This window comes from Amblyraja radiata, chromosome 1 (assembly GCF_010909765.2).
Source record: "Amblyraja radiata isolate CabotCenter1 chromosome 1, sAmbRad1.1.pri, whole genome shotgun sequence".
Classification (NCBI taxonomy): Eukaryota; Metazoa; Chordata; class Chondrichthyes; order Rajiformes; family Rajidae; genus Amblyraja; species Amblyraja radiata.
In genome coordinates this window covers 37,637,465-37,781,643 of record NC_045956.1, presented here as the reverse complement: position 1 = coordinate 37,781,643, position 144,179 = coordinate 37,637,465, and positions in this window count along the sequence as shown.

Below are 144,179 nucleotides of genomic sequence, written 5' to 3'. Positions count from 1 at the left end.
GTCAACTCAGGCCCAGGTAACATTCTGGTTAATCTCTCCTGCATCCTTTCATTCCTTAAAGTGAATCAAATGATACAGTATTTCACAACAATCCAATAGCATTTTGACAACTTTAGAACAGTGATACCTCTGTCCGGCTGTTCCAATCTTTTATTAGATTCTGGCAGGTCTATATCTTAAGGGCCTGTCCCACTTAGGCAATTTTTTAGGTGACTGCCGGTGACTAGGCTGTCGCCACACGGTCGCCACACGGTCGCCGGGGTGTCGCCTGTATGGTCGTGAGTAGTCTCCTCAATTGCCCAAAGAGTCGTAGCATAGCTTCGAGCCAGCACCGCCATTCAATGTGATCATGGCTGATCATTCACAATTAGTACCCCGTATCTGCCTTCTCCCCATATCCCCTGACTCTGCTATCGTTAAGAGCTCTATCTAACTCTCTCTTGAAAGCATCCAGAGAACCGGCCTCCACCACCTTCTGAGGCAGAGAATTCCACAGACTCACAACTCTCTGTGTGAAAAAGTTTTCCTCATCTCCGTTCTAAATGGCTTACCCCTTTTTCTAAAACTGTGGCCCCTGGTTCTGGACTCTCCCAACATCGGGAACATGTTTCCTGCCTCTAGCGTGTCCAAACCCTTAATAATCTTATGTTTCAATAAGGTCCCTCTAAATTTCAGAGTATACAAGCTCAGCCGCTGCATTCTCTCAGCTGTAGTAGGTTGTCGCCAAGATGACGTAGGTTGTCGCCAAGATGACGTAGGTTGTCGCCAGGTGACGTAGGTTGTCGCCTGTGCTGACTTCGGTGAATTCCATTGTCGCAATCGCCGGCAGTCGCCTAAACAATCACCTAAGTGGGACAGGCCCATTAGTCCAGTCGCTGGATTTTCGGCGACCTGCTACGACCAGGGGCGGAAATCGTTATCAAACATGGGAGGTACATAATTTGGGGGACACAATTTCTTGGTGGCTACGCGCATGCGCACACACACACACACACACACACACATGCGAGGCTTCGAAGGCTTCAGCCGTGGGCCCTGTGGACAGTAACACGGGAGCTGACCTGGTTGGTGACCGACTACGAACTCCAGCAAAAGCAGCTTTGTCCGCCCCGAATCATGGGGCTTGAATCGGCCCGTTCGCGGGGCCTTACATCGCCCGGCGCGGCTTAAAATCGGCCGGTGATGGTTCTTCAATATCGGGAGCCTCGATCGCCTCGATGCAGCAGTTTGGTTTTAAGCCGCATCGGGCAATGAAAGGTCCCGCGAACGGGCCGATTCAGCCCTTAGAAAGCGTCTGATACCTGCTTGAATCTTTCAAAAGCTACAATATGATAAATAACTCTTATACAAATAAAACTGAAGCAAATAAAGGCAAACACAAGAACCAACCTTGGAGGGGGGAGAGAGAGAGAGATGGGGGAAAAAACTAAATAACTGCTGTAGCTTTGGGAGCAACAACAGCAGCAGGAGAAGAATAGCAAGAGATACGACTGATTGGCTCTAGCCCAAGTGGGAGGAGAGAAGTTTGTAAATTGGTAAATCAGGCAATTTATCAGTCAATTTAAGTAAGACTGCTCTTAGGGAGCGGCAGTGAGTGAGCGGCCTTGTGAGCGAAGTGCCCTGTGAGAAAAGTGTGAGTCTTTGGCTCGAGAGTCTTCGGAGAGGAGGCTGAGGAGAGGAGACTACGCAAAACACTGCAGAGGAAGAGACGAAAGAAGGAGATGTCAGGCAAGCTGATTCAGTGTGATGCTTGCAGTATGTGGGAGGTCAAGGACACCGCTGGTGCCTCTGGCTGCTACAAATGCGAAAAGTGCATCCAGGTAGAGCTCCTGAAGGGCCGTGTTGGGGAACTGGAGAAGCAAGTGGATGACCTCCGGTTCGTCCGAGAAACGGAGTCGTTCCTTGACAAGTCCTACAGTACGATTGTTACACCTAAGGTACTGGAAGAGAGAAGGTGAGAGACAGTGAGAACGGGAGGGAAGCATGGAATGCCAACGTCCCCGGGGGTTGTACCTCTTGTGAACAGGTTCACCCACTTAGAAGCTGTCGGGACAGAAGAGGTGTGTACACTGGGCGGCGGACTGGCTTGTGATGCGAATAGGGCTGTTGAGCCAAAACCAAAAAGGCCTAAGGCAGGCAACGCCATTGTAGTAGGAGACTCCATTGTGAGAGGTACGGACAGGGGTTTCTGCGGCAACAGACGGGATGCGAGGATGGTGTGCTGCCTTCCTGGTGCCAGGATCCAGGATGTCACGGACAGAGTGCAGAAAATCCTCAAGGGCGAAGGTGAACATCCGGAAGTGGTAGTGCATGTCGGCACAAACGATGTCGGAAAGAAGGGGATGAATATTCTGCAGCGTGACTTTGGAGAGCTCGGAAAAATGCTGAAAAGCAGGACCTCCAGGGTTGTTATCTCCGGTTTGCTTCCAGTTCCTCGTGCTGGCGAGAGCAGGAACAGGGAGATACGGGACCTGAACGTGTGGCTGAGGAACTGGTGCACGGGGCAGGGATTTAGATTCTTAGATCACTGGGATCTGTTTTAGGGTAAGGGGGAACTGTACAAAAGGGACGGATTGCATCTTAACAGGTGTGGGACCAGCATTCTGGCAGGCAGGTTTGCCACTGCTACACGGGTGGTTTTAAACTGAATAAGGGGGGTGGGGTGTCGAATGGGCTAGTGGAGGATAGAAACATAGAAACATAGAAAGTAGGTGCGAGAGTAGACCACCAGGTCCGTCGAGCCCGCACCGCCATTCGCTCATGGCTGAACACTAAACAGACACACTTACCCACAAACAGTAGACACAAGACACAGAACACAAGACACTACCCTCCCCTTTATACCGCTATCACCCCTCTCCACCCCAAGAACCTCGCGATCTCCTGGGGGAGGCAAAAAACCGGATAAAAACCCAGGTCCAATTCGGGAAAAAAATCCGGGAAATTCCTCTCCGACCCCAATCCAGGCGATCGACACTTGTCCAGGAGATCACTCAGGTCTTACTATACTAACCATACCTAGGTCCATATCCCTGCCCTCTCCCCGTAGCCCCTTATCCCCTTGGCAGCTAAAAAACCATCTATTTTAGTCTTAAATATATTTAAAGTTTCTGCTTCCACTGCTCCCTGGGGCAGTGAATTCCATAAATTAACCACCCTCTGGGTGAAGAAGTTCTTCCTCATCTCAGTTTTAAAAGAGCCCCCCCTTATTCTGCAACTATGTCCCCTAGTTCTAGTTTCCCCGATCATTGGGAACATCCTCGGTGCATCCACCCGATCAAGGCCCCTCACGATCTTATATGTTTCAATGAGATCGCCTCTCATTCTTCTAAACTCCAAAGAGTAGAGTTCCAGCCTACTTAACCTTTCCTCATATGTCAATCCCCTCATTGCAGGAATTAATCTTGTAAACCTTCGCTGCACTGCCTCCAGGGCTAGTACATCCTTTCTTAAGTATGGACCCCAGAACTGTACACAGTATTCCAAATGTGGTCTCACTAATACTGTGTACAGCTGCAGCAAGACCTCCGTGTTTTTATACTCAATCCCCCTAGCAATAAAGGCCAAAACTCCATTGGCCTTCCTGATTGCTTGCTGCACCTGCATACTAACTTTTAGTGATTCATGTACTAATACCCCTAGATCCCTTTGCGTTGCATTACAACGCAGCTCCTCCTCATTTAGAAAATAACTTGCCCTATCATTTTTTTTCCCAAAGTGAATGACTTCACATTTATTAGTATTAAATTTCATCTGCCAAGTTGTTGCCCACTCACCTAGCTTATCTATATCCTTTTGCAGACTCTTCCTATCCTCCTCATCCCCTACTTTTCCTCCCATTTTTGTATCGTCCGCAAATTTTGATATATTACACTTGGTTCCCTCCTCCAAATCATTTATATAAATTGTGAACAACTGGGGTCCCAGCACCGACCCTTGCGGAACCCCGCTAGTTACCGGTTGCCATCCCGAGTATGAACCATTTATCCCCACTCTCTGCTTCCTATTTGTTAGCCAATCCTCTACCCATGCTAATATATTACCCCCAATCCCATAATTTTTTATTTTTAGCAATAGTCTCTTATGTGGCACCTTGTCAAAAGCCTTTTGGAAGTCCAAGTATACCACATCCACCGGTTCCCCTTTATCCACCCGGGTTGTTACTTCCTCAAAGAATTCGAGCAGATTCGTTAAACAGGACTTCCCCTTCACAAAACCATGCTGGTTCTGTCCGATGAAGTCATGTTTATCCAAGTGCCCCGTTAGTGTTTCTTTAATAATTGTCTCTAACATTTTACCCACCACCGATGTTAGACTAACCGGTCTATAGTTACCCGCCTTCTGTTTACTTCCTTTTTTAAATATAGGTGTTACATTGGCCATTTTCCAATCCACTGGGACCGTTCCTGCCTCCAGGGAGTTTTGGAAAATTATCACCAATGCATCCACAATCCCCACCGCTATCTCCCTCAAGACCCTTGGATGTAATCCATCAGGCCCAGGGGATTTATCCTCCTTCAGTCTCATTAATTTCCCTAATACCACCTCCTTGGTGATCTTAATAGTATTTAGCTCCTCCATTCCTACCGCCCCCTGTTTATCCAGCGTTGGAATATTTTTTGTGTCTTCTATGGTGAAGACTGATACAAAATACTCGTTTAATGCCTTTGCCATTTCCATGTTCCCCACCAACAACTCTCCAGTCTCACCCTCCAATGGACCAACGTTCACCTTAGCCACCCTTTTTCTTTTTATATAGCTATAAAAACTCTTACTATTAGTTTTTATGTTGTTCGCTAAATTCCTTTCATAGTCTATTTTCCCCGTCTTAATTAATCTCTTAGTTATTTTTTGCTGACCTTTAAATGCTTCCCAATCCTCTACCCTCCCACTATCTCTGGCTACCTTATATGCCCTTGCCTTCAGCCGAATACTATCCTTTATAGTTTTACTGAGCCATGGCTGACTGTTCTTACCCTTACCCCTTTTTTTCTTCATAGGAATAAATTTTTCTTGAAGGTTATACAGTATACCCTTAAACGTACACCACTGCTCATGTACCGTCTTATTCTTGAGTCTGCTATCCCAGTCAACTTTGATCAGCTCAGTCCTCATACCTTCATAATCCCCCTTATTTAGACTAAGCACCCTAGCCTGAGTTTCAACCTGCTCCCCTTCTATTTGAATATGGAATTCGACCATATTGTGGTCACTTGTTCCCAACGAGTCCCTAACTATGACATTTTTAATTAATCCTGCTTCATTACACAGGACCAGATCCAAGATTGCCTCCCCCCTTGTCGGTTCGGTGACATACTGTTCTAGGAACCCGTCTCTAATACATTCTATAAACTCTTCCTCTAGTCTACCCTGCCCAGTTTGGTTTGCCCAATTAATATGAAAATTGAAGTCCCCCATGATTACAGCAGTTCCCTTTTTACATGCGTCAACTATTTGCAGATTTATGTTCTGACTAACAGCGTCACAGCTATTTGGAGGTCTATAAATTACACCCACTAGTGTTTTTTTCCCCTTATTATTCTCTATCTGTACCCAAGCTGTTTCACTATCCTGATCCTTCAACGCAATATCCTTCCTCTCTATTGCCGTTATTCCCTCCCTTATTAAAAGGGCCACCCCTCCTCCCTTTCTTTCCTGTCTATCTTTCCTAATTGTCGAGTACCCCTCTATATTTAACTCCCAGTCCTGATCTCCTTGCAGCCATGTCTCCGTAATGGCCACGATATCATAACTATATATACTTAATTGCACCGTTAATTCATTTATCTTATTACGAATACTCCGTGCATTTAGATAAAGCACTTTCAGATGATTTTTACTACCCTTCCTTTCCGTTTTTGCCCCTTTTACATCTAGATCTTTATCTTCACAAATTCTGTCTCCTGTCACGTTTTGAATTTCCGCTTCCCCACTGATACCCTGCTCTATTTCCTCTACCCCTGCCGTTATTACCCCCCTTGATACCTCCCCCCCGCTACTTAGTTTAAAGACCTCTCTACTGCCCTAGTTATATGATTTGCCAGGACCCCAGTCCCAGCACCGTTCAGGTGAAGTCCGTCCTTACAGAACAGATCCCCCCTGTCCCAGTACTGGTGCCAGTGGCCCAAGAAACCAAACCCATTATTCCCACACCAGTCTTTGAGCCACGCATTTAGCTTTTTAATTTTACGTACCCTCGCCGATTTGGCCCGTGGCTCAGGTAGCAATCCGGAGATCAGTACCCTCAGGATGGAGTTAAAGGGAAAGGGTTTCTTAAATGTGTGAGCGTAGAGACAGAGGGGTGTAAAATGAGGGTAGAAGCAATAGGTAGCAAGGTGAAAAGTAAAAGTGGCAGGCCGGAAAATCAAAAAGGGCCACTTTTCAACAAAATTGTATAAAGGGTAAGAGTGTTGTAAAAACAAGCCTGAAGGCTTTGTGTCTCAATGCAAGGAGCATTCGTAATAAGGTGGATGAGTTGAATGTGCAGATAGCTATTAATGACTATGATATAGTTGGGATCACGGAGACATGGCTCCAGGGTGACCAAGGCTGGGAGCTGAACATCCAGGGATATTCAATATTCAGGAGGGATAGAGAGAAAGGAAAAGGAGGTGGGGTAGCGTTGCTGATTAGAGAGGAGATTAATGCAATGGAAAGGAAGGACATTAGTTTGCAGGATGTGGAATCGGTATGGGTAGAGCTGCGAAACACTAAGGGGCAGAAAATGCTGGTGGGTGTTGTGTACAGGCCACCTAACAGTAGTAGTGAAGTTGGAGATGGTATCAAACAGGAAATTAGAAATGCGTGCGACAAAGGCAAAACCGTTATAATGGGTGACTTCAATCTACATATAGATTGGGTGAATCAAATTGGCAGGGGTGCTGAGGAAGAGGATTTTTTGGAATGTATGCGGGATAGTTATCTAAATCAACATGTAGAGGAACCAACGAGAGAGCAGGCTATTTTAGACTGGGTATTGAGTAATGAGGAAGGGTTAGTTAGCAGTCTTGTTGTACGTGCCCCCTTGGGCAAGAGTGACCATAATATGGTTGAGTTCTTCATTAGGATGGAGAGTGACATTGTTAATTCAGAAACAATGGTTCTGAACTTAAAGAAAGGTAACTTTGAGGGTATGAGACGTGAATTGGCCAAGATTGACTGGCAATTAATTCTAAAAGGGTTGACGGTGGCTATGCAATGGAAGACATTTAAAGACTGCATGGATGAACTACAAAAATTGTTCATCCCAGTTTGGCAAAAGAATAAATCAGGGAAGGTAGTGCATCCGTGGATAACAAGGGAAATCAGGGATAGTATCAAAGCGAAGGATGATGCGTACAAATTAGCCAGAAAAAGCAGCATACCGGAGGACTGGGAGAAATTCAGAGACCAGCAGAGGAGGACAAAGGGCTTAATTAGGAAAGGAAAAATAGATTATGAAAGAAAACTGGCAGGGAACATAAAAACTGACTGCAAAAGTTTTTATAGATATGTGAAAAGAAAGAGATTAGTTAAAACAAATGTAGGTCCCTTGCAGTCAGAAACGGGTGAGTTGATCATGGGGAACAAGGATATGGCGGACCAATTGAATAACTACTTTGGTTCCGTCTTCACTAAGGAAGACATAAATAATCTGCTGGAAATAGCAGTTGGAGGAATTGGAGGAATTGAGTGAAATCCAGGTTAGCCGGGAAGTGGTGTTGGGTAAATTAAATGGATTAAAGGCCGATAAATCCCCAGGGCCAGATAGGCTGCATCCCAGAGTACTTAAGGAAGTAGCTCCAGAAATAGTGGATGCATTAGTAATAATCTTTCAAAACTCTTTAGATTCTGGAGTAGTTCCTGAGGATTGGCGGGTAGCAAACGTAACCCCACTTTTTAAGAAGGGAGGGAGAGAGAAAACGGGGAATTACAGACCAGTTAGTCTAACATCGGTAGTGGGGAAACTGCTAGAGTCAGTTATTAAAGATGGGATAGCAGCACATTTGGAAAGTGGTGAAATCATTGGACAAAGTCAGCATGGATTTACAAAAGGTAAATCATGTCTGACGAATCTTATAGAATTCTTCGAGGATGTAACTAGTAGCGTGGATAGGGGAGAACCAGTGGATGTGGTGTATCTGGACTTCCAGAAGGCTTTCGACAAGGTCCCACATAAGTGATTAGTATACAAACTTAAAGCACATGGCATTGGGGGTTCAGTATTGATGTGGATAGAGAACTGGCTGGCAAACAGGAAGCAAAGAGTAGGAGTAAACGGGTCCTTTTCACAATGGCAGGCAGTGACTAGTGGGGTACCGCAAGGCTCAGTGCTGGGACCCCAGCTATTTACAATATATATTAATGATCTGGATGAGGGAATTGAAGGCAATATCTCCAAGTTTGCGGATGACACGAAGTTGGGGGGCAGTGTTAGCTGTGAGGAGGATGCTAGGAGACTGCAAGGTGACTTGGATAGGCTGGGTGAGTGGGCAAATGTTTGGCTGATGAAGTATAATGTGGATAAATGTGAGGTTATCCATTTTGGTGGCAAAAACAGGAAAGCAGACTATTATCTAAATGGTGGCCGACTAAGAAAAGGGGAGATGCAGCGAGACCTGGGTGTCATGGTACACCAGTCATTGAAAGTGGGCATGCAGGTGCAGCAGGCAGTGAAGAAAGCGAATGGTATGTTAGCTTTCATAGCAAAAGGATTTGAGTATAGGAGCAGGGAGGTTCTACTGCAGTTGTACAGGGTCTTGGTGAGACCACACCTGGAGTATTGCGTACAGTTTTGGTCTCCAAATCTGAGGAAGGACATTATTGCCATAGAGGGAGTGCAGAGAAGGTTCACCAGACTGAATCCTGGGATGTCAGGACTGTCTTATGAAGAAAGACTGGATAGACTTGGTTTATACTCTCTAGAATTTAGGAGATTGAGAGGGGATCTTATAGAAACTTATAAAATTCTTAAGGGTTTGGACAGGCTAGATGCAGGAAGATTGCTCCCGATGTTGGGGAAGTCCAGGACAAGGGGTCACAGCTTAAGGATAAGGGGGAAATCCTTTAAAACCGAGATGAGAAGAACTTTTTTCACACAGAGTGGTGAATCTCTGGAACTCCCTGCCACAGAGGGTAGTCGAGGCCAGTTCATTGGCTATATTTAAGAGGGAGTTAGATGTGGCCCTTGTGGCTAAGGGGATCAGAGGGTATGGAGAGAAGGCAGGTACGGGATACTGAGTTGGATGATCAGCCATGATCATATTGAATGGCGGTGCAGGCTCGAAGGGCCGAATGGCCTACTCCTGCACCTAATTTCTATGTTTCTATGTTTCTATAACGTGATTGACCGTGGATGTAGGACTTACCTGCAAGCCAGCCAGGAAACCCGTTCGACCGGAGCACTTAGTGACCTGACCCATTTAAATCCAATACCTGTTTAAATCTTTCCCATCCACCAATACATCCAATTAGTTCAAATGGTAATTGTACCCGCAACAGACAGCTTTAAGAAATTCTCCGGGAATACCTTCAGTAATACTTGAAGGTCAAAACACAATTGGTGACATCGTGTTAATACGATGTAAATAGAGACATTTAACAAGCGCTTAACAGTGACACCCCCACTGTCCCGTGGAAAACGGAGATTTTAATTGATTTTTTTTCACCAAATTTCAAAATCCGGATTACAAAACATGGGAGGGCTGCTCCCCCACCTCTCAAAACATGGGATGGACGTATCGTTCCCCCCCCCCTCAGGATTTCTGCCCATGGCTACGACTATGACAGTCGCTGGCAGTTGCCTAAAACATCGCCTAGTGGGTCTTTGGAGTATGGGATGAAACCAGAGCACCCGCAGAAAACTCACACAGGCGCACAGAGAAGGTACAAACTCTGTACAGACAGCTCTCATAATCAGGATCAAACTTAGGTCTGTGGCGCTGTAAGTCAGCTACACTACCAATGCTCCACTGTGCTGCCCCTTAACTATAGTCACCTTTGTTCTGTAACCTTTAACAGCAATCTACTGGTTATCAAATTTCCAACTGACTTATCCTCAACAGATGTTTGAATCCAGCAACACTTTGTGTGATGAAATACAAACCAATGTCAACCTGGGTCGAATGGCAAGGCCTTTCTAGATTCCTTAGCCAGGTTGTGTTTCCCTTCATTTACTCCATCAATTATTTTAAGCAAGCTAGACAATTAACATCCCATCACTCTTGTTAATCTTTTACATTACTTCCAAATGGCTTTTTCTTAATTGAATTTAAATTCTCAAAATACCAGGGTTTTTGAAGAAGTGTGAAGAGGGTAAGAGGGTTTTCGTCTGAAGAAGGGTTTCCCAAAACGTTGCCTATTTCCTTCGCTCCATAGATGCTGCCTCACCCGCTGAGTTTCTCCAGCATTTCTGTCTATCTAGGGTTTTTGAACTTGATTTTCTAGATTATCAGTCTGGGCCACGAGTTGTAGATTAGGGATGTAGCTGTGATGCCAATATCAATGTTTTTTTTTTTTAATGACGCTGACGCACAATTGAATGAGGAACCCAAAATGTACTTAATAAGATTATCTTTAGAAACGCTACAAATTTTTAAGATGGTAAAGCCAGAAACAGAGGAGCACGAGCTTTCATACCATGCTGTTCCTGAGAAACTCAGAATCCAATACACTATTAATATATTTCACAAGTTTATAACTTATGTTAATTTATGAAGTTTCCCACTGGTATTAATTACATGTAATTTGAAAATGGTCCTTTGACATTTTAAGTGAAGTACAGTATTTCCATTACATCAGCACAATACATTTTGTATTTTTGTTTTCCCACCATGCTTGTAAGTATTATAATTAGTAACAAAGCTTAGCCTTAAATTCTTCAATGGTTTAACCTTTTGTAAGTACAAAGCAGAAAGGAAAAGGAGGCTTGCTTAGAAACAGCTGGATTGTCTTTTTTAGCCAAACGATTACTGGATAAAACTAAATATTAAACTCTGCCAAACTTCAAACAAAACTGCAAATTAATTGTGATGTGTGACAAGAGTCTTTGAGTATAAACAACTTCCAATCCTCAGCCAAGCGAACGACCCCTCAAGGTGCAGCTCAATGGTTTCTAGTTCTTGGTGGAATCTTTGGAATATGCAGCATATGTACTTCTTAACCCAGACTTAATTTTCGTGTTTCTTTTCTACATTGTTGGAAATTCCCAAAGGATCACTTTCCGGTTCATCATTTTTCCAAGCATAACATCCCGACAGTACTGAATGTATGATACTTGGCAGTTAATTGCATTCTTTATTGAACAGAATTTATTCCATGTTTCAAATTTCTTCTGTATCTCTCTATATCACCATCTATATTTCCCGTTCCCCGTTCCCCTGACTCTCAGTCTGAAGGAGGGTCTCAACCCAAAACATCACCTATTCCTTTTCTCCAGAGATGCGGTCTGACCCGCTGAGTTACTCTAGCTTTTTGTGTCTACCTTTGGTTTAAACGAGCATCTGCAGTTCCTTCCTATACTATACATATTCCTACACTGACAAGTAAAATAAAAGTTATTTCTCTTTAATCAATCCACTGATTCTTTAAATGTCAAATACATGTCACCAAGTTGGCACGAACAGCTGCAAAACAGATTTCAGACCTTTTCCCCTATTCTACCCCAAAATCTACAGAAATAATTAGGGCAACTTCACCTCATTCGGTAATAAGGATCATTAGCCTCATTAATAGTTGCCAAATGGAGGCCACATGACATGGAGGCGGAGTGCATGTCTCCTGGGAAAGAACTTGGTACAAGGTTCGAGATATTTCCCACCAGAGATGGTAATGCAAAAGATTTTTGATTAGTTCTGGGAAATTGAGTTGTTAATTTTCTTTCACTGCTGCAGGCGGATAAATAAGAGTGTTTGCTCTTATGTTGCATTTACATCAATAAAGGCAGTTGGTATTACTGCCCATCTGTTAAGAGATGGGTCAAATAAAGATTAAAGCAATCTTCATTTTCTCCTTTATCAAATATCCCTGTAATAGTCCCTGATGATGAAAAAAATTGAGCTAAGCATTTAAATTCATTTTTATTTAGATGCCCTCTAGAAAAAAATAATTAATGATATAGTCATCTAGTTACTGTTTCTACTGAGAATTCAGTGAAATAATTTCAGGCACATTAGATTAAAAAAGTGCAGGTGTTGTAGCTATTAACAATACATTAAGGGAATTTTGCATAGATTATAATGGTTTGGCTACAGAATTCACTGTTATTATGAAGTAAATCAGGCTGCAACTTCTGCCATCCCACATATGGAGTCAAACATGGAATTCCAGATGGCCTTGCTGAGAAACGTAATGCCAAAGTCAATGCTACAGCACAACTTTTTGCCCACTAGTTCCTCATCAAAGACAGTGTTAGAACTTGTGCTAGGGTTGCCAACTTTCTCACTCCCAAATAAGGGACAAAAGGTCAAAATAAGGGACAAATTCCTGACGGCAATTCGTTTACCGACTCAGCCATGGCTGGGTGAATGATGAAGAAGGATTTCGGCCCGAAACGTTACCTATCTCCTTCGCTCCATAGATGTTGCTGCACCCGCTGAGTTTCTCCAGCATTTTTGTGTACCTTGGGTGAATGATGAGTTGGCCCGGGTGCTGGACTGCACACAAAGCCCAGCCGGCGGGCCAGCTGAGGAGTTTTGGCCCGTGCGCCGGCATTTGCGAGCGATGTCGCATACAAAGTCCGGCATTCCATCCAACTCAAGAACCAATGATCAGAAATGGGAAGGAGGGGTGGTGGTGTCGGCGGTAAGCGAAGGTCCGAAGGTCGGACAGCTGGCCGGGCTGCCAATCGACAGGGCCACGGGAGTGGTGAGGCCTGACACAAGCTTGAGGAACAACACTTAATTTTCTGTCTGGGCACTTTGCAGGCTTTTGGACTCAATATTGAATTCTCCAGTTTTAGGTAACTCACTCATTTTTCATGTCTGTATCAGAATTGGCCATATTTGCTAGTCATTCATCTGTGAATTTGAGAAAGTCTTTCCTTCTCCATTCACGTACCCTAGCCTGCTGGGCAAATCCCATGATCCCTGTTATTAGCAACAATTGACAGACTATAAAGCATAATCTACATCAAAATGCCACATTGACTAGTGGTGTCACTTCATGGGTTAATGGAATAAATGGGTTATTCAGTTTGCTGAGCTCATAAGTTCATGTTCATAAGTAATAGGAGCATAATTAGGCCATTTGGCTCATCAAGTCTACTCCACCATTCAATCATGGCTGATGTATCTCTCCCTCTGAACCCCATTATCCTGCCTTCTCCACATAAACCCTGATACCCATACTAATCAAGAATCCATCTATCTCTGCCTTGAAAATATCCATAGACTTGGCCTCCACAGCCTTCTGTTGCAATGAATTTCACAATGCTAGAATTAACTATGCTACAAATAGTTTACAGTATTTATAAATTAACTATGCTACAAATAATTTACAGTAATCATTTAACCAACCAACCTGCATTTCTTTGAGACATGTGAGGAAATGGGAGAACAAGGGAAGGGATTCCACGCAGTCATGGGGAGGATATGCAAGTTACGGAGATTTTCATTAACCCTGGGTCTAAACTCTGCACGACCATGCCTCAGAACCCCTAGACTTCAGCTCAGTTCAGGACCAACATCTGGAAAGATGAATGGAACCAGCTCAACACACGAGCCCACGTCTGGATGGAGAGAGGAATCACTCCGACTGAATGCCTCGCCAGCGGGCACGACCTCCCATGGCCAACCTGGAAGACCCTCAACAGATTACGAATGGAGCAGGGGAGGTGCAAAGCACTTATGAAAGCATGGAACTACCAGGCAGAAGACACATGCAGCTGTGGAGCAGTACAGACAATGTCCCACCTACTGGAGTGTGACGACGCCCCCCAGTGCAGCCCCCAGGACCTAGCTGACCCGACCCGATCAGCTGTGACCTGCGCCAGATACTGGCAGAACGACATCTGAGATTGCAACGGACTCGAAGAAGAAGAAGTTCAGGGTTACCTGTTCCTTTTTAGATTTCGCTGCCACCTTTTTCAAAGCCTAACAATCCCAACGTGTGCCAGACTGGAGTTAGGTACTCAATCTTCAACAGTACCAGAGAAGATGGGGGGTTTGCAGCAGAAGAATGGTCAATTTTTTGGGGGAAGCTTTTTGTCTTAAATTTGGTCAAAGCTGGAGCAAATGGACTCGTGTTCAATAACATTGCAATAGAGGTAGTAACTTTTTTATGTGAGTATGTTTAATTGAAGAAATCAAATTTCCCTCCCTTGATTTCCATTCCCACTGCAACCAGATAATGAAGCAAGCTTGCTTTTGCGTCATTTTGTAGACGGTATTGATTTGTTCAATTTTTTAAAAATAGGTCACTCATTCCAATATATGATGCCCTACATGAGCCAATTCCCACCAAACGCCATTGGTTCATCCAACCTAAATGATAGCATATTTCATGCATTCAGCAGCCTCCCCCCCCCCCCCCCCCACCCTCCATTTACACATCTTTTTTCCAAGGAATAAAATTCCCCCTTTTCTGCTGGTAAAGAACGTCACCTTATACTGAGCAATATTTATTGAAATTAATTTCCATTTACCCACGCTCTAGCAGTCCCCAAACATTTCTTGTCAAAGTCATCTACAGTATTAGCAATACTTGCCCAAATTGAACTATTTATACATGTTGATACTCAGCAGGTTACATTTTGACAATGAACAAAGAAATTCAAAACATTTCTCTGAACAATGAACTAAATTGAACCAAGCACCAAATCTGATGAAATACTATTTCCTATCTTCCATTAAAAGTTATAATACCCACTTTCCTCTATCTTCTACTTAAAAGACTATTTGTATTACATAAGTATATGTTCATAAGTGATAGGAGCAGAATTAGACCATTCGGCCCATCAAGTCTACTCCGCCATTCAATCATGCCTGATCTACCTTTCCCTCTCAACTTCATTCCCCTGCCTTCTCCCCATAACCCATGTCATTTTGTGACATGCATGTGATTTGTTTATGCTGGAGAGCAGGAGGTATCACGGAATAATTTTTAAAGTTCTACATCATGGTGGACCCAGAACTCGTTGAGGTGAGGGCGGATGGAGGCGGCGGGATTCGTTTACCTTGGCATCGTTCACACGGACATTGTGGGCCTGTGCTGTTCCTGTGCTGTTCTCTCCTGTGTTCCTAAGATTTCTGCTAATAGTCTCCTGATTACACATGCCCAAACCTTGGTCATGGAGCTGCTATGTTGCATTTTATCAAAGTCCTTTTGATCATTCAAGATGAAACACAGCCCAGCTGCAATACTTATCTATATTTTCAGCTATTACTGAGAAATTTGACAGGAATGGTCAAACAGCATATCTGTGGGATGTGGGGGGGGGGGGGGGGTGGTAACTGGTGCATTCCTGTCGAGATCTGTGTTATCTACATTTCCGTGCATGGTCAGTTGCAAGATGTTTTTCAGTTGTCTTTGGGGAGAGGTCGCAATATATTTCCTACCACCAAGGTTGAGTTAAGTAAAGTTTCCTGGATTTGTTATCTATTGCTTTTTGAATAAAGGAATAATATTAGTTAAATGCTAGCCCTCGAGCACTTTTGTTTCCATTGAGTTGCTAGATATCTAATAATTCTTCTATCATTCCTGCCAGCAGACTTTTTCAGCCCACAGTTTTATCCTCTTTTCAGTTGTCTTGTTTATCAATTATTCCCCTCATCCTATCTCTAATATCATCATTTTTTTTTCTTCTACCAGAATTGCTTTTTCAAAAAAAAGTGAAGCACTGTTTGTTTAATTAAAATCTCTCTCTCATTCACTGCTCTGAGTAAAATAAATCATTCAGGGGCGTTTTTCATGTGTATCTTTCAAACTGAAGCATTAAAAATGTACACGGAGGAAAATAAATAATCTGCCTGCCACCATTATTCTCTTTTTTCTCTTATTTCTCACCGCTGTGATCTCAGTCTATTAGACCATCAAGAGGGTGAATAAGATGTTTAGGGCTGAGACGAGGAAAATAATTTTCACCCAGACAGTTGTGAATCTGTTGCCCCTGTCCCACTTAGAAAACCTGAACGGAAACCTCTGGAGACTTTGCGCTCCTCCCAAGGTTTCTGTGCGGTTCCCGGAGGTTGCAGGTGGTTGCCGGAGGTTGCAGGTAGTGGAAGCAGGTAGGGAGACTGACAAAAACCTCCGGGAACCTCCAGGAACCGCACTGAAAACTTGGGTGGGGCACAAAGTCTCCAGAGGTTTCCGTTCAGGTTTCCTAAGTGGAATTCTCTGCCACAGAAGGCAGTGGAGACCAATTCACTGGATTTTTTCAAGATTGAGTTAGATTTAGCTCTTAGGGCTAAAGGAATCAAGGGATAAGGAGAAAAAAAGGGAGAAGCCCGAGGGCTGAGGGAGAGCTGAGAAGGGGAGGAGACAGCAAGGGCTACGGGAAATTGGAGAATTCAATGTTTATGCCGTTAGGGTGCAGACTGCCCAATATGAGGTGCTGCTCCTCCAATTTGTAGGAGCTGCTCCTCATGTTCCTGTTCATTGACTACAGCTCAGTGTTAAACCCCATCATCCCCTTCAGACTCATCACCAAGTTCCAAGACCTGTGCCTCCGTACCTCTACTACTGGATTTTCAACCTCCTCGTCAGCAGATCTCAATCATTCCTAATTGGAAAAAGCATCCCCTTTTCACTGACCAACAACACGGGTGCATCTCAAGGTTGCACGCTTATCCCCTGCTCTACTCTACACCGATGGCTGTGTGGTTAAACATATCTCCAATATCATCTATAAATTCACCAACGACATCACTGCAGCTGGTGCAGGACAAATTGCTGGTGATATAAGGTGGCGCCGACAATGGCTGCCACGATGTACGGCTCCTTTCTGTTTTGTCTGTATTCATTCGTTTGTGTCGTCTGTGAAAATCCCACAAAGATCACTTTCATGAGAGAGGTACTCATAAACATCAGATATTCGGTACCAAACATCATTCCGGATGTCTCTCACTCGCTGGATTATTTGGACATACTCGTCGGCGGGGCTGTGGCTGTGTTCAAGGTCTTGAGATGAAGGAGAACCAGGAGGTAGCGCTCTGGAGCACTCGCCCGGCGACGAGGATTACGCACACCACTCCCAAGTATATTCCTTGCAAATCTATGTTCTCTCAACAACAAAGTGGACGAACTGAAACTCCTGTGCCAAAAAAACAAGGACTTCTCTTGAACCGCTGCCCTGTGCTTCACCGAGACCTGGCTGTGTGAGTCGACACCGGACAATGCGCTGCAACTGGCTGGCTTTCAACTACACAGAGCGAAGCGGAGACAGCAGGGAAATCAAGAGGTGGTGGAATATGCTTCTATACTAACCAGGGCTGGTGCAGCGACATCACGGTAATGTCTAACATCTGTTCTCCTAATCTGGAATATTTTTTAATAAATTGCAAACCCTTTAATTCTCCAAAGGAATTTACCTCTTTTATCCTCGCTGGATTTTACATCCTCCCCCAAACCTGCGTACGTGAGGCGCAAACGCAACTCGCTGACCAGGTAATGAGAGTAGAGAGTGACCTCCCGGACTCCATGGTAATTGTTTTGGGGAATTTTAACGGCTAACCTCAGCCGAGAGCTTCCAAAATTTAAACATCATGTTCGCTGCCCCACCAGAGGGGAGAGAACACTCGATCATTGTTATACTACAATCAAGAACGCATATCGCTCTGTTCCCCGTGCAGCTCTGGGACTCTCTGATCATTGTTCACCTTATTCCAACCTACAGGCAGAAACTAAAATCTGGTAAGCCTGTTGGTCATAACAATGAACAAGTGGACTAGCAAGGACATTGAAAACCTACAGTCCTGCTTTGACTGCACTGATTGGAATGTGTCCAGAGAAGCAACCAAAAGCCTCGATGAATATACAGACACTGTGACATCATATGTCAGCTTTTGTGAGGACAGTTGCATTCCCACTAGGACCCGGATCAGGTTCATCAATGACAAGCCTTGGTTTACAGCAGAACTTAGACAGTCTAAAGATGAGGCCTGCAGGAGCGGGGATGCAGACCTCTACAGGCAGGACAAGTTCAAGCTGAGAAGAGGACTCAGAGCTGGCAAGGAAAGGTACTCTGAGAAGTTGAGGAGCAAGTTCTCAGCTATTGACTCTTCTTCAGTGTGGAAGGGGTTACAAAAAATCACCAGCTACAAGAGGAACCCCCCCCCCCACCCCAGCTGACCAACGACCTGAACGAGTTCTACTGCAGGTTCAATAGATGGAAACATATTGTACCCCGTCCCCCACCCACTCCTCCCCAATCACCACTTCACACCTACTTACAGCCTGACTCCAGTGTGCAAAGACTGGACACTTCCGCACCCACCCCTCCCCAATCACCACTTCACACCCACTTACAGCCTATCATTTTATCCCTTGCAGGTAGAAATGTGACCAGCTGGCTGTGCTCATTCAGATTCAGATTCAGATTCAATTTTAATTGTCATTGTCAGTGTACAGTACAGAGACAACGAAATGCATTATTCTTCCTGCATATGGGCAGCCCTTGTCAGTGACGACTGCACAGAGCTGGTCAGGGGAGACAGAAGAACAACTCCATGATTGCTTGAAATCGGTAGACTGGCCGATGTTCAACGGCTCGGCAATGGACCTTAACGAATATGCATCGGTTGTTACTGACTTCTTGAGGAAATGTGTGGAGGAGTGTGTTCCCACCAAAACCATCTGACTATTTCCCAATCAGAAGCCTTGGATGGACCACGTGGTCCGCAATCTTCGGAGGTCCATATCTCGGGCATCCAAGACTGGTGTTGCAGATTCATAGAAGTCCAAGTACAACCTCAATAAGGCTAAGAAAAGGGCTAAAAGGGAGTTTGCTCTACGATGGAGGATGATGAGTCGGACATTCAACAGCTGTGGCAGGACTTACCTACCATCAAAGGGAACTACAGGAGGTACTGCCTCAAAAAGGCAGCCAGCATCATCAACGATCCACCGATCCAAACCACCTTGGCCATGCTCTCATTTCACTCCTGCCATTAGGATGAAGGTATATGAGTCTGAAAACCATGACATCCATGTTCTGGAATAGCTTTTTCACAACAGCCATCAAGTTATTGAACACTACAGGTACCAACTAAACTTCGAACTACGAATGGTCATGGTTGTACTTTGGACTTCTGTTTTATTTTGCACTATATTGGGGATTTTCATTTATTGAACTTTGTATGTTGTTAATTATGTTATCTATTGAGTACAGTGTTTACAGACATTGTGCTACTGCATGTAAGAATTCCATTGTTCTGATTTCAGTACGTGACAATTAAACAGTCTTGACTCTTGACTAAAAAGGAAAAGAAATTGTAAAAGATTGAAATTTTGAAAAAGATTGATATCTGTGCAATTTTTCATTATTACCCAAACAAGCCATTGAAAATAGTTGTATGATGCTTTCACTACTAGAATGTATGGACCCCCTTTGATGCATCCTAATCAATCATAGATTCCAGAAAGCAAATTTGCTGGGAATCTACTTTCTTTGTGCTCTCCCTATTGTCAACTGCCATAGATTATAAGAAATAGTGCATTCCACAAATTTTCCATCAAAATTCTAGCTGCTAAGGGGGAGAATGCCTGAGGAAATTTAGACCGAAGTAATGATGTTAAACATCCTGTTGTTCGTTAAGAGAGTGGATTGTTACTCCCATTCACTGGAATGCATGTGCACGAATAATAATTACCACATTATTATGATGGCACAGCTGGTAGAGCTGCTACCTCACAGATTCAGAGACATGTGTTCAATACGGACCTCGAGCACTATCGGTATGGAGCTTATACATTCTCCATGTGACTGTGCATTTCCTCCAGGTGCTCCAGTTTCCTCCCACATCACAAAGACATGTGGGGTTGTAGGTTAATTTGGCCACTGTAAATTGTCCCCAGTGTGTATTGAATAGATATTAAAAAACGGGATAACATAGAACTGGTGTGAACAAGTGATTGATGGTCAGAGTGGACTGAGTGGGTCAGTGTCCGTGCTGTATCTTGCAATTATTTACTCATTTACTGAAGTCCTTTATGGTAAATTTTCAAGTTCAAGACCAAAAACATAGTTGCTCCCCCAGGGCGGCTCAGAGATGAGATTGCTATCACTGTGTCAGAAGGTTCAGGTCCACTCCAAGATGTGAGTAAATCATATGGTGTCTGATGGAATAGTGCTGCACTGTTGGAGGTACCTTCCTTCAGGTAAGATGATAAATCAAAGCTCCTGCTATACTGTCATGTGAGCGTGAAACATGCCACGATCGATTGCAAAAAAAGAGCTGAAGAATTGTTCCAGTTTCTTGGCAGACCTACAGTCCTCAAGCAACACCAATAAAAACATTGTTTCCGGTCATTATCTCGCTGCTACTTATGGAACTTTGCCGTGCACAAATAGGCTTACCGTTCCTCGCAAAAGTAGCGGCTTGGAATGCATAAGCCAGGAGTGGTGGTGAAGGCATATACGATTGTGGTGTTTAAGAGGCTTTTAGATAGGCACATGCTAGTGGAAGGAATAGAGGGATATGGATCATGTACAGGCAGATGTGATCAGTTTCACGTGGCAGTTTGTTTGGCACAAACATTGTGGGCCGAATGGCCCGTTCCTGGTCTTGGTCTATGTTCTATGACCACCATAAAGGACTTTGAGGTGCACAAAACCCATGAACAGCACGTGTTCAAGTTTTTTTCTTTTGTTCATTTATGCTTATAGCCAAGTCTTCAATCTGCTTTTTTTTTTTCTCCTTTCCGTCATCGCCACCTCCTCTCAGTCTTCTGTCTCTTTCACACCCTTAAGTACTTCATTATTCATCTTGTTTCACACAGCATACATTTTGCTTCCTAGCTCATTTTTCCACCCTTTCTTGCATAAACACCCTCTGTTCCACAGCACAGCTTATTTATCTTTAGTTTCTTGGTTGCGTTGGAAAAACATAATTTTATTTTAGACTTGCACGTTTCAACCTGGTATATTAGCTCCGTGCTTGATACTATTTTACAAAAGCTTTGTGGTTGTAGACCAGAAGTCAGTAGTTTCAACTGAGGCAATATAATGACCTTCACAATCATTCAAAGCAAAGTAAATGAAAACAAATAACATTAGGTAGCCAGTAAATCAAATGATTGAGTGCTTAATGCCCAGCGAGGAGGTTACAAGTGTGTAAGAAGGAACTGCAGATGTTGGTTTAAACCGAAGACAGGCAGCATCTCTGGAGAGAAGGAACGGTTGATGTTTCGGGTCAAGACCCTTCATCTTCATGTTCAGTCCCAAACCATGCTAAAACTAAACTATGCTCAAGTTTAGCTGCCTCAGATGTGTGATCTTTGTTCATTCATGGTTCGGTTGGCAGATGGAGCACCAATAAGCATGGCATTCTGACTTTGGCAAGAATAAAATCCTTGAATTTTCCAGGACCTATATAAATAATTGACTTTTGACTCTTGCTAAATAATGATAGTTGTACAACAAATTCATTGGAGGTTGGAATCTTGGTCTTACCTTTCTGCAAATGAAAAGTCATCATAGATTCAATGAGAAGGGAAAGTTTATTTTTAAAATTAGTTTCTTAAGAAGTAACAGAAATGCTTGCTATTTCCAATCTCAAATTGGAATAATAGCGCATCAGAGTCAATAGTAAACTGCCTTAGAGCTACCAGAAAATTCCCTCTGACAAACGTCCTTTAATGGTGTGCTAAATGGTTTAAACAAAATTTAGTCAGCCTAAGTATAAGAAGTTAAGTAGATGAGCTTGAGGCTCAGTTAGAGTTGGTAGATATGACATTGTGGGGATTACTGAGACGTGGCTGCAGGAGGATCAGGCCTGGGAACTTAATATTCAGGGTTATACATCCTATAGAAATGACAGGCAGGTGGGCAGAGGGATGGAATTCAGTCCCATGCGAGGGAAGACATAAGGATTGACGAGGTAGAGTCACTGTGGATTGAGTTGAGGAATTGTAAAGGCAAGAAGACACTAATTGGTGTTATGTACAGACCCCCAAATAGTAGCCCGGATGTAGGGTGTAAGTGGCAGCAGGAGTTAAAACTGGCATGTAACAAAGGTAATGCCACTGTGGTGATGGGGGATTCCAATATGCAGGTAGACTGGGAAAATCAGGTTGGTTCAGGACCCCAAGAAAGAGAGTTTGTAGAATGCCTCCGAGATAGATTCTTAGAGCAACTTGTAATGGAGCCAACCAGAGAAAAGGCAATTCTGGATTTAGTGTTGTCCAATGAACCAGATATGATAAGAGAACTCGAGGTAAAGGAACCGCTTGGAGGTAGTGATCATAATATGATTAGTTTTAATCTGCAATTTGAGAAGGAGAACGTTAAATCGGAAGTGGCAGTGATGCAGTTGAACAAAGGGTACTATGAGGGCATGAGAGGGGAGCTGGCCAAAGTAGACTGGAAAGGGATCCTAGCAGGAATGACGGTGGAACAACAATGGCAGGAATTTCTGGGCATAATCCGGAAGACGCAGGATCATTTCATTCCAAAAAGGAAGAAAGATTCTAAGGGGAGTAGGAGGCAACCGTGGCTGACAAAAGAAGTTAGGGATAGAATAAAACTAAAAGAAAAGATGTATAACACAGCAAAGAGTAGCCGGAAGCCAGCGGATTGGGAAACTTTCATAGGACAACAGAAGGAAACAAAACGGGCAATACGGGCTGAAAAGATGAAGTACGAAGGGAAGCTGGCCAGGAATATAAAGAAGGACAGTAAAAGCTTATTTCGATATGTTAAGGGAAAAAGAGTAGCAAAGTAAAATGTGGGTCCCTCGAAGGCAGACACGGGTGAAATTATTATGAGCAACAAGGAAATAGGTACTTCGGATCTGTCTTCACTAAGGAAGATACAAACAATCTCCCAGATGTACTGGAGGACAGAGGATCTAAGGGGGTAGAGGAACTGAAATAAATTTTCATTAGGTGAGAAATAGTATTGGGTAGGCTAATGGGACTGAAGGATGATAAATCCCCTGGACCTGATGGTCTGCATCCCAGGGTCCTCAGGGAGGTGGCTCCAGAAAAAGTGGACGCATTGGTGATCATTTTCCAATGTTCAATGGATTCAGGATCAGTTCCTGTGGATTGGAGGATAGCTAATGTTATCCCACTTTTCAAGAAAGGAGCGAGAGAGAAAACGGGGAATTACAGACCAGTTAGCCTGACTTCGGTGGTGGGAAAGATGCTGGAGTCAATTATTAAAGAGGTAATAATGGGGCATTTGGATAGTAGTAAAAGGATTAGTCCAAGTCAACATGGATTTATGATAGGGAAATCATGCTTGACTAATCTTCTGGAAATTTTTGAGGATGTGACAAGTAAAATGGATGAAGGGGTGCTAGTGGATGTAGTGTATCTAGACTTTCAGAAAGCCTTTGATAAGGTCCCGCACGGGAGACTGGTGACTAAATTTAGATCACATGGTATTGGGGGAGAGTGTTGACATGGATAGAAAATTGGTTCGCAGAACGGAAGCAAAGACTAGGAGTGAACGGGTCCTTTTCAAAATGGCAGGCAGTGGCGAGTGGAGTGCCGCAAGGCTCGGTGTTGGGGCCGCAACTGTTTACCATATATATTAATGATTTGGAAGAGGGAATTAGGAGCAACACTAGCAAGTTTGTGGATGACACAAAGCTGGGTGGCAGTGTGAACTGTGAAGAGGATGTTAGGAAGCTGCAGGGTGACCTGGACAGGTTGAGTGAGTGGGCAGATGCGTGGCCGATGCAGTATAATATAGATAAATGTGAGGTTATCCTCTTTGGCGGCAAAAACAAGGGGGCAGATTATTATCTCAATGGCGTTAGGTTAGGTAAGGGAGACCTGGCCGTCCTTGTACACCGGTCACTGAAAGTTGGCTTACAGGTACAGCAGGCGGTGAAGAAAGCTAATGGAATGTTGGCCTTCATAACAAGAGGATTTCGGTATAGGAGTAAAGAGGTTCTTCTGCAGTTGTATAGGGCTCTGGTGAGACGACATCTGGAGTATTGTGTACAGATTTGGTCTCCTAATTTGAGGAAGGACATCCTTGTGATTGAGGCAGTGCAGCGTAGGTTCACGAGATTGATCCCTGGGATGGCGGGACTGTCATATGAGGAAAGATTGAAAAGATTAGGCTTGTATTCACTGGAGTTTAGAAGGATGAGGGGGATCTTATAGAAACATATAAAATTATAAAAGGACTGGACAAGTTAGATGCAGGAAAAATGTTCCCAATGGATTAGTAAGTATGCAGATGATACTAAGATAGGTGGTGTTGTGGATAATGAAGTAGATTTTCAAAGTCTACAGAGATTTAGGCCAGTTGGAAGAGTGAGCTGAAAGATGGCAGATGGAGTTTAATGCTGATAAGTGTGAGGTGCTACATCTTGGCAGGACAAATCAAAATAGGACGCACATGGTAAATGGTAGTGAATTGAGGAATGCAGTTGAACAGAGGGATCTAGGAATAACTGTGCACTGTTCCCTGAAGGTGGAATCTCATGTAGATAGGGTGGTAAAGAAAGCTTTTGGTGTGCTGGCCTTTATAAATCAGAGTATTGTGTATAGAAGTTGGGATGTAATGTTAAAATTGTACGAGTCATTGGTGAGGCCAATTCTGTAGTATGGTGTACAATTTTGGTCGCCTAATTATAGGAAGGATGTCAACAAAATAGAGAGAGTACAGAGGAGTTTGACTAGAATGCTGCCTCGGTTTCAGCAACTAAGTTACAGAGAAAGGTTGAACAAGTTAGGTCTTTATTCTTTGGAGCGCAGAAGGTTAAGGGGGAACGATAGAGGTCTTTAAAATGATGAGAGGGATAGACAGGGTTGACGTGGATAAGCTTTTCCCACTGAGAGTAGGGAAAATTCAAACAAGAGGACATGACTTGAGAATTAAGGGACAGAGGTTTAGGGGTAACATGAGGGGGAACTTCTTTACTCAGAGAGTGGTAGCTGTGTGGAATGAGCTTCCAGTGAAGGTGGTGGAGGCAGGTTCGATTTTATAATTTAAAAATAAATTGCATAGTTATATGGACGGGAAAGGAATGGAGGGTTATGGTCTGAGTGCAGGTAGATGGAACTACGTGTTCGGCACGGACTAGAAGGGCCGAGATGGCCTGTTTCCGTGCTGTAATTGTTATATGGTTATATGGTTATGTTGGGAGAGTCCAGAACCAGGGGCCACAGTCTTAGAATAAAAGGGAGGTCATTTAAGACTGAGGTGTGAAAACACTTTTTCACCCAGAGGGTTGTGAATTTATGGAATTCCCTGCCACAGAGGGCAGTGGAGGCCAAATCACTGGATGGATTTAAGAGAGAGTTAGCTAGAGCTCTAGGGGCTAGTGGAGTCAATGGCCTCCTCCTGCACCTATTTTCTATGTTTCTATGTTTCTATGATATGGGGAGAAGGCAGGCACGGATTATTGATAGGGGACGACCGATAGAGAGGCCCGGGGAGCCGTTGGTGAGAGGAGGACTTACCTGCAGCTGTAAGTATAAATACAGCGCGGGGTTTGCTTCTACAGAGGCCCGGGGAGCCATTGGCGAGAGGAGGACTTACCTGCAGCTGTGAGTATAAATACAGCGCGGGGTTTGCTTCTACAGAGGCCCGGGGAGCCGTTGGCGAGAGGAGGACTTACCTGCAGCTGTAAGTATAAATACAGCGCGGGGTTTGCTTCTACAGAGGCCCGGGGAGCCGTTGGCGAGAGGAGGACTTACCTGCAGCTGTAAGTATAAATACAGCGCGGGGTTTGCTTCTACAGAGGCCCGGGGAGCCGTTGGTGAGAGGAGGACTTACCTGCAGCTGTAAGTATAATTACAGCGCGGGGTTTGCTTCTACAGAGGCCCGGGGAGCCGTTGGTGAGAGGAGGACTTACCTGCAGCTGTGAGTATAAATACAGCGCGGGGTTTGCTTCTACAGAGGCCCGGGGAGCCGTTGGTGAGAGGAGGACTTACCTGCAGCTGTGAGTATAAATACAGCGCGGGGTTTGCTTCTACAGAGGCCCGGGGAGCCGTTGGTGAGAGGAGGACTTACCTGCAGCTGTGAGTATAAATACAGCGTGGGGTTTGCTTCTACAGAGGCCCGGGGAGCCGTTGGTGAGAGGAGGACTTACCTGCAGCTGTGAGTATAAATACAGCGCGGGGTTTGCTTCTACAGAGGCCCGGGGAGCCGTTGGTGAGAGGAGGACTTACCTGCAGCTGTGAGTATAAATACAGCGCGGGGTTTGCTTCTACAGAGGCCCGGGGAGCCGTTGGTGAGAGGAGGACTTACCTGCAGCTGTAAGTATAAATACAGCGCGGGGTTTGCTTCTACAGAGGCCCGGGGAGCCGTTGGTGAGAGGAGGACTTACCTGCAGCTGTGAGTATAAATACAGCGCGGGGTTTACTTCTACAGAGGCCCGGGGAGCCGTTGGTGAGAGGAGGACTTACCTGCAGCTGTAAGTATAAATACAGCGCGGGGTTTGCTTCTACAGAGGCCCGGGGAGCCGTTGGTGAGAGGAGGACTTACCTGCAGCTGTAAGTATAAATACAGCGCGGGGTTTGCTTCTACAGAGGCCCGGGGAGCCGTTGGTGAGAGGAGGACTTACCTGGAGCTGTAAGTATAAATACAGCGCGGGGTTTGCTTCTACAGAGGCACGGGGAGCCGTTGGTGAGAGGAGGACTTACCTGCAGCTGTAAGGAACCCAAATCTGTAACGTTCCATCTCACTTCCAGAGAAGGATTCTGGTGGAAGCCTCTGATTGGTGGAAGCCTCTGATTGGTGGACGAGGATCAGAGGAAGCAGCTGATTGGCTTGTATTGTATTTGTATTGTAATTGTAAGGCTTTATTGTATTTGGATAAGGGGGAGAATGAGGGCCAGGGCAGTTTACTGTTCTGGATGTCAGATGTGGGAGGTCATGGAGTCTGAGTGCTCTCCAGACGTCCACATCTGCGCCAGGTGCGTCGAGATGGGGCTCCTAAGGGACCGCGTTAGGAACCTGGAGCAGCAACTCGATGACCTCTGTCTGCTCAGGGAGAGCGAGGAGGTCATAGAAAGGAGTTACAGGGAGGTGGTCACTCCAAGACCACGGGAGACAGAAAACTGGGTCACAGTTAGGAAGGGCAATGGGCAGAGGCAGGGACTGGTGAGTACCCCGGTGGCTGTACACCTTGAAAATAAGTACTCATGTTTGAGTAAGGGTGGGGGAGACAGCCTACCTGGGGGCAGCGACAGCGGCCGGGCCTCTGGCACAAAGACCGGTCCGGTTGCTCAGAAGGGTAAGGAAAAGAAGGGGAGGGCAATTGTAATAGGGGACTCTATAGTCAGGGGGTCGGATAGGCGATTCTGTGGACGCAGACAGGAGTCCCGGATGGTAGTTTGCCTCCCTGGTGCCAGGGTCAGGGATGTGTCTGAACGTGTCCAAGAAATCCTGAAATGGGAGGGAGAGGAGCCTGAGGTTGTGGTGCATATAGGTACCAACGACATAGGTAAAAAAAGAGAAGAGGTCCTGAAAGAAGAATTTAGGGAGTTAGGTAGAGAGTTAAGGAGAAGGACTGGAAAGGTAACAATCTCAGGATTACTGCCTGTGCTACGCGACAGTGAGAGTAGGAATGGAGCGAGGTGGAGGATAAATGCGTGGATGAGGGACTGGTGCAGTGGGTATGGATTCAAGTTTCTGGATCATTGGGACCTCTTTTGGGGAAGGTGCGACCTGTACAGAAAGGACGGGTTGCACTTGAACTCAAGGGGGACCAATATCCTGGCGGGGAGATTTGCAAAGGCTACTGGGGAGACTTTAAACTAGTATGGTTGGGGGGAGGGACTCAAATTGGGAAAGCTAGCAGTCGGTGTGTGAAGCAGGGGGCAGAGAATGGTAGCACTCTGACCCAAAATGTAGGGGAGAGAGAAGAAAAAGAAAATAATCAGAGAATAAGAGAGGGTGGGTTTCTTAAATGTGTATATTTTAATGCTAGGAGCATTGTAAGAAAAGTGGATGAACTTAGAGCCTGGATTGACACCTGGAAGTATGATGTTGTGGCGATCAGTGAAACATGGTTGCAGGAGGGCTGTGATTGGAAACTAAATATTCCAGGATTTCGTTGCTTCAGGTGTGATAGAATTGGAGGGGCAAGAGGTGGAGGTGTTGCATTGCTTATCAGGGAAGATATTACAGCAGTGCTTTGGCAGGATAGATTAGAGGGCTCGTCTAGGGAGGCTATTTGGGTGGAACTGAGAAATGGGAAAGGGGTAGCAACACTTATAGGGGTGTATTATAGACCGCCAAATGGGGAGCGAGAATTGGAAGAGCAAATATGTAAGGAGATTGCAGATATTAGTAGTAAGCACAAGGTAGTGATTGTGGGAGATTTCAATTTTCCACACATAGACTGGGAAACACATTCTGTAAATGGGCTGGATGGGTTGGAGTTTGTAAAATGTGTGCAGGATAGTTTTTTGCAACAATACATAGAAGTACCTACTAGAGAAGGGGCGGTACTGGACCTCCTGTTAGGAAATGAGATGGGTCAGGTGGCAGAGGTATGCGTTGGGGAACAGTTCGGGTCCAGTGATCACAATACCATTAGTTTCAATATAATTATGGAGAGGGACAAAACTGGACCTAGGGTTGAGATTTTTGATTGGAGAAAGGCTAACTTTGAGGAGATGCGAAAGGATTTAAAAGGAGTAAATTGGGACAGTTTGTTTTATGGGAAAGATGTGGAAGAGAAATGGAGTACATTTAAAGGTGAAATTTTAAGAGTACAGAATCTTTATGTCCCTGTTCGGTTGAAAGGAAATCGTAAAAATTGTAAAGAGCCATGGTTTTCAAGGGAAATTGGACACTTGGTTCGGAAAAAGAGGGATATCTACAATAGTTATAGGCAGCATGGAGTAAATGACGTGCTTGAGGAGTATAAAGAATGTAAAAAGAATCTTAAGAAAGAAATTAGAAAAGCTAAAAGAAGATATGAGGTTGCTTTGGCAAGTAAGGTAAAAGTAAATCCGAAGGGTTTCTACCGCTATATTAATAGCAAAAGGATAACGAGGGATAAAATTGGTCCATTAGAGAGTCAGAGTGGCCAACTATCTGCAGAGCCAAAAGAGATGGGGGAGATATTGAACAGTTTCTTTTCTTCGGTATTCACCAAGGAGAAGGATATTGAATTATGTGAGGTAAGGGAAACAAGTAGAGTAGCTATGGAAACTATGAGGATCAAAGAAGAGGAAGTACTGACACTTTTGAGAAATATAAAAGTGGATAAGTCTCCAGGTCCGGACAGGATATTCCCTAGGACATTGAGGGAAGTTAGTGTAGAAATAGCAGGGGCTATGGCAGAAATATTTCAAATGTCATTAGAAACGGGAATAGTGCCGGAGGATTGGCGTACTGCGCATGTTGTTCCATTGTTTAAAAAGGGGTCTAAGAGTAAACCTAGCAATTATAGACCTATTAGTTTGACGTCAGTGGTGGGCAAATTAATGGAAAGAATACTTAGAGATAATATATATAAGCATCTGGATAAACAGGGTCTGATTAGGAACAGTCAACATGGATTTGTGCCTGGAAGGTCATGTTTAACTAATCTTCTTGAATTTTTTGAAGATGTTACTCGGGAAATTGATGAGGGTAAAGCAGTGGATGTTGTGTATATGGACTTCAGTAAGGCCTTTGACAAGGTTCCTCATGGAAGGTTGGTTAAGAAGGTTCAATGGTTGGGTATTAATGGTGGAGTAGCAAGATGGATTCAACAGTGGCTGAATGGGAGATGCCAGAGAGTAATGGTGGATGGTTGTTTGTCAGGTTGGAGGCCAGTGACGAGTGGGGTGCCACAGGGATCTGTGTTGGGTCCACTGTTGTTTGTCATGTACATCAATGATCTGGACGATGGTGTGGTAAATTGGATTAGTAAGTATGCAGATGATACTAAGATAGGTGGGGTTGCGGGTAATGAAGAAGAGTTTCAAAGTCTACAGAGAGATTTATGCCAGTTGGAAGAGTGGGCTGAAAGATGGCAGATGGAGTTTAATGCTGATATATGTGAGGTGCTACATCTTGGCAGGACAAATCAAAATAGGACGTACATGGTAAATGGTAGGGAATTGAAGAATGTAGTTGAACAGAGGGATCTGGGAATAACTGTGCACAGTTCCATGAAAGTGGAATCTCATGTAGATAGGGTGGTAAAGAAAGCTTTTGGTGTGCTGGCCTTTATAAATCAGAGCATTGAGTATAGAAGTTGGGATGTAATGTTAAAATTGTACAAGGCATTGGTGAGGCCAATTCTGGAGTATGGTGTACAATTTTGGTCGCCTAATTATAGGAAGGATGTCAACAAAATAGAGAGAGTACAGAGGAGATTTACTAGAATGTTGCCTGGGTTTCAGCAACTAAGTTACAGAGAAAGGTTGAACAAGTTAGGGCTTTATTCTTTGGAGCGCAGAAGGTTAAGGGGGGACTTGATAGAGGTTTTTAAAATGATGAGAGGGATAGACAGAGTTGACGTGGAAAAGCTTTTCCCACTGAGAGTAGGGAAGATTCAAACAAGGGGACATGACTTGAGAATTAAGGGACTGAAGTTTAGGGGTAACATGAGGGGGAACTTCTTTACTCAGAGAGTGGTAGCTGTGTGGAATGAGCTTCCAGTGAAGGTGGTGGAGGCAGGTTCGTTTTTATCATTTAAAAATAAATTGGATAGTTATATGGATGGGAAAGGAATGGAGGGTTATGGTCTGAGCGCAGGTATATGGGACTAGGGGAGATTATGTGTTCGGCACGGACTAGAGGGTTCGAGATGGCCTGTTTCCGTGCTGTAATTGTTACGAGTGGGTTATGTTACAATGATCACAATGAATGGCGGTGCTGGCTTGAAGTGCCGAATGGCCTCCTCCTGCACCTATTTTCTGTTTCTATGTTTCTATAAGTACATAACAGCTTCAGTTCATTGTTACCAACATGTGCAAATTCAATTTAATTTTCAAACTAAATTCTTGACCTTGTTGTGAAGATAGTGTTACGTTATTTAATTCCACTTTAAATGTTTATTCCTTTCTCAATTCCAGAAAATGTCAATGTTATAGCTTGGCAGATATGAGAATATGTGCTTTGTATTTAAATAAAACATAACAAACAATTTATGTTGTGTTAACTCATTTCAATTGATGAGATGAAGATAGAGATATATGCTGACTGAAGGGTTCCGACCCAAAACATCACCTATTTCAGTTTCTCCAGAGATGCTGCCTGATCTGCTGAATTATCCAGCATTTTGTGTCTATCTATGAAAATATTACAATCATCCCACCACAGATCAGCTAGAAAAAGGGGGTAATTTTCTTGGGTGGTGATCCTTTGTGGTTTTGGCGCAGTTCTATAACTGAAATGTCTAATGCTATTATCTGAAAAGATACTGCCTTACCTTTAGGAGATTCTTTCATGCTTTAGTTTCAGTTTTATATTCAAACAAGCAGCATTCTTTCTGTTGACCTTGCTTAGCTATTGCTGGCGAGAATGGAAATTGCATATGAATGGTCAGTTAAAAGAAAATTGCTTATTGAGAGAGAGATATACAGCCTGGAAACAGGCCCCTAGGCCCACTGAGTTCACGCCAATCACCGATCACCCGTGCACTAGTTCTATGTTATCGCATTTACGCATCTTATACACTTGAGGCAATTTACAGAAGCCAATTAACCAATTAAGCACGTCTTTGGAATGTGTAAGTAAACAGGTGCACATGGTCACAGGGAGAAGGTACAAACTCCACATAGACAACCCAAGTCCTTAGGATCGAACCCGGGTTTCTGGCACTGAGGCAGTCAGATAGCTTGCTGACATTTTCTGGAATTGAGGAAGGAAATTGCTTTTTATTCTTTAAGATATTTTTTCTTCACTAATGAGGGTGGTTTTAAACAACTCTAAAAGGGATATGTTAAAGAGCGAAAGTTGAAAATTACAACCGACAATGATGTGTGCCCTTGTGAACAGCTGTGCTGATTTCTGCTGATCCATCATGGCCTTTATCCCAGTCAGTACATTTAACAACATCTGCACAAGGAAATCAAACATCCATCTTGAGAATAAAATGGGAATCTGCTCACTTTGGGAAATTATGCAGTAATGTTATTAGTCTGTGCAACTTTGGCAAGTTTTCACTGTCCATTTTTGGGTCTCCGACGAAGCCCATCGAATAAATTTTTTGTTAACTTTTAGTGCAAGGCTTTAGTATGCATGTAAAAATATTATATATTAAAATACATATTTGCTTAAAAATGACTGGTATACATCAGAAATTTTGTCATACATGCATGGTACTATTCAATGCTATTAAAAGTACTCATTTTTTTAATAAAGCAATGTTCAGTTGCATTTGTAGTATTGCACTCGGAAGCCTTCTTAAAGGAATATTTTAAATTGAAATGAAACCAATTACATGCTTAAACCTTGCCCCATTACACTGATTTATGCTTGCCATTATTCAAATGAAGGTAGTACAGAAAGTTAAACCATGACTTCTCTTTAAAAAATATTACATCTGGATCCTTATTTGCATTTTAGGTGGAAATCTTATAATCCTGGAAGAGGTTTAGAGAAAAAAAAGATGATGTATATTATCTTAAAGGTAAACTGTTAACGGTTGAGCAAATGCAGATTCAGATCAGTCTGCATGATATTTTGAGGGGGCATCTTCCAGTTATTTCTGAGCCTTTTCGATTTTTGCCCGCTTTGCTATCGAGCCTGTTGAGTCATGGTTGGAACATTGCCATTTTCTGCTGTGACCGCTCTTTTACTCGTAATGTCAGATTGTGACCAACCACAAATCTCTTCACATCCATAACTACAGTCAAAGGTTTAGACTTTAGAGATACAGCGTGGAAACAAGCTCTTCGGCCCACCGAGTCCATGCCGACTAACTATCACCCATGCACTACTTATATTCTGCACCCCGGGGACAATTTATAGAAGCCAATTAACCTACAAACCTGCACATCTCTGGAAAGTGGAAGGAAACTGGAGCACTGGGAGAAAATCCACACAGTCACAGGGAGAACGTGCAAACTCTACACATCCTGAGGTCAGGATTGAACCTGGGTCTCTTGTGCTCCAAAGGGCCTGTCCCACTTGGGCCGTCATTTACACGACAGGCCGGATGTGACTGATGCGCGACGGTCACGCGACGCTCGCACGTGTCATCATGCGTCCGCACAGCCGTCTGGAGCGAGTGACGTCATTTGAAGATAGACACAAAATGCACGAGTAACTCAGCGGGACCGGTAGCATCTCTGGAGAGAAGGAATGGATGATGTTTCGGGTCAAGATTCTTCTTCAGTCTGAAGAAGGGTCTCGACCCAAAACGTTATCCATTGCTCCTGCATTTTGTGTCTATCTCCAATCGTCTTGGCCCCGCTCTGGGAGTAGGAGGGGGGCGGATCAGGATCCGCAACGGCCGTGAGCCCCAGGCCGAGCTCGGCGATCGTTTGCCTGCTTCTGCTGCTGTTGGAGGTGAGACGTTGCGCTGCACCTGGGTCTTGGGCCTGTCCCACTTTAGCCGTCAGTTACGCGACATGCCGGTGGCGCGCGAAGATTTTGTGCAGGACGAAGTCCACACTCCTCCACGCCACTCCACATTCCTCCACACCACTCCATGCGCCCGTCCCACACTACCCACGCTCTACCCACGTGCTACCCACACACTAGCAGGTCGCGTAAATGGCGCGCGAATGGCAGCCACGTGGGACAGGCCCTTAAGGCAGCAACTCTATTGCTGCACCACTGCTGAGGGTCCATGTGTCAAATAAGCAGTGTCTCAAGAGATTTTAAGGTGCAATGCTGCAAATGAGATGGGTGTGAAATATGACGCTGAAATATTTATGTGGGAGGTCCAGCTGAGTTTCTGCTCGATGGTGCCCACAACACAACCCCATTGAATATCAGATTCTCTCTTAAATTAGATGCCCATTACCTCACACTTCCCACGACTGAATGTTGAGTACGTCTTATTGCATGCAGGCATGGGCTGCTTCATTTGATGAGCCAATTGCCAATGAAATTGCAGAGGGTGGTGAAAATTGCCCAACGCATCACCGGTTCCTCGCTCCCCTCCATTGAGTCTGTCCAAAGCAAGCGTTGTCTGCGGAGGGCGCTCAGCATCGCCAAGGACTGCTCTCACCCCAACCATGGACTGTTTACCCTCCTACCATCCGGGAGGCGCTACAGGTCTCTCCGTTGCCGAACCAGCAGGTCCAGGAACAGCTTCTTCCCGGCGGCTGTCACTCTACTCAACAACGTACCTCGGTGACTGCCAATCACCCCCCCACCCCCCGGACACTTATTATCACTTATTATTATTTATTTAAATCATTTGCTATGTCGCTCTTCCAGGGAGATGCTAAATGCATTTCGTTGTCTCTGTACTGTACACTGACAATGACAATTAAAATTGAATCTGAATCTGAATCTGAATCTCTGAAATTGAACATTACACAAGATGACGAAGTAACTAAACTTGTTGACTCACAACACGTGCACAAGTCCAAGGTTTGTCTCATTCAGATAGCTGAATGCTGAAAATTCCCTTTGAAATTACAACAACCAGAAATGTTCAGCTTTCTGTTCAAAGAGTCATGTAGCACAGAAACTGTACTTCAGCCCAAGTCAATGGTTCAATGGTTCTTTACTGTCACTTATGCACAGCGCAGTGAAATTCTTTTGCACAACCACAAATGCACATTCACCGTAATTTTGGCACAGTTTAAAAAAAAACGAAACACAAACAGTCCAAAGTGTAAAGTCTAGTCCATGTGTTGGAAGTCCAGGAATGCCCCTGGTAAGTCTGACCCGACTTCCTCTCCTCTGCCCACTGCCCCTGTGTCCCTGGGGGTGCCTCCTGCAGCCGAGCCTGATCCCTTTCCTACCAGCCCACTCATCACATCCATACCGATCAAGATGCCCCTTCTAAGCTAGTCCCATATACCCGTGTTTAGCTCATCTGTACTATTACTAAAACTCTCATCTTGTCCTCTTCCGGTTTGCGTTGTTTTTAAATTAGCACAAAAGCAGTACCCTGTATCGCTAGGAATTTTTTGCCACCTTACTCACCGTTCTCCTCTGCTCCAAGCGCACCAAGTTTTGATCCGATCAGTGAAATATTACAAAAGTTATTGGTCTGTTATTCGCAGGGACGACGACGCCCCTTCCGGCACCAGCTGTCAATCAACAGTGCCAAGAATAAAGCTGAAGGAATGGAGTGTGGGCTGTGTTCGCGGGCAGGGGCTGGATGTTTTCGAGGGCTGGCTGTGTTCCGCGGGCGGGGCCTGGCTGTGTTCGCGGGCGGGGGCTGGCTGTGTTCGCGGGCGGGGGCTGTGAGCGTGACAGGCGCTGGAGACGGGAGCTGCTGAGTGAGTCCGAAGCTGGGTCCTGGAGCCATTGAGTGCAGTCGGAGCCGGGGCCGGGAACCCGTGAGCCCACACCCCCCCTCCCTCCCACACACCCCTCTCCCACACCCCCACCCCCGTCCCCCACACCCCCCACCACACACACACCCCTCCCCCACACCCCCTCCCCTTCCCCCTCCCCCACATCCCCCTTCACTCACACCCCTCTCCCCTCCCATACACCCCCTCCTACCCCCCTACCCCCATAAACCCCCTCCCCACACACCCCCTCCCCCACACAGACCCTCTCGACCACACATCCCCCTCCCCCACACACACTCCCTCCACCACACACCCCTCCCCCACACACACTCCCTCCACCACACACCCCCTACCCCACATCCCCCTCCCCCACACACACCCCTCCCCCACACACCCCCTCCCCCCCTCAGCCTCTCAAGTCCTGGCATCATCCTGATACATTTTCTCTGCACTCTTTCCAGCTTAATGACATTCTTCCAATAGCAGGATGACCAAAACTGAACATAACACACCAAATGCGGTCTCACTAATGTCTTGTACAACTGTGTGCTATTAATGTTGTAAATAAAACAAAATTTATGTAGTGTAACGCAATCCATAAAGTTATGCCTCATCAACTCCTCAAATGTGCACATGTGATGTATATGATGATTAGACCATTTACAATTTCACATATTTAGTTGGAATGGAATAGGAATTGAATAGTTTATTGTCACTTCTGACTAGGCACAGTAAAATTCTTTGCTGCATACCCAATGTGTACAAATAGCAGCCACCTACGGCACTGACAAAGTTTCAAATCACTCCGACTTCCCCTTTCGTTCTCTCCCCCCTCTCGCCCACGCAGGGTCCCTATTGTTCTCCCCCCTCCCCAATTGTCCATTGTCCTCTCTCCTTCACAGTGGTCCTCCACACTCTCATCGACTGCGGGCCAACCCCTGCGAGGCCCCATCGTTGTGAGGCTTCACCGCCAGCGAGACCTCACCGCTGTCGATGCCCCACTTCACGTCTCCGTGGTGCTGACCCGTATCTCAGCCGCAGGCTCCATCGGCCGCTTCACTGACCCGGACTCCGACCCGCAAGGCCCTGGCCCCGGCCTTCTACGCAGCAATCCAGGAGGCATCGAGACCGCAGCCCGTCGAGACGTTAATAAACATGAAGTCAAGCTCAGAGAAGCACAAATTTATGATTCACGTTGCCAGTATTTAGATTCACTGCCCTATCCCAAAGTTTTGAAAAACTACTTGGTGGATGTACTCCATTTCAGAATGGACCACAAATCACACATGTAATATTAATGTCCATACATTTGATGTAGTCCTCATCCACTCGCTAAAATGAATCATTAATTTTTCTGAAGATGCAAATTTATTGAGGATAATTTTGATTTCATACATTAGGGTAAAATGAATTATGTTGACTCAACCACCATTTTACAGAGATCTAGAATGGGCAGCTGATTCAATATTACTTATCTTACGCTACCATTACAAGATAACAATATTTGTAGTGTGTTAAAATAATCATTGCTTGTGCGATCGGCTGCCAACTCCAATAATTTAGAAGGCAGAGGTGCTGTCCATTTTGTGAAAAGATGTCACTTCTGGTGCCAATGACTTTGCAGTGGGGAGGAAGCTGTGAACCTGTGAACCAATGTTATGAAGGGGTGGCTGCATTTAATGCGCTGGTGTTGTGCCGTTGGCCCTGTGTTGTAAAGATGTAGTTGGTTGTGAAATATTGCACTGCCATTAGGTATGTGACAAGGAGCTGCCTCTGACTGTGTGATAGTGGGGCATCAGCTTCATGATTCATTAGTTACGAGAAGGTGACAGCACAGTGGCACAGTGGTAAAGTTGCTTCGTCACTGCGCCAGAGTTCCGGGTTTGATTCTAACTACTGGTGCTGTCTGTATAGAAGTTGTATGTTCTTCCTGTGACCGCGTGGGTTTTCTCCAGGTGCTCCGGTTTCCTTCTGCACACCAGAGACATACAGGATTGTAGGTTAATTAGCTCCAGTATAAATTGTAAATTGTAAATTGTCCCTAATGTGTTGGATAATGCTAGTGTATGAGGTGAACGCTGGACTGAAGGGCCTGTCTAAAATTAAGTCTAAAGTAAAGCAGTACCCCTCATCTGATGGAGTGAGATGTGGGTCTGGTTATTTCATATAGGTGAAGTGCAGAAAAGAAACAAACATTTAATATCCATAATAATATGCTTACCTTCATCAATAGCCAACTTTATTTTGTCTGAAGATAAGTCCCATCCTGAACCTTCGCCGATTCATGTTTTTCAGAGTTGCTGCCTAATCCACTAAGTCACTCCAGTGCTTTGTGGGTTTTTTTCTCTAGATTCCAATATCTTGTGTCTGATTTATTTTGTTCATATTTTATATTAATCTCACCCAGCTAATTAACTAATCAATTTTCCATATTTATCTGCTCCCTTGTCCTCACTCAGACTCTACTATGACCAAACCTGAAACAACAGCTTACAATAAAGGATAACAATGGTCATGATTTTCATTGGTTTTCTTGTAGATATGATACATCCAAAACAGTTGCAATTACAGACAGCAACTTGGACCCTTCCTTAACAAAAAGGTGCACATACATCCATTTCATACATCCACTTCTACTCCACTGTTATCCCCCCCCCCCCCCCCCACAATACAACTTCAAAAAACTGCCAGAAGAAGTTATAGAACTTCCTCCCCACTCCAAAGATGTACAGGTTTGTACGTTAATTGGCTTGGTCAATGTAAAAATTGTCCCTTGTGTCTTGTAAGATAGTTTCAATGTGCAGGGATCGTTGGTCGGCACGATGGACCCGGTGGACCGAAGAGCCTGTTTCCGCGCTATATCTCTAAACTTAACTAAATTAAATTAAACTAAACATACTATTATGGCTTTCACAAGACAATTAGAGAGATACTAGACTAAGTGGGACCCGTTGGGTCCCAGCATCACACGGGAGGGCTGGTCCCCCAATGCAATAACCATATAACAATTACAGCACGGAAACAGGCCATCTCGACCCTTCTAGTCCATGCCGAACACGTATTCTCCCCTAGTCCCATATACCTGCGCTCAGACCATAACCCTCCATTCCTTTCCCGTCCATATAACTATCCAATTTATTTTTAAATGATGAAAACGAACCTGCCTCCACCACCTTCCCTGGAAGCTCATTCCACACAGCCACCACTCTCTGAGTAAAGAAGTTCCCCCTCATGTTACCCCTAAACTTCTGTCCCTTAATTCTCAAGTCATGTCCCCTTGTTTGAATCTTCCCTACTCGCAGTGGGAAAAGCTTATCCACGTCAACTCTGTCTATCCCTCTCATCATTTTAAAGACCTCTATCAAGTCCCCCCTTAACCTTCTGCGCTCCAAAGAATAAAGCCCTAACTTGTTCAACCTTTCTCTGTAACTTAGTTGCTGAAACCCAGGCAACATTCTAGTAAATCTCCTCTGTACTCTCTCTATTTTGTTGACATCCTTCCTATAATTAGGCGACCAAAATTGTACGACATACTCCAGAATTGGCCTCATCAATGCCTTGTACAATTTTAACATTACATCCCAACTTCTATACTCAATGCTCTGATTTATAAAGGCCAGCACACCAAAAGCTTTCTTTACCACCCTATCTACATGAGATTCCACTTTCAGGGAACTGTGCACAGTTATTCCCAGATCCCTCTGTTCACCTGCATTCTTCAATTCCCTACCATTTACCATGTACGTCCTATTTTGATTTGTCCTGCCAAGATGTAGCACCTCACACTTATCAGCATTAAACTCCATCTGCCATCTTTCAGTCCACTCTTCCAACTGGCATAAATCTCTCTGTAGACTTTGAAAATCGACTTCATTATCCACAACCCCACCTATCTTAGTATCATCTGCATACTTACTAATCCAATTTACCACACCATCATCCAGATCATTGATGTACATGACAAACAACAGTGGACCCAACACAGATCCCTGTGGCACCCCACTAGTCACTGGCGTCCAACCTGACAAACAACCATCCACCATTACTCTCTGGCATCTCCCATTCAGCCACTGTTGAATCCATCTTGCTACTCCACCATTAATACCCAACCATTGAACCTTCTTAACCAACCTTCCATGAGGAACCTTGTCAAAGGCCTTACTGAAGTCCATATATACAACATCCACTGCTTTACCCTCATCAATTTCCCGAGTAACCTCTTCAAAAAATTCAAGAAGATTAGTCAAACATGACCTTCCAGGCACAAATCCATGTTGACTGTTCCCAATCAGACCCTGTTTATCCAGATGTTTATATATATTATCTCTAAGTATCCTTTCCATTAATTTGCTCACCACTGACGTCAAACTAACAGGTCTATAATTGCTAGGTTTACTCTTAGACCCCTTTTTAAACAATGGAACAACATGCGCAGTACGCCAATCCTCCGGTACTATTCCCGTTTCTAATGACATTTGAAATATTTCTGTCATAGCCCCTGCTATTTCAACACTAACTTCCCTCAATGTCCAAGGGAATATCCTGTCCGGACCTGGAAACTTATCCACTTTTATATTTCTCAAAAGTGTCAGTACTTCCTCTTCTTTGAATCTCATAGTTTCCATAGCTACTCTATTTGTTTCCCTTACCTCACATAATTCAATATCCTTCTCCTTGGTGAATACCGAAGAAAAGAAATTGTTCAATATCTCCCCCATCTCTTTTGGCTCTGCAGATAGCTGTCCACTCTGACTCTCTAATGGATCAATTTTATCCCTCGTTATCCTTTTGCTATTAATATAGCTGTAGAAACCCTTTGGATTTACTTTCACCTTACTAGCCAAAGCAACCTCATATCTTCTTTTAGCTTTTCTAATTTCTTTCTTAAGATTCTTTTTACATTCTTTATACTCCTCAAGCACTTCATTTACTCCATGCTGCCTATAATTATTGTAGGTCTCCCTCTTTTTCCGAACCAAGTGTCCAATTTCCCTTGAAAACCATGGCTCTTTCCAATTTTTACTATTTCCTTTCAACCGAACAGGGACATAAAGATTCTGTACTCTTAAAATTTCCCCTTTAAATGTACTCCATTTCTCTTCCACATCTTTCCCATAAAACAAAATGTCCCAATTTACTCCTTTTAAATCCTTTCGCATCTCCTCAAAGTTAGCCTTTCTCCAATCAAAAATCACAACCCTAGGTCCGGTTCTGACCCTCTCCATAATTATATTGAAACTAATGGTATTGTGATCACTGGTCCCGAACTGTTCCCCAATGCATACCTCTGCCACCTGACCCGTCTCATTTCCAAACAGGAGGTCCAGCACCGCCCCTTCTCTAGTAGGTACTTCTATGTATTGCTGCAAAAAACTATCCTGCACACATTTTACAAACTCCAACCCATCCAGCCCATTTACAGAATGTGTTTCCCAGTCTATGTGTGGAAAATTGAAATCTCCCACAATCACTACCTTGTGCTTACTACTAATATCTGCAATCTCCTTACATATTTGCTCTTCCAATTCTCGCTCCCCATTTGCCGGTCTATAATACACCCCTTTAAGTGTTGCTACCCCTTTCCCATTTCTCAGTTCCACCCAAATAGCCTCCCTAGACGAGCCCTCTAATCTATCCTGCCAAAGCACTGCTGTAATATCTTCCCTGATAAGCAATGCAACACCTCCACCTCTTGCCCCTCCAATTCTATCACACCTGAAGCAACGAACTCCTGGAATATTTAGTTTCCAATCACAGCCCTCCTGCAACCATGTTTCACTGATCGCCACAACATCATACTTCCAGGTGTCAATCCAGGCTCTGAGTTCATCCACCTTTCTTACAATGCTTACAATATTCCACCTCTCCACCAATTCCAATATTGGTGGCCAGTGGGGGGGTGGGGGGGGCTTTCTGGAGCCCTGGTATGGGTGGTGTGGGCTGAAGGGACTGGTTTCCAGAGGGCTAGTATGGACATTGTGGGCCGAATGGATGCTTGGGATGGTGGCTCAGTCACTCACGCCTGTTGTGCTGGCAGCTCACACACTCACGGCTGGTGGGCTGGCAGTTGAGTCAAGGCTATTCCTTGAAATTCCATTTCAAGCAAGGTGCAAGGCCATCAAATTCAAGTGCAGTTTCTTACCTCTTCAAGCAGGGTGCAAGGTCACCAAATTCAAGTGCAGTTTCATATCATTTCAAGCAGGGTGCAAGGCCACTAAAGAAAGCGAGTCATGACCTCTCTCTCCTCCATATTGCAGAGGCTGAGCCACGCCCACACTTCTGGGTTTTATAGTCCCTCCCCCTCTCACCAGAAGGGGCATGGCCTTCATGGCGTGATTGACAGGAGAGAGAATATCAACATTTTTAAAACACTAATAACTCTTTTATTTTTCATCGATGGGAAAAATCCTTTTGTCCTGCGCAGCGGAGGGGGACTCTGAGTAAGATGGCCAAAAATCACAGCCGTAAGAGGCAGCGTTTTTCCTAAAATCAATATACAGAACAACAGGAAGTGGTCAAGATCAGACTTTTAGTAAGATAGATAGACAGACAGACAGACAGACAGACAGACAGACAGACAGACAGACAGACAGACAGACAGACAGACAGACAGACAGACAGACAGACAGATAGATAGATAGATAGATAGATGTGCTCAGAAATGGTACAGAGGGATCTGGGCCAAATAGAGACTAATGGGACTAACCCAGTATGCCAACTTGGTCAGCATAGACAAGGTGGGCCAAAGGACCTGTTTCTGTTCCGTGCTGCTCTATGACTCAATGATTCCATGACACTTTTGTTTCCAGATAAAAAAGAAGCTCTGATGTGCAAAGAGCAGTCTTACTTATAAGGAAGTGTGAATGGTGGGTTATAAAGGTTGTGCTGATATTGTTGCCAATAATGTAGCAATGTTACAAAATTTTGAGATTTTAAAAATCAAGTCTGCAATTTATGCCATCAGATAAAGCATAACAATAAGTTTAATTTGACACCTAATTCACTTTCATATCTTAGGTATTAAAAAAGTTATGGCCATTTCCATACTCTGACATTAGCATCTGGCTTTTCCATTGACTTAACTCAAAAGCTGTGATCAAGGACAGTCAAAAGCCGATAACTTTCTTAAAAATTAAGAGACCTGAATGAAATTTCAGTTATTATAGATTGAAGCATTCTGAAACAAATTTGAAAGAATCTTACTTGGATGACCTGAAATTAAAGCATATAATTAGTTAGTTACCCAATTAAAGCTAATTACAAAATTCAATTACTAGATCTAAACATCTATCCATTTCTTAAGAAAAGATTAACATTTTTAAATAGCCTAAGTGTTCAAATAACATTCACACAATAATTCACAATATAACATGATTTTAAAATCTCATTGTCATTAATTTATAGGCCAAATGGAAGGAATTTAGTGTTTAATTCCCGTAAATTAATGGCCATTTAAATTATCTTGCGAGTGGGGTTTGGGGGACACGCTGGTTTGGAACGTTGCATTTGCTGTGAATTTAAACCTCATATCGGCAAGAAAAATACTGCTGGTTCGTATATTTACATAATGACATTTTCGCAACGTGAAATTTTGATTAAAGGCATCCTTAGAAGCAAGTTTATATATAAAATAAACGGCTTTCCTTTACCTGTCCCGTACATGAAATCCGTCCCCGTTGTCGGTGTTGACGGCTTTAGAAGATTATTTTTAATTTATTCCTGTTCGTAAAATATCCAGTGCAGTTTAAAAGAAACTTAATAAATCAGCAGTCAAAGCGATTTTTGTTTAGCAGCTAAACAGCCTGACAGACATCGATTTTGAATAGGCTGGAGAAACAAGGCATTTTAAACCCACCCCCCTCTCAAAGGCACCAAAGTCGCGCACACGGGCAGCGACAGATCTGCAGCGCCGCTGAAGGTAAGTTTTGTAACATACCTAAATATTGGTGCTGAGGAACACAGATAGAGATAAAATAAGATAAGAAAGAAAAGTAGACCCCCAGATGGAGCACCTTATGCTCCAAAGATATATAAAAATAACACTGGAACCTCTTTGCTACAAGCTGATTATTTAAAAAAAATAGCAAAAAGTTGTGCCTTTATGTAGTGCCTGTAATGATCTCAGCAAGCACCTTTAAACATAGAAACATAGAAAATAGGTGCAGGAGTAAGCCATTCGGCCCTTCGAGCCTGCACCGCCATTCAATATGATCATGGCTGATCATCCAACTCAGTATCCTGTATACCTGCCTTCTCTCCATACCCCCTCATCCCTTTAGCCACAAGGGCCACATCTAACTCCCTCTTAAATATAGCCAATGAACTGGCCTCAACTACATTCTGTGGCAGAGAATTCCAGAGATTCACCACTCTCTGTGTGAAAAATGTTTTTCTCATCTCGGTCCTAAAAGATTTCCCACTTATCCTTAAACTGTGACCCCTTGTTCTGGACTTCCCCAACATTGGGAACAATCTTCCTGCATCTAGCCTGCCCAACCCCTTAAGAATTTTGTAAGTTTCCATAAGATCCCCCCTCAATCTTCTAAATTCTAGCGAGTACAAGTCGAATCTATCCAGTCTTTCTTCATATGAAAGTCTGGTGAACCTTCCCTATGGCAAGAATGTCCTTCCTCAGATTAGGAGACCAAAACTGTATGCAATACTCCAGGTGTGGTCTCACCAAGACCCTGTACAACTGCAGTAGAACCTCCCTGCTCCTATACTCAAATCCTTTTGCTATGAATGCTAACATACCATTCGCTTTCTTCACTGCCTGCTGCACCTGCATGCCTACTTTCAATGACTGGTGTACCATGACACCCAGGTCTCGTTGCATCTTCCCTTTTCCTAATCGGCCACCATTCAGATAAAGTCTACTTTCCTGTTTTTGCCACCAAAGTGGATAACCTCACATTTATCCACATTATACTGCATCTGCCATGCATTTGCCCACTCACCCAGCCAATCCAAGTCACCTTGCAGACTCCTAGCATCCTTCTCACAGCTAACACTGCCCCCAGCTTCATGTCATCTGCAAACTTGGAGATGTTGCATTCAATTCCCTCGTCCAAATTATTAATATATATTGTAAATAGCTGGGGTCCCAGCACTGAGCCTTGCGGTACCCCACTAGTCACTACCTGCCATTGTGAAAAGGACCGTTTACTCCTACACTTTGCTTCCTGTCTGCCAGCCAGTTCTCTATCCACATCAATACTGAACCCCCAATACCGTATGCTTTAAGTTTGTATACTAACCTCTTATGTGGGACCTTGTTGAAAGCCTTCTAAAAGTCCAGATATAACACATCCACTGGTTCTCCCTTATCACTCTACTAGCTACATCCTCGAAAAATTCTATAAGATTCGTCAGACATGATTTACCTTTCATAAATCCATGCTTACCTTGTCCAATGATTTCACCACTTTCCAAATGTGCTGCTATCCCATCTTTAATAACTGACTAGCAGTTTCCCCACTACCGATGTTAGACTAACTGGTCTGTAATTCCCCGTTTTCTTTCTCCCTCCCTTTTTAAAAAGTGGGGTTACATTAGCTACCCTCCAATCCTCAGGAACTACTCCATTATCTAAAGAGTTTTGAAAAATGATCACTAATGCATCCACTATTTCTGGGGCTACTTCCTTAAGTACTCTGGGATGCAGCCTATCTGGTCATGGGGATTTATTGGCCTTAATCCATTCAATTTACCTAACACCACTTCCTGGCTAACCTGGATTTCATTCAGTTCCTCCATCTCGTTTGACTCCCGGTCCCCTGCTATTTCCGGCAGATTATTCAAGTCTTCCTTAGTGAAGACAGAACCAGAGTAGTTATTCAATTGGTCTGCCATGTCATTGTTCCCCATGATTAATTCACCTGTTTCTGACTGCAAGGGACCTAATTAAGCCCTTTGTCCTCCTCTGCTGGACTCTGAATTTATCCCAGTCCTCTGGTAGGCTGCTTTTTCTGGCTAATTTGTATGCTTCATCTTTTGTTATGATACTATCCCTGATTTCCCTTGTTATGCACGGATGCACTACCTTCCCTGATTTATTCTTTTGCCAAACTGGGATGAACAATTGTTGTAGTTCATCCATGCAGTCTTTAAATGCCTTCCATTGCACATCCACTGTCAACCCTTTAAGAATCAATTGCCAGTCCATCTTGGCCAATTCCTATCTCATACCCTCAACGTTACCTTTCTTTAAGTTCAGAACCCTTGGTTCTGAATTAATTATGTCACTCTCCATCCTAATGAAGAACTCAACCATATTATGGTCACTCTTGCCCAAGGGGCCACACACCACAAGACCCTTCCTCATTACTCAATACCCAGTCTAGAATAGCCTGCTCTCTCGTTGGTTCCTCTACATGTTGGTTTAGAAAACTATCCCACATACATTCCAAGAAATCCTCTTTCTCAGCATCCCTGCCAATTTCATACACCCAATCTATATGTAGATTGAAGTCACCCATTATAACTGTTTTACCTTTAATGCACGCATTTCTAATTTCCTGTTTGATGCCATCCCCAACTCCACTACTATTGTTAGGTGGCCTGTACACAACTCCCACTAGCATTTTCTGCCCCTTAGTGTTTCGCAGCTCTACCCATATCAATTCCACATCCTCCAAGCTAATGTACTTCCTTTCTATTGCGTTAATCTCCCCTCTAACCAGCAACGCTACCCCATCTCCTTTTCCTTTCTGTCTATCCCTCCTGAATATTGAATAGCCCTGGATGTTCAGCTCCCAGCCTTGGTCACCCTGGAGCCATGTCTCCGTGATCCCAACTATATCATAGTCATTAATAGCTATCTGCACATTCAACTCATCTACCTTATTACGAATGCTCCTTGCATTGAGACACAAAGCCTTCAGGCTTGTTTTTACAACACTCTTACCCCTTATACAATTATGTTGAAAAGTGGCCCTTTTTAATTTTTGCCTTGGATTTGTCTGCCTGCCACTTTTACTTTTCACCTTGCTACCTATTGCTTCTACCCTCATTTTACACCCCCTCTGTCTCTCTGCTCACACATTTAAGAAACCCACCACCTCTTATTCTCTGTTTATTATCTTTTTTCTTCTTTCCCCCCTACATGTTGGGTCTGAGTGCTTCCCTTCTCTGCCTCCTGCCTCACACACTGTCTACTAGCTTTCTCTATTTGAGTCCCTCCCCCCCAACCATTCTAGTTTAAAGTCTCCCCAGTAGCCTTTGCAAATCTCCCTGCCAGGATATTGGTCCCCCTCGGGTTCAAGTGCAACCCGTCCTTTTTGTACATGTCACACCTTCCCCAAAAGAAGTCCCAATGATAAAGAAACTTGAATCCCTGCCCTCTACACCAGTCCTTCAGCCACGCATTTATCCTCCACCTCGCTCCATCCTACTCTCACTGTCGCGTGGCACAGGCAGTAATCCTGAGATTGTTACCTTTGCGGTCCTTCTCCTTAACTCACCTCCTAATTCCCTAAATTCTCCTTTCAGGACCTCTTCTCTTTTTCTACCTATGTCATTGGTACCTATATGTACCACGACCTCGGGCTCCTCTCCCTCCCATTTCAGGATATCTTGGACACGTTCAGACACATCCCAGACCCTGGCGCCAGGGAGGCAAACTACCATCCGGGTCTCCAGACTGCGTCCACAGAATCGCCTATCTGACCCCCTAACTATAGAGTCCCCTATTACTACTGCCCCCCTCTTCTTTTTCTTACCCTTCTGAGCAACAGGGCCGGTCTCTGTACCGGAGCCCCTGCCGCTGTTGCTACCCCCAGGTATGCTGTCACCCCCAACAGTACTCAAACAGGAGTACTTATTGTCAAGGTGTACAGCCACCGGGGTACTCTCTAGTCCCTGCCACTGCCCCTTGCCCCTCCTAACTGTGACCTCCTGTGGTCTTGGAGTGACCACCTCTCTGTAACTCCTCTCTATGACCTCCTTGATCTCCCTGCCCAGATGGAGGTCATCGAGCTGCTGCTCCAGGTTCCTAATATGGTCCCTTAGGAGCCCCATCTCGACGCACCTGGTGCTATCTGGAGGGCTATCTGGAGGGCTATCAGACTCCATGACCTCCCACATCTGACATCCAGAACAGTAAACTGCCCTGGGCCTCAATACAAAGTACAATACAATACAATACAAAGTGCTGGAAGAAATCAGCAGGGATCTGACTCCCAATCAGCTGCTTCCTCTAGTCCGCTTCCACCAATCAGCGGCTTCCTCAAGCCCACTTGTTTGAACTGTGAACTGCGAATGGAACGTTACAGATTTGGGTTCTCCTCCCACTGCAACCGTTCCTGGGCCTCTGTAAAGCAAAGCCCCGCGATCGGGTTTTATACTCACCGCCCGGACGTTACTCCTCCCACTGCAACCACTCCTGGGCCTCTCACTTAAATAGTTACAGCATGGCCGTCCAAAGGGGGGGTGCGTTGGGTAGACCGCACCCCCTTTTTTTCCCCAGAGTAAGAAAAAATCCAGACAAAATAAAAAATCGGAGCGCCTTCAGCGTTTCCACTTTGTTGGAAATCGCCCGAAATTCTGGTTCCGGCCGCTGGATGATTTGGAAGAGAAAAAAATGCGACCTGTGCAGTTGGGGAAGCAACGCAAAATGATGCCGTCTCTCCGCGTGTGCGCAGTGGGCCCGGGCGGGATCAGACTGCCAATTGTACTCCACACATTGAGCTTGATGTCTCGCATCTACTCAAGGTAAGTAGTGTAATATTGCGTTGCAGGAGGAGGGGGTGGGGGGCTGTTTTTTATCCTTAGTTCAAACTACCCATGAGGGGGTCTAATCTGGCCCACGGGATAAGGGAGTGCCCATTTCTCCGGGCCCGGGGAAGGGGGGGGGGGGGGGGGGGGGGGGGGGGCGGGGAGAGGGGGGGTGTGGTGTGCGATGTCTGCCCGCCCGTTCCAGCGTCTCTATCCGCGGCATCGGAGCCTCGCCAATGGCCAGCCTGGCGACCAGGAGACCATTATCCCGTCGCCAGGCTGGAGTAGCTGAATCGGAACCCAGCGGCTGTAACACAATATTCTAAATGCGGTCTCACCAAAGTCTTATACAACTACAACATGACCTCCCAACTTCTATACTCAGTACTCTAACTGATGAAGTCCAAAATGCCAAAATACTTTTTGACCACCTGATGAACCTGCGACATGACCTTCAAGGAACCATGCAACCATCAACCATTGCTCTGCCCACCTGGCTAATTGATCCAGATCCTGCTGCAATCTTTCACAACCATCTTCACTCTCTGCAAAACCACTCCACGTTTCACAGAGTGCTGGAGTAACTCAGCGGATCAGGCTGGGTATAGAAGTTGGGAGGTCATGTTGCAGTTGCATAAGAAGTTGGTGAGGCCGCATTCAGAGTATTGTATTCAGTTCTGGGCACCATGTTATAGGAAAGATGTCATCAAACTGGAAAGGGTACAGTGAAGTTTTACGAGGATGTTGCCAGGACTAGAGGGCCAGAGCCATAGGGAGAGGTTTAGTAGGCTGGGACTCTATTTCATGGAGCACAGGAGGATGAGGGATGATCTAATAGAGGTGTATAAAATCATGATTTCAATAGATATGGTTGAGTCTTTTGCCCAGAGTAGGTGAAACGAGGAGCAGAGTTTAAGGTAAAGGGCAAAAGATTTAATAGGAATCTGAGGGGTATGTTTATAGGAATGTATTTGTATGTTTTTCACACAAAGGGTGGTAGGTGTATGGAACAAGCTGCCAGAGGAGGTAGTTGAGGCAGGGACTATTGCAACATTTAAGAAACAGTTAGACAGGTACATGGATAGGACAGGTTCGGAGGGATATGGATCAAACATGGGCAGGTGGTACTAGTGCAGATGGGACATGCTGGGCCGAAGGGCCTGTTTCCACACCGTATCACTCTATGACTCTATCTACCTTTCTCTCTCAAACCCATTCTCCTGCCTTCTCCCCATTACCTCTGACACCCGTATCAATCAAGAATCTATCAATCTCCTCCTGAAAAATGCCCATTGACTTGACCTCCACAGCTGTCTGTGGCAATGAATTCCACAGTTCACCACCCTCTGACAAGAAATTCCTGCTCATCTCCTTCCTAAAGGAATGTCTTTTAATTCTGAGGCTGTGGCCACTGGTCCTAGACTCTCCCACTAGTGGAAACATCCTCTACAAATCCACTCCATCCAGGTTTTTACCAGGCTGGGACAGACGGCAACAGCTGCACACCGTGTCCCAAAGTTTGTGTCCTGTCCTGCATCACCCAAGGCAGCAGAGAAATTATAGGAGAGGGCAAGCACCGTAACAAAGTAGCTCACAATGGTTTGGGTGACATTCAGGAATGTCTATGCATGTCACATCATGAATATTACTGAAGAAGGGTCTTGACCCGAAATATAATCTATACCTTTTCTCCAGCGATGCTGCCTGACTCACTGAGTTACTCCAGCACTCTGTGACATGTCATCTATCCATATTCTCCGAGGATGCTGCCTGACCCACTGAGTTACTCCAGCACTTTGTGTCTATTTTCTCTTCACCCATCTGCCCAACCCCACTCTCCCCCCTCCTTTCCTATGTTCCTTTCCACCCATACACCTCTCTCTGCCTTTACATTTTACTCCTCTTTCAAATCTGCTCTATTATCTACATGCATTTTTCTTCTTAACTTTTTAGTCATAGAATGATGCAGTGTGGAAACAGGCCCTTCAGCCTAACTTGCCCACACCGACCAACATGTCCCATCTAAACTAGTCCCACTCACACGCGTTTGACCCATATCTATCTAAATCTGTCCTATCCATGTACGTGTCCAAATGTCTCTTAAACATTAGGATAGTCCCAGCCTTAACTAGCTCCTCTGGCAGCTCGTTCCATACACCAAGCACCTTTTATGTGAAAAAGCTACCTCTCAGATTCCTGTTAATTTCTGAAATATTGGTCATAGATTTGGTGCAAAAATGCTCCAAAATAATGCTCAGAATGCATCAGAGAGCATCTAAAACCCCTTAAGCAGGCCCTAGACCTTGGCATCGAGGGACTTCACGCTTCGCGCTCGTGATGTGTGCCACGCGCACTTTATTTCACGTTAAATTTTTTGTAATCCTGTCATGCCACCCCCCTTTTTGAAAAGCTTCGTACGGGCCTGGTTACAGCCAAAATAAAGACATTCAGCTTATCAAATCTATGAGCTATTGTGGTTGTCTTGTCTTATTCCCTCTACCTCTCCACTTGGCCTGCAATGTTTTTCCTTCCAAACACACCGGTAGTTTATTTTGGAATTTTATATTTGATCTGCCTCCACTTCTATCCCTGGTAACGTATTCCGGACCCTAAAACACCTACCATGCAACAAAAAAAATTCCTAATGTCAAATTTGGCTCCTTCCCCAATGTTCTTCAATCAGAAACAAAGATATGCAGATACACAAAAGTATACAAAGTGCTGGAGTAACTGAGTGGGTCAGACAACATCTCTGGAGTACATGGATAGGTAATGTTTTCAGTCGAGACCCTTCTTCAGACTATGTCCCTTGGTTTACAATGCCTCTGCCAGTGGAAGAATTGACAACCAGGGAACATAGAATTAAGATTAGAAATGCAACAGTTTATCTCTACATATGGTACCTTGTCTTTAGTTTTCATGATTTTAAATACCTCCATCAGAGGCTCATACAGTAATATCCACTGTACTAAGGAGTACAAGCTCATTAATGATTTTTCCAATCATTACAAATAATTCAAGTTCCTCTTCTCTAGAATAATTCTGGTTGATCTATTCTACAACCTCTGTACAATGTGGTGCCTAGAAATGAACACAATAATCCAGTTGTAGCTAAGTCAATGTGTTATAAGAGTTCATTCAACATGAGGTCTTTACTATTGTACTCTATGTACTTCTGTATTTATAAGGATTCCAAATGCAATGTTAAACATTATCATTAAAACATCCCACTTGGTCGATGTTCCTTTCCCATCTAATAACCTGCTCCAGTCAACTCATTTCCCAGCACTACAGACCCCCGAATGTCAACGGGAATTAGAAGAACAAATGTGCCGAGAGATTGCAGACAGCTGCAGGTCAAATAAGGTTGTAGTAGGGGATTTTAACTTTCCCAATATAGACTGGGCAAATCATAGCATGAAGGGTTCAGATGGGGCCCAATTCTTCAAAAGTGTTTCTTAAGCAGTATGTGGAGGCACCCACACATGAGAGGGCAACGCTGCATCTAGTATTGGGGAAATTGGGAAGGGCAAGTTAATGAAGTGTGTGTGAAGGAACCTTTTGGGACCAGTGACCACTGTTCGATTAGGTTTAAGATAGTTATGGATAGGGACGGAGAGGTCCATGTGTTAAAATGCTCAACTGAGGTTGGGCCAACTTTGAGGGTATGAGTTGGCTGGAGCAGGTTATTTGAGGGGAAAGGAACATCAGCCAAGTGGGATGTTTTTAAAAGTGTACTGAAGAAAACTCAGGATATGTATGTTCCCGTTAGAGTAAAGGGCAAAGCAGGCAAACGTAAGGAAGCTGACGAGGGAAATTGAGATGTTAGTCAAAAACAAGAAAGATGCATAGGTCAAGCATAGGCAGCTGGGATCAAGTGTATCCCTGGAGGAGTTTTAGGAGCTAAGAAGTAAACTAAAAAAGGAAATCAGAAGGGCAAAAAGGCCCCCAGAGATAGATTAGATTAGATTAGATTAGATTCCTTTATTTGTCATTCAGACCTTTCGGTCTGAACAAAATTTCGTTGCCTGCAGTCATACATATAATAATAAATAACAAAACACACAATAAACACAAATTAACACCCACCACAGTGAGTTCTCACTGTGATGGAGGCAAAAGTCTTAAAGTCTTTACGTCTCTTCCCTCCTTATTCTCCCTCTGCGCTGAGGCCATCCAGGCCTCCGATGTTGTTACCCCACCGAGCGATGGTAAGTCAGTCCCGCGGCTCAACCGAGCTCCGCAAACGGGCCGGTTCAAGCTCCGCGGCCCGGGGTGGTCGAAACTGCCGAAGATGCCGCCCTCCAGTCCAGCGGACGCGGCTGTTGCCACGGGAGCTCCGTAAAAACAGGTCGCCAACCTGTGACCTGCGAGCTCCCGACGATGTTGTCCACTCGAGCCCCGGATTCAGGTCGCCGCCGCCGGAATGCCGCCTGAGCTCCGAGTCGGGTCGCTGCCACCGAAGCACCGCCTCAGCCACCGGAACGCCACCTCAGCCCCGAGTCGGGTCGCTGCCACCGGAGCACCGCCTAAGCCACAAGTCGTGCCGTCTCAGCCACCAGAACGCCGCCTCAGCCCCGAGTCGTGCCGCCTCAGCCATCGGAGCACCGCCTCAGCCCCGAGTCGGGTCGCTGCCACCGGAGCACCGCCTCAGCCCCGAGTCGGGTCGCTGCCACCGGAGCACCGCCTCAGCCCCGAGTCGTGCCGCCGCCACCGGAGCACCGCCTCAGCCCCGAGTCGTGCCGCTGCCACCGGAACGCCGCCACAGCTCCGAATTCGGCCAGCCTCGCGTTGGTGGGTCCTGGCTGGCTCTGCTTCCGAAGCCTCGAGGTCGGTCGCAGTTGGAGGCCGCCAGCTCCGCCATTAGGCCTTAGATAGCTCTGGCGGGTAGCATTAAGGACACTCCCAAAAGATTTTATAAATACATAAATACATAAGGGGAAAAGGGTAACTTGTCATATCCCCCGTCTCTGTCTCCATCTGCGCTGAGGCCTAATGGCGGTGCTGGCGGCCTCGGGGCTGTGGCGGCATTCCGGCGGCGGACCCGGCTTGGAGCTGTGGCTGTGGCGGCGTTCTGGCGTTCCGGTGGCGGACCCGATTTCGGAGGCTCGGCCGCGGGCCCAGTGGACGACATCGTCGGGAACTCGCAGGTCACAGGTTGGTTACCTGTTTTTCCGGAGTTCCCACAACAACAGCTTCGTCCGCTGGACTGGAGGGCGGCTGTTTCGGCAGCTTCGACCATCCCAGGTCGCGGAGTTTGAACCGGCCCGTTCGTGGAGCATGGTTGAGCCGCGGGACTTACTTACCATCACCCGTTGGGGTCACAACATCGGAGGCCTGGAAAATGCTGGGAACTATGGGGCTTAATATTTGTAGTTGGTAAGTTACTGGAGAGTATTCTGAGGGACAGGATATGCAGGCATTTGGATGGGCAAGGGCTGATTAGGGATAGTCAGTATGGTTTTGTACGTGGGAGGTCGTGTCTCACAAATCTGATAGATTTTTTTGAAGACGTGACCAAAAAGGTTGATGAAGGCAGAGCTGTAGATGTTGTGTACATGGACATCAGTAAGGCGTATGACAAGGTTCCGCATGGTAGGCTGCTCTGGAAGGTTAGATCGCAAGGGATCCAAGGAGAGTTAGCTGAATGGATAGCAAAGAGGGAATAGATCGGGTAGATGCACAGTCTTTTGTGCAGAGTAGGGGAATTGAGGACCCGAGGACATAGGTTCAAGGTGAAGGGGAAAAGATTTAATAGGAATCCGAGGGGTAACTTTTTCACACAAAGGTTGGTGGGTGTATGGAACAAGTTGCCAGAGGAGGTAGTTGAGGCTGGGACTTTCCCATCGTTTAAGAAACAGTTAGACAGGCACATGGATAGGACAGGTTTGGAGGGATATGGACCAAGCGCAGGTAAGTGGGGCTAGTGTAGCTGGGACATTGTTGGCCGGTGTGGGCGAGTTGGGCCATAGGGCCTGTTTCCACACTGTATCACTCTACGACTAATAGAGTGAGTATAGTGTGGATTTGCAAGAATGACACCAGGGTATAAAGGGATGAATTGTGAGAATATGTTTGTATCCCCAGTGTTTAGAAGACTATAACTGGATTTAATCAAAGTTTTTCAATACTATGCTGTAGATACAAACAAAACATATCCCGTGGGGCCATCCTTAACAAGGTGTAATCTTACAATTAGAGCCGCATTTATTGGAATGAAACCATAAAACATTCTTGCGCACAAATCGAAATGAAAATACTTTATCCCAAAGATTTATGATTACTGGGAAATTGAAATTCTCAACCATGTAGGTTTGTGCTGGGCAGATTATCAAGGGAATTAAGCGAAGGCAGGCATCAAGGTGCATTACTCGGCATTTCCCAAAGGAGAAGACCTGACTGGAATAAGCAGGAGAAAGTAGAACAGGACTCGCAGTTGAAAAAGGCAAGTGAAAGCGTGAGGGGAGGTAGGATTCTTGTTTTTTTCAAGGTGTAGTTCCCTTGCTTAAACCCCTGTATCACGGTGCGAGTTGACCCACGAGGTACCCGAGTTTAAAACAAATTTAACTCATGGTAACTACGTACAATTAACGTAGCGAGAACGTCAGAACTCGTGGACGCAACTTAGCGACTCGTGGCGCTAACGGCAGGCACCCGTGAAACTTGTTAACTTGGAAAAATTCAAACATGTTTATAGTTTTCCATGAGTAAAATGTACTGCTGAAGTTAAAAATTGAAACATTTAAACTCGTTTTAAGAACGTAGTGGCCCATGCATTTACCTTAGTGTCTCGTGAGTCTAACGTGGGAACTCTTTAACTCAGTGGGCAGGCAGCATCTCTGGAGAGAAGGAATGGGTGACGGGATGACATTTCCAAATTTCTGCTGCGTCTTTGAGTAACTACAGCACTGTGTGTTCACTTTTTGTCAACCAGCATCTGCCCTTTCTTGTGTATTATATTATTTGTATCCGTGGCAGTTGATTGTCGCTCTCTTCAGTTTCCCAGGGGGTAGGGACGGGACTGGAGTTGGGAGGGAAAGGTGGGGGGGGAGGGGGGGGGGGTGGAGGAGAGAGGGTGGAGAGTGGAGAGAGAGGAGGGGGAGACAGATGGGGGTTTCATTCACTGGCGGCGGGTGCCTGACACTGAAACAGGCAGGTGAGATTTCACATCCACCTTGTGTGTGTGTCTCTCTCTCTCCCTCCCTCCCTCTTACATAGGCTGAGAGACACTGCCTCTGTGAGTGTACGTCTCTTTCTCCCCCTCTCCCATGCACAGTGAGACCGAGGTACTGTGCTCAATCCATCTGTGTCTCCCACATACACAGTAAAACTCTGCTTTGTGTGTGTATACACGTCTCCCCCCATTTCTCTCTTTCTCCCCCCCCCCCACCTCCCTCTTTCTCCCCCCCACCTCTCTCTTTCTCCCCCCACACACAATAAGACCGATGTATTCTGCTTAGTCTCTCTTCCTTCTCAAACACACAGATAGACCGAGGTCCTGTGCGCTCTTTCTCTCGCCCACAGTCACGCCGAAGTACACCACACTGCCTATGTGCCTCTCTCTCTCTCGCTGTGTCTCTCTCCCCCTCTCTCCTTCCTACACAGTCAGAGGTCAACACTGTCTCTGTGTCTCTCTCTCCCCTACACACACACACAGACTGAGGTACACACTGCCCGTTGTATGTGTGTGTCTGCCTCTGTCTCGCTCTCCCACACACACAGTTTAAGGTACTCCACGCTGCCTGTGTGTGTGTGTGTCTCTCTCTCTCTCTGTCCCACCCCCCACACCCACACACAGACAGTCAGTCAGTCAGAGGAACTCCACACTGTGTGTGTGTGTGTGCACGCCTCTGTCTCTCCCTATCAGTCAGAGTGAGGTACTCCCCCCGCAGTCTCTCCGCGGCCACTCCACAGGCAGGGTGCATCTGCCACCCTCAGGCTGCCCAGGCAGTCATACACGACTCCGGTGGCGGGCTCCAAGCACAGCTCCTCCCGGCCGGCTGGGAGCGGCGACGGAGGAAAGGGGGAAGTTGGCCTCCAGCGGGGCAATCTCGGCTCTCCACATCCAACAAGTTGTCGGAGCAAGGCGGCGGCGTGGTGGCCATGCAGTCCGAGTCTCGCTGGATCCTCGTAATCCTCTGCCTCTGTTAAATGGGTGAGTTTAACCTGACCCCCCCGCCTACCCCCCACCCCCAACCTCCCTCCACCTCAACTCACGCCTGGGCACCAAAGCAGCTCAGGAGGTGAACCCTGAACTCAGTTTCCCAACAATCTGATGTGCACATCCGTCCACATTCAAAGATTTCATCTCCCGTCTCCTTGCAGTGTGTAGACATGGCAGTAAATTCAATTAAAATATATCAAACCTGTGTGTTTCAAACAAATCATAAGTATAACTGCTCTGGCACTGGACGATGCGCATTTTCCCTTTGTAGGTCACATCAATAGATGCGGCCGCACTGAATTCTATCTTTAAATCAAAGCCGCAGGATGGAAATGTCTTTTTTAATACTGTTGCTTATTAAAACAGACCTTCATTCAGGGTTGGCTCAAGAGTAACTCGGGAGACGAACTTGGAACATCGCAGAAATGACAAGTAAACGGCAAACTTGTCAGACCCGTGGGAACTCGGTTAAACTCTTGATCATACACTTGGAATTTCATACACAACCACGAGTCTTCCACTAGGGGCACCTCGTGGGTCAGCTCGCACCGTGAGACAGGGCTATTAGCCTCATGAAAGACACAACGTATGAGATATATACCCCTGGACCATTCAAGAATCAAGAGGTTTTATTGTCATACTGGACCAAGGGACACCCGTTGGGTCCCGTCCCCTCAACGTGCGGTTGCGGGGGGGTGGGGGGGGGGGGAGGGGGCAACCTTCGGCATCGCACACGCACACACACTAACCACCCTCCACACATACACACTAACCCCCCCCCCCGATATTATATTAATATTATTCATTCGTTCCTTTTACCCCATCCCCCTATCCACTCACGCATAAGCCCCAACTGCGCAGGCGCAGTTAGGGAGGGGGGTAGAGAGCGAGAGGAAGGGGGTAGAGATTGAGGGGTGATGGGAGGCGGCGTCACAGGGTTGGGCTGTTTCCCGAATGCAATACTCCACCACTCACCCATAGGTCACAATATTCATCACTCCCTACAGAGGGAGGGGGGGCAGAGAGGAAGGGGGGGAAGAGAGGGGGAGCTCCCCTCTTCTCCCCCCTCTCCTCTCCCCTCTCCTCCACACTCCTCTCTTCCCTCTCCTCCCCTCTCCATCCCCCCCTCTCCTCCCCCACTCTCCATCCCCCACTCTCCATCCCCTCCACCTTCACCCCCTCTCCCCCTCCCTCCACCCCCCCCCCCCTCTCTACCCCCCCCCCCCCCCATCTCTTCACCCCCCCTCTCTCTTTCTCTGCCACGGGGAGGGGGTAGAGAGGGAGGGGGAGGGGTAGAGGCAGCACCTACCCAGGTCGTAGAGCACAAGCCTCCCATCAGGCGCCGGGCCTGAGCTAGGCTGCGGCCAGCGTGGACCAGAGCAGTGCCCGGAGCGATTTGAGGATGGTGAAAAGCAGCGGAGGGCCGGCCTATCGTGGCTTCCGCGAGGGTAAGCACACCCACCAGCGTGACAGACGATCGGGCGGGTGGGACGGAGAGGAGGTCGTCCCGTGACAGCCGCCTCGGCCACTTTTCAACTGCGCTTGACGGCGCCCGCGCTGCGATAACAACCAACTATGTTGTAGAACTTGAAGGAGCCCAGTGGAGCACGCAGCACAACTTGAGCACATGTTCAATGGCTTCAATCCAGAGCACGGGGGTAGGGGAGAGCGGCTGCGCCACGTAACTCATAGCTTGTGGCTGTCCATTGAAAACTCTGTGCAGCTTGCCGCGAGGAGCAAAGGCATTGTGATGTCATCCAGCTCGCTTCAGTGCATTAGATTTTAAAAAGATGTCAGATTGGTGAACAATTTTCGTAAAAAACTCGGGAAATAATGAATTAAATTTACAGATATGGGGATTTTTGAAATCATGAGGTAAATCTCTACCGGAATATGTAAAAATGTCAATGTTACTGCGTCGGGTCTTCGAGGAGATGTAAATCAAAGAAAAAGTTCAAGCAAGCATCCCCACATGTAAACATCCAAGATCAGAGTTTTATATTATACTAGACCAAGTACAGACCCGTTGGGTCTGTTCCTCCATCGCGCGGTTGTGGGGGGTGGGGGGCCATGGGGGGGGGGGGGGGTGTCATGCTGCATCACACACACTAACCACCCCCACACACACACTAACTACCGTCCCGCACGCATGCTAACTACCCCCGTTGATATATTAATATTATTAATTTGCTCCTTTTACCCCCAAACCACCCTTTCCACTGACACATAGCCCCCCACTCGCAGGCGTGTCTAAAGAGGGAGGGGGGGTAGAGAGTGAGGGCAGAGAGAGAATGGGGAGAGACAGAGAGAGAGGGGCAGAGACAGAAGGGCAAGAGACAGAGGGAGAGGGGGATGGAGGGGAGGAGGAGAGGGAGGGTGGGTGAGGGTGGGGGAGGAGGGGAGAGAGAGATGGGAGGAGAAAGAGAGGGGAAGTGAGAGAGGGGGAGAGAGAGGGAGAAAGGGGGGCTGAGAGGGGGGAAGGAGGTAGGGGAGGGGTGAAGGGGGTTTAGGGGGTGGTGGAGAGGGGGGGAGAGGGAGGGGAAAAAGAGAGGGGGGAGAGAGAGTGGGGGAGAGAGAGAGTGGGGGAGAGAGAGAGAGGGGGGGGACAGAGAGAGGAGGAGAGAGAGAGAGGGGAAGAGAGAGAGAGGTGGGAGAGAGAGAGAGGGGGAGGAAGAGGGGGTGGGCCGGATTTATGTATAAGCTAGACAAGTTTAAGCTTAGGGCCTCGAGATCTAGGGGGGCCTACTCACCTCGCTACCTCACCGGACCCGTCGAACCTCGCCGCCCCACCAACCATCCGCCCACTGGGACCTCCTACTCTTTGCCCGCTGACCCTGACCACTCCACCGCCCTCCAGCAGCCCGCAGCCATCACCTTACCTGCAGCACCGGACCTGGAGTTTCTATGCTGCAGACTCCCGCTCCGAGTTTGACTGTGCTGGGTCCTAGTGCTAGTCCCACCAACCCTGGTAACCTCAGTGGCTGTTCCACTGGGTCATCCCCATTCCCCTCAAACCATGTGACCCCAGCTCTTCCCCACCCACACTACAGTCCTCATACCCCCTACCCCTGACCACCCACCACCCCCCCACCAGACGTCGCCTCAGCCTCAGTCCACTCACCTGCCTTCCTCCGGCCCCAACCCCCATCCCTGCCGTGTGTTCACCATCCCCCCTGACCTCCCCCTCTCAGATACCGAATGCTCTGTCCTCAGCAGAGGCATCACCTTTGTCCCCCTCCGCCCCAACCTCAATGAGTTCCGCGCCCGCCGCGATTCGGAGCTCTTCATCCATCGCCTCTGCCTCACACCGTTCTTCCATGGGCAGGAGTCCTCGCCCCCATTGATGATCCCTTTTCCCGTCTCCAACAGAACCCCTTCTCTTGGACCCCCCTCATGGCCATTCGTACAATGAAATTTGGGGGTCACCATCCAACGTCGGAATGGGAGAACATTCTCTGCAGCTTGGACTTCTGAATCGGCCACTTCCTACCGGAGACTACGGCTCCCGAAGTCCACAGGCTGAGCTTGGCGGAGATTCACGCTGGCGGCCCTCGGCAAAGGGATCCCAGAGCTCCGCGATGTTGAAATCAGTGCGGCCCGAGGCTGGGAGCTCTGCAAACCACAACTCCATGATTTAAAGCAGCAGGCCCAACACTCCAGCTTCAAACGACATTCCAGGTAAGGCATCGCCCGCTCCACGGTGAATCCAATATGTATTTTAAAACAAACTGTTTATACATACAGTAGGATCTAAAAGAGTCACACTTTCACTGTCGGGTAGTCATGGTCCTCTAGTCGTGGGGGTGGGGGATTGAGAGGGAGAAGAAGCCTCACAAGTGAAATAGCTTTGGGCCTCTCTTCATCTAAATCCGGCCCTGGAGAGGGGGGAGAGAGAGAGGGAGAGGGGGAGAGAGAGAGGGAGAGGGGGAGAGAGAGAGGAATTGGGCGGGGCGGCAGGTCACAGGGGCCCGACCAAGCCCGGAGCGATCCAAGGACCAAAGATTCTATAGGCTCTTTGCTGAGGACTGCCAAAACCTTCCGCCAGCTTTACAGAGGATCGGGCCGCGGACATGGACACAGCCCTGTGACGGGTAGAGAGGAGAAGGGAGAGAGGGAGGGAGGAAGTGAGAGGGGTAGGGAGCCAGGCGAGTGAGTGGGCTGCGAAAAGCAGAGAGAGACAGAACCGGCATGACTCTCTGGAAACCGGCAGCTGAGTGAGCGGGCGGGGGATGTGAGAGGTGTGGCTTCATGAGCTGCGCCGACAGTGAGGAGAAGCTTCTTCAGCGCGTGAGCGATCTGCTGAACAAAGATGCTATAGTGGAGCTGGGCTGTAGGGTCTTTGCTGCAGAACTTTCTCGATCTTTCTGCGCCTTTTGAAGAAAGGTGGGTGGGCTAACGTAACTCGTGGAAAACTGCGCCTGCGCGTTGACAGCAACTGCATTAATCCAGAGCGACTGGTGGGGTGAGGGGGGGGGGGGGACACGAGGAAAGGCATAGTGAGGTCACCAGCTGGGCAACCTTAATATTTTTGAAAATGTCAGTTTGGTTATAAATGTTAGTAAATATCTCGGGAAATAATTGACCAAATCTATCGAGGATTGGATTTTTGAAATCATAAGGAAAATTTCTACCAGATGTAAAAATTTAACTGTTATTGTATCGTCAGCAGCTGGGCAGCGGTCAGATTTTAAAAAAGGTCAGATTGGTCAACAATTTTAATTAAAAAGTCGGGAAAATAATGTGCCAAATGTACAGAGGAGTGGATTTCTAAAATCACAAGGAAAATCTCTACTGAGATATGTAAAAATCTCCCCGTTTCGGCGTCTGGTTTTCGAGGAGATACGTTTCGCAGGCAAAATCATGCACGCAGGCAAAATCCCGCACGCGCACACACACACACGCACGCACACACGCACGCACGCACGCACACACACACAGTTGTAAAAGTATCTGAATATGATGTCCCGAAATGGAACAATGAAATTCTTACTCGCAGCAGCACAACAGATGTGTGAACATAGCACTGTGTAAATGTAGATGTCAGCAACATCTCACAGCTTTACATCCATCAAGTCAAGTTGACTTAAGGTTAAGGTCTAAGGTTCCCCATTTAAACAAAAGTAATTATATTCCATTTTAGCTTTGTGGAAAGAGAAAGTGACCAGAATGACTTCATGGTTTTGCTCTAATTGAAGGCTGCCATTGACTGCATGAAGGCCACTTTACAGTCATCTTGTAACTTTTCACATTCAGGGAATATAGAGATGCATGGTGGAGTTTAGACAACTATTAAAACATGTTTTCATTCTCTCCACATTTTGCATGTGCTCATTCATTATAAACATGCATTTTACAATTATGTAAACTGCATTTTTGGAAAGAGTCATGTATACACTTCAATCAAGATTTAACAAATTCACAGGTTTTCTCTGTTGCTTTGATCTTAATAAAATTGAATAATCCGTTGTTTCCACTTGGGAGGCACAGTAGTGCATGTAATGGAGCCACCTGCTCACAGAGCTAGAGACCAGGGTTCAATCCTGACCTCTGGTGATGTCTGTGTGGAGTTTGCATGTTCTCCTTGTGATCACATGAGTTTCTTCTCGGTACACCAGTTTCCTCCCATCTCCAAAAGACATGCAGGTTTGTAAGTTAATTGGCCATTGCCCCTAGTGCGTAGATGAATGTGAAATATATTCTTGTTAGATTTTGCAATAGTCCTGATACTACTGCAAAAGTTACGGATTAAATAAAAAGTCACATTATGTGAAGAACAATAAGTGCCTCAAATCTTATAGAGTCTTGGAATCTTTCTTAATCCACCACAATGTAACAGGTATATTCATGCATTTACATTTGTGTGTGGTACTTTTGGAAAGGAACTGGTATCTGTTGTGAAATGAGTAATACAGAAGTAAAACAATTCTGTGCCATTGCATTGACAAAGAATAAAAAAATAGTTGGCCAACCACCTCCTCGACCCTACCCTACCTTTCAATATGTTCATAGCTGATCTATGCTCGCCTCAACTCCACTTCTGTGCCATTTTTACATACCCCGTTATTTCTCGATATATCAAATATTTATCCAGCTCAATTTTAACACTTCTAATAATCGAGCTTCCACAACCCTCCAGGGCAGAGAATTGCTGAGATTCACCACCCTCAGAGAGAAGAAATCGCCATGTACTTAGTTTTAAATGCCCCTTATCTTTTAGTTATGCAGTAATTCCTTGTTTGAAATGCTGCGATGAGTGAAAATCTCCCCAAAACTTCCTTGCAGATCCTTGAGAATTTTATACATTTGAATAAGGATAGGACTGTGTGTGTGTGTGTGTGTGTGTGTGTGTGTGTGTGTGTGTGTGTGTGTGTGTGTGTGTGTGTGTGTGTGTGTGTGTGTGTGTGTGTGTGTGTGTGTGTGTGTGTGTGTGTGTGTGTGTGTGTGTGTGTGTGTGTGTGTGTGTGTGTGTTTCTTCTAAATTCCAAGGAATATCAGCCCAAACTATTCAGTCCCTCTTGGTAGGACAACGTTCTCATCCCAGTAATTATCCTAGCGAATTTTGTTTGTACTGCCTCCAATGTTACCAAATATTTTTGTTAAGAAAGGGGACCGAAACCATATGGAGTTCCAGTTGAAGTCTCACCAAAACCCTGTACAATTACAAAAAGAAACCTCCCTATTTTAAAATCCAACCACTTTGCAATTCTGCTTGCTTTCTTAATATTTGTTACCCGGCAGCTAGCTTTTTTTTTGTGAAGAATGAGAGATACAATGCTCAAAGTTGAGAAAGAATAATCGGAGATATTATTGGAGTGAAAATGTTCAACTCCTTTTGGTAGATCTTTCACTTAGGTCACAGGTTATATATTGTGAGTGACTTTTGGTCCTTCATTCGTAATACTGACAATGAGTGTTTTGCAAATAGAAAAAATAGACCTTATTTTTCCTGATATGAACCCAAGATCAAATATAAAAGTTCAAGCAAAATGCAATTTTAGTGTATTACTTAGTATATTAGCTCAATTCCCATGTAACCTTTGTTCAACAAAACCTATTAACATCAGCGTTGATTGTTTCAGTTTCCCAGTATCTATAAATCTTTGGAAAAATGAACTTGAAAAAAATCAAATTTTGAACTTGAATAAATGAACTTGAAAAAATCTATTTTCATTTCCATTTGTGTGCAAAGGTGTTTTGCGATTTCATTCCAAATAAACCTAACTCCGATTTTAAAGTTACATCATGTCATTAAAGATGGTCACAGGGGAAATATTGTGTATGTGCCTACAGCAAAAGATTTGAAAACCATGATTAGATTGTTTAAATCCAGATATCATTCTGGAAAATGCACGATGTGTTCATTCTGAAGTCAATGTAGCTTTCCTGAGAACCAAATACATTACAGAACAGAACAACATGAACGCCCAGGAGCAAAGAAGACTGCAAAATTTGATGAACACTGCCCAGTCCCCACCATCGAAGGGATTTACAGGCGTCGCTGCCTCAAAAAAGCAGCCAACATCATCAGCGACCCACGCCACCCTCGCCACACACTTATTTCACTCATGCCATTGGGAAGAAGATTTTGGAGCCTTAAAACTGTAATGTGCAGGTTCAGGAACATCTCCTTCCCTACAGCCACCAGGCTATTAAACACTACAACCTCTAAATTAGCTCTGAACTACATAGACTTGAGGACAGACACAAAATGCTGGAGTAACTCGGCGGGGCAGGCAGCATCTCTGGATAGAAGGAATGGGAGACGTTACAGGTTGAGACCCTTCTTCAGACCCTTCTTAGACTGGAGGACACTGGGTCTCTTTTCTTGCACTATTATTGTTTGTTTTTATGTGTATGTATGTGTATATATTAACTTTTTTTCTAATTTATTATATTGTTTACAGAGTACTATGTTTACTTATTCTGTTGTGCTGCTTCAAGTAAGAATTTCATTGTTCTATCTAGGAAATGTGACAATAAAACACTTGATTCTTGAGTAATAAAGAAATAAAAAGGAACTGGTCAGGCAGCATCTCTGGAAAAAATGGATAGGTGACGTTTTAGTACCTTTCTTCAGACATTACATTACTTCACGTTACATTGTACATACATTGCAGAACAGCATGTGTTGCAATGTTAGAGTGCCTCAGCATTCATAGTACTGGTGTTATGCCAGAAAAAGCAGCCTACCAGAGGACTGGGAGAAATTCAGAGTCCAGCAGAGGAGGACAAAGGGCTTAAGGAAAGGGAAAATAGATTATAAAAGAAAACTGGCAGGGAACATAAAAACTGACTGCAAAGGTTTTTATAGATATGTGAAGAGAAAAAGATTAGTTAAAACAAATGTAGGTCCCTTGCAATCAGAAACAGGTGAATTGATCATAGGGAACAAAGACATGGCAGACCAATTGAATAACTACTTCAAAGTATTCAAAGGTTTTTATTAGTCACATTCACATACACCGAGGTGTAATGAAGTGAAATGCTTTTTGCCATTTTGCAGTACACAAAAGAATACAGACATAACACCAATGAGAGTCTTAAACACAAAGAACATCCCCCCACAATGGCTCCCACCATGAGGGAAGGCACAAAGTCCAGTCCCAACCCCAGTTCACCCATAGTCGGGCTTATTGAGGCCTCCACAGTTGCCTCTACGAAGGCCCGATGTTCCTGGCTGTTCTCGCCAGGTGGTGGTGCTCCGGCGTCGGGAGAGTCCTCACAGCAGCATGGGAACCCTGGAACGGCCGCCAGATGGAGCTCCACAATACAATACAATTACAATACAATTCAATTTATTGTCATTTGGACCCCGTGAGGTCCAAACGAAATGCCGTTTCTGCAGCCATACATTACAACAAATAGACCCAAGACACAACATATTTTACATAAACATCCATCACATTGCTGTGATGGAAGGCCAAAAAAACTTCTCTCTCCACTGCACTCTCCCCCCCCCCCATGTCAGAGTCAAAGTCAAAGCCCCCGGCGGGCGATGGCGAATTGTCCCGTGGCCATTAAACCACGCCGGGTAATGCAAGTTCGCGCACCGGGTCTTGGTGTTAGAGCCCCCGGTGCGCGCTCGCAGCCCGCCGCCATTCCAAGCCGCGCGGGGCGGTGCTGTAAGGCCCCGCTCCAGGAGCTCTTCAACCCCGCAACTCGGGCGGGAGAAGTCGCCGTTGCGGAAGCCCCGAAAAGCGGTCTCCCTCCAGGGACCCGCGGGCTCCCGGTGCCGTCCGCCAAACCCGCAGTTGCAGCCACCGAATCTCCGGGGGTCGGGCCGCAGCAGCGTCCACCACAGCTCCACCCGCTCTGGACTCGGCCAGCTCCGCGACGGTGAGGTGAGTGTCGGCACTGGAGTCCCCGGTTTTCCTGTTGGAGGCCGCTCCTCGTTGCAGCCCCAACGACAACGGAGACCCGACAAAGAAAATGTCGGGTCTCCCGTGCAGGGAGAGATTTAAAAGTTTCCCCCTCCCCCCCACACCACCCCCACCCCCCCACACACACATACCCCAACAAAAATAACAAAAACGACATTAAAACATAGACATAAAATAATAAAAACGCAGACGGACTGCAGAGGCCACTGCTGGCAAGAGCCGCGCCGCCTACCGGATGATCTCTGGTCATCTGGCGACAACTGGCGATCTCGTCGCGAGATCCCAGGCTCCCGGTGTAAAGTTCAGCGCCGCCGCCCGCAGCTGGTCGCTCCACAGTCCCGCAGTCCGCGATGTTGTTCCCGGTGGTCTCAGCTCACCGGGGCTCCAGCGCGGCGACCCAGGCAAGGCATCGCCCGCTCCACGATAGCGCTCCAGCGCTGTGCCGCCGCCGAAGCCGAGGTTCTGGCGGTCCGTGACAGGAAACGCCGCTCCAGGCCCGCTGGTAGGCCGCGAGGACGGGTCGAAGCTGCAGCCCGGAGAAAATCCGCCTCTCCGACCAGGTAGGGACCCTGAAAGGCAGTTTCCCCCTTCCCCCCCCCCCTACCACCCACACTAAAAAGTCTAGACCTCCAAACAAAACACTTTAACTAACTAAAAATAAAAATAAAACGGTGAAAAGACAGACAACTGCTGGCAGGGCAGCCACGCACAGGACAGCGCCCCCTTTGGCTTTGGTTCTGTCTTCACTAAGGAAGACTTAAATAATCTGCCGGAAATACTAGGGGACCAGGGGTCAAATGAAATGGAGGAACTGAGTGAAATCAAGGTTAGCCGGGAAGTGGTGTTAGGTAAATTGAATGGATTAAAGGCCGATAAATCCCCAGGGCCAGATAGACTGCATCCCAGAGTACTTAAGGAAGTAGCCCCAGAAATTGTGGATGCATTAGTGATCATTTTTCAAAACTCTTTAGATTCTGGAGTAGTTCCTGATGATTGAAGGGTAGCTAATGTAACCCCACTTTTTAAAAAGGGAGGGAGAGAGAAAACGGGGAATTACAGACCAGTTAGTCTAACATCGGTAGTGGGGAAACTGCTAGAGTCAGTTATTAAAGATGGGATAGCAGCACATTTGGAAAGTGGTGAAATCATTGGACAAGGTAAGCATGGATTTATGAAAGGTAAATCATGTCTGACGAATCTTATAGAATTTTTCGAGGATGTAACTAGTAGAGTGATAAGGGAGAACCAGTGGATGTGTTATATCTGGACTTTTAGAAGGCTTTCAACAAGGTCCCACATAAGAGGTTAGTATACAAACTTAAAGCACACGGTATTGGGGGTTCAGTATTGATGTGGATAGAGAATGGCTGGCAGACAGGAAGCAAAGAGTAGGAGTAATCGGGTCCTTTTCACAATGGCAGGTAGTGACTAGTGGGGTACCGCAAGGCTCAGTGCTGGGACCCCAGCTAGTTACAATATATATTAATAATTTGGACGAGGGAATTGAATGCAACATCTCCAAGTTTGCGGATGACATGAAGCTGGGGGGCAGTGTTAGCTGTGAGAAGGATGCTAGGAGTCTGCAAGGTGACTTAGATTGGCTGGGTGAGTGGGCAAATGCATGGCAGATGCAGTATAATGTGGATAAATGTGAGGTAAACCACTTTGGTGGCAAAAACAGGAAAGTAGACTATTATCTGAATGGTGGCCGATTAGGAAAAGGGGAGATGCAACGAGACCTGGGTGTCATGGCACGCCAGTCATTGAAAGTAAGAGGCATGCAGGTGCAGCAGGCAGTGAAGAAAGCGAATAGTATGTTAGCATTCCTAGCAAAAGGATTTGAGTATAGGAGCAGGGTCTTCTGCCGTTGAACAGGGTCCTGGTGAGACCACACCTGGAGTATTGCGTACAGTTTTGGTCTCCTAATCTGAGGAAGGACATTCTTGCCATAGAAGAAGGTACAGAGAAGGTTCACCAGACTGATTCCTGGAATGTCAGGACTTTCATATGAAGAAAGACTGGATAGACTCGGCTTGTACTCGCTAGAATTTAGAAGATTGAGGGGGATCTTATAGAAACTTAGAAAATTCTTTAGGGGTTGGACAGGCTAGATGCAGGAAGATTGTTCCCGATGTTGGGGAACAAGGGGTCACAGTTTAAGGATAAAGGGGAAATCTTTTAGGACTGAGATGAGAAAAACATTTTTTACACATAAATCTCTGGAATTATCTGCCACATAATGTAATTGAGGCCAGTTTATTGGCCATATTTAAGAGGGAGTTAGATGTTTCTATGTTATTGGTGCTAGAAAATATTGGGCATGATAGTATCTGGTGGAATGTGTTCTCAGCCATGCTGCCTGATTTTTCTGGCCAGGATAAACACAACTGTATGCCTCATTCCTCGCATTACAATACTATTTAGAAGTACCTCGCTGACTCGCATTCCAAGGTTGAGGGGACTAGAGTTAGCAAGGTTAGCACATTAGCCATGTAATAACACAGAAAATATTGTGACAGACTGAGTTTCAGACTGAAGGGAATTGTAAAGCTGAGCTTGCCAGAATCATGGCTTTTTTAAAATGTAATGAACAAGTTTTCAGGGCATAATTTCCAATTCTACAGATGACTTGGAGATATGGGAATGAGAAGCATTGTATTACACCTCTTGCTGGTGTAAACGGAGTCGTAAAATATGTGGGTAAGTGGCAGATGCCTGGAAATGAAATGTATTATTTTACTAGACTAAGTGGGACCCGTTGGGTCCCATGTTCACACGGGAGGGCTGGTCCCCCGATGCAATATTCCACCTCTACACCAATTCCAATATTCTGGAGCACTGGTATGGGTTCTTGGGGTGGCAGCTCAGTCCCTCAAGCCTGATCTGCTGGCAGCTCACTCACAGCTGGTGGGCTGGCAGTTGACTCATGACTATTCCTTGAAATTCCATTTTAAGCAGGGTGCAAGGCCACCAAATTCAAATCCATGTTCCTACCATTTCAAGCAGGGTGCAAGTCCACCAAATTCAAATCCATGTTCCTACAATTTCAAGCAGGGTTCAAGGCCACCAAATTCAAGTGCAGTTGCTTACCACAATGAGCAGGGAGCAAGGCCACCGAATTCAAGTGCAGTTCCCAACCACTTCAAGCAGGGTGCAAGGCCACCGAATTCAAGTGCAGTTTCATACCACTTCAAGCTGGATCCAAGGCCACCAAAAACAAGTGCAGTTTCATACCACTTTCAGCAGGGTGCAAGGCCACCAAATTCAGTGCAGTTTTAATCCACTTCAAGCAGGGTCCAAGGCCACCAAATTCAAATGCACCAAACTCACAGTTCAGTAGACATTCAGTGTGTTCAGTTGATTCACAGCTCAGACAGTCATGACCTCTCCCTCCCCTATCATGCAGAGACTGAGCCACACCCACACTTCCGGGTTTTATAACCCCTCCGCCTCCCACCGGAAAAGGTGTGGCTTTCAGGGAGTGATTGACAGGAGAGAGATTCTCAACATTTTTTAAACACTAATAACACTTTTATTTTTCATTGATGGGCAGAATTCTCTGCACCTGCTCAGCGGAGGGGGGACTGAGTAAGATGACCAAAAATCACAGCCGTAAGTGTAGCGTTTTATCTAAAATCAATATACAGTGCAAACAGGAAGTAAGTGCATTTGCAGTAGTGCCTTTCAACTTCAAGCCAAAGCACCCAAGCCACCATTTGCAGTAAGTAGTGCCTTTCAACTTCAAGCCAAAGCTCTCAAGCCAAAGCTCCCAAGCCACCATTTGCAGTAAATAGTGCATTTCACCTTCAAGCCAAAGCACCCAAGCCACCATTTGCAGTAAGTAGTGCCTTTCAACCTCATGCCACTATTTGCAGTAAGTAGTGCCTTTCAAATTCAAGCCAAAGCTCCCAAGCCACCATTTGCAGTAAGTAGTGCCTTTTGAACTTTAAACCAAATCTCCCAAGCCACCATTTGCAGTAAGTAGTGCCTTTCAACTTTAAACCACTCCCAAGCCACCATTTGCAGTAAGTAGTGCCTTTCAACTTTAAACCAAAGCTCCCAAGCCACCATTTGCAGTGTAGTGCCTTTCAACTTCAAGCCAAAGCACCCAAACAACCATTTGCAGGCAGTGCCTTTTTACTTCAAACAAACCATATTTTCATTTTCAAACCACATTAAGGGTACTCACAGTTGTGTAGAAATTTGTTCAGTGTCATTCAGAGCTCAGAGAGACGTGACCCTTGGCTTCATCCATCTTGCAGAGAGTGAGTGAGGCACACCACTTCCTGGCTTTATAGTCCCTCCCCCTCCCTCCAGCAGGTGCAAAAGAGAGAATGGTGATTTTTTTAAACTTCAAGCCAAAGCTCCCAAGCCACCATTTGCAGTAAGTAGTGCCTTTTGAACTTTAAACCAAAGCTCCCAAGCCACCATTTGCAGTAAATAGTGCATTTCAACATCAAGCCAAAGCACCCAAGCCACCATTTGCAGTAAGTAGTGCCTTTCAACTTCATTTCACCATTTGCAGTAAGTAGTGTCTTTCAACTTCAAGCCAAAGCATCCAAACAACCATTTGCAGGCAGTGCCTTTTTACTTCAAACAAACCATATTTTCATTTTCAAACCACATTAAGGGTACTCACAGTTGTGTAGACATTTGTTCAGTGTTATTCAGAGCTCAGAGAGACGTGACCCTTGGCTTCTTCCATCTTGCAGAGACTGAGTGAGGCACACCACTTCCTGGTTTTATAGTCCCTCCCCCTCCCTCCAGCAGGAGCAGCAGAGAGAATGGTGAATTTAAAAAAAACATTAATATCTCTCTGATTTGTCATCGATGGGAAAAATCCGCCGCACCCGTAAGGCGGAGGAGGGTTCTGGGCGAGGTGGCCAAAAATGACGGCCGTAGGTGGCGGCATTCTGTCGGAAATCGCAGCACAGTAGGCCAAAGGATTTAGTAATGTATAGATTTAGCAGAATGAAAAGTGATCCAAGGGGGCGTCGACAAGTATGGCTGCCCTGCCAGCAGCTGTTAGTCTTTTCACCCTTTTTAAAATTTTTGTTAGTTAAAAGTGTTTGTTTTTGGAGGTCTTTTAGTCTTTTTATGTGGGGGGTGGGGGGGAAAGGGGGAAACTATTCTTCTCAGTCCCTACCTGGTCGGAGAAGCAGCTTTTCTCTGAGCCGTGTTTTCGCCCTTTCCTCGAGGCCTACGAACAGACTGGAGCAGCGTTTTCCTGCCGGGGTCAGCCAAGACTTCAGCTTCGGCGGTGGCATGGCGCTGAGGCACCATCGTGGAGCGGGCGATACCTTACCCGGGTCTCCGTGCAGTAGGCCGTGACCGCCGACTCCAACATCGCGGAGCTGCGGTCTGTGGTCTGTGGTCTGTGGTCTGCAGTCTGTGGTCTGCGGTCTGTGGCGCTTCCAGCCGCGGGAGGCGCTGAGCTTTAAACACTGCGGAGCCTGGGATCTCACGTCGAGGTCGCCAGGTTCGGAGCTCCAACCAGCGCAGCTCGTGGACTTCGGGAGCCGCAGTCTCCGGGGAGGAAGCGGCCGCTCCAGACACTCCGGGCCGCTGAGAGTGCTCAACAGACGCCAGAACTCCATCATCCGGCCAGTGGGCCTGAAGCACTGGGCTGCCGTAGAGGTGACTGCAGAGGCCTCAATAGGCCCGACTATAGGTGAGCAGGGGTCGGGACTGGACTTTTGCTGCCTTCCCAACAGTGGGAACCATTGTGGGGGGATGTTTTTATATTTACTGTTAAATTCTTTGATGTTGTGTCTTATCTTTATCTGTGTGCTGCAATGGCAAGTCAAATTTCACTACACCAATTGGTGTATGTGATAATAAATGTCCTTTGTACCTTTGTATCTTTGTAAAATAAGTAATATTTATACACAATTCCACAGTGTGTACCTCCCTGGGAAAAAGATTCTGACAGTCTATCCTGTCTATGCCTCTCATAATTCACAAGGTTCCTCACAGTCTGTGACTCCAGTAATCTTGGTGTAATCTGCAAATTTACTAACTAACTCATCTACATATCCATCCAAATAATTTATATATATTGCAAACAACAGAGGTCCCAGCACAGATCCCTTTGGAACTTTATTGTTCAGAGACTTCCAGCCTAAATACTGTCCTTCCGCCACAGCCCTCTGTCTTTTATCAGTAAACCAGTTCTGATTCCATACGACCAAGTAACTGTTAATCCCATGCATCTTAATCTCCTGTATTAGCCTATCATGGGGAACTTTATCAAATGTCGTACTAAAATCAATTTAGACATCATCCACTGCCCTACCCTCATCAATCAACTTCGTCGCCTTCTCAAAAAACTTGATCAAGTCCATAAGACATGGCCTGCCGTGTACAAAGCCATGTTGACTGTCCCTAATTAACCCATTCTCTTCCAAATGGGAGTAGATCCTACGCCAAAATATCCTTATATTCCCACTGATATATCCCAACCAGCCTATAATTACCTGGATTTTCTTTAATGCCCTTCTTAAATAAAATAACAACATTAGCTACTGTCCAAACAGCCTTTGCATATTCATTTGATCTAGAAGTGTATGACTTATTCTACAGTGAAAAAGATTAGGTCCAATCTCAATGCAATTGATACCAAACTTCCTCCATGCTCTATGTCAATGAACAAATGGCTTTTGGCAGGTTTTGCCAATGACAACGCTTTTGAATGTGTGCACGACAACCTCCAGATAAGCTCTGAACGACATAGACTTGGGGACATTAGATTTGTCTTTTTGCACTATTATCGTTTGTTTGTTTGTTTTATGTTTTTGTATGTATGAATGTATTTATAAATAGGAAGGAACTGCAGATGCTGGTTTAAACTGAAGATAGGCACAAAATGCTGGAGTATCTCAGCGGGACAGGCAGTATCTCTGGTGAGAAGCAATGGATGACATTTCACGACAAGATCAGTCTGAAGAAAGGCCTCGACCCCAATCGTCACCCATTCCTTCTCTCCAGAGATGCTACCTGTCCCACTGAGTTACTCCAGCATTTTGAGTCTATCTTATGTATATATGTACACACAGCCGCACACACGGACATATATATATATATATATACAGATGAGAAGAACTTTTTTCACACAGAGAGTGGTGAATCTCTGGAACTCCCTGCCACAGAGGGTAGTCGAGGCCAGTTCATTGGCTATATTTAAGAGGGAGTTAGACGTGGCCCTTGTGGCTAAGGGGATCAGAGGGTATGGAGAGAAGGCAGGTACGGGATACTGAGTTGGATGATCAGCCATGATCATATTGAATGGCGGTGCAGGCTCGAAGGGCCGAATGGCCTACTCCTGCACCTAATTTCTATGTTTCTATGTTTCTATATACATGTATATGGATGTTTCTGTAAATAAGGGTACCAACCTGTGACATGAGTGGCCAAATATGAAAGTTATTAAATCATAATGAAATATCACAGGATAAAAATGGCCCAACCTATGATGATTTTGAGCTAATTTGGGATCAAAATCAACCAACATTTGTCCAAATTTTAATACTTTCAAAATTTGAAGAAAAAAAAGAGAGAAAAAACTGGTATATCTTATTACACAAAGTTCACAGAAGCTTATTCATCCAAAACCGCTCACTACCTACTAGAGTCAACCAGCTTAGAAAAAGGGAGATCTTTGGGTTGAACCAAAGGACCAGTTTTACTAATTCAATTAAGACAGCAACAGAGGCCATCAAATGATTTACACAAGATTCTAAAGAGGTCCAAGGGATTGTGTTTGGAGCTGCAAGGATTGCCAGTTAAGCAACAGAAAGAAGGAGGCAAGCAGTGTGCAAAATCATCAGGGAGGGCTGTAAAATACAAACTGAAGTAGTCAGAGAAGGTTCAGCAAACCAAGTACACATAATAACTTAGTGGAAGGCAGAGAGAAAAACACCCCTGACAATCTAAATTTACAAAGGGACCAATCACAATAGTAAGATTAAACGAGAACTTACACGTTTGAAGTTTGATCTTTATTTTATGAGGAGTTACGATGAGGGATTACGTGAAGAAGGCCGTCAACCCGCATACGCGTCAACCTTTAAAGCAGCGGTGTGAAAGCATAGATTACAGCAGTTGAACTGAAAAATAGTAAGATACGAGAGACTAGAAAATACCAGCTGATCTTTTATGAGGGTTTGGGAGTGGACGGCACGTAATCCCTCATCGTAACTCCTCATAAAATAAAGATCAAACTTCAAACTGGTAAGTTCTCGTTTAATCTTACTATTTCACTTCGGAGTCACGTGAGTGACTACGTGAAGATTTTGAAGCTCTGTGCTTTCATGCCGTGGACTCCAAGGATAAGTCCAAGCCACCCAAGGATAAGAGGTAAATGCATTCAGACACGACAATTTTTGAGAACATGCTGAAGCTTTTTTAATGGACGAATAAATAGCAGATCCTCTTATCCAGGGAAACTACTAAACAGAACTTAAAATGGTTTCGGCAAAGGCCCTTGGGTTGGTGACTGGTTTGTGATAGAACGCCTGAAAAGTACGTTCTCCTGACCATCCTGCGGTTGCAAGGATCTGGTCTAGCGGGACGTCCATTGTCCTCGCTGCTGTTGTAGATGCTGCCCTGGTGGAGTGAGATTTAAAATAATCAGTATCAACTCCTGCCATATATCAGCACCTGTTTCAGCCACCTGGAAATGGTCTGAACCGAAACCTTGTTATGAGGTTTCTTAAAACTAATAAACAATGCTTGTTCTGAACCCTGAGACTCTTAGTGACCTTAATATATAGTCGTAGGTGTGTTACCACACAGAGCCGAATGTCCAAGGGGTAAGCTACAAAAAGAAGCTTGAGGCCGGAAGAACCTGGTCTGTTTTGCTTAACTAAGTCATATACGTAAAATGTGATACTGTAGGCAGACATGACCATACTATCCAGTCGCAACTTGTGTAATGACTGGGCCCGCTGAGCTGACACCAGAGCCATGAGCATCACTACTTTATACGTGAGCTGGGTCAGGGATATGGATGTTGCCAGTGACCACCGGCGAAGCAGAGTTAAAACTATGCCTACATCCCAAATTTCTGTATATCTGGGCCGAGGGGGTTTCATGTTGAAGGCGGCCTTCATGATCCTAGACACTAGCGGGTGTGTCCCCACAGATTGGTGTCCTGATCATGGTCCCAGATATGCCGATAGTGCACTTCTGGCACAGTTAATAGCACTATAACTCAACTAGTCTTTAAAGAACAACTTAGAGAGAAACTCCAACACATCGGTAATGTGTGCTGAGTCATAAGATACATTGGACAGCGAGCAGTACTCTTCCCATTTCCTAATATGAGAAATATATTGTATCTTCTTACCGTCTCTCCAGGCTGCAGTGAGTACATCCAATGTGCGTTCAGTCAATCCGAGCCCCAGAAAAGGTCTTCTCAGACTCTGTAAATCAATAATTAATTTGGTCATGGAGAGGATTATAAGGTAGAAAGCAGACTACTGCCTTTAGGGATGGCCATGAAAGGCTGATCATTCCCAGTATAGCCCATGGCTGTGTCGACCAAACTGGTAGCACCAGGAGGTTGCGACAGTCTCGCTTAATTTAGCGAATATAGATAGTTGAGGCGGCATGACGGAAAGCATAAAACACACATCCTTGCTCAATGTAGCGGGAAATACATCCACCGCCATGTCTGTGGGCCTTGTACACGTGACGTACTTATGTATTTGACAATTTGTCTGCATGCAGACAAGGCAATATCCGGTGTTCATAGAACATGTATTAACTTTTATTCTGTGCATTACTGGTTTTTTCTGTTTATCGTGTCTGTTTATACCAGTGAAAACTTTTTAAAACAATAACCAACAATAGAATATGGCCTGAATTTTCCCCACGTGATAATTTATACCACCGATGTGGTAACCTTAATTTAAGCTGAACATGCATCTTCCGCAATCAAAGTTTTAACTCATAATGTGCACCCATCAAAACTGAGTGTAACGAAAAAGAACCGGTGATGACTCTTATTTTAGCCACCATAGTAGATGTGATTTTCAGAATTCATTATTGAAATTCTATACCGCACAACCGACTTGAGTGTTGCCAAGAAAACATTCAGTTATATTACTGAATTTTTGGCTTAAACACCAACCTTTGTGATAATTTTCTGATCCTGTGAGTGATGCACACCCTTATGTTCTAAACCCTATATCCACCTACCTTTATGGTTAACGGTGGCTCCGTGGCATGAATTTCCGTCCCCGAGCTCTGGGAGGTGGAACTGCTGGGTTGTTCCAGGTGCACATCTTGGAGGAGCGCCGGCCTTGGCCACACTCTAAAAAAGATTTTGGCTCATAGAGGTCGGGCCTCATGCTGCTACCAGCTTTAGAAAAAATGAGTTCTGCTGGTAGAGGCGTAGGGATGTCGCCACCGGAAAACCTTGGCTCTGCTGGTTGGTAAAGCCCGGATTAATCCCAAGCCTTTTGTCTCCTCGTCGAGGTCTTTAACCTGTTTGGGTAGGTTTACCCCAAATAGGTAGTTAGGTGGCTAAATGTTGCTTGATTTGCACAGTCCTGCAAATTTAGGATTGAGAGTGGGCCTAATGGCATTCTTCCGATAACAATTAATTTCAAAGTGCGCATTGCACAGTAAAGCAAGCGCATCTTGTTGGTCATTTGATAAATAAACTTTATCCACAGTCCTTGCAAAGGCTGTGATACCTGAGGACAGCAGGCCCAGGATCTTTTGGAGTTTTACCTCCTGGTTTCTGATGGTTCCACCCAGGTGGTTCCATATCGAGCTGTTAACAGTTGGTACATTTAAAGATGGACAATTGATGGGTGTGTGGTGCCTCCTGGCTGTGTCCATCATGACTTCGTCTTGGAGTTGGTGCGAAGTTAAGTAGTTTATATTGGCCGCAAGCGCTTCTTTGAGCTGCTCCCCAATTTGCGGTGGCATCGCAAATTTTGATTCTATGGCTGGTATCTCCGTTTCTTGCCCGTGCATCATAGTATGTTCACCGGATATATCGGTGAATACTGAGCCAGTCCACAACTGACTATGGATGCTCCCCTCCTCAGAGAGGGAGACATCTAGCAGCCCTGTATCAGGTGCTGCCGCGGGCTCACTCGGAGACCCGCGTTGATATAACTCCGATCGAAGGAGTGTGTCATGGTGGAGCAACCTCTCCATGAGGAGCTCCATCCGGGCTAAGCGTCCGCCGACGCTGCCCATAGTGGGAGTTGCACCCTCCTGGCCTGACTCATCAGAGTCTATAGGCCTTACAGACTTCTGCTTGGCTTTCCCCACCCTTGGGGTAGCCATGGTGCTCTGCAGAGTCACCAAGTCTGCAGTCGCTGGTATTAGCGTCAGCGACTGGGGTGGTGTAGTTGGCGGTCCCCCGCTACCCGCGGTCCCGCGGTCTTCTGTAGCGGGTCTCGCTCCAGTTCTCCTATTCATTTTTTCCATATTATTTCGTTCTGAAGCGGTTCTGCAAAAAAGTTAGAATGACAACAGCGACCTCAGAATAAGCTTTAGAACTTACCTGCGGGTCTTTTAACTTACCGGTGGCAGGAGCAACACGCCTGTCAACCAGTCGTGGCACCATGCGTGGACGTATTGATGCGCGTGCGGGTTGATGGCCTTCTTCACGTAATCACTCACATGAATTGAAATCTAAATTTATAAAGGCACCAATCACTGCAAGAGCCCTTCACAGATCATACAAAAATATTATCTAACACTTTGTCTCCAGTAGCCAGAGAATAAAGTATTCATTGCAAACAATTCAAACAGTTCCAACACAAAAGAATAATAAGGATCTTTGAACTTTGATTTGCGTTTACGAACAGCCTGAAACAAATATTGTTTGACATAAAGAGATGCTAAGAAAATTCATCCAATGTATGTATGTTATCACCCAAGAACAAGGTAAAATTACCTCATTGAAAAATATGCTTCAAACTTCAACCTTATACATTGGGCTACAACAAAGCAGTAGAGTAGCATAAAAGATGACAGATAAAATACCTGAGGAAGCTTTTTGGAAGAAAGCAGATGTATCAACTAAAAATTATTCAACAGGTCAGACAACATTGAGAGAAGTCGAGGCTGCAATTGTTTGCTTTACATGTAAAAGTCTTAAGATCATCCAAGACATTTTATCAAGGGTGAAGATTGAAATAACACATGAAGAGTTGATAGTTGATTCAGTTCTGTTCTTCCATCTCATTGCTACTTTGAGTTTTATCCTTCATCACCTCAGCTTATTTGTTGCCTTCTCCAAATAATGCTGTCACCTCCACTGTCTGTCGTTTTTCATATCCTTTGTAATTACCTCAGCTGACATTGTCACCTCAGCTGCTTCCCGTATCCCCTTGGTACCTCATTATTCACCCTACTTCACACATAATCTAATTTGCTCCTTAACCTTTCTTCTCACCTTGCATTACTCTGCAATATGCTTCATATCTCAGTTCACTTTTTTTCTAAACAAGTGCCATTTGAGAAGTAACTCATGCTTGAAACACCCTTCATGACCTTTCTTCCTCTTTGCTGTCTGTTTTAGAATCACGTTGTGTTACCATTGGCAGCATCCATATTGACACTGCAAACTTCTTTGCATTTCAATAGTTATTTACGAGTATGTAAGGTGATAATAAGCCACACAGTGGGGTTCCATAAACAGGAAGAAAAAATATTTTGAGCTTTTTTTGGAGAACTACAGGCACACACCTGGATACTGGAAATTATTCTACAAAGACACAAGAGCAGATTTCTGCCTTCACTACCTGCATGTTAAATACCAGGCAAGATAGCCACGATATGATGTGAAAGAATGGACAGCGGTACCAAGATCCAGCTGACTTCCTTCCTTTGAAATGAATTGAAGCACAATCTTTCACCTTCTATACACAACATTTCAGTCCTTTAATGCCCAGTTTGCAAAGAATAGCAATCGGTACAACACCAGAGGCACAAGGGATTGCAGATGCTGGAACTTTGCGCAGAACACAGTGCCGGAGTAACTCAGCGGGCCAGGCAGCTCTCTGGAGGACATGGATAGATGATATTTCAGATCAAGATCTTTCTTCAGCATTCATCAATTGTAAGCAGCTAAGACTCCCGCAATGCCCCTTGATGTACCCAGTTACAAAAGCCTGCTAACATGAAAGTTAGCCATTTTTCATGAATTTTCTTATTTTCTGTCAGTTATCATAAGCTAGGCACAAGGAACTGCAGTTGCTGGTTTAAAAAAATAAACTCGGACTGTTTTCACTGGAGTGAAGTAGGCTGAGGGATGACCTTATAGAGGTTTCTAAAATCATGATAAAGTGGGTGGTCACAGTTTTTTTTTCCCAGGCTAGAGGGTCTAAAACTAGAGGGCGGTTTAAGGTGTATAGAAAAACATTTAAAGGAGCCTTGAAGAGCATATTGTTCACACAGATAATGGTGGGGAAATGGAACAAGCTGCCAAAGGAAGCGGTACTTGCATTTACAATTACAACATTTAAAAGATATTTGGGCAGATACTTGGGCTGGGAGCTTGGAAACTTTAACTTTTCTATGTGGGGGAGGGGGGCAGGGTAAGGGGGAAACTGTTAGCCAGTCGCTTCCTGGCGAGGATGCGACTATTTCTCTGAGTCGCATCCTCGCCCCCCACCTCGTGGCCTACCAGCTGGATTGGAGCGGCCTTTCCTGCCGGGGACCAGAGCTGCAACAGCGACGGCGCAGCGCTGAATTCATCATGGAGCAGGCGATGCCTACCGGGATCGCCGTTTGGAGCTCTGGAGCGTTTGGCCGCTGCTCCAACATCGTGGAGCTGCGGTTTGGGAGAGCTTCCAACGCGGGCGGCGCTGACCGTCATCGCGGAGTCCTGAGGCTCCTTGCAGAGGGCCACCAGCGTTGCATCTCTGCCCGGCGCGGCCTCCGGACTTTGGGAGCTGCGGACTCTGTTGTCCAGGCCGCTGAGGACGTCCCCCAGCCCCGACGTCGGACTTACATCACCCCGGCGGTGCGAGCCTGAACATCGGGCCGCCCGTAGCGGCGACTGCGGAGAGCTCGCGGAGGCCCCGACCACGGGTGAACATTGGAGGAAGAGACTAACTTTGGTGCCTTCTCTCACAGTGGGAAACTTTGATTCTGCTGTGTGGAGATGTTTTTATGTGGAATTCTATCTAGTGTTGTGTTCTTTATTTTTATTGTATGGCTGTATGGTTATCTCATTTCACTGTGCCATCTGGCACATGTGACAAATAAATGTATCTGGTATCTTGTATCTTGCACATTATTGATGGAATTAGCATCCTGCAGAGAATGGATTGAAGTTCACTATGATTGCAATCTTAGAGCGGAGATGTTATTCTACGGGACTCCCAGAAAAGTTGTTTCTGATAAGACAAGGGGCTGCAAATGCTGTGTCTCTGTGAAGTTTAGTACAGGGACATATCTAGAGTAGCTGTGAACAGTGAGGTGTGCAGGGAGGATGAGAGCCTTTTCCTCCCTCAAGTTCCATCCCCTCTACATTCAGTCTGAAGACGGAATCCAACCCAAAACGTCATCCATCCCTTTACTCCAGAGGTTTTGCCTGACCCTCTGAGTTACTCCAGCACTTTGTGTCTATCTTCGGTATAAAACAGAATCTGCATTTCCTTTCTACACACTAGAATTTCACCTTTCCCTTTGCAGAAACCTTCAAAAGTCCATTTCCTTTATTAATACTGATAAAAATGATTCACTTAGGTCATCACTTATAACTTCAGACTCCAGTTACAGATATTCCCTGTTGTTCCGAATGAGCCAAACATATTCCCTGGATATTCTCTTGCCTTTCATATGCTTATAAAATATCTTCGGAGTTACCTTAATCCTGTACAGTGGCATTTCATGAGTTCACCTCCACCTTCTGCCTTTTTACTTCCTAATTTATTTTTTTAAGCACCTCCCCACACTTTTTTTTAATACTCTTGAAAGGGTTCATCTATCTTTCATTCTCTAGATCTGTCATATACTTTATTGTCTCTTTATCCAACCCTCAATATTCCTTATCTACCCTACTTACTTCATCGAATTACTTCATCAAAGGACACTAATTAATTTAGTAAACAAAATGTTATTTTCATAAAGGCGTATTATCTCTGCCTAATCATGTAATGGTTAAGCCCTAATCATATTGTTTCCATTCAAGTGAACATCAGGAGAGGAAATAACAGCTACAATGATGTGCCTATTTAGCACTAACAGCTAAAGGCAGGTTTTTATGTATAGGTGTTTCTGATCTGGCCTCCTGTTCCTCGGCGAGTCCTAGCGTGGACTAGGCGACCATATAACCATATAAACATATAACAATTACAGCACGGAAACAGGCCATCTCGGCCCTACAAGTCCGTGCCGAACAATTATTTTCCCTTAGTCCAACCTGCCTGCACTCATACCATAACCCTCCATTCCCTTCTCATCCATATGCCTATCCAATTTATTTTTAAATGATACCAACGAACCTGCCTCCACCACTTCCACTGGAAGCTCATTCCACACCGCTACCACTCTCAGAGTAAATAAGTTCCCCCTCATGTTACCCCTAAACTTATGTCCCTTAATTCTGAAGTCATGTCCTCTTGTTTGAATCTTCCCTATTCTCAAAGAGAAAAGCTTGTCCACATCAACTCTGTCTATCCCTCTCATAATTTTAAAGACCTCTATCAAGTCTCCCCTTAACCTGCTGCGCTCCAGAGAATAAAGGCCTAACTTATTCAACCTTTCTCTGTAACTTAGTTGTTGAAACCCAGGCAACATTCTAGTAAATCTCCTCTGTACGCTCTCTATTTTGTTGACATCCTTCCTATAATTGGGCGACCAAAATTGTACACCATACTCCAGATTTGGTCTCACCAATGCCTTGTACAATTTTAACATTACATCCCAGCTTCTATACTCAATGCTCTGATTTATAAAGGCTAACATACCAAAAGTTTCACCGAACACCTGCACGTGGTCCTCCAAGGCCTAACAGGTCTCCTGGTTGCTAACTATTTGAACTCCTCTTCCCATTACCATATTGACATTTCTGTTCTAGGCTTCCTCCTTTGCCTGAGCGAGGCCACACACAAACTAGAGGAACAGCATCTCATATAGGCAGCTTACAACCTGATGGCATAATCATAGAATTTTCAAATTTTAGACAACTTCAAACCTCCCCACTTCACCTTCTTCCTGCACTCACCCTTTCTTTTCCCCTCCCCCCTTCCTTATGCCATGACTGCACTCACGCCTATTATTACTCCCTTGTCCTTCCACCTGCAATCCTTCCTCTAGCTTCACAATTTGCAACTCTTCAATTCTTTTCTCTCACACCGTCTGTCTTTTCATCTTTGGTCCAGTCATCTGGTTATCAAAAAAACCTCACATGTATCCACCTATTACTTGCCAGGCTTTGTCCCCTCCCACAATCAGTCCCAAGAAGAAACCGACCTGAAACTTCACCTATATATGTTTTCCAGAGATACTGCCTGACCCTCTCAGTTACTCGAGCACTATGACTTTTAATAAACCAACATCTGACGTTCTTTGTTTCTGCAGGTTTCTACTCAATTGTCTCATGGTAAATGGTTTTATAACAAGACCATGGAAACTGCACAGCCTTCCTCAGATATCATCATGTGGTGACCATCAAAGGGTACACATTCCCTGAAACTTAAATTTATTGTAATCTACTTTGTAGATCAAGAATCAAACCTTAAACTTCCCACTGGTGTTAGTCTGGTGACATCTTTTGTCAGAATTGGGAGAAGTTGGAAGTCAAACAAGTGTTAAGTTACAAACAAAAAGATTAAAAGCTTGAAGAGGAAAACAGAAAGGCTCTGTGACAGGCTGGAGACCAGATTCAATTGAATGATACTGGCTGAAAGGCACTGGCTGAAAGAAGGTGGTAAAGGTTAGTGAATAAATAAAGGTCAATTCGGAGGAGGTGGAAAGAGTAGATCTAGAAACATAGAAAATAGGTGCAGCAGGAGGCCATTTGGCCCTTCGAGCCTGCACCGCCACTCATGCTGACCATCCACATTCAGTAACCCTGAAGGAGGTTAACATGTTATAAAATACCAGGAGGAGAGGGTAAAATAGTCATCATCTAAAACATTCTGTTTCTTATCCTATGAATATTCCCATCATTTTCTATTTTTATTTGTGTATTTGCAGCATTTGAAGTATTTTGTTCTTACAAATTCTTTTATTGTTGAGTGTTGAGTCAAGCAATGATTTTTTTTTTTTAATTGATTACACATTTTTTTAAACTGTCTGCCAATGTCTACAATCCTTCAATATAACTGCAAGAGCTTGCATTTTACCGCTTATGTAGAAATTCAGTAAGAATCCAGTGTATGCAGAGAATTAGATCTGATAGACACAGCGGAATTGGTACCCTTCGGAACCAATATCTCCTGGGTCAGTGGGAGTGCCCTAATTTACAAACAGTAAGGAGCTTCACCAAGTCCAAATCGTTCCACATTGTCTGAAATTCCTTCCCCTGACAGAGAACGTTCTTACTGCTCCTTTCTGCTCTTCTATTAAGAAGATCAATTTTGTTTTGTAATCCATAACCTATGTTTCCGTGATAGGGTTCAATCAACTCTGAACATCCGCATTATATTCAGGGCAGCACAGTGCTGCAGTGTTGTGGAGCTTTTGTATCAATGCCAATGTAAAGGGGCATTACAAAGCTGAATGTGACATTGCAGCGCCTGGCCAGTTTGTTCTCTTCCATTGTTCTGCTTTTGGAGTTAAGTATTGATTTGTTGGAATGACCACAGATATGTTCTTCATGCCCTCATAAATATGGGCAGCACAGTTGCGTAGCAGTAGATTGCTGCCTTAAGGGCCTGTCCCATTTAGGAGACCTAAACAACATCCTCTGGTGACCTTGCCTGCCAGCCAAAAAAAAATCAAGGTCGAGGTGACCTGCAACCTCCTACCACCTCCCACGCATATGTTGAAAACCTTCCTTGACTATGAAGAAAACCGGCTTTGACTAGACCTGCGACAAAAAAATTATCGATTTTTAAAACGGCAACCTATTTTTAGTCAAGTTCAAGTTCAAGTTCAAGTGAGTTTATTGTCATGTGTCCCTGTATAGGACAATGAAATTCTTGCTTTGCTTAAGCACACAGAAAATAGTAGGCATTTACTACAAAACAGATAAATGTGTCCATATACCATGATATAAATATATACACACATGAATAAATAAACTGGTAGTGCAAATAACAGTAAGTGGTTGCTAATAATCAGAGTTTTGTCCGAGCCAGGTTTAATAGCCTGACGGCTGAGGGGAAGTAGCTATTCCTGAACCTGGTTGTTGCAGTCTTCAGGCTCCTGTACCTTCTACCTGAAGGTAGCAGGGAGATGAGTGTGTGGCCAGGATGGTGAGGGTCTTTGATGATACTGCCAGCCTTTTTGAGGCAGCGACTGCGATAAATCCCCTCGATGGAAGGAAGGTCAGAGCCGATGATGGACTGGGCAGTGTTTACGACTTTTTGTAGTCTTTTCCTCTCCAGGGCGCTCAAATTTCCGAACCAAGCCACGATGCAACCGGTCAGCATGCTCTCGACCGTGCACCTGTAGAAGTTAGAGAGAGTCTTCCTGGACAATCCGACTCTCCGTAATCTTCTCAGGAAGTAGAGGCGCTGATGAGCTTTTTTGATAATTGCGTTAGTGTTCTCGGACCAGGAAAGATCTTCAGAGATGTGCACCCACAGGAATTTGAAGTTCTTGACCCTTTCAACCATCGACCCGCTGATATAAATGGGGCTGTGGGTCCCCCTCCTACTCCTTCCAAAGTCCACAATCAGTTCCTTGGTTTTGCTGGTGTTGAGGGCCAGGTTATTGCGCTGGCACCATATGGACAGTTGCTCGATCTCTCTTCTGTACTCTGACTCATCCCCATCAGTGATACGCCCCACAATAGTGGTGTCGTCAGCGAACTTGATGATGGAGTTCGCACTGTGGTTCGCTACGCAGTCATGGGTATAGAGTGAGTACAGCAGGGGGCTGAGCACGCAGCCTTGAGGTGCTCCCGTGCTGATTGTTATTGAGGCTGACACATTTCCACCAATACGAACAGACTGTGGTCTGTGGACGAGGAAGTCGAGGATCCAGTTGCAGAGGGATGCGCAGAGACCCAGTTCTGCGAGTTTGGTAACCAGTTTGGAGGGGATGATTGTGTTAAATGCCGAGCTGTAATCAATGAATAACAGCCTGACATATGAGTTTTTGTTGTCCAAGTGGTCCAGTGCGGAGTGGAGGGCCAGCGAGATCGCATCCACCGTTGATCTGTTGTGGCGGTATGCGAACTGCAGTGGGTCCAGGTTTTTGTCGATGTAGGAGTTGATTTGCTCCATGATCAACCTCTCAAAGCACTTCATCACCACCGGCGTTAGTGCTACTGGTCGATAGTCATTGAGGCACGTCACCTTACTCTTCTTGGGCATCGGTATAATTGATGCCCTTTTAAAGCAGGTGGGGACCTGAGACCTCAGAAGTGAGAGGTTGAAAATGTCCGTAAAAACTCCCGCCAGGCCGGTTTTAATCATGATGAAAAAATAGCAGCAACCTAGATGAAGCCTCGACCACGTGGAAACCACTTTCGACCATTAGGGAGAGTGACCAAAACCTCCTGTGACCTCATGGAAACCTTGGGTGGAGGGCAAGGTCACCAGAGGTTGCTGTTTAGGTCCCCTAGGTGGGACAGGCCTGTCCCACTTAGGCGATTATTCAGGCGACTGTCAAGTCATAGCAGGTCGCTGAAAAACCGACGACTAGAACGACGACGGTGGGTGTGGAACACACACACACACACATCTCTTCCTCCACCAGCCAGTTACACAGGTGGGGGACAGGGCAATTTCATTGGCTCATTTTACCAATAAGCCAATGAAATTCATCGGCCAGCACCAGCGAAAACCTACGAGGACCTACGACAACCTTCGACCTCCTGGTGACCCACTACTATTGCACCTAATTCTCGCTACTCTGCATGGCGTCAAAATTCTAGTCAACCAGAATGAAGCCACAACTAGTTACGAGAATGCGGGAACTACTCACCACCATGCAGGCGACACCCCGGCAACCTCTGGGAAACATGTGGCGACCATGTGGTGACCTCATAGCCTCCTGCAGTCGCCTAAAAAGTCATGTAAGTAGGACAGGCCCATTACAGCGCTTGCAGCACTGAAGACATGGGTTTGACCCAAGCTTGTCACTTTATCTCAGTACATGTGAAAATAAAATAATAAACTTGAAAAAAAACTAAATTGGAGTGTTGTGTTCACCCCATTACCAGATGGATGTGGAGGTTTTGGAGAGGATGCAGAAGAGATTTACTAGTAGGTTTTCTGGATTAAACAGTATTAGCTATAACGAGAGGGGGGACAAACTTGTATTGGAGCATCAGACACTGAGGGGAGAACTGAAATAAATTTATAAAATCATTAGAGGCATAGATCAGGTAGATTAGCAGAAACTTTTTCCCAGGGTGAAAATGGCAAAACCTTTAAGATCAGCGGGAGGTTTAAAGGTGGCTAGACCAAGTGCAGACTGTTGGGTCTGTTCCCCCAATGTGCGGTTGTGGGGGGGGGGGGGGGGGCCTGGTGGGGCAGTAAGCGGCATCACACACACTAACTACCCCCCCCCCACACAAACGCTAACTACCCCCCTTGATATTATATTAATATTATTAATTTGCTCCTTTTACCCCATAACCGTCCTATCCACTAACGCTTAGCCCCCAACTCGCAGGCTCACCTAGAGAGGGGGGGGGCGTAGAGAGTGAGGGCAGAGAGAGAATAGGGAGAGACAGAGAGAAAGGGGCAGAGACAGAATGGCAAGTCAGAGGGAGAGGGGGGTGGGTGAGGGAGGGAGGAGGGGCGAGAGAGATGGGAGTAGAAAGAGAGGGGAGGAGAGAGGGAGAGAGGGGGGCTGAGAGGGGGTGAAGGGAAGGGGGGAGAGGGGGAGGGAAGGGAGGGGGAGAGGTGGGGGAGAAGGGAGGGGGAGGGGGGAGAGAGGGTGGGGAGGGGATGGGGTGGAGGGAATGGGGGAATGGGGTATAGGGGATGGAGGGTTGGTGAGGGCAGGAGTGTGGGGGAGATGAACGGGGAGAGAGAGAGGGAGGGAGAGAGAGAAAGGGTGGGAGAGAGAGAGAGAGGGGGGAGAGAGAGAGAGAGAGAGAGAGAGAGAGGGGGGGAGAGAGAGAGAGAGTGGGGGGGAAGAGAGAGAGAGAGGGAAGAGAGAGACAGAGATGGAGAGAGACAGAGAGAGCGAAATGCAACCGTGTGCGTCACGCGTTCAGAATATTCTGGAAATGAAGCATGAGCGTCTCATGCACGAAAGCTGTCCATTTAACCATATAACCATATAACAATTACAGCACGGAAACAGGCCATCTCGGCCCTACAAGTCCGTGCCGAACAACTTTTTTCCCTTAGTCCCACCTGCCTCCACTCATACCATAACCCTCCATTCCCTTCTCATCCATATGCCTATCCAATTTATTTTTAAATGATACCAACGAACCTGCCGCCACCACTTCCACTGGAAGCTCATTCCACACCGCTACCACTCTCTGAGTAAAGAAGTTCCCCCTCATGTTACCCCTAAACTTCTGTCCCTTAATTCTGAAGTCATGTCCTCTTGTTTGAATCTTCCCTATTCTCAAAGGGAAAAGCTTGATCACGTCAACTCTGTCTATCCCTCTCATCATTTTAAAGACCTCTATCAAGTTCCCCCTTAATCTTCTGCGCTCCAGAGAATAAAGACCTAACTTATTCAACCTATCTCTATAACTTAGTTGTTGAAACCCAGGCAACATTCTAGTAAATCTCCTCTGTACTCTCTCTATTTTGTTGACATCCTTCCTATAATTGGGCGACCAAAATTGTACACCATACTCCAGATTTGGTCTCACCAATGCCTTGTACAATTTTAACATTACATCCCAGCTTCTATACTCAATGCTCTGATTTATAAAGGCTAGCATTCCAAAAGCTTTCTTTACCACCCTATCTATATGAGATTCCACCTTCAAGGAACTATGCACAGTTATTCCCAGATCCCTGTGTTCAACTGTATTCTTCAATTCCCTACCATTTATCATGTACGTCCTATTTTGATTTGTCCTGCCAAGGTGTAACACCTCACATTTATCAGCATTAAACTCCATCTGCCAACTTTCAGCCCATTTTTCCAAATGGCCTAAATCACTCTGTAGACTTTGGAAATCCTCTTCATTATCCACAACACCCCCTATCTTGGTATCATCTGCATACTTACTAATCCAATTTACCACCCCTTCATCCAGATCATTGATGTACATGACAAACAACAAAGGACCCAACACAGATCCCTGAGGCACCCCACTAGTCACCTGCCTCCAACCCGACAAACAGCCATCCACCATTACCCTCTGGCTTCTCCCATTCAGCCACTGCTGAATCCATCTTGCTATTCCTGCATTTATACCCAACAGTTTAACCTTCTTAACCAACCTTCCATGAGGAACCTTGTCAAAGGCCTTACTAAAGTCCATATAGACAACATCCACTGCTTTACCCTCGTCAATTTCCCTAGTAACCTCTTCAAAAAATTCAAGATTAGTCAAACATGACCTTCCAGGCACAAATCCATGTTGACTGTTCCTAATCAGACCCATTGACTGTTCCTAATCAGACCCTTGACTGTTCCTAATCAGACGAAAGCTCTATGGAATTCAGGAGAGGAGCCTGCCGCCTCACACACACACACACACACACACACACACACACACACACACACACACACACACACACACACACACACACACACACACACACACACGCACACGCACACACACACACGCACACGCACACACACACACACCCGCACACAGCGGGTCCGATCTAAGAAATAAACCATGCTTTAATCCACAGCAGGGGGGGCAGCAGGTAGGCGGTGGGGGCAGGGCCGGGAGGCAGGTGGGCCAAGAGCAAAGGCATTGTGAGGTCAGCAGCATTGTGAGGTCAACCGTTATATGTTTTTTAAATGTCAGTTTGGTGATAAATTTTAGTAAATAAGTCGGGAAATAATTGACCAAATTTATAGAGGATTGGATTTATGAAATCATAAGGAAAATTTCTACCAGAAGATGTAAAAATATCACTGTTATTGTATCGTCAGCAGCTGGGCAGCGGTCAGATTTTAAAAAAAGGTCAGATTGGTCCACAATTTTATTTAAAAAGTCGTGGAAATGTACCAAATGTACAAAGGAGTGGGTTTCTAAAATCACAAGGAAAATGTCTACTGAAATATGTAAAGATTTCCCCGTTTTGGCATCTGGTATTCGAGGAGATACTTTTCAAAGGCAAAATCACACACACACACACACACACACACACACACACACACACACAGTGGTGAGGGAGGGGGGAGGATATGAGTGGGGAAGAGGGGCAGAGGGGTAGGGGGAGTGGTGGAAGAGGCAGATAAGGGTAGGGGGAGAGGTGGGGGGAGAGAGGGGGGAGAGAGGGTTGGGGGTGGGAGGGGAGGAGGGAGAGGGGTGAGGAGAGGGGGCAAAGGGAGGAGGAGAGAGGGTGGGAGAGGGGGTGAGAGAGGGGGGAGGGGGTTTAGAGGGTGGGGGAGGTGGGGAGAGGGAGGGGGGGATGGAGGGGAGGGAGGAGGGAGAGGGGGAAGAGTGAGGAGGGAGGGGGAGAGAGGGGGAAAAGTGTGGAGGGAGGGGGAGAGTGGAGAGAGGTGGAAGAGTGGGGAGGGAAGGGAGGGGGGAGAGAGGGGTGGGGGATGGAGGGTGGGGGGAGATAAGTGGAAGAATTGGGAGGGAGGGGGAAAGGTGTATGGGGGGACTGGTGGAAGTGGGAGAGAGGGGTATGGGAAGGGGGTGGGGGGAGAGAGGGAGGGATGGGAGAGAGAGGGTGGGGATGGCGGGAGAGGGGTGGGGGAAGGGGTAGAGAAGTTGAAGAGTGGGGAGGGAGGTGGAGAGGGGTAGGGTGAGTGGTGGAAGAGGGACAGAGGGGTAAGGGGAAGGGGTGGGGGAGAGAGGGGAGGGAGGTGGAAGTGAGGGGGAGGGAGAGGAGAGAGGGATGGGGGAGGGGGGAGTGGTGTGGGGGAGGGGGGTTGGAGGGGAGGAGGGAGATGGGGTAGGGGAGGGAGGATGAAGAGTGTGGAGGGAGGGGGAGGGGTGGGAGGAGAGAGGAACGTTCACCCACATTCTATGGGTGAGAGCTGTTTTTTTTAACATTTTGGAATTTAGAGGAGGGGGAAGGATTTTATTAAAAATGTCTACTTAAACACGACGAAATTTAATGAGGAGTGGATCTGAGAAGTGAAATCTCTACCGAAATGGAAAAAATCTTGGCATTTCAGCCTGTGGTGTTGGCGGACCAAGGAATCAAAGGGCAAAAATCTAATCTGAAAATGGAATCTGACATACATACACACACACACACACACACACACACACACACACACACACACACACACACACACACACACACACACACACACACACACACACATACACACACACACACAATATATAGATAGAGGATAGATATGATGTGCTCGGCACGTTTATCACTAAGTGGTCGGTGTCTGGAATACACTGCCAAGGGTGGTGGTGGAAGTAAATACAATTATGCCGTTTTCGAGACTTTTAGACAGGCACGTGAATATGCAGGTAATGGGGAGATGTGCATCATGTGCAGGCAGAGGAAATTTGTTTAACTTGGCATCATGTTCGGCACAGACATTGTGGATCCAGGTCCTGTCCTTGTTCAATACTGTTCTATGTTCTATGTTCTGTAACTAAAGCAGATTCTTTGCACGGACAGAGATAGAGGTAACTTAATGCTGACACAGGTAATAAAGCTCAGTAATCTTTTCACAGCTGGATGGAAGCTTAATGACTTCCGCAGACTACTCAAGAATACCCTTGCCAGCTCATTGGCACCCTCAGGCCACACTCCCCAAAATGATCAACCGGGTTATTATGAGTCAGGAACTCTCAGGTGATTTTTGTCTCTCTAATGATCTCAGTCTTGTTAAATTTCATTGCTTATTTACAGAAAGGATAGATTTTTCATCTTTACACCCATCGTGCCTTAATATGAAAGCAATTAGGAATCCCACCACATACAGACCACAGCATTCTGTTCATTGATTTGAAGGTACACTGCCAAGGTAGGGATTCAATCTACTTTCAATAGAATGTAATAAAATTACAACAGAACAAATCCATATTGTGATTATTTAAGTTAAAAATAATCACGTACAATCTTTTTAATTTAGATTAAAAAGGCTTAAAAATTCACAAGCTTTCAAAACATGCGTTTGTTTTCATTTATACAAGGTTGACTTACTGTAAACTAGTACCAGTGCTATAAATGGAAATTTGAAATAAATATAGATGCAAAAAAATCTGCATTGCAAGCAGTTCATTTTCAGCATAAAAATTCTGCTGCTCTAATCATAACATTGGGAGCCAGATTCTTGTTTGTGAAGGCCCTTCTCAGATTTGTGATTTTTTACTTCTCTCTGTATCGGGTAATAATGAAGCAAAAGTAGACTGAATGAGACTGCAGAAACATGATGCCTTATGGGCCTGTCCCACTTAAGCGGCTTTTTAGGCGACTGCAGGAGACGATGCGGTCACCACATGGTCGCCACATGTTCGCGGGTGGTTGCCGGGGAGTCGCCTTCATGGTCATGAGAAGTTCCCACAATCTGGGAACTAGTTGCGACCTCATTATGGTCGGCGTGAATTTTTGAACATGTTGAAAATTTAGCGGCGACTAGAATGAAGCCGCCATGGAGAGTAGCGAGAATTCATGAGCCGTAGGTGGGTCGCCAGGAGGTCCTAATGGGTTGCCAGAGGTCTAAGGTTCTCAGAGGTTGTGGTTGGTGCTGACTCATTGAAGAATTTCATTGGCTCATTGAGGGAAAAAAAGGTTAGCAGTAGTTTTCAGAACCAAGAATAACCGACCGGTAATGTTAAATGTCTGCCGAGCTTCACAGCCGTGTATCTCTGGCTTCTTAAAAGTTGTCTCCACTCCTTCTCCCCCTTCTCCCCCCCCCCCCCCCCTCTTTTAAAGGACTTACCGTACACTGTGCTTTAGCCATCTTTTTACAGCTTCAACCTTCCTGTTCTGTTTCACCTTGGCTTTGCACCGTGGAAGAGCTGGGAAGCGGAGGGGAAAGAGGGAGAAAGCAAGGACTACCTGAAATTGGAGGTCAATGTTCATTGACCTGGGGTGTAAACTACCCAAGCGAAATATGAGGTGCTGCTCCTCCAATTTACAGTGGGATTCACTCTGACCATGGAGGATGCCCAGGACAGAAAGGTGGGATTCAGAATGGGAGGGGGAGATGAGGTGCTTGGAATACATTTACCCACTTGGCATACATTTACCCACAGATCTGATATTACTAGGAAGAGCTAGCTGGGAAGTTATGGGGCTTTTTCACGGGGCGAGTTGACGCAAGATGTCACCAGAGTGAAGTGGTCGTGGTCCAGCACGAGTTTCGCACGATATAACGGGGGGTAGATAAAGAGTTCCCACGGTACTCGGCATTTCTGTTATTTGTGCGAGTGACTTGTCCGTCTCCCGGGCTTTCCCGTTAATCTTGAATGAACATCGTGAACTGTAGTGTTGTTAATCACGTGGCACAAATGATGTTACTTTGTTTTCACACACTATATTGGTTTTTTTCACACACTATATTCCTCCCGTGGTTGAATTGGCTCATTTGGAGACATGCCTATACTGAGTATGAGCATCGAGAACGCTTGCGTGAAGGCAGAAGGGTGAGATTAATTAAAAAGAGAATTAAGAGGAAGTCTCACTGGGTGAAGCCCATCTTTCAACGGAGACCTCAATTTGGACAATATGATCAGCTGCTTAATGTGCTGTGCGAAGAGGATAAAAGTACATTCACAAACTTTGTCAGAATTTCACCCGAGCTCTTTAATGAGCTGAAGAATAATCTGTTTTTTTTAGACAAATGTTGTTTGGTGTGATGCACCTTCTCTCAATATGTGCAAGAAGTCGTCTTTTTATTTTGTCAAATAGGAATAAAGACTTTGTCTCACATTGACCGTGATGGTTGTCTTATTTTATTATCTACTGAGAGGTGAAACTTTCAAACGTTTAACCAGTCAGTAGACAGACAATAAATAGTAACAATCGAGCCATAAATGGTGTATACATGGTGAAGGGAACAACGCTGTGTGCAAGATAATGTTTAAAATCATGCGAGGAATCGATTGGGTAGATGCACAGTCTCTTGCCCAGAGTAGGCGAATCGAGGACCAGATTACATAGGTTTAAGGTGAAGGGGAAATGATTTTATATGGATCTGATTAAATACTGTCAGTAGTTAATGGTACCATTAACTATCAGAGGGGACTGTGTGGAGAGGGTGGCGGATTTCCGCTTCCTGGGAATCCATATTGAGGAGGACCTGACGTGGAGCGTGAACACCTCTGCGCTGCTGAAAAAGGTCCAGCAGAGACTGCACTTCCTGAGGGTGCTCAGGAAGAATAACATCACTCAGAGACTGCTGCTGTCCTTTTATCGGTGCTCCATTGAGAGCATCCTAACATACTGTGTATGCGTATGGTACACCAGCTGCACAGCGGCTCAGAGGAAAGCGCTCCAGAGGGCCATTGACAACGCCCAGAGGATTGTCGGCTGCCCTCTCCTTACCTTGGAGGACTTACACAGTTCCCGCTGCATCAAAAAATCCCAGAGTATTATAAAGGACATTTCCCACCCCGGACACTCCCTGTTTGAACTGTTACCGTCAGGCAGACGGTACAGATCTACAAGGACAAGGACAAACAGACTTAAAAACTGTTTTTACCCCACTGCTATAAAGGCACTAAATGTAGCCGCCAAGGAACGCAGGGGCGATACATAATAAGAGACTGTGAAATCGACAGAAGGATGTAGGGCTGGGTGTTTATGCGTGCTATTTTCATGATATTTATTTTAGTTGTTTATCTTTTTTTAAATATTTTACCTTGTATGTATCGTTAGCTTTTAGAAATGTTTGAATGGTGCACTGACTGGCTGACATTTTACAATTTCGTTGTACATGGTTCATGTTACAATGACAATAAAGAAACTATTCTATTCTATTCTATTCTAAACCCGATCAAAAACAACATCAGGATGTCTATTAAACACCAGAGATCCCAGTAAACACCCAGCCGAGACTTATTACAGGTCTAGTGGAAAGACACAAAGCGCTGGAGCAACTCAGCGGGTCAGCCAGCATCGCTAGACAACATGGATAGATGATGTTTCGGGTCGGGACTCTTCTTCAGCACTGAGTTACTCCCGCATATTGTGTCTTTCCAATGCAGATTAGCGTCTGCGATTCTTTGCTCCTGCATTACGGGGTCTATCTCGATTCCCGATAAAGTCTAAAACCCATCCTCCAGAGTTCTCAGCCCAGGGCGCCCATAAACAAGCCCTTAACTCCACACTGGGGACAGAGGCTGAGAGGTGTACAAAACCATGAGACGAACAGGCAGGGAAATAGACAGAGTCCAGGGTAATATATGTCCTTTGCCCACAGAGGGGATTCGAGGGCATAGGTTCAAGGTGAGGGGGGAAGATCTAATAGGAATCTGAGTGAGGGGTAACATTTTCGCACAAAGGGTGGTGGGTGTATGGAACAAGCTGCCAGAGGAGGTAGTTGAGGCTGGGTCCATCCATACATTTAAGAAACATTTAGACAGATACATGGATAAGACAGGTTCGGAGGGATATGGACCAGACGCAGGCAGATGGGATTAGTTTCGATGGGACATTTTGGCCGGTATGGGCAAGTTGAGCCGAAGGGCCGGTTTCCACACTGTAACTCGATAACGCCAGTGAGTATACGATCTAAGATAGTCCGATGGTCTCGAATGAGGTAGGTAGTAGTTCAGGAATGGTCTGTGGTTGGTGTTAGGATGGTTCAGTTACATAAGTGCTCAAATGTAGGCACCGTTTTCGCAGTGGAAGTTCCGAGACTGCAGCGGGCGATTGTCGTGTTGGCTGGGACTCCTGTTATCCATGCAGGGGATTGACCTCAGTCTGAAGAAGGCTCTCGACCCGAAACGCCACCAGTTCCTTTTCTCCAGAGTTGCTGCCTGTCCGGCTGAGTTGCTCCAAGCAACTGGTGTCTATCTTCAAAGGACTGACCACCGGGCTGGATGTCGGGGTTGGCGTGTTGCATTTCACAGACCGAACAGTCCAATTAATGGTAACAGATGGGCACTGAGGGAAGTACCCCCCCCCCCCTCTCTGTTTATCTGCCCTTTCTTTAACTTTTGTGCCTCTATGCAAGTATCTCGCGAGCCATCCCAGACTGCCCATTTCTGCTCCCCCTCGTCTTTAATAACTACATTTCCCTAACAATTACTATCTTTGTTAGTTATAGGAGCAAAATTAGGCCATTCGGTCCATTAAGTCCACTCCGCCATTCAATCGCGGCTGATCTATCTCTCCCTCTCAACCACATTCTCTTGCCTTCTCCCCATAACCTCCTGACAGCCGCACTAATCAGGAATGTATCTATCTCTGCCCCTATTCTTCACCCTTTTGACAGTAGTTTTGTTTTATTGCAGACGCGGGAGACAGCGGATGCTGGAATACTGAACAAAACACGAAATGCTGGAGGAACTCGGTGCATTTGTGTTTAAGAAGGAACTGCAGATGCTGGAAAATCGAAGGTACACAATAATGCTGGAGAAACTCAGCGGGTGCAGCAGCATCTATGGAGCGAAGGAAGTAGGCAACGTTGCCTATTTCCTTCGTTCCATAGATGCTGCTGCACCCGCTGAGTTTCTCCCGCTGAGGTTGCGCAGGCGAGGATTATGTTACTTGGAGTGCAGGAGGCTGAAGGGTGATCTAATGGAGGTGTATAACCGAGGGGAAATGCACAGACTTTTACTCAGGGTCGGGGCATCAAAAAGTAGAGAACACGGGTTTAAGGTGAGAGGGCAAGATTTAATAGAAAGCTGAGGAGCAGCTTCTTTACACAGAGGGTAGTAGGCAACGTTGCCTATTTCCTTCATTCCATAGATGCTGCTGCACCCGCTGAGTTTCTCCAGCATTTGTGTGTGTGAGTGGGAGTAGGGGGGAGGGGGTGGGGGGGGAGAGAGATAAGGCAGCCTGAAGAAAGGGTCGCCTGTCCATTTCCCTCCGTAGATGCTGCCTAGCCCGCGGAGTTCCTACAGTCTTAGAAACTGCTTTAGACAAAAAGAGACACAAACTGCTGGAGTAAAATAGCTCAGCAAGTGAGGTACCTGAACACTCAAAAATGAAAAAGAATGAAAATGTGATTATTTCACCTCCCTTCAACTATTTTGTGTTTCAGCATGAGAGGGATTATAACATTAGAAACATTCATCTTGTAGTGATGTGTTAATGAAGAATTGCAGACATCAATCTGATAGTAAAAAATATATTTATTTAACAATGAGGTAAAACAAGCACTGACAATCAAACTGCTCAGTTACTCACCGTTCGCAGGAGTTCCCACGGTACCCGCAAGAGTTATTACGGATATCGCATGGATATCGCACTGGCCACTACGTTCATATAATGTTGCAATGCTCAACCACAAGTGTACAAGTCACTCTTGGAGAAATTCAAACTTTCTTGAATTTTCTCCCGAGTGACCAAGGTACAGGATTACCTGCCGTTAGCGCCACGGTGGTCCACGGTGGTCCACGAATGCCATACTGTTATCACACGAGGTTCCCACGATGTTAAACTCTGGTTCACTCTTGCGTCAAGTCGCCCCGTGAAAAAGCCACTTAACAGAGAATGAATAACTAAAGTGGTGAAAAGCACATGGAGGAAGTTGGCAGTGGCTTTGATCCAGAATCTGTTATTGATGCCAGGAAAAACAATGGATTTGCTCAGAACCAATAAAAAAACAACCAGGCCCCACAAGGAAATTGAAAATTCACTGATAAAAACATCCCTTTGAGTATTGCCAATGATTCTTCCCCCTGCTAGCTTGAGTTAACAGATTAGGTGCAACAGTTTCCTCACTCACGTCCATAAAAAAATATATATACATAATATGGCTGTTACACTTTCCATCTGAAGATGGGAGAGCAAAGATAGTAGGAAAGGAGCCAGAAATCCTGATAATTCCCTATTGCCCCAAATCATGCCAATCCTTGACCCAATTCCTGGTTTATATGTCAGCATCTCAGTGCACTCACTGGCGTTAAGCACAGCATCCTGACAGAATTAAACATCTTCCCACATTGCTCCCATACTTGCTCTGGTGCTTTGCTGTCCAAATGCAGTTCCATTCACAGATGCACAGTTGTGCAACGTTACCTTCTGCTGAGCAAATTAACTCAGCATTCTCCAGGGAGGCATATCAACGGCTCCGAGCTGCCATCCAAGGTTTGCACTACTCAATGGTTATAATCAATCTGATCCCTATTAAGCCAGCTCTCTGCATTGTCTAGAGCACACACAGTCTTTAAACTAAAGTAGATTGAGCACTTGGCCAGGCAGATTCTCATTTATTTTCAAGGGATGCACAATGACATACAAAGGGCCTGTCCCACTTAGGCGTCATTTGCGCGTCATTTACGCGACATCATTTACGCGTCATGACGCACGACGCACGCGTCGTGACGCGCACGTGATGCATGCATGATGCGCATTACGCACACATGGTGCGCATTACGCACACATGGTGCGCATTACGTGCGCATGGTGCATAGTGACGTAGGCAGTGACGCACGGGCGCGCGTGGCGTCCCAGGATTTTGGGATGTACAAAATCTTCACACACCATCTGCGTAATGCGCAAATGACGCCCAAGTGGGACATGCCCTTAAGTCACTCCTACGGGGGGAAAGGGTGTTTTTAGAAAACAAATAACTCGTTAGCTGTGGTTTCTTTGACAGTAAAAATGTCTGCAGAAAAGCTTAACTAAAATGTAGCAGTTGAATAGCCAGAGAGTTCACTGAAGATCCATCTGGGCCACTTTTTATAATCTGGTTTACAGTATATCAAGTTCAAGTGAGTTTATTGTCATGTGTCCCTGTATAGGACAATGAAATTCTTGCTTTGCTTAAGCACACAGAAAATAGTACGCATTTACTACAAAACAGATAAATGTGTCCATATACCATGATATAAATATATACACACATGAATAAATAAACTGGTAAAGTGCAAATAACAGAAAGTGGTTATTAATAATCAGAGTTTTGCTGTTGCAAATTGGGTGTATATTAATACGGAAAAAATCAGAGGCTTACTTTAACTTTAACAGGAAGCTGTCAGCAATGGTTCAGCAATAATTTCACATGTATGTCAATTACCAATTAAAATTGATTTTGTAGTTCAATTCATAACAATAAGCAATTCCTGATTCTCTGATTTGTCTGTGCCTTTTCTGGGGCAGACGGTTTTAATCCTAATTTGAGAGTAATGCCTCTCTCAGTCCAAGTGGTGTGTCCCATCATGAGCTGAGACAAATAGAGTCATGGAGACATAGAGTCAAACAGCATGGAAACAAGTCCATCAGCCCAACTTGCCCACACTGACCAACGTCTCCCATCTACACGAGTCCCACCTGCCTTGGTTTGGCCCACATCCCTCTAAATCTATCCTATCCATATACCTGTCACTGTTTCTTAAACATTGCTTCAGTACCTGCCTCAACTACCTCTTCCGGTCGCTCATTCCATGTACCCACCACCCCATGTGTAAAAATGTTACCCCTTAGGTTCCTATTAAATCTCTCCCCCCTCACCTTAAACATATGTCCTCTGGTTCTCAATTCCCTTACTCTGGGCAAGAGAATGTGCATTTGCCCAGTCTATTCCTCTCACAATTTTATACACTTCTGTTTGATCACCCCCTCATCCTCCTATGCTCCAAGGAATAGAGTCCTAGCTCACTCAACCGCTCCCTGTAGCTCAGGCCTTGAGTCCTGGCAACATCCTCGTAAATCTTTTCTGCATCCTTTCAAGCTATGTCTGTTTATACTGTATTTTTACAGTCTGCAGAATTTAACATTATATATAATTGGGTGAATACTTTCATTTGCTTCCTGGCCTCTTATCTTAAAGGAAAATGTCCTCAGATTTGAAATGACTGTGAATATCACAAATCATGCAACTGAGATCATTTCCTAAGAGGCAAATAGTGGGATCTAGTTTCTTCCCAAACCACATCAGTAGGGGTTACCTTGGATTTTACTTCGGAGTCACGTAAGTGACTACGTGAAGACCCCGTCCAGTACGCATGCGTGTCATATCGTCTATCGCATTGCGTGACGACTGGCAGGGTGAACGTGATTCTCCTGCCAGCAACAGACCTGAGGTAAGTTTTTTTTTAAACTTTCAGGTTTTAAATCTTCTTGCAGGAACCTCTACTTAGAGGTCTTGCTAAAAGTCCGGGGCTAAGTCGGGACGGAGGGGAAACCCCAGTTTCGAACTTCCAGGGAACCCCGGTCACGGGGAATCCCGCCCACGGACCTAGGCACTCGGAACCGCGGAATGCGGGTAGCGAGCGGCGGCAAATTCACCTTTGAGCCGCTGGCAGTAAAACCAGCGGCTTCATATTGGTGGACAACACGCTCGGGAGTCTGCGGGAAGCGGGGAGCGGACGGCGGCGGATTCGCCTTCGAGCCGCTGGCAGTGGAGCCAGCGGCTTCATATTGGTGCCGGGGGCACCTGGACAGCCACTCCGGAGACCGTGGAATACGGGGAGCGACCTGAGAACCCGCTCCGTAGACTGCGGGATGCGAGGAGCGGACGGCAGTAAGTACTGTGCCGCTGGCAGTTAAACCAGCGGCTTCATATATCCCCCCCCCCCCCCTCCCGAAGCTGGATACCCCCCCGATTTTGTAAATCGCGGCTATCCCTTTGATATGGACCGCGGGGATATCCCAGCTGCAGTTACTGCGGGGATACCCAGATCGGGAGGGGGGGGAGGGAAAGAAAGCCCCGACTGGAGAACACCGTGGAGAAGCCCTGTTATAAGGGACCGCGGAGGAAAAGCTCAGGGGAGAAATAACCCACAATGGAAGTGTTTCTACAAGGACCACAGAGGAACCCCAGCTGTAACAAACCACGACCACGAGACCAGGCTCCGTTGCCCCGCAGCAGAAGGTTTAAAAAGGACATGCAGGTAAATTCCTTACTCGAAGGTTGTTTTGTGCTATTTTGTGAGAATATGTTACAGGAATGGACGCCGGCGGGAGTAACTGTGGTCGCATATCCCGCATGGAGCGGTTGATGGATCAGAAGCTCCAATGTGACATACTCCGGTATATGGAGCCTAGTCACCAGGGGGTCCTAGGACGTCCATGGCAGCACCTTATTGAGGGCTGCATAATGCATCTCCCTCGACAGAGGGGAGCATTAGGAGTCACTTCTGGGCTGACTCTGAAGACAGGGGTTTGGCTGAAGAAACCACAAGTGTGCAGGGGGTGCAGGAACAACCCTACCAGCAGCAGGAGCTCGACGAGTGGCCGTCGGGTTCAGGAAGGCCACAGCCTCACGCAAGACCTCACATCTTCGACGGCAGCACCCCTACGCACCCACCAGCAAACCAAGATGAACTGAAGCTGGTGAAAGCTTGAAGGCCGTACAACCAGGACAAAGGTCTTTTTTAGGCCACTGCCCAGAACGGCCTTCCTGGAAGATGCGCCAACCTCGTACGCGAGCTCCTCTACCTCCAGGAGCAGATGTAAAATCATGCACACATGTTTGAGGCAGCTCCTGGGTCGGGTTGCATAAGTCCTCCCATTCGGATAAAGGTATGGAACCTCATCGATGATGCCTCCTGTCACGGATACAAGTTGGTAATATTAAACTGGTTTGAATATTTACACTGGTTTGGGATAACATTAGATTAGTTTATACTGCACACAGGTATGGTTGGAGTTGCCTTTCAAGACAAGGCTCACAAGAATGGGATGTGTACTGATCATTGTCAACAGCCTCAACCCGCATGTGCAGTATAGACTTTTCTGAATAGCTTCCATGTGATCATTTCCGCTCACAGGGTTGAAGATATTTGAAATTTAACTGGATGAGGCAACGATACACTCAGAAGCGTTACAATGGGCTAACTCCAGTTTCCAGATTATTTACCAAATCACTACTATCAGTGCTTCGGCTGCACAGAGCTAACAAATAAGTAGCATGGCCAATCTGGATGATATTGAACATACTGTATTTTACTAAATTAGCCTTATCAGCCAATTTGAGGAATTGGTTCTCACCCGTCCAGTTAAATTTAAATTAAGTTGATACCAACTGAAACTATTGATTGTTGGGATACAATCATCCATTTATTGGTCTGGGATCAGCTCTGAGACAAACAAATTAGACCTCTGCTATTTTTTAGCTGAAACAATCAAAGTCACAATGATGGACAGCTTTGCTCCACTAAAACCTTTTATCCGTAAATCTTCAGTCATTTCCAAACTGATGCTATTGCCCAAAGATGGGTAATTTACTAACACCATCTCTAGTTACGGAGGCAGATGGGATTAACATGAGTTATCAAGTGTTCAGTCATGGTATCAACTGCCAATGGACACCAGGTGCATTCTGTGCATTAAAGGGTGTGTGGATATGCATATACGGCATGCACAAGTAAAAGGTGATACACTTTGGTGGTGGTATATGTTAATCACAAAGGTACAATCAAATCAAAGTATCCGGTGATAGTTTTACCAAACTGCATTTAGCACTGGTGTATTATTATGCAAAATCAATGACAACACAGAATGAATGTGTGATCACAAAGTATTTAATGACAATGTGGATTGATAGAACACTAACTATTGAGTTGCTTGCATCCAGTTTCAATCAACAGTGAATGAGGCATACAGTGGCGAAGGGTGCATTCTCGCTACACTAGGAAGGAATGTTCTTTTATGTCTTCCTCCATTTGGCCTCAATAGACGGGTCTTGCAATATTCAACAAGATTCCCGCTTCCGGGTTCATAGTGCCTGCCTGGGTTATACACCTATGGCTCCTGCTGAGGCGAAGAATGAACATAAAACCTTACATGGTTAATTCCGGATAAAAAGATGCTGGTTCAGTTGTGACGTTGAAACCATCCTCTGCATGATATAATCAATCATAGACTTACAGACTCTGAGAGATCGTTTCTGCGGCTTGGGTTGTCAAACCATAAGCGTTAAGAGTGCTCACTACATCTTGAGGAAATGCGATTCCTCCTAATGGATAAATCAGACCAATTCATAACGAGTTGGTCTCCATTCGTCGTTTTTTTGGAATCATATGGTGCAACACAATTGTAAAAAATAACTGTTTCAGGACTGGACGAGGGTTGGTCAAGATTATAAACAATGATCTCCTTCCTTTTTTTTTTAAGGTTTTATTTTCTTTTTTCTATTTTCTTTTTCTCAATTTTCTTCACTTAATGGTCTTTTTTCTTTTTCTTCACACACTATATATTTCACGTCTTTCTATCCTTTACTATCTAACTTATTTTTCTTATTCTGATCTTTCTTCAATATAACAACAACAACAAAAAAGAAGCTGTACATAAAATGTATTATGAAAATATATATTAGGCACTTTGGTGCCATATGATTGTACTTACTTCTAATAAAATAAAATAATTTTTTTTTAAAAGAGTGCTCACTAGAGATTGCAGGGATAGCACCAAATAGCAGCAATCTGCATAGGAGATGAGAAGCATTGTTTATGCTTCCTTACGTTTAACTCGGCACGGATTACTGACACATTAAAATTCAGTTCTATGGGATTATAACATTAAGTTACTATTCCATTACTGTGCCTTAAGTACCTCCTAATCATTTGGCTGATGAGTACATAAACCACTCTGTCCGGTCTCACCCTCTGATATCCAGAGAATGAAGGTATCGTCAGCTTAAAACCTCCCAGGATTAGGGACGCAGAGATATGGGTTGTTAACATTGTACTACGTCACTTCACCGAAGGGCACCAGCAACATCCCTGCCCATGGTCATACTCACGTACTAATGATTACGCCATGGTACTGAGTACAGCGCTATGGATCCAGTCATTGCAACACTGGATAGGATGATCATATCTGCGGGCTATAATAACATGTTTTGTTTATGATTAATCAAGCAGATTAGACAGGGACACAAGACCAAACTAGATTTGCATATCCCATGGACCTTGGGTTGCGTGTGATCACGCATTTACACCAGTATGTCAAGGTTCCTAAGAGCCTTATAGACTGAGAGCAATATTATTAGTTACATGAAATCTTGTTAGAAGGAATCACTACGAACCTTCTCCAGATGGTTATATGGGTCTGGCATATACAGGAGTGTACATTGACATTGAGTCTCACTCCACCAGGACGCTATACCTCAGCAGCAGGGATGGACCACATCCTAGCGGTTGCAGGATGGTCAAACTATTGATCTGTCCAAATATTCAGAATAAACCTATTGCCAGATCAGGGGTATTTGCCAACTCTATGTTAGGTATGGTTCATACTTCCTCCAGGTTGAGGGAGGTTACTATTGCCACTATTATTCATTAATAGCATCAACATGTCTATATCTATGGTACACAAAATTGCTGGGGAAACTCAGCGGATGCAGCAGCATCTATGGAGCGAAGGAAATAGGCGACGTTTCGGGCCGAAACCCTCCTTCAGACTGTGTCATGTCTGAATGCATTCCTAATGTTCACTCATCATTGGCCTACTGATGCAGTGATGAAGCCTGGACTCAGTTCCACAGCATGAAATCACAGAGCTTTAAAATCTTCACGTAGTCATTCACGTGACTCCGAAGTAAAATAGTAAGATTAAACGAGAACTTACCAGTTTGAAGTTTGATCTTTATTTTATGAGGAGTAACGTTGAGGGATTACGTGCCCTCCGCTCCCAGCCCTCTATCATAAAGTTCAACTGGTATTATGGTTCTCTTATCTTACTATGTTCAGTTCAACAACTGTTTTCTGTGATTTCACACCGCTGCTTTGAAGATTGGCACGCATGCGTACTGTTCGGGGTCTTCACGTAATCCTCATAAAATAAAGATCAAACTTCAAACTGGTAAGTTCTCGTTTAATCTTACTATTAAATATCACTCAAACACTAAATTAATGTACATCCTTTTTATTCATAACATCATGGGGTTGACATGAAGCCCATATCTAGTTGGCCTTGGACTTACATTATTGCCTCCTTCCAGCACTAATATATTTCTAGCTTATCCTTAGGGATAAGCAGAGGCATGGGGGTATTGCAGTAGAGTTGCTGCTGTTCAGCGCCAGAGACCCTGGTTCGATCCTGACTACTTGTGCTGTCTGTACGGAATTTGTACATTCTCCCCTTGACTGCATGGATTTTCTCTGGGTGCTCTGGATTCCTCCCACACTCCAAAGACATACAGGTTTGTAGGTTAATTGGCTTCAGTTAAAATTGTAAAATGTTCCTAGTGTGGAGTACAGTGCTAGTGTACGGGGATCACTGCGGACTCAGTGCGGACTCAGTAGGCTGAAGGGCCTGTATCTCTAAACTAAATTAAACTAAACTTACAAAGCAATCCCATCACCCTCCACATTTTACCCTCCCCCCCCTCAATTTTTTTAGGGAAGGTCACCCTGGTTTCCAATAGGTACAACATCTTAGTATAATGCTCCAAGTTATTACTATTTACCTGCAAATGTTTGCAGAACTTTTATAAGGCATTGCAGTAGCTTACTTGTGCTGAGTTATAAAGACTTTACAACTCACAGTAGAATTTTTCAACTGCAATGCCTTAAGCAAGTGGATTAGAGGAAATCCGTTTGTGCCCACTTTTTTGCAGACGAACAGAACGATGCATTTAATTTAGGCCATCTTTTGTATTGTTTTGCACACATTTCCTGATGAAATTCTTGTACAACTGCAGTAGAACCTCCCTGCTCCTATACTCAAATCCTTTTGCTATGTGCTCCTATACTCAAATCCTTTTGCTATGAGTTCTAGATGTCTGAGTTCTGCTGTAAACCAGGGCTTGTCATTATTGAACCTGAGTGGGAATGCAACTGTCCACACAAAAGCTGACATATGATGTCACAGTGTCTGTATATTCATCGAGGCTTGTAGTTGCTTCTCTGAACACATTCCAATCAGTGCAGACAAAGCAGAGCAATCCCCTCACTTGTCCACTCTTTCATTGTTCTGACCACAGGATTAGCAGATTTTAGTTTTTGCCTGTAGGTCAGAATAAGGTGAACCAAACAATGATCAGAGAGTCCCAGAGCCGCCCGGGGAACAAAACGTTATGCATTCCTGATTGTCGTATAACAATGATCGAATGTTCTCTCCCCTCTGGTGGGGCAGGTAACGTGATGTCTGTATTTTGGAAGCTCTTGGCTGAGGTTAGCCTTGTTAACATCCCCCAAAACAATGATCGTGGAGTCCGGGAAGTCACTCTCTACTCTCATTACCTCATCAACAAGTTGCGTTTGCGCCCCACGTACGCAGGCTTGGGGGAGGATGTTAACTACAGCCAGAATAAAAGCTAAATTCCCTTGGAGAATAAAAGGGTTCATAATGTATAAAAATAAATGTCCGGGGTCGACTCACACAGCCAGGTCTCGGTGAAGCACAGGGCAGCGGTTCGAGAGAAGTCCTTGTTTGTTTGGCACAGGAGTTTCAGTTCGTCCACTTTGTTGTTGAGAGAACATAAATTTGCAAGGAATATACTCCAGAGAGGTATGCGTAATCCTAGTCGCCGGAGATGGGCGAGTGCTTCCCCCAGGTCCTTCTCCATCTCAAGACCTTGAACACAGCCACACACAGCTGACGAGTATGTCCAAATAATCCAGCAAGTGAGAGAAATCCGGAACGATGTTTGGAGGTATCGAATATCTGATGTTAATGAGTACCTCTCTCATGAAAGTGATCTTTGTGGGATTTTCACATATGACACAAATGAACAAACACAGGCAAAACAGTAAGGAGCATTACACCTTGGCAGCCATCATCATCGTTAGAGTGCAATCGTGACCTCCCATCTATATCATTGGAGACCATTGAACTATCTTTATTCGGACATTATCGGACTTTACCTTGCACTAAATGTTGTGCCCTGTACTCTTTATCTGTGCACTGTGGATGGCTTGAGTATAATCATGTATAGTCATTGCCTTGACTGGATAGCAAGCAACAAAAAGCGTTTCACTGTACCTCGGAACACTTAACAATAATATACTGAACTAAACTAAACCTAAACTAAAGAGGTAATTTCCCTAAAATATGATGGCAGATGGCAATTTAAAGCCTTCCAGACTTAGTTTAGTTTAGTTTATTGTCACGTGTAAGTGAAAAGTGTAAAGCTTTTGTTGCGTGCTAACTAGCCAGCGGAAAGACACCACATGATTACAATCAAGCCATTCATTGTGTACAGAGACTCAAAAGTGAGTTCCATTAATGCAAACCATAACCAAGATCACTACTTTTCAAACAAATAGTGGATTTACACCTCCTCTGCTCCCACCTATTGTTTGTTTAACTGTACCATGGCCTCATGCATTGCCATCCCTTCCGACACGGGACTCACTTCTGCCTTCCACCTCACTGACCTTCCTTGTGCTCTTTCCAACAAGTAGCCTTTATTGTCATTCAGACCTTGCGGTCTGAATGAAATGTTGTTGCCTTGCAGTCCTACATATAGTAAAAATGACAAAACACACAATAAACACAAATTAACATCCACCACAGTGAGTTCAACAGGCACCTCCTCACTGTGGAGGAAGGCAAAAGTCTTAAGTCTTTGTCTCATCCCTTCTTATTCTCCCTCTGCGCCGAGGCCGCTGCCGCTGTCCCAGCCGCCGCTGTCGTCCACTGGGCCCGCGGTCGGGTCGAGTGGCCGCTGCCGCCGGAAGTTCTGGTCGCCAAGTTCTGGTCGCCGCTGTCCCAGCTCCGAGGCCAGGTCGCCGCTGCCGCAGCTCCGATGCCGTGTGGCCGCTGCCGCTGCCCCCGCTCCGAGGCCAGGCCGCCGCTGTTGCTGTCCCCGCTCCGAGGCCAGGTCGCCGCTGCCACCGCCCCAGCTCCGAGGCCAGGCCGCCGCTGTCGCTGCTGCTGCCGCCGTCCCAGCCGCTGCCGCTGCCGTCCCAACTCTGATGCCGGGCGGCCGCTGCCGCTGTCCCAGCTCCGAGGCCAGGCCGCCGCTGTCGCTGCCGCTGCCGCTGCCGCTGTCCCAGCTCCGATGCCGGGCGGCCGCTGCCGCTGTCCCAGCTCCGAGGCCTGGCCACCACTGCCGCTGTCAAAGTCGCCACTGCCGCTGCCCAGCTCCGAGTTCTGGTCGCCGCTGCCGCTGTCCCAGCTGCTGCTGCCGCTGCCCAGCTCCGAGTTCTGGTCGCCGCTACCGCTGTCCCAGCCGCCGCTGCCGCTGCCCAGCTCCGAGTTCTGGTCGCCGCTGCCGCTGCTGCTGCCCCAGCTCCGAGGCCGCAGCTCCGCCATTAGGCCTCGGCGCAGGCGGAGACGGGGGATACGACAAAAGAAGTCGCATCCCCCGAAGGAAGAGACCAAAAACGTGTTCCCCCCCACATACACAACATAATAAACCAAAAATCAACTAAACAGGACAAAAGAACAACACAAAAAAAGAAAAGAAAAACAGACAGACTGCAGGCGAGCCGCAGCTGCTAAGGCAGCGCCGCCATCTTTCCTTGCATGCACATTGCTAAATACTGTTAACCCAGCAACATTTTTCAGTTCTTACAAAATACCACTGACCTGAAATGTTGCCTCTGCCTGACCTGTCGTGTGTTTCTATCATTTTCTGTTTCCTATTAAGATTTCCAGAAATATGGATTTTACATCAATGCAGATCAGAGATTAAATCCATTTCCTGGTGAGTGAACTCAATGCCACTCTTTGCATTATGTTCTCCCATTGTACCATTTGAACAATGTCTCACGTGAAGTTTGCTAAGTTTCCTTTTCTTTTTATAACAGGCAATTAAACTATCTTTTAAAAAAAACAGGATTTTCCTTCGGCATTGAATTTCAAAGTGTTCGAAATCCATCCCCAGCCATTTGCACCCATATTCAACATTACCTCTGCACTTCACCATTGAAATCCACTTTAATAGAATTTACTTCTCGATAGTATAGGAAAGAACTGCAGATGCAGGTTTAAATTGAAGATAAACATAAAATGCAGGAGTAACTCAGCGGGACAGGCAATGGGACAGAATTGATAGGCCGAATGGCCTAATCCTGCTTCTATAACTTATGAACATAAATTGTAGAAATGGAGCTCAACATGCAAACATGCAACATACCACTGTATTGTGCATTTAATCTGAGTAACTAAGGCCAGATTTCTACTTTGTCCGGGATGTTTCAGTACCAGACAGGAGCAGTCTGAAGAAGGGTCTCAACCCGAAACGTCACCCATTCCTTCTCTCCCGAGATGCTGCCTCCCGCTGAATTACTGTGTCTATCTTATGAAGAAGTCAGCTCTGGATATGTACGAATATACATGAATAACAACAAATCTACACTTAGCACAGCTATGGGTGTTGCTGCACACAGTGAGGTTCTGTACACTAATTGCCATTCAAGTCAAAAAAGCAATTGCATGACAGAAACTGACACAACAATTCTGGCTGCTGATAATTCTCGGGTTAATTTATAATTACATTCCTTGGTCACTCATCAGCTAACGTAAATAATTTCTCAAAGCAGATACTAATTGCAAACATCTGCAAATTACCAGCGGGAGCTCGTTGGCTAGGGACATGCTAGAAATTAAAGTAATTATACAAACAAAATGATGTCGGGCAAAGAAAAATTTCACATGGACAACAAGACACTCTCAATTAATCATGGGCTCTACAGCTGAGTGCTCAACCATCTCTTTTCTATACATAAAAGAGAAATTGCTAAGTATATGCAACCTTGAAATAGAAAGGAGCCAATACCAAAAAGCAGCTTTGGTGCAAAGTTGCCATTAAATTTGAAAATCAGATCTCGGTGCCAGCAATTCACAAATAAAGACGGAAGGTTTTTCACCCAAGTTATCATAAAATAATCAAGTCATCAAATCATGTTGAGTTGCATGATTTTTACCACTGCTAAGCAGTTTGCTACCGCACACCATTAATGGCATATTTTGATCTGATTTTATCTATTGTGCTTCAAATTCATGTAAAGTAACATCACATAGTATTTTCATTGTTATTTGGAACAGATTTGTTCTATATTCGAACTGACCACCAAGTGTGCAATTTTATGGCTTAAATTAATACTTTTTTTCATAATTTAAGTAGGAAAAGGAAAAGGCCCTTACTCCCACCCCCTCGCAATCACAACCCTTTCAACCAGGACTGCATTCAGTTCGTGCTCAGGCTATTTTCAGTTCCCCTAACCCTGCTGGGGAAGCAAGATCATACATCTCTACCTGGTGTTGAATTGAAATTTGTGTTTGGAATTCAACAGCTTGCTCTCAGCACACTAGAGCCAATTTTTATTTCATACTCTTGACAAATGGAGTGATTGCAGTGATTGTAGGTATAGTGAGAGGTCCAAACCATTTCCATGGCTGAGGTGCCTTTGAGATTGATCACCGAGCTACTGGTGCTCAAAACCGCGGAGTGGAAGCTTGATACCTGTGGGTTGGTGGGACAAAGGACAAGAAATCTATCATCCCTGCCACATAGACAAGTTTAAAGTGCTCAATAGGACAGGGAGGCAGCTGTGAGGCCATGAGTCGGAAAATTATTGTGGTGCCAGGACAGATTGTTTTGATGTCGTGGCAATAATCAGATTCTCTATGCTAAGTAACATTAAGTAAAGAATAAATATTTGCCAAAACGATCAAGTTCTTCAAAATATTGTCATGAGATCATTTACATTTACCCAGTCTCTCTCTTAATACATTATTAATTTATCGACAATCCCTTCATTTTAAGAGGTCTGTCGTGTTTATACTGGGGCTTCTACTCCCTGGGAGCAAAAATTAACTTAATGCTAACTTAAGGCAGAGATAGATAGATTCTTGATTAGTACGGGTATCAGGAGTTATGGGGAGAAGGCATGAGAATGGGGTTAGGAGGGAGATATCAATCAGCCATGATTGAATGGCGAAGCAGACTTGATGGGCCGAATGGCCTAATTCTTCTCCTATCACTAATGACCTTATGACTTCAGCATAAATTACAGAGTAACTATTGACCACACTCTGTCAGCCAGTAAGTAGTAGGCCAAAGATAGACACAAAATGTTGGAGTTACTCAGCAGGCCAGGCAGCATCTCCGGAGAGAAGGAAGAGGTGAGGTTTCGGATCAAGACCCTTGAAGAATGCTGAGTTACTCCAGCATGTTGTGCCTATCTTCGGTGTAAACCAGCAACTGCTGCTCCTTCCTTCACAAATAGTAGGCCAGGTTAGGGCAGGTTAGGGGGACAGGGGGGGGGAGGTGTGGGAAAGGCTCGGCATGTGTTTGAATTCTAAACAGTTAATTGTACTGTAAACAAAATGAATGTATTCAGAAGTTTACTTAAAAATCAGAGACATCAACATTTATGAAATAAAACGACAAGAATTGTTTTCCCAATAAACGTAAGGTAATTTCACAAGAAACTATATTGTCAAAAGATTGTTGTAACTACACTGGGGTATTGAGTTGTGATGTTATGTGGATTCTTTATGAAACACTACTTAACTGACAATGGGAGTATTTTGTTTAGCACTAGTCATCAAGCTTTAGGTAGGAACATTTACCAGAACGGTTGCAGAATAAGGATTTCACCTATGAAGCTAACCTGGGGAAGTTATAGTTGATCTTCTTGCAACAGAGGAGATTTGTTAAATGCATGCAAGATCTTGATCTGTTGGATAGAGTCAGCAGAGAGATGCAGACTAATAGGTACTGAAAAAGATATAGGGAAGATGTGAGAAAGATTTATTTATACACAGAGTAGTGACAATTAGGAATGTATTTCCTACAAGGAAGTAGCATCAACCAGGTCTTTCAAAAGTTATTGGATACACAGTTGGGTGAAAATAATTATCAGGGCAGCGGAGAAAGTGCATTGCATTGTGACTAACTGGAGTGCTTAACAATGAGTTAGCATAGGTTCAGTGGGCCCAATAATTGAGTGTCCTTGTACACTGGTCACTGAAAGTTGGCGTGCAGGTACAGCAGGCATTGAAGAAAGCTAATGGAATGTTGGCCTTCATAACAAGAGGATTTCAGTATAGGTTCTTCTGCAGTTGCATAGGGCTCTGGTGAGACAACATCTGGAGTATTGTGTACAGTTTTGGTCTCCTAATTGGAGGAAGGACATCCTTGTGATTGAGGCAGTGCAGCGTAGGTTCACGAGATTGATCCCTGGGATGGTGGGACTGTCATATGAGGAAAGATTGAAAAGACTAGGCTTATATTCACTGGAGTTTAGAAGGATGAGGGGAGGGTCTTATAGAAACATATAAAATTATAAAAGGACTGGACAAGCTAGATGCAGGAAAAATGTTCCCAATGTTGGGCGAGTCCAGAACCAGGGGCCAGAGTCTTAGAATAAAGGGGAGGTCATTTAAGACAGGTGAGAAAAAACGTTTTCACCCAGAGAGTTGTGAATTTATGGAATTCCCTGCCACAGAGGGCAGTGGAGGCCAAATCACTGGATGGATTTAAGAGAGAGTTAGATAGAGCTCTAGGGGCTAGTGGAGTCAAGGGATATGGGGAGAAGGCAGGCACGGGTTATTGATAGGGGACGATCAGCCATGATCACAATGAATGGCGGTGCTGGCTCGAAGGGCTGAATGGCCTCCTCCTGCACATATTTTCTCCGTTTCTATAACACCATTATTGCAGTAACGATTCTATGGATTTTCATGCTTCAGTTCAATCCCAGCTAATTTACAGCAGCGCATCTCCAATGACAGTCATTCACAATTTTTTTGCAATGGTATTGGAAGGCCACTAATTATTTCCAACCTCTTCCATGAGACGATGGTTGAAAATACCAAAATGTAATACATTAGTCAAGTTCTCTGGGTCTTGAGGTTTGGTGCCTCGCACAGCACAGGAGAGTGTATTAGTATTCAGAAAGGTACTTTGGAATCCAATCATAATTCACTCTGCATTGATAGGTGGATGTTGGTCAGTGAGGCCCAGAAAATCTAGTTTCTCCAAATTGCCATCAAAGATTGGGAAATTCAGCTCTTCAAGTCAAGAATAGAACCCAAAATGGAATGGATTATATTTGGAATAATAGGAGAAGATACCAATTTAAATAAAGACCAAAATGTTTTTTTAAATTATGGGTTAATAATTGGAAAGAAATTGATACTTAAATTTTGGAAAAATACAACCATACCAACTGTTAAAATGTGGATTAGGAATATGATGGACATAGCACGCCTTGAAGAAATGAGACTCCGACTAATAGATAAATATGACCAATTCTTAAGGAGTTGGTCTCCTTTCATCGACTTTTTGGAATCATGTGATGCAACGGTACCATAAGGATTGCTGATTTCAGTTCATGACGTGGATAGATTTACATCTCCGAATATAGATTTGAAAAATCCTCTTTTAAGGGGCCTTCTCTTCTATTTCTACTTTTCCACTTTTTCTTTTTTATTTTATTTTTTTATTTTTTATATACACACTTCACATTTTTCTACTCTCTACCATCTATTTTTCCACTTTTTCCCCTTTCTATTGTTTTCTTTTTCTTGTCTTGCTTACTCATAACATAAAACTAGAGGTTGTACATAGAATGGATTACGGTATGACATAGTTGGCACCTACAATTAGGTGCCACTGTATTGTTTTGTACTGTATTAACTTCTAATAAAATAAACAACAACAAAAAAAAAATTTGGGAAATTCAGGAAACACTGAAAAATTGGCCCAAAGTGCAAGCAGTTTATCTGAAGAAGGGGCTCCACCCGAAACTTCACCTATTCCTTCTCTGCAGAGATGCTGCCTGTCCCGCTGAGTTGCTCTAGCATTTTGTGTCTATCTCACCACTGATGTGGCCTGACATGCTGAGTGCTCCAGTCTTTTGTTTTTATTTCAAATTTCCAACCATGGCAGCTTTCCTTTTTCTCATTCATTACTGTGAAAATTCAGAATCCATTCATGAAGTCAAGTCAAGTCAACTTTATTTGTTACATACACATACAAGATGTACAGTGAAATGAAAGTGGCAATGTTTGCGGGATTGTGTAAAACAAAACAGAACAGAACAGAACCAGTATTTACATAAAAAAAATAAGACACAACAGATTTGAGTTTACAGTCCTGATGGCCTGTGGGAGGAAACTCCGTCTCATCCCCTCTGTTTTTGCAGCGTGACAGCAGAGGCGTTTGCCTGACCGTAGCAGCTGGAACAGTCCGTTGCTGGGGTGGTAGAGGTCCTTCATGATCTTGCTTGCTTCGGCTGAACACACTACTCTCTGCAGAGCCTTCCTGTCCTGGGCAGAGCTGTTGCCAAACCAGATAGAGATGTTTCCGATCTGGATACTTTCTACAGCATCAGAGTAGAAGGATTGAAGGATCCTCAGAGAGACTCTGAATTTGCTCAGCTGCCTGAGGTGGTAAAGGCGCTGCCTTGCCTTTCTCACCAGGGTGGCAGTGTGTGTTGTCCATGTCAGATCCTCTGTGATGTGGATTCTCAGGTATTTAAAGCTGCTCACCCTATCCACAGTCGTCCCATTTATCCCCAGTAGCGTGTACGTCCTCAGTTCACACAGAGAGTTGTGAATCTGTGGAATTCTCTGCCTCAGAGGGCCGGTTCTCTGGATACTATCAAGAGAGAGCTCTTAAAGATAGTGGAGTCAGGGGATATGGGGAGAAGGCAGGAACAGGGTACTGATTGGGGATGATCAGCCATGATCACATTGAATGGCTCGAAGGGCCGAATGGCCTACTCCTGCACCTATTGTCCATTGTCTATTGTCTATTGTTGTTGTGCCCTTCTAAAATCCACAATCAGCTCCTTAGTTTTAGTGACATTTAAGAGGAGGCTGTTGTTCTGACACCAGAATGCCAGGTCAGCAACCTCCTCCAGGTAGGCTTATCGTTATCGGAGATCAGGCCCACCACCACTGCGTCATCAGCAAACTTGATGACGGAGTTGGATCTGAACCTGGCCACACAGTCATGTGTGTACAGGGAGTATAGTAGGGGAATGAGGATGCAACCCTGGGGGGATCCTGTGTTCAGGGTGAGGGAGTTGGAGGTATGTCTCCCCATACCCAAATGGATAGTCCCATCTAATATCTTAAGAACTGTTACAACAGTGACCAACTGCAAAACTGTGTCTGTTTTATTAGCTGTGAAATACTTTGTGGTGTTCTGGGTTTGTGAATGGTAGGTATAAATAAATGATTTATTGTTTAAATCATTCTAATAGAACCACTTTACTTAACCAAAGAACGATCTCTTTCAAAATATACTGCAATAATTTTATTGTAAAAATCGACAGCATATCAATGAAATAGAATCGTGCCTTACCTTTATTTCCTTTCCATTCATTGTACCCTCAATTTCCTTTCTTGCTCCATATACTTCCTAACGTTACATTATCAACTATTAAACCTGTACTTCTGAAAGAAAAGACAACCTTTAATTAATGCCTAGCCATTTCAGAGGTTATGAGTTTAGCTACATTTCTTTTGAAGTGGATTGTCACATTGGCGGAAAACTCGGGGGGACCAGGGGGGACGTGTTTTCAGAGGTGGGGGACGGTCCCCTTCACGTTACAAGCTTTGTAAGGTATGTCGGGTTTAATAAGTAGTCCTTCGTATCGAGTCGAGACGTTCGATTCGAGTCGTTCGTTCATCACTGCATTCTCTGACTCACAAAAACGATGTGCTAACTGTCTATGTGACTGTTAACTGCTGTCGATATCCCATTCCTTCATCCTTAGTAATTATAATTGTGCCACATTGTTTTCGTGAGTCAGAGGAATGGAATGGAGTGTTAAATGCCTCGACGCATCTGAGTTTTAATGACATTGTCTATTGTCCATCTCCCGTTAATTTTATTCAAAGGAACGCAAAATACTTGAAGCAAGGTCAGTTCACGAAAACGATGTGTTAACTGTCACTTTTAATTGCTGCATCGAAATTCATTCATTAATCCTCATAATATAATTGTGTGAACTGACCTTGCTCCAAGCATGATGTGTTCCTTTGAATAAAATCAACGGGAGGAGCGGGCACAATTATCATTTGAACTTTGGAGGCTGATTTACGTAGAGAAGGAATAGGTGACGTTTCGGGTCGAGACCCTTCTTCAGACCCTTTGAGAACATCGAAATGTCTGACGGTCCAATGCGGAGATGTTTGAAGAGAAGGCATCCAGACATACTTCATCTCAAAAGGAGAGACAAAGAACATTGCATTCAATTTTCATGCGGGTACCACTTTCCAAAAGGTATATTTTAAGTGCTTATCAACTACCTATCTTTTCTCATTTCACTTTTTTATATTTTGTATGAATATTATTGCATGGAAGAAACTGCAGAAAATCTACCATATTATGTGCGAGCAACCCGTTCTTATTCAGTGATACCATCCATGAAAGAATGATACTTAATCATATACTTTACCCGGGACTTGCACTTATATCATTACAGATGGGCTAGGGAGGCTTGCGACGTTCATCGGCTCTACAGTTTGCAATTAATGATAGGAAACAAACTTCATTCCAATGTACATTTTAGGGTCAAAGTTCCTTTCGGCATTTTAAGTACATTAGATAAACTTATCATAAAAATAACAGAAATCATATTTACTAATTGAAACTTAACTTCTGGCAAATTTTCAATGATTTAACAATTTGAACTTTATAATGCAACCAGCTTTTAAACACAAACTTTCCAGTTTTAACTTCTAACTGAATATTCTTTAGAACATATTCTAAAGAATATTCAGTTAGAAGTTAAAACTGGAAAGTTTGTGTTTAAAAGCTGGTTGCATTATAAAGTTCAAATTGTTAAATCATTGAAAATTTGCCAGAAGTTAAGTTTCAATTAGTAAATATGATTTCTGTTATTTTTATGATAAGTTTATCTAATGTACTTAAAACGCCGAAAGGAACTTTGACCCTAAAATGTACATTGGAATGAAGTTTGTTTCCTATCATCTAAAGAATATTCAGTTAGAAGTTAAAACTGGAAAGTTTGTGTTTAAAAGCTGGTTGCATTATAAAGTTCAAATTGTTAAATCATTGAAAATTTGCCAGAAGTTAAGTTTCAATTAGTAAATATGATTTCTGTTATTTTTATGATAAGTTTATCTAATGTACTTAAAACTTCTTTAGAACATATTCTAAAGAAGTCGAGCTATAGCTGACTAAATTTAAAATTGGCGAGAAAGCGCAACTATTATGTTCAGGTCTTCCAATGTATTTTTATTCGCCTCTGTAATAATTTGGGGAAATAAAAAAGTTGACATGACAATTTAAACACAGACACAATCGTAAACTAACAATTCACACTTGTAAATATTGATGTAAATGCGAGGACAGAACTTGTGGTCGGAAAGTTCCAATGGCGAACAAAGTAACACAAAGGAAAGTCTAAGTATGGTTTTACTAAATATCTTTATAATAAGGCTTATTTGTGCAACCCGTTTTGAAACAACTCACGGATATCGGTTCCCACAATTCATCTTCCCCGTCTTAAAATATAAATTGTACTGAAGTGATTTGTTAACTATCGGCTCTCCCTATTATTGTGGAGCCAGCAACATATGGTAGAGCGGGGGTCACTGATTTTTGGATCGCTCTCCTTTACTCAGGCAATGATGTGTGGTCGTCTTTGGTGGGCTGCGTATATAAAGTTTGGAGCAAAACAGGGTTAAATCGATGCAACGAAGTGGGGGATCGAGATGTTAACACACAACAAGTGACAGAATTAAACAAAACTGGACAAAAACTAACTGAACCAGAAACAATCGGGTTGAGGAAAGCAATTTGTCCCCGTTTTCTTAGCTCCCGTTGGGACAAATGGACTTGAAAATTAATAGCAGTGAAAAGCTGGTCGCTGCCTTTTCCAGAGGTCAGCATTTACCCACTTTGCAGGTTCCCAGCCATTTAATATTGATCTTAGGTGACACACAATTGCTCAAACGTTGTCTTGGAGACTTCTGTTCTCCTGACTAGTGTTACTAAAGCCCCTGCCCCACTTGGGCGACCTAATCCGCGCAGTTTCCATACTAAAGCTACCACAGATTTAAAAACACTGGACATCATGCTGGACAATGGACAACATAATATAGGACAGGACATGCTGTTTGAAAGTGTCCAGTCCTATATTATGTTGTCCAGCATGATGTCCAGTGTTTTTTAAATCTGTGGTACAGATCTGCAGTAATTAACATTCTAATGGTAACGGCCCCATAGTAGAAGCATCCACGTTGGAAACTGGAAGAATCCCGCGCTAATTGCCATTGACAGGGCGCACAGCTGAAGCTTCCGATGCCTCGTGTGCGTGTGTGTGTGTGCGCATGCATGCGCGGCTGCCAAGAAATTGTGTCCCCCGGTCCCCTCCATGTTTTGACAGCGGTTTCCGTCTCTGGATTGTCAGCATTATATGCCAATTTTACTTCGGAGTCACATGAGTGACTACGTGAAGAACCCGCCAGCCCGCATGCACGTCATTTACGTCTAACGCATGGCGCATGACTGGCTGGCAGGTGCGTCACTCCTCCAGCGGTAAGTTTCAAAACCTGAAGGTAAGTTTTGAACTTATTTTTCAGGTTATGCTTTTGTTTTGCAGGAAGCTCTTTTACAGTTCCTGCTAGATTACTTTCTAATCCTGTCTCCGTGGGGAAACCCCGCTATGGGGACCGTGGGGAGTGAAACCCCGGCTCCGCGGAGGAAAACCCGGGCTCGGTGAAGCCCGGGTACGGAGGCCAAGGGGAATCCCGGCTCCGCGGAGGGCAACCCGACTCGGGGGAAACCCGGCTACGGAGTCCGCGGGGAATCCTGGCTGCGCGGAGGGCAACCCGGGTCGGGGGAAACCCGGCTACGGAGACGGCGGGGAATCCCGGCTCCGTGGGAGACCCGGCTCGGCAGGCTGGTTGACTTAGACGAATCCGGTCAGGAGGGTTCGCCTCCTGCAGTGGGGAGCGTCTTCAGACATCTTTCCACGGATAGAGCATCTCATGGGAAAGATGCTCCACCATGATATACTCCAAGGAACAGAGTCATATCAGCGCAGGCCTCGGGGGCCCGCAGCAGTGCCTGGTGTAGGGCTGCATTATATCTCCCTCTCTGAGGAGGGGAGCGTAGGCAATTGGGTACGTCCTCGGACGTTTACCCAGGTGGAGCATGGATGCGTCCGCAGGGCGTTCATCCCACTGAGGAGATGCTCCAATCTGATATGGTCCGTGGACAGGGCCATATCAGCGCAGGTCTTATCAGGGACCTGCAACAGCGCCTGGTGCTGGGCTGCATTATATCTCCCTCTCTGATGAGGAGAGCGTAGGCAGTCAGTGTGTGACTGACTCCAAACTCGGAAGTATGTCCGTGAAACATACTGGAGTGCATGCGTGAGGTTCAAAAATTCTGTCATGGCATCAAGGGTTGCGATATCCACGCAAACGGAGGAGCCGCTGCAAGGAAGAGTTGGCTTCCAGCCTATGGCAGAAAACCTGGAGCTTGGTAAGCATCAGTGACCTCACGTCACATCATTACAGGAACAAAGTGCCGGCAGTAAACTGATCTGGGGAGACTGTTGATGGCAAGGCCAGCAATGTCTAGCCGCCGAATCTTCTTCTTGGAGAAGACCTAGCCAAAACAGGTAAAAAACCTGGATGAGGAAGTAAAGCTGTCGGACTAGTCAAGGTATCTACGACGAACAAAAGCCTCACCGTTTCAGCGACAGCATTCCTACGCCTCCATCAGCAGTAAGTGCTTCACTGAAGCTGGTGGCTGCTTGAAATCTGATTCTCTGGGCAGAGGTCTTTTAGGCCAATTCCCAATCCGGCCCTGAGGGGAAATGTGCAAACCACGCACCTCAGCAATCCTATCCTCCCATTCAAGGATGGAATTAGAACCTGAGGATGGAAACAGAACCCGTATCAGGGGCCATTGGGCTTACCATAAGACCACCAGTAACCATGGAGGTAGGTGTTTCCTTCTGAAACATGAGGTGTGTGGACTAGTTATGAGTTGGTAATAGATTACACTTGTTTTTGTACGAATGTCGACGAATAACAGCAGATCAGTTTATGCTGCACAGTACATAGGATTCCAAATTGAATTTCCTTTAACTCATTGCCACCAATACAATATACACCAAATTGGACATCTATTCATTCCAAACAAAAGGTTTGGGTATACAAGCAGATATCCAAACAAGCGGAAGATGGATGATGTCGGATCACCCTTGATTAACTCACATTTACATGTGCAGTATATACTTTTTAGAATGGGAAACTTCGTTACTGTCTAACAACGGATTTCCATATGATACTTTATGGCATGCATCGATCTCAAAGATGCATACTATTCAGTTCCCATTCACAGGGTTCACCGGAGATATTTGAAATTTAGCTGGATGGGCAACAATAGCAATTAAAGCATTGCGAAATGGGCTAGCTTCAGCTCCCAGGTTGTTTACCAAATTACCAAGCCAGTGCTTGGGCTGCTCAAAGCTCAAAAATACATATTTATGGCCTATCTGGATGAAATTCTAAAAACGCTGAATCTTGCTAAATTAGCTGTTTCAGCCGCAAAACCAATATTTGAGAAATTGGGGTTTCTCATCCATCCAGTTAAATTTAAGTTGATACCAACTAGAGTTATAGATTGCGATTTACCTTTAACTCTATTAATTGTCTGTGACTCTGCCCTGGGGCAAGAGATTAGAATTAACAATCTTGTAACAATCTTGTTGTTTATTCATCAAGTGGCCAGTGTGATTGGCAATTTAGGGGCTCTTTTCAGCTGGGTAATTGGGGCCTTTGCATTATCAGAACTTACATCGTGCAAAGGAGCAAGCTCTCAAGTACCATGTAGGTCATTGTGAACAGATCTATGCTAGTACCAGCTGAAGCTATAAAGTCACAATGATGGACAAACAGTATTCGGCATTGCTCCAGTACTTTTGGTCATTTAACCTTCAGTTATTTTACAAACTGATGCTAGTGCTCAAAGATGGGAAATTATTATCCCATCTCTAGTCACAGAGGCAGATGGGATGTGCATGAGTTACCAATCCCTCAGTTATATGGTATCAACTACCTAAAATCACTAGGTGCGTTCTATGGGTTAAAGGCTTATTGTGCGAATATGCATATCTGCATGCTCAACTACAAGTTGACACACTATGGTGGTGGCATATATTAATCACATGGGTGCAATCAAGTCAATATCCTGTGATAGTTTACCTAACCTCATTTGGCGCTGGTGTATCTTCATGTAAATCAATGACAACACAGAATGGATGTTGGATCACAACGTATTTAATGACATTGTGGCTTGATGGAACACCAAATATTGATTTGTTTGCATCTAGTCTCAATCACCAGTTGCGTGACGGCCATTCTCTGGCAATATCTGGCATGACAGCCATTCTCTGGGGCAGTGGCGATGGATGCATTCTCGCTACACTGGGGAGGAATGTTCTTTATGTCTTTCCTCCATTTTTGCCTCATCAGTCGGTGCTTGCTTAAAATCCAGCAAGACTCCGCCTCAGGCTTTTGATAATGCCTGACTGGCCTACACAGCCATGGATCCACTCATACTGGGAATGATAACAGAGCTTTTATGGCTGTTCTCAAACGCAAAAATCTGCTGGTTTACCCGTAACTGGGGAGAACCATCCTCTGCATGAGCGAATCAAATTGTCGGTTTGCAGACTATGAGAAGAGCTTTCCTGGGGTACAGACTGTCAGGTTGTACGGTGGATGTAATCACTGCGGCCTGAAGAGATAGTACCAAGAAACAGTACATCTCCTATATCAAGGAATGGGAAGTGTTCTGTTTAAAGTCCAATATATCATATGACACGGTACGTATAACAGATGTCTTGGATTTCCTCTCAAAGCTATATTTCACGAGAGATGGAGTTATAGTGCTATAAATTGTGCCAGAAGTGCCTTGTCATCATACTTCCTGCTGGGGTCGGGACACCACGCTGTCGGGTCTCGACCTCTGATATCCAGATTTATGAAGGGTATCTTCAACTCAAATTCACGCAGGCCCAGGTACTCGGAGATATGGGATGTTTATGTCCTGCTGATGCTGCGTCGCCGGGGGGCTCCAGCTACATCCCTGTCCTCGGTCTAAATCACTTACAAAGTGGTTATTCTCATGGCGCTGGGTTCACTCATCCCTGGTCAATTGATGCAGTGTGTGACGCATGGACTCGTGTCCACGGCATGAAATCACAGAGCTTTGAAATCTTCACGTAGTCACTCATGTGACTCCGAAGTAAAATAGTAAGATTAAACGAGAATTTACCAGTTTGAAGTTTGTTTGTTTTATGAGGAGTTACGATGAGGGATTACGTGTTTTGCATAAGCTACGACTGGACAGGATGGTTACATCTGCAAATAATATGATACTTTATGTTCATGACTTAGTCTTGCAGAGTAGACCGGGGGCGTCAGGTCTCAAACTAGTTTCATGGCATACCCCATGGACATTTGGGTGTGTGTGTGGTCACACATCTACAAGAGTAATTATCTCACCTAGAGCCTTATAGAGGCTCTGAACTAGCAATGTTTGTTAGTTACAAAAAAAACAAAAACAAAAAACCTCATACGTCGGTATCAGTATAGACCATTCCCAGGTGATTAAAACGGGTTTTGGCTTGTGCAGGAGTGAACACTGATGTTTTCAAATCTCACTCCACCAGGGCTGCAACAACATCAGCAGCGAGGGTTATGGATGTTTTGCTGGACCACATCCTAGCGGCTGCAGGATGGTCAAACAAGCGAATTTCCAAATGTGTTACACTAACCCATTGCCAGACCGGGGGTATTTGCCAACTCTATTTTTAGGTTCTGTTTTATAATTCCTCCTGGATGAGTGGGATTACTATGATTATCATTTTGTCATTAAAAAGCATCAGCATGTTTAAAATCTTGTCATGCTTATTAAATTTCACTCATCCCTGGTCAATTGATGCAGTGTGTGACGCATGGACTCGTGTCCACGGCATGAAATCACAGAGCTTTGAAATCTTCACGTGGTCACTCATGTGACTCCGAAGTAAAATAGTAAGATTAAACGAGAATTTACCAGTTTGAAGTTTGTTTGTTTTATGAGGAGTTACGATGAGGGATTACGTGCCCTCCGCTCCCAACCCTCTCTCATAAAGGTCAGCTAGTTTCGCGAATCTTACTATATTCAGTTCAACAACTGTCATCTGTGATTTCACACCGCTGCTTTGAAGATTGACGCGTATGCGGGCTGACGGGTTCTTCACGTAATCCCTCATCGTAACTCCTCATAAAATAAGGATCAAACTTCAAACTGGTAAGTCCTCGTTTAATCTTACTATTCACTGACATGTGGAAGGATGTCATGGAGATGTCTGCGGCTCTGCCCTGTGAGTGGAACTGCTGAGAGGCGGCCTAAATTTCCAACACTAAGGACAAGAGGGCAGTCAGATGATGTGCTCTCTGTTAGGGAGAGACCTGCCCTTGCCGTAGCTTGGGTATTCTATTCTATTTTAAAACAATAGGTGAGAATGTGCTTTGCCATTTCACAGTTCCCCTCTGGCACTTTTCACATATTCTGAAATATAATCATCACACCTGCAAAGATGATAGTCAAAGAATAGGGAGAATTTTATTCAAAAAGATAAACCTGCTGCATCTTATTATGTTAGCCTGTGCCATATTCATGGATTTTTCTTTTAGTTTAATTTAGTTTAGTTTAGTTTATTATTGTCACGTGTACTGAGGTTCAGTGAAAAGCTTTTGTTGCGTGCTCTCCAGTCAGTAGAAGGACATGAAATGCATGATTACAATCGAGCCATTTACAGTGTCCAGATAGACCTATCTAAATCCAATCAAGGTGGGGGGGGGGGGGCGGGAAGAAGAAAGGAAGGGGCAGAGACAGTGGGCTGTGGGAGAGCTGGGAAGGGGAGGGGAAGGATAGAGAAAGCAAGGACTACCTGAAATTGGAGAAGTCAATGTTCATACCGCTGGGGTGTAAACTACCCAAGCAAAATAAGAGATGCTGCTCCTCCAATTTGTGGAGGGACTCACTCTGGCCATGGAGGAGGCCCAGGACAGAAAGGTCGGATTCGGAATGGGAAGGGGAGTTGAAGTGTTGAGCCACCGGGAGATCAGGTTGTTAATGCAAACTGTGCGGAGGTGTTGGGCGAAGCGATTGCCAAGCTTGTGTTTGGTCTCACCGATGTAGAGCAGCTGACATGTTAGTTTTTTCTACTTTCTAATTTTTTTTAGTGTGTCTTAATGTGTGTTTTTGGTATCTCTCTGTGTGTCCTGTATAGGGGATGGTGTAAGGGAGAAACCGTTTTGGTCGCCTCCTCCATGGAGAGGCGACTTTTTCCATGTCGCCTCCCCCGTGTCCTAACATCGAGGATCGGTGCGGCCTTTCCCGGAGACTTGCCCGAGGCTTCAGCGGCGGGCGCAGCGCGGACTCTCGTCATGGAGCGGGCGAGCCCTCGCCAGGGGTCGCCGGAGGGGAGCGCTCCGTTTGCTGGCCCGCGGCAGTCTGCAGAGCTCCAGCCGGCATGGCGTCCGCAGCCTGGGATCCCTCGTTGGGGACCCAGGAGGAGAAGAGCTCCGACTGCCGGCCCGCGGCCTACTTCTACCACGGGCGCAACGGGGACTTGCCATCAGGAGCGGGGTCCAACTGTGGTCTGCGGTGCTTCCGCCTGTAGCGCGGCGGGGACTTTAGATCTTCGACCGCCGGCCTGTGGCCTACACGCACCAATTCTGAACTTACCGGGACTTTACCTGTCTACTCATCTAGACACCCGCAGCAGCGGCTGCGGAGGGTTGAGGTCCCGACCACAGGGGAAAATGGAGGAGGACTGGCCAAATCTTGTGCCTTCCACCACAGTGATGAATGGTGTGTTGGATGTTTGTGTTTAATTTTTATTGTGTTTTTGTGTGTTCTTTTTTCATTGTACCGAAGCTGGCAAATTTATTTCACTTGCACTTTATGTGCAAGTGACGAATAAAACTGATATTGATTGATTGTTATTGACCTAGAGCAGCGGATGCAATAGATGAGGTTGGAGGAGGTGCAGGTGAACCACTGCCTCACCTGGAAAGACTGCTTGGTTCCTTAGATGGAGTCAAGGGGGGAGGTAAAGCGACAAGTGTAGCATTTCTTGAGGTTGCAAGGGAAAGTACCAGGGGAGGGGGTGGTTTAGATGGGAAGGGACAAGTTGACCAGGGAGTTACGGAGGGAGCGGAGGGTCACCAAAGAGGAAAATTGTAGTTTATCTGTGAGGGTAATTTTAAGCAACCAACATCCTTACACTATTGTTTGATTGGTGTGACGTTTTTGCACGCTATTTGTTTTGGTCTCTGTTGCCATGAAAGGATAGAATCTAAAACAAATGCACAAATTAATTCCACTGCTTCCCTCCTTTTGATAAATTGTCCTTGTCAATGGTTCAGATGGAGGTGATGGCTGGAGGATCTGTAGCAGCCTGGAGTTCGACTGGATCGGGCACCGCTCCAGAAGACCGTGCATGCGGACTTGGCTGCATTTTGGAAATAGCACCAAGACCGGGCGACTCTTGCATGCGGTATCAGTAGACTATTTCTATGCACTTTGTACTAACTGAGGATTGTGCTTAGCTATGGCAATACTTTATTGAACTGTATATAAAAAAATAATTTCACTGTACGTATGCACAAATTAATTCCACTGCTTTTCGACTTTTGTTAAATTGTCAATGTCATCTCCACCAGATTCATATTTTTAATCTCATAAAGTCTGTATAATGTGAGTTAACCCACATGAGAAGATGGAGGTGAGCCATTTACTTAAATGACAGCGGTCCTTATGGTGAAGATCTCTCCACAGGTCTGTTGGATAGGAAACTTCAGAAATGTGAATTAGTGGTACTAAAGGAACAGCAATGTATTTCCTCCTCAGAATGTATATGATGCAGAGGTGTTCCCATGTATCTGATGCAATTGTCTTTCCCACTAGAGGACACAGGCTTTGGTGCTGGTGTTAAAGTAGACTAGTCAAAGAACTGCAATGCATTTTGTAAATTGTAAGCAACAGAAGCTACACTGAGGTACCACTGAATGGTAAACTGAAGCTACAGAGTGCTGGTGGCCACCATGTTTATGTGGCTGACCCAGTTGAGTTTCTAGTCAGTGGTAACCTGCAGAATCTGGATGACGCACTTATCCTACCATTGACTATTAAGCACAGGTTGTCAGACTCTCTCATTGTAAAAGGAAGGCTATTGATAAAGTGGCTGCAGCTCATTGGGTTGAGTACACCACCCTGAAGAACTAATTCGCTATATTCCATGAGCTGAGATGATAGGCCTACAACAACCATCACCAACTCCCTTTAGGCAAGGCAGGGGAAACCTCCAACCAATGGTGAGTGTTCCCCTTGATGGCCGCTGCCATCAGTTTTTCAAATATCATTGATGTCACTCAGATAAATGTTGCCCTGATCTCAAGGGTAGTTATTCTCACTTCACCTCTAGATTTCAAGTCCTTGGTCGATGTGTGGATCAAGTGGACCAAGGTTGAAATGAGGTCTGGACTCAAGTGGTATTGGATAATCCCGATCTCTGGAAGTGACTCAGTTTAAGTGTTCGTAGTCCTGGCTCACCAAACTTGTGGATTCATGAACACCCTGGAATTTTAGTAAGTGTTGCCTATGTTTTGGTCATTTTTATCAATAAGGGCATGGTGATTGGGGATTGATGCGAGTGCCACAAGAGATCTAATTTGTTTAGTTTAGTTTAGTTTAGAGACACAGCACAGAAACAGGCCCTTATACAGTCCAAGTTCACGCCAACCAATGATCTCTACACATTAACACTATCCCATACACATACTGGGGACAATGTATAATTATACCAAGCCAATTAACGTACAAACCTGTACATCTTTGGAGTGTGGGAGAAACTGGAGCACCCAAGGAAAAAACACACAGGTCAAGGGGAGAATGTACAGACTCCGTACAGACAGAACAAATAGTGAAGATCGAACCTGGGTCTCTGGCGCTGTAAGGCAGCAACTCTATTGCTACGCCACTGTGACTCCATTAAAAAAGAATAAAATATTTATTTCTGGTGTTCTAGATGGCAATCATTTTGCTGTTTTGGATAATCTGTATAATCTATGTTTTTGTATATCGCCTCAGTCTATGTACTTGCGTAAGTAGACATGGTCTTCTCCCTTCGCCAGCTCCAGGAGAAGTGCAGAGAACAGCGGATGCTCCCGTATGTTGCTTTCATTGACCTCACCAAGGCTTTTGACCTCGTCAGCAGAGATGGCCTATTTAAGGCTCTGCCAAAGATCGGCTGCCCACCAAAACTGCAGTGCATGATAGAATCCTTCCACGTCAACATGAAGGGGACAGTGCAGTTCAATGCAGGGGCGGAAACCCCGGGGGGGGGGGGGCAGAGGGGACACGTCTCCCCCATGTTTTGAGAGGTGGGGGACATCCCCCCCAAGTTTTTGTGATCCGGATTTTAAAACCCGGTGAAATCTCCGCTTTCCGCGAGACAGTGGGGGTGGGACTGATGACCGAGGGCGCCGATTGGACGAGAGAGATGTCGGTCAGCAGGCAATGGGGATGGGACATGATGATTCAGCGTGATGATTGGAGGGGGGAGGAGTGGGGGGGTGGGACTGAGGATAAAGTGCGGTGATTGGAGGAGGGAGACGTGGCACAGACCTGCGCTTCATCCGCAGCCAGGATTGATCCCGGCTGGCTCTCCGGCGCTGTCCCGAGTGCCCCCCACAGGTGGCAAGAGAGGTCGGGAGTCAGACGGGCACGGTGTCCCCAGGCCCACAGCCAGCGCAGAGAAGCAGCGCTAAACCCAGCTCAACTCTGCCTGTCCCGCCAGGTGAACCTACAGCCCTTCCTGGACTTGCGGGAAATATGGCCAGCACGGAGAAGCAGCACTGGTGTCCCGTCAGTCCAGGCACGGCTGTAGTTAATCCATTGAGATGGGCAGAGTTGAGCTGCATTTAGCGCTGGATTGAGCCTCCGAAGCCTCGCGCGCTTGTGTGTGAGTGTGCGCATGCGCGCATGGCCGCCAAAAAATTGTGTCCCCTCCATGTTTTGATAGCGAGTTCCGCTCTTGGTTCAATTACAGCTTCTCGGAGCCCTTCGACATCCGCAGTGGCGTCAAACAAGGCTGCATCCTCGCTCCCACACTCTTTGGGATTTTCGTCGCTCAGCTCCTGAAACATGCCTTCGGCACTGCAACAGAGGAGATGTACCAGCGTACTAGATCAGATGGCAGGTTCTTCAACCTCACCCGCCTCAGAGCAAAAACAAAAGTGCATGAAGCTCTCATCAGAGACATGTTGTTTGCTGACGATGCCGCAGTTGTGCCCCACACCCAGCAGGAACTCCAGTCACTGATGGACCGCTTCTATCGGGCATGCAAGGACTTCGGGCTGACCAGCCTGAAGAAGACGAACGTCTTGGGGCAGGATACAGAGGCGCTGCCCGTCATCACCATCGACGACTACGAACTTGATGCCGTCCATCTGTTCACGTACCTCGGCTCCACCATCACCGACAACCTCTCCTTGGACACAGAGATTGACAAGAGGATCGGGGAAGGCAGCTACAACTCTCACTCGCCTCACAACTCGAGTGTGGACCAACCCAAAGCTGACAGTGAAGACAAAGAGAGCAGTCTACAATGCCTGTGTTATCAACACGCAGCTGTACGGCAGTGAGACATGGCCTACATATGCCAGGCAGGAGAGAAGACTCAACACCTTCCACCTGAGAAGCATCCGCCGTATCCTGGGCATATCCTGGCAAGACATAATGTCCAACGCCGAGATCCTGTCTCAAACTGGCCTTCCCAGTATGTACACTCTACTCAGGCAGCGCAGACTGCGGTGGCTGGGCCATGTCCACCACATGGATGGCCGTATTCCAAAAGACATCCTCTATGGAGAGCTGGCATCTGGGAGGAGAACCATCGGCCGCCCCCAGCTACGTTACAAGGATGTCTGCAAGAGAGATATAAAGGCGCTCGACATAGATGTAGAGTCCTGGGAGAGCCTTGCAGCTGACCACACGAGGTGGAGAGGTACCCTGAACCAACATCTCAAAAAGGGGGAAGAGAAACTGTTGAACACAGCGGCAGACAAGCAGGCACGCAGAAAGGAGCGCAGCAACTTCAACAAACCAGAGATCACACACAAATGTGACCTTTGCCACGGAGACTGTCACTCTCGCATTGGTCTCTTCAGCCACAAGCGACGCTGATCCAGCTGAGGTTTGGAGCAAGCAGCCAACAACTAGGACGCATCACCCATGGTCAGTCATGACCGAGAAGGGCCCACGTATGTACTTGCGATGCTGCTGCAAACAATATTTTAATTGTAACTGTACCTCACCATGCTTGTGCATATGACAATAAATACCTGGCTTGCTCTAGTGCATGAATCTGATAGCCTTCCAGACGTCCACATCTGCGCCAGGTGCGTCGAGATGGGGCTCCTAAGGGACCGTGTTAGGAACCTGGAGCAGCAGCTCGATGACCTCCGTCTGGTCAGGGAGAGCCAGGAAGTCATAGAGAGGAGTTATAGAGAGGTGGTCACTCTAAGACCACAGGAGACAGGCAAGTGGGTCACGGTTAGGAGGGGCAAGGGGCAGAGGCAGGGACCAGAGAGTACCCAGGTGGCTGTACACCTTGGCAATAAGTACTCCTGTTTGAGTACTGTTGGGGGGGACAGTCTACCTGGGGGTAGCGACCGCGGCCGGGCCTCCAGTACAGAGACCGGCCCTGTTGCTCAGAAGTGTAGGGGAAAGAAGAGGAGGGCAATAGTAATAGGGGACTCTATAGTTAGGGGGTCAGATAGGCGATTCTGTAGACGCAGTCGGGAGACCCGATGGTAGTTTGCCTCCCTGGTGCAAGGGTCTGGGATGTGTCTGAACGTGTCCAAGATATCCTGAAATGGGAGGGAGAGGAGCCCGAGGTCGTGGTACATATAGGTACCAATGACATAGGTAGAAAAAGAGAAGAGGTCCTGAAAAGAGAATTTAGGGAGTTAGGAGGAGAGTTAAGGAGAAGGACCGCAAAGGTAACAATCTCGGGATTACTGCCTGTGCCATGCGACAGTGAGAGTAGGAATGGAGCGAGGTGGAGGATAAATGCATGGCTGAAGGACTGGGGCAGAGGGCAGGGATTCAAGTTTCTGGATCATTGGGACCTCTTTTGTGGAAGGTGTGACCTGTACAAAAAGGACGGGTTGCATTTGAACCCGAGGGGGACCAATATCCTTGCGGGGAGATTTGCAAAGCCTACTGCGGTGACTTTAAACTAGAACGGTTGGGGGGAGGGACTCAAATAGAGAAAGATAGTAGACAGTGTGTGAGGCAGAGAAGGGAAGCACTCCGACCCAACATGTAGGGGGGAAAGAAGAAAAAAATAATAAACAGAGAATAAGAGGTGGTGGGGTTCTTAAATGTGTGAACAGAGAGACAGAGGGGTGTAAAATGAGGGTAGAAGCAATAGGTAGCAAGGTGAAAAGTAAAAGTAGCAGGCAGACAAATCCAGGGCAAAAATCAAAAAGGGCCACTTATCAACATAATTGTATAAGGGGTAAGAGCGTTGTAAAAACAAGCCTGAAGGCTTTGTGTCTCAATGCAAGGAGCATTCATAATAAGGTGGATGATTTGAATGTGCAGATAGCTATTAATGATTATGATATAGTTGGGATCACGGAGACATGGCTCCAGGGTGACCAAGGCTGGGAGCTGAACATCCAGGGCTATTCAATATTCAGGAGGGATAGACAGAAAGGAAAAGGAGGTGGGGTAGCATTGCTGGTTAGAGAGGAGATTAACGCAATGGAAAGGAAGGACATTAGCTTGGAGGACGTGGAATCGATATAGGCAGAGCTGCGAAACACTAAGGGGCAGAAAACGCTAGTGGGTGTTGTGTACAGGCCACCCAACAGTAGTAGTGGGGATGGCATCAAACAGAAAATTAGAAATGCGTGCAACAAAGGTAAAACAGTTATAATGGGTGACTTCAATCTACATATGGATTAGGTGAATCAAATTGGCAGGGGTGCTGAGGAAGAGGATTTCTTGGAATGTATGCGGGATAGTTTTCTAAACCAACATGTAGAGGAACCAACGAGAGAGCAGGCTATTCTAGACTGGGTGTTGAGTAATGAGGAAGGGTTAGTTAGCAGTCTTGTTGTGCATGGCCCCTTGGGCAAGAGTGACCATAATATGGTTGAGTTCTTCATTAGGATGGACAGTGACATTGTTAATTCAGAAACAAGGGTACTGAACTTAAAGAAGTGTAATTTTGAGGGTATGAGACGTGAATTGCCCAAGATAGACTGGCAATTGTTTCTTAAAGGGTTGACGGTGGATATGCAATGGAAGGCATTTAAAGATTGCATGGATGAACTACAACAATTGTTCATCCCAGTTTGGCAAAAGAATAAATCGGGGAAGGTAGTGCATCCGTGGATATCAAGGGAAATCAGGGATAGTATCAAAACAAATTGAAGCGTACAGATTAGCCAGAAAAAAACAGCTTACCAGAAAACTGGGAGAAATTCAGAGTCCAGCAGAGGAGGACAAAGGGCTTAATTAGGAAAGGGAAAATAGATTATGAAAGAAAACTGGCAGGGAACATAAAAACTGACTGCAAAAGTTTTTATAGATATGTGAAGAGAAAGAGATTAGTTAAAACAAATGTAGGTCCCTTGCAGTCAGAAACAGGTGAATTAATCATGGGGAACAAGGACATGGCAGACCAATTGAATAACTACTTTGGTTACGTCTTCACTAAGGAAGACATATATAATCTGCCGGAAATAGTAGGGGACCGGGGGTCAAATGAGATGGAGGAACTGAGTGAAATCCAGGTTAGCCGGGAAGTGGTGTTAGGCCGATAAATCCCCAGGGCCAGATAGGCTGCATCCCAGAGTACTTAAGGAAGTAGCCCCAGAAATAGTGGATGCATTAGTGATCATTTTTCAAAACTCTTTAGATTCTGGAGTAGTTCCTGAGGATTGGAGGGTAGCTAATGTAACCCCACTTTTTAAAAAGGGAGGGAGAGAGAAAACGGGGAATTACAGACCAGTTAGTCTAACATCGATAGTGGGGAAACTGCTAGAGTCAGTTATTAAAGATGGGATAGCAGCACATTTGGAGAGTGTTGAAATCATTGGACAAAGTCAGCATGGATTTACGAAAGGTAAATCATGTCTGACGAATCTTATAGAATTTTTTGAGGATGTAACTAGTAGAGTGGATAAGGGAGAACCAGGCTTTCGACAAGGTCCCACATAAGAGATTAGTATACAAACTTAAAGCACACGGTATTGGGGGTTCAGTATTGATGTGGATAGAGCACTGGCTGGCAAACAGGAAGCAAAGAGGAGGAGTAAACGGGTCCTTTGCAGATTGGCAGGCAGTGACTAGTGGGGTACCGCAACGCTCAGTGCGGTACATTTTTCACACAGAGAGTGGTAAACCTCTGGAACTCCCTGCCACAGAAGGTAGTTGATGCCAGTTCATTGGCTATATTTAAGAGGGAGTTAGATGTGGCCCTTGTGGCTAAAGGGATCAGGGAGTATGGAGTGAGGGCAGGTACAGGATACTGAGTTGGATGATCAGCCATGATCATATTGAATGGCGGTGCAAGCTCGAAGGGCCGAATGACCTACTCCTGCACCTATTTTCTATGTTTCTATGTTTCTATGAAGGCCTACTCAAATAGAATAATAAAATGGAAGGGTACTTGCTTTGCTTTTATATGTTGCTTTATGTCACGATGAACTGGAACTTTCCAATGTTTCTTCATCTGCTTGAATCAATTGAATAGTTTATGGGCTTCTATAATGCACGCGCTTTCATAAAATTGTCTTCAGTAAAAAGATGGGAGTGATTTTAAAGGGTGTTATCTCCAAGGGTGGCAGAGGTGAATGACATTGAGCAGTACATCTACTCAGTAGTGGATGGTCAGGCTTCAATTCATCCCATGCAGCTTGGAAGACCATTGCAACAGAGTTCCGTCACCATCAACAGGACTGAGTACGATAGCCTTGGAGTACGTGATCTCCCGGTTGCCAAACATTTTAACTCCCCTTCCCATTCCCATACTGATCTTTCTATCCTGGGCTTCCTCCACTGTCAGCGTGAGGCCACACACAAATTGGAGGAGCAGCACCTCATATTTTGCTTGGGGTAGCTTACAACCCAGCAGTATGAATGTTGAATTCTCTAATTTCAAAGTAACCCCTGCATTCTTTCTCTCCCCCTCCCCTCCTCCATCCTAGCTGCCCTACTAGTTCCACTGGTCGCATTCATCCATCGCTTCATTATCACCACTTCCCCAGCACAATAGGCCATTATGGACACCACCCTTCCTTGGCCATTTGGCCTGGTTGTTTTGGCCCTTTCCTATCTCCTGTTCCTCCCAACTTTCTGTCTGAAGAAGGGTTGCGACCCGAAGTTGCCAGACCCGCTGAATTACTCCAGCACTTTGTTTTCATCTTAGGACCAAGCATAAATCAAGTTTCACAGTCCTGCCTGTTACACAACTTCATAAAAGAGTATGTCTATTGAGTGCACTATAAACACCAGGATCATTATGAGGAAGTCCTGCCCCTCGCTCTAGATTGGAGCAAAGAATCATAGAGTCATAGAGAACAGCATGGAAGCAGACCCTTTGGCTCAATGACATTTGTTTGTCCTGCTCCTAAGTACTGCCATACGAAGAAAATAATAAAAAGTGTTCTTAGGATACAGGGAAAAGCTAATTGCTATGATGCATTCTCATAAATAAACCTTCACTATATGTGGCTAGTACAACAATGCTTTATCCTTTCCATTTTCTCTTTTCTTACAGTGGTACTTCATTCTTTAGTTTCCATCCATTTTCAACTAATTACACTTCCATTTATTTCTCCTTAAAGCAACTATGATTTATTTCCCAAAAGGTATTTGCACGAACATGTGAAACACAGAACAAACATAGAACATAGAAGAATACAGCACAAGAACAGGCCCTTCGGCCCACAATATCTGTTGAACATTATGCCAAGACCATCACTTATCTACGCACACATAATCCATATCCCTCCATTCCTTGCATATCCAAAAGTCTTTTAAACTAACGTATCTGCTTCAACCATCTAGGTTGTTCTCGGCTCATTCTAGGCACTCACCACCCTCTATGTAAAAGCTTGCCCCACACATCCCTTTTAAACTTAAATGTTAGTACTATCATTTTATTTTCAACACACTCCATATGTCTGAACTGGTAAAAGTATCTACACTGTGGATTGCTATGTGTTCCAGCACACCATAATATGACAAGGGTGGGCCTACTTTCTGTTTTGGAACTACTATTGCAGCCTTCAGAGGCTCCTGAAGCTGAAACATTCACAGAAACGTAACACTTTTGCAAACTGACTTGAGCCTGGACTTGAGACCTTAGTGGTTTTCGTCCCTTTCTTGGGACTTATTCTGGCCCATTCACAGGCCACATTTCATTGAATTAGGCCTTGCTATCAATCTGCGCTTCATCAATAAAGATCTCAAGCTTTACCTTTGGTACGTTTTGCAAATGAACCATCCTACCAACAACCAGGGAGCAGTCCTGAACTACTATCAACCTCATTGGAGACCCTCGGACTATCTTTGATCAGACTTTACTGCGTTTATCTTGCACTAAACGTTATTCACATTATTCCCTTTGTCGGGTGGACGGTTCGATTGTAATCATGTACTATTAGTACATGCTTCTCTGATGAATCTATATATTTTCATTTTATTTCTTTAGCGTGTCTACGATTTAGAATAAGCACTCAGTAATGTGATTGATCGTTTGAAAGAGATTGCATTATGAAAATGTCTCCAGTTGAATTTGTGTACTCCACTTGCCATGATATTCATTTTAATAAATACTGCTTGTAGCAATGTTACAAAATTTTGAGATTAAAAAAATCAAGTCTGTAATTTATCCCATCAGATAAAGCATAAAAAGAAGTTTAATTTGACACCTAATTCACTTTCATATCTTCAGTATTAAAAAAGTTATGGCCATTTTCATACTCAGAAATTAGCATCTTGTTCCCTATTGCTTTTCCATTGACTTAACATGATTGAGAACAGTCAAAAGCCCATAACTTTCTTAAAAATTAAGAGAACAAAGAAATTTTCAGTTATTATAGATTGAAGCATTCTGAAACAAATATGAAACAATCTTACTTAGATGACTTGAAATTAAAGCATATAATTAGTTAGTTACCTAATTGTAGCTAATTACAAAATTCAATTACTAGATCTAAACATCTATCCATTTCTTAAGAATAGATTAACATTTTTAAATAGCCTAAGTGTCCAAATAACATTCACACAAGAATTCACAATATAACATAATGTTTAAATCTCATTGTCATGGGTTTATAGGCCAAATGGAAGGAATTTAATGTTTAATACCTGTAAATTAATCGCCATTTAAATCAACTTGCGAGAGGGTTTTTCTGGAAAGCGATCAACTGGAATGTTGCGGTTGCGGTGGATTTAAACCCGTATCGGCAGCAAAAAATACTGCCGGTTTGTATGGGGGAAAAAATCACCGTTTTGCAACTTAAAATGTGAAGGCATCTTAAGAAACACTTTTATACATAAAAATAAACGACTTTCATTTACCTGTCCCTTACGTAAAATCCGTCCCCGTTGTCATAGAAAACATAGAAAATAGGTGCAGGAGTAGGCCATTCGGCCCTTCGAGCCTGCACCGCCATTCAATATGATCATGGCTGATCATCCAACTCAGTATCCTGTACCTGCCTTCTCTCCATACCCCCTGATCCCTTTAGCCACAAGGGCCACATCTAACTCCTTCAACTACCTTCTGTAGCAGAGAATTCCAGAGATTCACCACTCTCTGTGTGAACAATGTTTTTCTCAACTCGGTCCTAAAAGATTTCCCCCTTATTCTTAAACTGTGACCCCTTGTTCTGGACTTCCCCAACATCGGGAACAATCTTCCTGCATCTTGCCTGTCCAACCCCTTAAGAATTTTGTAAGTTTCTATAAGATCCCCCCTCAATCTTCTAAATTCTAGCGAGTACAAGCCGAGTCTATCCAGTCTTTCTTCATATGAAAGTCCTGACATCCCAGGAATCAGTCTGGTGAACCTTCTCTGTACTCCATCTATGGCAAGAATGTCTTTCCTCAGATTAGGAGACCAAAACTGTACGCAATACTCCAGGTGTGGTCTCACCAAGACCCTGTACAACTGCAGTAGAACCTCCCTGCTCAAATTCTTTTGCTATGAATGCTAACATACCATTCGCTTTCTTCACTGCCTGCTGCACCTGCATGCCCCTCAAACGCGCCAAAATCGCACACACGGCCAGTGGCAGAACTGCAGCGCCGCTGAAGGTAAGTATTGTCGGCATTGACGGCTTCAGAAGCTGATTTTAAAATTACTCCGCGATTAACTTGTCGGGCGAATTTTTTTTAAAAGGCACAGAACGGCCGTCGGAACAATTCTTCAGCAAAAGCTGCACTCCAACAAAATATAATACAGGACAAGGTAGGATAACATCGCGTTTTAACCCCGCCCCCCCCCCCTCAGACGCGCCAAAATCGCGCACACGGCCAGTGGCAGAACTGCAGCGCTGCTGAAGGTAAGTATTGTAACATACCTACTGCTTGCCGTGTAATTCATTCCCTATCTTTCCTGACTGCTTCATCAACAGAATGTTTAATTCTCAACGTGTAACCAGTTTTCAGTAATTACTATTATCATGATTCTTCATGTTAATTAACGATAGTATTATCCAAATATTATTTCTTATGTTCTTGATATTGGATTACATATAGCAGAGTATATTCCCTCAAATTGGCAATGTGCTTTCTTGCATTCCAGTGTACTATCTTTACACCTTGTATTGTTAAACCTCTTTGAACGTTTCCATTGCTTAATTGCATGTCAACTAAGATTACTTCCCCTCCTAACCTGTGTAATCTCTATCCAGCTTCAATGCACTTGCACCTCTCTCATAGTAATTCAAACCCATTCCAAAGACATGGCACAATTCAGTTCATTGCCTGCACTCACAAGGTCTCTCCAAATCCATACTCACCATGTGCGGATATATGCACCCTACCATGCTTGTATATCATTTAAATAGTAATATATATAAAAGTGGATGTACATAGTTAATAATTGTTCTCCTCGTAGTCAGTAGGTATACGGTGCTTCGAGAGCAAATCATGCTCCACTGTTTTGATCTTTGACGGCATCATTTTGGTTGATCTCTTTAAGGGCTGAGTTTGCAGACACATGTACTCAACAGGTTTTGACTAATTTCCTAAGAGAAAAGATTCAATGCTTGGACATTAATCGAAAGCAGTCAATTATATAAATGAACCCATTTTCCTTTCATTGATTCAAAGTCAAGGTTCTTCAATGCTGATTTTACATTTCGCCAATAAATTGATACACCCATATTTCCAGAGTGTCATGCTGGATATAATATACGGGGTGAAGTCCGGACGGGCCGTGGGGAAACCGGCTACGGACCGCGGGGAACCAGCTATGGAGACCGCAGAAGTGCGGTAGCCGGCGGCAGTCGGGTTCGCTACCCAAGTCGCTGACAGTGCGATCAGTGACTTCCGACTTCGGCAGCACCAAGGGGTGCAGCCAAACTGAGTTGGGAAGAGGCCTGGTCTGGGACAAGTCAGGCCAGGAGGGTTCCCCTCCGACATACATGGGTACATCCTCAGACATTTAACCCAGATGGAGCAGGGATAGCGCCCTCGGGCGTTAATCCCACAAATGTGATGCTCCATCCTGATATGGTCCCTGGAACGGGGCCATATCAGCGCAGGTCTCCTCGGGGGCCTGCGCCAGCACCTGTTTCAGGGCTGCTTACAAATCTCCCTCTCCGTGGAGGGGAGTGCGAGGGGTCAGTGTGTAACTGACTCCAAACTCGGAGGTATGTCCGTGGAACATACTGGAGTACATGCGTGAGGTTCAAGAAATGTCTGTCATGGCATCAAGGGTTGCGATATCCTCGCAAATGAAGGAGCTGCTGCAGGAAGAGTTGGCTTCCAGCCATTGGCAGAAAACCCGGAGGGGGCCAGAGTTCCCCTCACGTTACAAGCTTTGCAAGCATCAGCTACCTCACGTCACATCATTACAGGAAAAGGTGACGGCTGTAAGATACCATGCACCTGTAAATTGTTCCTGAAAGTGCTGGCAGTGAACATCTGGGGTGACATTGGAGAGGGCATGACAACCCAGGAAATGAAACTCCAACAAATTTTAAAAGTTACTGGCCTGGTGTTGATGTGCAATGCACACATCGAAATGAACTACTTTCAGAAGAACGCCATCAGACCTGCCTTAAATTCCAAATTTGCAGGCTCATGTAAGGCCAGCAATATCCAGCCGCCGAATCTTCTCTTCGGTGAAGACCTATACAACAGGTAAGACTTGGATGAGGAAGCAAAAGTTGTTGGACTAATCAAGGTACCAACTAATCATGGTTTCGGTGACAACACTTCCATAAGCGGTTCACTGAAGCTGGTGGCTGCTTGAAAGCTGGGCAAAGGTCTTTAAGGCCAAGGCCCAAGCCTTCAGGAAAAATATGGAATCCACGCACCCCAGCAGTCCTACTCTCCAAATCAAGGATAGAAATAGAACCCGCATCAGGGGCCTTACCATAAGACCACCGGTAACCATGGAGGTAAGTGGGTTTGGTTCTTTCTGAAACATGGGGTATGTGGACCATTTACAAGTTGATAATATTTACACTTGTTTTTTGTACAAATGACAATGATAACATGAGATTCACATCGTTTATAAACTAAAATGATAACATGAGATTAGTTTATACTGCACAGTATACAAGGGTTCCAAGCAAGCTTGGAATTGTGGCCAGAGTTGTCTTTCGAGGCAGGCTCATTTTTATGGCCAGGATTGCCTATTGAGACAGGCTCAGAAATATAGCCAGAGTTGTCTTTCGAGGCAGGCTCAGAATTATGGCCGGAGTTGCTTTTCGAGGCAGGCTCAGTATTATGGCCAGGATTGCCTTTCGAGACAGGCTCGGTAATATGGCGAGAGTTGTCTTTCGAGGCAGGCTCGGAATTATGGCAGGCATGGCCTGATCATTGTGAAAGATGGGGGATGTTGGTTCATCCTTGATTTAACTCGCATGTGCAGTATAGACATTTCAGCATAGGAAACTTTGTTACTGTCTAACAACTGATTTCCATAGGATCTTTATGGCATACATCGATCTCAAAGATACATACTATTCAGTTCCCATTCACAGGGGTCACCGGAGACATTTGAAATTTAGCTGGATGGGGCAATGATAACAGTTAAAACGTTGGAAAATGGGCTAACTTCAGCTCCCAGGTTATTTACTAAATTACTAAAACCAGTGCTTGGGCAGCTCAGAGCTCAAAAACACTTGTTATAGCTTATCTGGATGATATTCTAAATGCTGTAGTTTGCTAAAATTAACTGTTTCAGCAGCAAACTATATTTGAGAAATTGGGGTTTCTCATCCATCCAATTAAATTTGTTGATACCAACTAGAGTTATTAATTATTGGGATTTACCTTTAACTCTATTAATTTGTCTGTGACTCTGCCCTGGGGCAAGAGATGGGAATTAATAGAAGCCTGTAACAACCTTGTTGTTATGAAGCAGCCTTCTATTCATCAAGTGTAATTGGCAATTTGGGCCTTTGCATTATCAGAACTTACAACGGGCAAAGGAGTAACCTCTCAAGTACAGTGTAGGTCATTATTAACAGACCTATGCTATTACCAGCGGAAGCTATCAAAGTCACAATGGTGGACGAACAGTATTCAGCATTGCTCCAGTAACTTTTTGGTCAGTAAAACTTCAGTTATATTACAAACTGATGCTAGTGCTCAAAGATGGAAAATTATGAATACCATCTCTAGTTACGGAGGCAGATGGGATTTGCATGAGTTACCAATTCTTCAGTTATATGGTATCAACTACCTATAGACACAAGGTGTATTCTATGGGTTAAAGGTTTATTGCGCGAATATGCATAACTGCATGCTCAACCAAGTTGATACACTATGGTGGTGGCATATGTTAATCACATGGGTGCAATTAAGTCAAAGTATCCTGTGATAATTTACGTAACCTCATTTGGCACTGGTGTTTCATCACGTAAAATCAATGACAACACAGAATGGATGTTGGATCACAAAGTATTTAATGACTGTGGCTCGATGGAACACCGAATATCGATATGTTTGCATCCAGGCTCAATCACCAGTTGCAGAAATATGTGGCATGGCAGCCATACCCAGGGGCAGTGGTGATGGATGCATTCTCGCTACACTGCGGAGGAATGTTCTTTTATGCCTTTCCTCCATTTTGCCTCATCAGTCGGTGCTTGCTTAAGATCCAGCAAGACTCCGCCTCAGGCTTTTTGGTAGTGCCTGACTGGCCTACACAGTCATGGGTCTGCTCATACTGGGGATGATAACAGAGCCTTTTATGGCTGTTCCCAAACGCAGAAATCTGCTGGTTTACCCCGTGGCTAGGGAGAACCATCCACTGCATGAGTGAATCAATTCGTTGGTTTGCAGACTCTGAGAAGACCTTTCCTGGGGTTCGGACTGTCAGGTCGTACAGTGGACGTAATCACTGCGGCCTGGAGATAGTACCAAGAAACAGTACGTCTCCTATATCAAGAAATGGGAAGTGTTCTGTTTACAGTCCAACATATTGTATGACACGGCACGTATAACAGATGTCTTGGAATTCCTCTCAAAGCTATATTTTTCTGAGAATTGGAGTTATAGTGCTATGAATTGTGCCAGATGTGCCTTGTCGTCATACTTGTTCCTGGGATCAGGACACCACTCTGTCGGGTCTCACCCACTGATATCCAGATTTATGAAGGGTATCTTCAACTCAAATTCCTCCAGGCCCAGGTACTCGGAGATATGGGATGTTAATGTTGTGCTGACGCTGCGTCACCGGTGAGCTCCAGCTACATCCCTGTCCTCGGTCAAAATCACTTACAAAGTGGTTATGCTCATGGCACTGGTTTCAGCGCAATGAGTCCAGTCGTTTACATAAGTTGCGACTGGACAGGATGGTTACATCTGCAAATAATATAACATTTTATGTTCATGACTTAGTCTAGCAGAATAGACTGGGGGCATCAGGTCTCAAACTAGCTTTCATGGCATACCACATGAACCTTTGGTTGTGTGTGGTCACACATCTACAACAGTACATTGAGGTCACCTAGAGGCTTAGCGGCTCTGAACTAGCAATGTTTGTTAGTTACAAAAAACCTCATAAGAAGGTATGTACATCTTGTATAATACAGACCATCTCCAGGTGGTTAAAACGGGTTTTGGCTTGTGCAGGAGTGAACACTGATGTTTTCAAATCTCACTCCACCAGGGCTGCAACAACATCAGCAGCGAGGGTTATGGACGTTCCGCTGGACCACATCCTAGCGGCTGCAGGATGGTCAAACGAGCGAACTTCCAAATGTTTTATAACAAACCCATTGCCAGACCGGGGGTATTTGCCAACTCTATTTTAGGTTCTGTTTTATAATTCCTCCCGGATGAGTGGAGTCACTATTATTATCATTTGGTCATTAAAATGCATCAGCATGTTTTAAATCTATGTCATGTCTGAATGCATTATTAAATTTCACTCATCCTTGGTCAACTAATGCAGTGTGTGACGCATGGACTCGTGTTCACGGCATGAAATCTTCACGTAGTCACTCACGTGACTCCGAAGTAAAATAGTAAGATTAAACAAGAATTTACCAGTTTGAAGTTTGATCTTTATTTTATGAGGAGTTACGATGAGGGATTACGTGCCCTCCGCTCCCAACCCTCTCTCATAAAGGTCAGCTGGTAGTTCTAGTTTCTCGAATCTTCCTATATTCAGTTCAACAACTGTTATCTGTGATTTCACACTGCTGCTTTGAAGATTGACGCGCATGCGAGCTAGCGGGCTCTTCACGTAATCCCTCATCGTAACTCTGGGTAAAATAAAGATCAAACTTCAAACTGGTAAGTTCTCGTTTAATCTTACTATTTTAGTTCACATCATACTCTCAGTACATCTTGTATAATTGTATACATCTTATATAATTTCACTATCATTATTGCAAGTGACATTTTGTAAGCTTGCAAATGTTGCTGGTCAACGCTTACGAGCTTTGGGTGCAGCGGTAGTGTTGCTGCCTTACAGCACCAAAGACCCACATTCGATCATAACTAGGGATGCTGTCTGTACAGAGTTTGTATGTTATCCCTGAGACCATGAGGGTTTTCTCCAGGTGCTACGGTTTCCTCCCACACTCCAAAGACGTGCAGGTTTGAAGATAGACACAAAAAGCTGGAGTAACTCAACGGGTCTGATGAAGGGTCCTGACCAGAAATATCACCTATTCATTTTCTCCAGAGATGTTGTCTGACCCGCTAAGTTACTCCAGCTTTTTGTCTCTATCTTCAGTTTAAACCAGTAACTGCAGTTCTGTCCCACACAGGTTTGTAGGTTAATTGGCTTCTGTAAATTGGCCCTAGTGTGTAAGATAGAACTAGTGTATGGGATGATTATTGGTCGGCATGAACTTGGTGGATCGAAGGGCCTGTTTCCACACTGTATCTCTAAACTAAACTACTATTTTGTGTCACAATTTGAAGCTGTTCCTTTTATCAACAGAAATATGAATGAAACATCTTTCATCATTGTGAAGTTCCAGCTGTTAAACTTCTCCCCTTACTGGGAATAGTATCTTTTATTTACAAATCGTAATGGAAAATTGGACTTGCTGAAATAGGAATCCTCATTCTCTATTAGAAACATAGAAACATAGAAAATAGGTGCAGGAGTAGGCCATTCGGCCCTTCGGGCCTGCACCGCCATTCAATATGATCATGGCTGATCATCCAACTCAGTATCCTGTACCTGCCTTCTCTCCATACCCCCTGATCCCTTTAGCCACAAGGGCCACATCTAACTCCCTCTTAAATATAGCCAATGAACTGGCCTCAACTACCTCTGTGGCAGAGAATTCCAGAGATTCACCACTCTCTGTGTGAAAAATGTTTTCCTCATCTCGGTCCTAAAATATTTCCCCCTTATCCTTAAACTGTGACCCCTTGTTCTGGACTTCTCCAACATCGGGAACAATCTTCCTGCATCTAGCCTGTCCAACCCCTTAAGACTTTTGTAAGTTTCTATAAGATCCCCCCTCAATCTTCTAAATTCTAGCGAGTACAAACCGAGTCTATCCAGTCTTTCTTCATATGAAAGTCCTGACATTCCAGGAATCAGTCTGGTGAACCTTCTCTGTACTCCCTCTATGGCAAGAATGTCTTTCCTCAGATTAGGAGACCAAAACCGTACACAAAACTCCAGGTGTGGTCTCACCAAGACCCTGTACAACTGCAGTAGAACCTCCCTGCTCCTATACTCAAATCCTTTTGCTATGAATGCTAACATACCATTCGCCTTCTTCACTGCCTGCTGCACCTGCATGCCTACTTTTAATGACTGGTGTACCATGACACCCAGGTAGCGTTGCATCTAATCGGCCACCATTCAGATAATAATCTACTTTCCTGTTTTTGCCACCAAAGTGCCATGCATTTGCCCACTCACCCAGCCTATCCAAGTCACCTTGCAGCCTCCGAGCATCCTCCTCACAGCTAACACTGCCCCCCAGCTTCGTGTCATCCGCAAACTTGTAGATGTTGCATTCAGTTCCCTCGTCCAAATCATTAATATATATCGTAAATAGCTGGGGTCCCAGCACTGAGCCTTGCGGTACCCCACTAGTCACTGCCTGCCATTGTGAAAAGGACCCGTTTATTTCTCCTCTTTGCTTCCTGTCTGCCAGCCAGTTCTCTATCCACATCAATACTGAACCCCCAATACCGTGTGCTTTAGGTTTGTATACTAATCTCTTATGTGGGACCTTGTCGAAAGCCTTCTGAAAGTCCAGATATAACACATCCACTGTTTCTCCCTTATCCACTCTACTAGTTACATCCTCGAAAAATTCTATAAGATTCGTCAGACATGATTTACCTTTCATAAATCCATGCTGACTTTGTCCAATGATTTCACCACTTTCCAAATGTGCTGCCATCCCATCTTTAATAACTGATTCTAGCAGTTTCCCCACTACCGACGTTAGACTAACTGGTCTGTAATTCCCCGTTTTCTCTCCCTCCCTTTTTAAAAAGTGGGGTTACATTAGCTACCCTCCAATCCTCAAGAAAAGTGAAAGAGGGTAATTTTAACAGCGAGGTAGTTTAAGTTGTTAACGGTGAATTGCCAGTCCATCTTATACTTTTCCCAATATTTATTTCCATCAAACAAATGCAATGATACAAGTTCTGACAATGTCAATCGCTTAAAAAAGACATAAAGTACTGGAGCAAATCAGCGGGTCAGGCAGCATCTCTGGAGAACGTGGATAGGTGACGATTCGTGTCAGGAACCTTCTTCGGAAACTGACCAGGAACGTCAGCTATCCATGTTCTTCAGTGATGCTGCCTGACCCATTGAGTTACTCCAGAACTGAAGTATTTTGTAAACCAGCATCTGCAGTTCATTGTGTCTAATATAATTCACTAACCTGACTGTGGTGTTCCTGTGTGCAGATTTCCCTGTTTTCCTAACAAGCTCTCGCAAGCTCAATGGTAATTGATACTGGAAATGGGACCATCACAAACTTAGTGGCACCAAACTTATAAACTATACCATGTAGCAAGGAACTGCAGACCCACGTCAGGTCACAGGGAGAACATACAAACTCCGTACAGACAGCACCCGTAGTCAGGATTGAACCCTAGTCTCTGGCGCTGTAAGTCAGCAACTCTACCGCAATGCCTTTCATGCTGCCCTAAAATTCCTGCTTTAAGATGTTTCTTCAAACTATCCTAGTGACCACGCTTCTGCTCTAATATATCCCTATGAGACAATATTATTCTTTGCTTCTGTGACTTGCTTAAGACAAGTTGGCTACATGGATGCAATCTTTCCAATTGTGCTCAATTTTTCGTGTACCATGTACTACATCATCCATATAAAGTTTCCTTTATTGTCATTCAAACTTTTAGTTTGAACGAAATTGCATACCTTGCAGCAGTGGCGGACTGGCCAGGGTGTCAGCTTGCCCGATGGCAAGTGGGTCCCTGATGAAGTGGGCCCCCTCAGGGCCGGCCTTTGGCCGATTGGACCGATT